Source organism: Chenopodium quinoa, unplaced genomic scaffold (assembly GCF_001683475.1).
Source record: "Chenopodium quinoa cultivar QQ74 unplaced genomic scaffold, ASM168347v1, whole genome shotgun sequence".
Classification (NCBI taxonomy): domain Eukaryota; kingdom Viridiplantae; phylum Streptophyta; class Magnoliopsida; order Caryophyllales; family Amaranthaceae; genus Chenopodium; species Chenopodium quinoa.
The window spans coordinates 262,958-407,136 of NW_018745286.1; the positions used below are offsets into that span (position 1 = coordinate 262,958).

Below are 144,179 nucleotides of genomic sequence, written 5' to 3' on the forward strand. Positions count from 1 at the left end.
CAATTCGGGCGAAATTGATATCCTAACTCGATTTCATACCATCATCCCCGAATATCTAGTCATGGTTCAAGACCACAATGGAGTTAGTAATCTCATGGATTATGAATGGGGTGTAACCTTCATGGATTAATATTTGTGGTTGCCTTTGTCCTTTTCGTAGAATCCATGAACGGTTTACAAGTTCCTTAAAAACTTGTTGGCGGCTCCCTACTTTTTTGTCCCTAGCTATCGTTATATGTCAAATCCAACTTCCTATGATTGCCTAGCATATTCACCACATGCTTACGTAGCGTGCTTTGATTGACACTTACACATTTGATTGTCTTGCTTGTCAAATTGAGACAAAGTATCTTGGATCAAAGGCAGACATTTATTCATTTTCTTTCTTATATCCTCTTTCTCTTTCTTGTAATTAATATACTTCGCTTGCCTTACTTGAGCTCTTCTTGCAATCAACTTTTTCTCTTATTCTGCTAACTCACACCTAAGGCTTGAACAAGAGTCATTACCTGCAAAGATAACTTAATCTTGGTAGCTGGCGATGCTTCTTGTCTAATCCTTTCACAAAGGGTGAGTGCTTCATCAAGGGGTCTAGCTTTAGGACGAAGGATAGACAATGCTAAAAAATCGAACACAGACCTTCTTAGGGAATACAATAAATTTCAAAAGCTAGAAATCATTGCTTATAGCCTTACCCTTTTCGGAGGTAAGGCCCCACTAAGTTCGGTTTTTTCAGCAGAAGAAGACTCACCTAAAAGTGAAAAAAAAACACTAACCTTATTCCATTGAAGAGGATGAATTCTCTTCAGGCTATTTATCCAGTGTGTAGTCTTTCTCAAGAAGCAAGGTGTAGACACCTAAAAATGTCTCCCCAAAACCAAACCCGATGACGAACAACCTTTCACCGCCATTATTGGTCGGGTTAAGTATTTAATCATAAGAGTGCTTAAAATTCATTTTAGTCCAATACATTTCATAAATCAACCCAATTCCTAGCTCATTCCACAAACCATAATCCATTTTTTCTTTTCGTGACCACAATCCAAAACCAAGCCAAACGGATTTTGTGTCTCCATAAATTTGATTCAAAGCTGATTTTTTTTGATATGCCTTGAAATAAGCTTTCCAATGATATATCATAAGCCCAATTATGATTTAAATCGAAGAAGATATGAGCAAAACACTAAAACTCGGCCCAACACCGAAACCCTTGCCCTAAAACGACCATATCTTAAAATCAAAAAAAAATATTTTGACCTGATTTCAATTGGGTTGGAGAGTATACTTAAAGATATTTCCAATGATATTATATATGTCTTATTCTGAGTTATGGATCAAAAGTTATCGAAATTTTGAAAAGGCGTAAATACTGGAAAGTACCGCGCCACGGTACTAAGTGTCGTGCCACGGTACTAAGTGTTGTGTCACGGTACCCAATGATGTGGCACAACACCTACTTTCCCCAGTTTTATCTTTTTCACGGGTTTTCTCTTTTTAAAATGATAAAATTTGTACGGTGCCACGGTACCTGTGCCGTGATGCGGTACCTTTTTTTTCAGCTGCGCCTCGTCTCTAGGGTTCCATACCTCACTACATAATTTTTCTTTATAAATACGAGACTCATTTACGAGTTTTAGAGGACCAACACACATTCTCATTTCTCTCTCTCACATTCTAAGCCTTAAACCTATTCTCCTAATTACACCATTCCTTCCCTAAGCGCTCCAAGGTGTCCGTACTATACCCAAAATTTCATACTTAAACCAAGGCGTGAAAGGTAGAACCGATTGAGGGTTTGGACCAAATCACTCTACTTTAATTTAATTTAATTTCAATTTGGTTCATTATTCTTTGAAGTTACTAACGTTTTATTCATGATGTAGCAATTTAAAGAAGCACGGAACGTGAGTAATTAATTCAATTACTTACTTTTATTTATATTGCTAGTATCATGTTAGGGTTTATTATTATATTTTTGATGATTTGACTAACGATATTATGGTTAAATTTCTTCCAATATTATTGCTTATTTTATATATTTATTGATCACCATATTGGATGTTTAAAGAGAATATGTAATTGAAAATCATGCCTAATAAGATAATTTTGACGACCGATTTAGGTTTCTTTTAAATCTTGTTGTTTAATCAAAGTGGTCACTAATAATTAGAATTATGTGTTGCATTAATGTACAGCCAATTTAGCTTAATTTAGTTTGGAGCAAATTGAATCTTTGTTTGTATGCCTTTGAGATCGCAGAAAATACTTTTCGCAATAAGAATCGAGTAGAGGCTAATACGGGGGAATGTGACTTCATGAATCACTTCGTACCATCATCCCCGATCCTCTTTTCATGGTTCCGAACCATATGGAATTAGTAATCTCATGGATTATGTATGGGGTGTAACCTTCACGGGTCAATCATTGTTGCCTATCGTTGTCCCTTTATCGTGGTTGCCTTATAATGATCCGTGAACGGTTTACAAGTTCCTTAAAAGCTTGTTGGCCGCTCCCTACTTTTATTGTCTCCTATCGTATAATGTCAAATCCCGCTTCCTATGAGTGCCAAGCATATTCACAACATGCTTAAGTAGGCCCACTTCAATTGGCGCCTACATAAGGGAATCGGTTTTTCCAATCTCCGAGGAACCACCTGGACAATCTGAAGTTCAATGCAACCTTGTGAAAGGAATGTTGTCCTTCGAACAAGAGTATTATTCCAATAGAGGGTTCAAAATTAATTAGAAAGCTTATTATTCACTGAGGTCAAGTGATTGGAATGCCTAGCTGGAGGCCGCTTCCGATCAGTAATATTAATGAATAATTAATATTACAGCTTAATCTAGACTGAACCCTTCGGGTCACACCCAATCGTGTAACCAAATCGAAGCGACGAATTCATCCGAAGGATTAAATGAGTCAATAGAGTTTTTACGAACAAAGACGTCGGATTCCGAGCTTAGAGCGTCAAACCGAGCGTCGTAAGTTGAGTCAAATTTAGGAAACGACGAGACGGAAAAATCAGCCAAATGACAAGTCACAACGTATAGCCCTAGCCTCAGAATGGCCGAGCCATCCGAGGGATAGGGAAAAATGGCTAGCAAAGGCTGCCAGCATGCGCGTGCTAGATTAGGGAGTTGCGACATGCCGAGCTAGCTAGCAGCTAGCATCGCATGCCAACATCGCTGGCTAGCTAGCATCGCATGCCAACATCGCTGGCTAGCATGCTAGCAGCACTAGCCCCGCAAGAGCCACGCACCATCGCAAGCAAGGCCAGCAGCACGCAAATCCTTGATGGGCCTTGCGCGAGGTAGCAGAAGCTGCTAGCTGGGCTTGGCTAGCGATAGCAGCGCCCAGCGCCCCGCAAGCAATGCGTGGCCTGCTGGTGCGAGGGCTGCTACGCGTGGGCTGGCTGGCAGGCCCAGCCTAGACGTTAGGCGCTAGCGAGGCTGCCTTGGCTACCAAGGCAAGCTGCCAGCTAGCATGCGCCTATTGGCCCGATTTATTGTGGGAGTTTGGCTTGGGGATCAAGGGAGGTGTGGTCCTCCCATGTGGTCCTCACCTAACCCCTTTCTCTCCTCATGCCACTTGCCGTTAAGTGATTCATTTGGCTTTTTAATTTAATTTTAGAATTAAATTAAATTCTATTTTGCCTTTTTACCAACTATCCCTCATTGAAAGATGATGGAAATACTAATCATTTGGCATTGGAATTCCTGCGCATAAAAAAAAGGAACATACACCGTCCTGTACTCCCAGCAGAAGTTATGGTCAAATATAAAGTCGCATAACTCCCCCCATATGTTCATACTCAAGGTATATACATTCCAAGAGTTTTGGTGCGTATTCTCTTTCACTTTATGTTATTTACATATTATTAGACTTGATGATGACTCTCAAACCATAACACAATCAAACATTATAATTCATTAAAGCAATCAAACATACCAATTTAATTCTTGAATAATTAGTGACCACATAAATTTAATGTTGAATCCTTTTTAAACTACCTCGGTGTCAAAGACACCTTAAACGCATAAAGCACCACAAATCCTAACCCTCGGTGTTAGAAACACCTTAAGTGCACTTAGGCACCAAAATACAATTTAATCCTCGTGTACATAGACCCTTAAATAGCTCCTTCTTATGCTTATAGCATTAATAAAAATTATATGAACCATAATTAAATTTCCTTTTCAATATTCCAACCAAATTAAACACTTAGTTTAATTAAACATGCCTCCAATCATGCTAATAATAAAAATGCGGTTCAAAATCAACATGCCAATATAATTGATTCCAATAAATAATTTATTTCAACCAATCATGCTTCACAAACATTTCACCAAAATCATTTTAATTCAATCAATCCAATTCAAATCACCAAATCTCATCTCAATTTGACAATTCCAACCAATTCCTAGCATGATACTAACTTGGAATTAATTAAACAAAGCCTAGCATGCTTCTACATATTCAAATAATTACCAAGTACGCGAACGTACCTTGTACAATCTCAAAATCGTCACAACTAAATAAAATCACTCACTGGCATTAATACCTATTCCACACAAATTTCCAACAATATATACACTCTTTAAATCACTCATAAACCCTCTAGAAAATAGCTGAATTTAATTTAAAACCCTTACTTTTATTCTCAGTTAATGGGTAATAAAAAATCCTTTCAAGAAACATAATTATATCCATTATATAAAAATTCCAACTTTATTAAACTATGTAAATTGCTGTAATTATGTTTAAAAACATCTGATTTAATAGTTTCAATCACTTACAATCAATCTCCATCAACACACATTAATTTAGAAACCTAGGGTTTTCAATTTGGGGTTTTTTAATTCAAAACCAAATCTAAAAATTTATATACTCCCTCCGTTAATTTTTATTTGCAACTTTTGCCATTTTAGTCCGCTAACAATTATGTGCAACTTTCTATTTTATTTCCATTTTTGGTAAACAAAAACCCTGAAAATTACTATTTTACCCTTACTGAAAATTTCTGATTTTTTTAATTTTATCCCTTATTAACCTTAATCCCACATTATATATAAAACATCTAAATTAACCTAATCTAATTACTCCCTCCATTTATTTCCCCCAATCCACTCCCATCAATCACATTCCCAACCACCCACATTTAATTGATGGCGTTTGGGATTATTTGTGTGATCTGGAGTGTTCTTAAGAACCCTATATCTGGTTCTTCGTCTTTCTCTCTCCTTCGCCTCTGTAATTTTCCCCATTGTTCCTTATCAAATCTGAGAGTTCGTCCTCACAACTTCCAAAAAACGAGTCCCCCACCACCATGGTAAACCTAGATCCACTTGGCGACGCTTATATTGCCACCGACGACCGCGACGAGGAAAATTTGATTAAAGCCCTGATTACAGGTATCGCTGAAGGATCTCCTTTTCCTCGTGAATTTTACGAGTGTGATGAGGCCCAGAACTTCTGTTCTTCGACCACATACAAGGCCTTGGGCCAAGTTCTTGAAAGCCTAGATGAGGACGAGCGTCTCAAGACCGGTGAGGGTCAAGGAGATTCACGGGGGAAAAAAGCGCTAGATTTTACTGGTGTTTCTGTAGATCTAGTGTGCGACAGTGGTGAGGGGAGTGTTGTGCCCAAAACTAAGCCAAGATCTAACACTCCAAGGCCACCCACCAAGATTAGGGCTAAAAGGAAGGCGGCGTTGGTGGCTATGAGCCGTATGCGGGGGTTGCCTGACAAGGAGGTCATTGTGCTGTGTTCTGATGATGAGGTTGAAAAAGGTGACGACGGTGAAGTGGTTGGCCCTCCTCTAAAGAAGCACTCTGCGAGGCGGATGAACCCTAGGGTTCAACCCTCCAAGTGACCCTTGCGTAACGATTCCTAACCCTACCTGTGTTAATTTTTTTTAAAAAGGAGTCCCTTTTTTTCGATATACTGTTGATTAGCTTTCGTATTTGGTTGGTGTTGTGGGATTTTGTCACTAGATCTGGATGCATGTTGTCTTAGTTGGTTTTGTATGCGTTGATCTAGATTCATGTTGGGTGGTTGCTTATTTTTTATTGCCTGCTCTTTTGTCATGTTTGTTGTTCCGGACTTTGTTGGCTAGATAGCCTATTTGTTATTACCTGGTGAGTTGGATGCTTGGCTATGTCTGCTGTTTTGGACTATGTTACATGTATACATGTGTTGGAGTATATTTTAAGAACTGTTGGATTGTTGGAATATGGCATTTGGTGCATATGGGTGTTTGATTGATGAATGATGAGGCTAATGTGTCTGTACATTTTTTAAAGGTTCCTTGGTCATACCTTCAAGTGTTCTCAATGATCAATTTAGTATAGAACACATGACAGTCCCTTATGTGGTAGCATGACTTGTATTATGTCCCCTATGTGTCTGTGTTGTGTACTCTGTCCAAATCCAAATGAGGAAGGGACTCTATTGACCTTCCCAACCCACAAGTGTTTTTCTCCAATGATGTGCTTTATGATGTTGTTGTTGAGGTAACCTTGTGGGTTGGTGTTTTATTGAAATATGGAAAAAAAAAACTTCTGATGGATTGAGTGCCCACATAACATCAGACTATTAACCATTTCTATTCCATTGAACATGTGGTTACAAAAGTACTTTCCATGAGACTGCCTAACATGTTTGATCACTCTATTCAACAAAATACACCTAACCACCTAATACCAGAATAAAAAAACAGAACATTAAAAATGAAATTACCATAACAAGTGTAAGTGGTTATGTGTGGCAGTCCATGTGTTTCTCCTTTGCTGTGATGAGTCCCTCAGTCTGCATCAACCTGAAAATCTTATGTTCCTTGTTCAGTCCCTTGATTTACTGGCCTAAACATAGTGTTTAGGTACTCCACTGCCTCCAAAACAATTTCCTTCTGCACTGGTACATGATCTGGCAACTCTCCAAGGTTTTCCAGTTTTTTCTTGTTCATGTGGGGTATTTTGTACTTGTTCCCACCTTCTACCTTCAGGATCTCAATCATGCACTTTTGCAAACTCAACCAAATGTACTTGTTGACTTGAGGATTGAATGCCTCATAAGATTCCTGCACTTTTGTAACTAGCTCATCTAGGTTGTTTGGAAAAGACTGATATTGCAAAGATTCAAGCACATTCAAATATGGGGACTGTGCCGGTTGGAAAACAAATTGAATGTTAAATCCATGAGCTGTTGTTGCTGCCATAAACTCTGCATCAGTTGGAACTTGGTGAGGCCTTGCATTATCCCATTGGAGTACAATATTTTTTGGTACAAAGTCAGACCACTTTGAAATAATTGCTGGTATGACATTTGTCACCAACATGTCTCTGATTGTCTCTCTGTTTACATTTTGTATTGCCTTTGTTTCCCATGTTCCAGCCACTCTGTTTTTACTGGATTTCCTTGCTAGTTGTTTGACAGTGAATGGGAACATTCCATATTTCCCATCATGGAGTAGTCCCCCATTTGTGTCATACAATGGCTTCCCAATTAAGCCCATAAACATTGCTTTGAGCTTGAATCTTTTGGACTGTATTGGCCTATATGGATCTTCCTCACTAGGTAGGAGGTAAAACCTCCTCTTGTCTGGGTTCAGATAGAACCATTTCTCATCCATGTGTATGACATGGTTCATATCAACAAATGTGGGGTCCTCATTACTTGTTACCGGATTTATGTGTGACAAAATCCATTTAAGTCTTGCTACCTTGTGGTCTGATGTCAATGCAGGCTTGTTGCTACTTGTGTGTGTTCTTAACCTTCCCTTTTTCTTCAAATTGTGAAGGGTCACATGGGAGATTTTTAATGCTACTGCATAACTCCTCTCTGTCTGCCTTAAATGCATAGGGACTGATTGTAGGAATTCATCAGAAAATTCCTTTGGCTTTCTGCATACTCTGCCAAATTTTTTGGTCCTGACATCAATCAAACTGCCCTGTGCCATCTGTTTCTTTATGTCTGCAAAAATTCTTGTGATGGTTGATTTATGCACATTGAAATTAACTGATAAATGCTTTAGGTGACCTCTTGGTAAGTTCCCTTGCTGCATGTTGACCAACATTGAGTCCACAATTTCTCTTCTTTATTTCATGGTGAGCTGCTTTCCTTGTCTCTGTTGAGTCCCATGGTGAATGGGTTGTTCCATTTCCTGGAAACCAACCTCAGCTTGTGTGTCTTCTGTGTTTTGCTGGCCTTGGTCTTCTCCTTGTGTGCCTTGCATGATATCATCTTCAGAATCGTAGCCATCCATGCCTAGATCTTGCATAGTTTCTGCATAATCGTAGTACAATTCTGCCACTTCTTCTTCTGTCAGAATTTGATCAACATTGAAGTACATAGCGTCAAATGATTCTGCCATGGCTGTCTGACCTGTTTTGTTTGCTTAGCTTCAACTGATTGATGTAAGGGTGGCTGCTGTTTTTTGGGGAAGAAGATGAAGGAAGGAGATGCAGCTGCCTATGAAGGTGTTTGGGTGTTAAATGTGCAGGATTAATTTAAGATTAGGGAATTTTTTGGTATATAATGGGCTAACAACGTGTAATTAGTAATGCAGACTAACTTTTGGATGAGCTATGTTTTGGTTTTTGGTAGAAAGTTTAAGACAAAAACCATTTAATGCTTTTGGAATGATGAAGCTTGTATGTAAATGCCTCTTAAATGTTAAATGAAGGGTACATTTTAATACCTGCAAATTCCAAAGTGTTCTGTTTTTTTTTTTTTAAATTGTGGAGGGAACCCAAATTCCCAAAATTTCAGCCAAATCAAAATTTTGGTGAAGATTCACGTGGGAAATCAAATCCCTCCAAAATATGTACAGTTTTTTCCCACTTCTTTTGCTAGTGGTGGGCCAAACTTTCTCTCTCCAAACACTTTAATCACTTTCATTTACTCCCACTAATATTTGCCCCGTAACTTTTGCCTCGTGAACCGCAATTTGCCCCAAAGTTGCAAATAAAAATTAACGGAGGGAGTACATCATACTTATTATCAAACATCATAAAAATCATCACAAAACCAAAAAAAACAATAATTAGATCAAGGCTAGATTTAATTAAAAATAAAAAAAAGAATAATTTTTTTTTGTTCGGCCACCAACAGCCACGACACACGGTCGGGCTGCTACCGCGCCTGTCGGTGTCGCCGCGGCTGCTGGCATGCTCGCTGGTGGCTGCGGTGACCGGCCGGTGGTGTGTGGTGGTGGCCGGCGGTGTGTGGTGGTGTGTGTGTGGGTGGTGATAACACAAAATAAAATTAAAATAAAGGGGAAGGAGAAAAAATAAGGGGAAGGAAAATAAGAGGAGAGAGAGAGTTTACCTTTGGGCAAAGTTTGATTTTTGCTCATAAGATGGGTATTTATACCCTCTCTTAATAAACCTCCTACTTAAAATTTCATTTACTACCCTTAATGATCTTTTTCCTATTCAAACTAGTATTTTGACTTTCCTTAAATACCATTGACTTTAAAATTTCCTTTTATAAAATAATATGCCCCAAAGTTTCCAAATCATAAAATAAAATATTTTCAAGATTGTTAAATAATTAAAAATAAACTTTAATTAAAATAACTCTTTTTAAATTAATGAAACACCATAAAAAATTCATTTCGAATTATTTAAATACTTTAAGAAATACTTATTTAAATTAAAATACGTATAAAAATATGGGGTATTACACATTGTAAGTTGTAATGAGAGGAACAACTATGACTGACATAAACCAAACAGTCTGACGACTATTGAGGATTGTAAGCCTCAAAACCAAAATTTTCTGGTTCAGTAGCAGGTAAATCCCTTACAGCAAGAACCGAACACCAGAAAGGAGAATATCTTGTAAGGAAATTCAACATCCCTACCCTTTTAAGCCAGTTTGGAGTAGCGCCAAAAATCCATAAACTACAGTTATTAGGATTGTCCTTACGACTCATAACATGCCAGTTTCCTGGCAAAGGATCTAACTCTAGAAGGCAACGCATAACCAAATCAGGGCCAGAGACCTTCTGATGATCATAATACTTAAAACATATCTCAGCATATGAGTTGCTATGTTCATTCAAGGTTTTCTTCCTACAATCTGATTTAGAAGCGAAGTGAGCTTTCTCATCAGCTATTTTCTTCATTACCTCATCTATGGATTTCTCCATACATAATGTGGTGTATACTCCCCCAGCAAGTGATTAACCACAAGGGACCTCCAATATTTTCTAAGTTGAAAGATGATAGTAAAGCTTCTCTACACCTATACAAACATCTATAGAGCTGCCCTAACAATATAGGGCCTAAAGCTATAAATGAACTATTATGCGCAATTTTCACAGCAACTTGCAATAACACAGCAGAAATGCCACCAGACTTACACATCATCAAACGAGTAAGATCAAAAAGAAGGAAAGTACCTCTTCCTCGGATGAAACTCCAATTGAATAAGATGGTGATGTAAAGTAAGAGATGAAGGCATATCATTAAATCCAACCTTGCTACTCTTGGATATGGCCAGAATTTTCGTTAAAAGCTCATGGCTCCTCTTGTACAATGACTCTGCGCCAACAATGACATGGAAAACTCTAATTGCCTGACCTTCATCACTATAAGGGGAAAGGCCAGTTAAAAAATTAAAATTAGCTAGAGATACAATCATGCATTCTTGGCAAAGTATGAAGCATTTCAATACAAGATCCCATAATGATATAAGAGCGCATGTAAAAGATCTATTGAAGGGAATTTTTCCATAGGTCGCCTACTTAAGGAAACTCAAAGTTCTCTTATTAGCTCATTAAGAATGAAACTTGTCAAGCCGTTTAAACCAACCCCTAGTTGCTAAGTTCTGAAACCAACCCTTAATTGGATTCTGACTTAATATCCAATTTCCATTTGAGTTTAGGTCATTAAAAGCAAAAGGCCAAAGAAAAACCTTTGCCTAGAATACACTTGGTTAACTTTGCATGGACTTCCTTTATGAATTTCTCTTCTAATTCAGTGCTTGAGAGATCAAAAGAAAATGCTTACCCAATTGAGGTTGTATCTTTTAGGTGTTAGATTTTGATTTGGAAGAGGATATATGCCAAACGAAGTCGGATATGAAGTACTGAGGATATTTTTACAATTAATTCACATCATTCAAAAGGCTCAATTGGACAATCTTTACTTCTGATCATCTTTAAAACTTCTTTTTTGTAGGGAATCTACCATGACTCTTACAATTATAATTTGGAAAGATTCGAAGAGAGAAAGAAAAGAAAATCATAGATTAAATAGTGAAGTGATTTTTCAGACAAAAAGGTCCTCGTATGATTTAATAGTTTGTTCCCAACCATTGAAAAGGGTAGTTAAAAATCTCGTTTGAAGTTTTGTTCAGACACAAAATAATTCAAGAAGGGAATTAAATAATTCGCATCAATTGAAACAAATTGAATCGATTCCCAAAGCTAAACGACGCGTTTAGGGTTTTCCAATTCACAAGTCTCAATTTCAAGCGATACTAAGATAAAATTACAATTGTACCCTTCGATGGATTTATCAAGTAACACAATTGATATATAAAGGCAAGAGTTAAAATGCCAAAATGCTCGAATCATAATTAATGACTTCACCGGTCAAAATTTGTAGAAGCACATACGACATTTATGTCAAGTCTATAAATATATAGGCTTAAGTCAGAGTTATTTCTCTCCAAAAACACGCAAAGATTTATCTCTCCCTAAGAAACTCTCTTTCCCTAGAATGCTTTAAAGTTTTCTGATCAAAACCTTCCCTTCCTCAAAAAACCCCTTTGGCAAACATGAACGACACAAACGTTGCTGAGCCTCATCTGAGGGAGCCAAGAAGGCTAAACTGGAGGAAAGTTAATAAAAGACTTTTAAAGATGCCTCTTCAGATACAGAGGAAAGAGATGCAACATTGTGAGGAGATGGAGCGCCAAGATAATGAGAAGTAACGTGAGGAAAGAAGGAAGTTGCGCACTCCAGAGGAAGAAGCAGAGTATTAACGGCTACAGCGAGTCATGCATGGAGGAGGATAAGATTCTTTAAACCATGATCCAAAAGAAGATAAAGATGTAGATTCAACAAGGAGGGGACAAAAACATCGTCGCCAGAGGGGGAGATAATGATGTTGTCGCTAGAAGAAGGCGAGTAAAGAAGGCCAAGAATTTACCCTCAAAAAATCTTGGAAGGCAAATATGCCTGGATGAAGGGGATGATCCTGAAAAGGCAGATCCGGAAAACTATGAACCTACTAGTCCTAGAGAAAGAGAAGACTAAGATCTAGGGTTTTTAAGTTAGCCCTCTTTTTATTTTTGTTAAGTACTCAAACATGACGCTTTAACATGTTCTTAGTTTAATCCTATAAACTAAGTGTCGTAAACATGTTTTAAGATCATGTCTTAACTATGTGTAAAGTCTTATCTAATCTCAAAATATTGTTCCGAAAACAATATTATTAGGTAAGTCCTGTAAAAATCTGCATTAATGATAAATATTTTGGTTTATTAGACTTATTACTCCTACTTTTAATTCAAAAATTACCTACTCAAATATATTATTAGTTCAACCAAAATTAATATATGGATAATTATTGAATTTTTATCTCGATTAACCAAGTTAAACGACAGTAATAATTATGGTATTTAATTGTAAAGACACTTCTGGTTTTTGATAAAAATAATTAATGCCGGGTGATTATTACTTAATTTGGGAAATAAATCAAAAATTATAGAGGAAGATTCAAGGAGCGAATATATACATCCCTTCCCAAATAATAAGGAAGTGAAAGGGCATGTATCAAACGGTGTTTAAACATGGGGTAAGACGTGATTTCAAATCACTAAGAAAAATCATCCGACTTCCCATATAATAACCGCTTATGACCAAATATATCTATAACTATTTATAGTTATATTACTCCTACTTCCTCACCAACCTTATTTAAAGAAGTTCTTTTCTTTCACTCTCTACAAAGTAAAATTCACACTTTCTCTCTCTGAAAACCCAAAAATCTTCTCAACTTCAAAAGCATTTCTACAATGGAAGAAGGGGGGCAATCCCAATCAACTTCAAGAGATCAATTAAGAAGATTTGGAAGACCTTAAAGGATTGGAGATACAAATGATGGACAGATCAGAGAACTGGTCATTCACATGCCAGGAATCCTAGTTGATAATCCTCAGGCTATTCTGGAGGAATGGGGAACTTTGAAGTACCTAAGTGAATGTCCTAACCATCATTTGGCTAAGGACACACTTTCAAAGTGGAAACGCAACTACGTCCACACAAAGAAAAACAAGCTCAATCAAAGGTTTGTCAAGGGATGGGGTTACAAACCCACTATCTCGAGAGATCCAAAAGGTCATATTGTACGAAACACCTTTGATGTGGGCAGAGATCATGATTTGGTGAGGAATCACATCCTCCCCAAAGTAGAGAAAAAGGACCTAATCAACGCCGCACTTGTGTGTTAGGGTTGGGCTAGAGAAGTCAGGGTTATTTCTCCTTGCCCTAACTATGGCCAGCAACTAACAAAGTGGCTAGTCACCTATGTCAGCGATTATTACAGAGTTAAAGCTAAAAGGAATGGTGTCCTTCCAACAAGTGTATTATTCCGATAGAGGGTTCGGAATTATTAGAAAGCTAATTCTTCAGTGAGGTCAAGTGATCGGAATGCCTAGGTGGAGGCCGCTTCCGATCAGTAATATTAATGTATAATCAATATTACAGCTTAACCTTGACTGAACCCTTCGTGTCGCACCCTGATAAGTGTCATTTATGTCATTTTTAGGAGTTTCTAGTTAGTTTTTCATTGTTTTGATATCTTTTTACTTAGTTTTAATAAGGTTTTATTTCATTTGTCGTGTTTGCATGTGAAATGTCATTGTTGATCAATTTTGGATTTTCTTGCATATTTTTTGTTGCTTCTTGCATTAGATTAAACAAAACGTGTGCACTACTACATTCAAAGCAGCGTGTTGTGCGTGTGTGTGCTGTGGCGATGCGTGCTTGCTAGCATAGCAGCACCAGCCACAAGCAAGAGCCGGGCCTCGCTAGCACGAGCATCGCCAGCAGCGTGCTATGCGTGCGTGTGCTGTGGCGATGTGTGCTTGCTAGCATAGCAGCACCAGCCACAAGCAAGAGATGGGCCTCGCTAGCACACGCAACGAAGCAGCAGCAGCAGCCCGCATTGCGTGGCTTGCTTGCGGCGCTCTTGCGTATGCGGGCTGGGCTGCTAGCACAGCCAAGGTGCCAGGCGCCAGCTCTTGCTATTATTAACATATATAATAATTTATTTTTTTCAAAAAAGAAAAATAAGGACACACCAAAAAATGACACGTGTCATTGCTGGTGTGTCTTTTAATATATAGTTATAGTTATATATTATTATTATTATTATTATTATTATTGTTATTATTATTGATATTTAAAACATGTTTAAAACTTTTATAAAGCCCACTTGTCTCGTAATTAGACGATCATATAAAGATCCGCCCCGTTTATTTGTGAGACCCATATTATAACAATGGCGGGTCATGGCTTTTAAAGGCCTCCATTCCTATTTCCTACCTCGAGTTATTTCATTGAAGCGCACTCAACGTTCTCCATTGAAGCGTTCTCCGTTGAATCTAATTCTTGTATCCCCCATTGAAGCATCTTCTAAGGTAAGTTGTTTGTTGTTGTTATCATCACTTCAATTTCACAATCTAGGGTTTATATTTGATCTAATCTAATTTAATTATCAGTGCTTTAAGTTTAGGGTTCGTAAATTCTTAGATTATGAAACATCATATCCAAAAGAAAAGAAAATTATGAGCGTAATTTGATTATTGAATCAAATATCCCTAAAATTATGTATTTTTCGAGATAATTCAATATGAAATTATGAGCGTAATTTGATTAGGTTGAGCGATGGCGACGGGGATAATTCAAGCTCAAGTTTGCCATATTAGGAACAAGGATTATCATTTGGGTTTTGCGAAACATGTAGATTTTGTAAAGATTTCAAGTATCAAGAGGGTTAAGCCTTCAAGAAGTAAATTGTCGGTTATAAGAGTTCGAACCAGGGATCTGATATTGCTGAGCTTCAGCCTGCATCAGAAGGAAGCAGTCTCCTAGGTAAAACTATTCTGTCAGTCTATTGCAGTGACAAAATGAATTTTCTTAAAATCTGGCTCTTTGAATGTCATATGTGATTCCATAGTTTTTGTTAGCTTTTGTTTTCTAAAGGTCTTGGTAGGAGAAAAGAAAAGAGTGTAGTGTGCATTGCTTAACTCTTTTATGTAACTTCTAGGAACATATAAGTAACAATGATGCAAGATTGTCCTAACATTTTACGTCTCCGTTTCACAAGAGAAAGGATGGAGGGGAAAGAAATATGTATGAATTTTGAGTCTAGTTATCCCTTACACGAACCCATTGCATACTTTTTATGTATGAATTTTGAGTCAAGTATCAAGAGGGTTAAGCCTTCAAGAAGTAAATTTATGGTTATGGATATTTATGGAGAAAACCCTTTTGAAGGCACATATATTAAAGGTCTATTAATTGTTGGAACTTATTATATAGCTTATTAATTGAACATTGCTAAGATCAATCTGTTTAATTTATGATTGTTTGGAACTTGTATAGCTAAATATTAATGATTTTGATCATATAATTTAAATATTTTGTATGTGATTATAACTTCAGAAGAAGTAACATACTTACCTTAAATTATTTCGACAACAGTGACATGGACGACTCTTCTGATCACGATCAAGATTTCTCCGACGATGTAGGTAATCCTAATGGTGATTCTTCTGATCGCAATCAAGATCACTCCAACGATGTAGGTAATCCTGGTGGTAGTCCTAATGATGAAAATGTTACACCACCTGTAAGTTCTAAACATTATTATTGTTTTTGATCAAATTTATCTCTTGTTACAACATATCTAACACTTGTGTTTGACCTTATTGTTTACAAACAAAATATATAATCTGTGCAAACTTCACTTATACCTATAAGTCATTGTTGTTTGGATTATTAATAACAAGCGTACAAAATGTTTTGTTTGGTTTGATGATATTGATATGAAATATTTTGTTTGATTACTTATACCTATAAGTCAATGTTGTTTGGATTATCAACAAGTGTACAAACTGTTTTGGCTTGGTTTGATGATATTGATAGGAAATATTTTGTTTGATTTACAGCCCGAGTTGGAAGATATAGAAAGGATATGTTGTATAGGTGGAGGGAGGGTTGGAGTATTAACTATGATGGTGCTTGCTCACTATTGGCACATCCATAAACATTTCGTTTTGGATAAGGATGTTGAGAGGATTAATGATATGAATGGTATCAATGCTGCAAATGAAAGAGTTATGCCTTTTTCTGAGCTTGATATGGATTTATATCTTAACAAAGGTATTGACAGAGGGAATCTGCATTTTAGCTCCAACATTGATCATGAACTTGATCTATGTCAAATGGTTTTCATAGCAGTTGATATACCTCTTAAGATGAAGCCCAAAGTACTCAAGAATGACTTGGACATCAACAATTTTGAAGATGCTATCAAGAGTATACTACAATCAATAGATAGAATACCTGGTTGGAAGTGTGTAGCAATCAAATCTACTGTACCAGTTGACTATAAATCAAACATTGCCAACCACATTCATGGGTTTTACGATGCTTGGCGTCTTAGCGTCATTACAAACCCGGAGTTCTTTTCTGTTGGTACTGCTGTTCAAGATTTGCTACATCCTCAGAAGGTGGTATTAGGTGATTTCTATGAAGGTCAGAATAGTTTAGCTCTCTTCAGAGATTTGTATGCGGGAGTGGTCAATGTTGATAATATCGAAATCATTGGTTCACAATCTTCTGTGCAAATAGGAAAGTTATTATCTAATGCAGTTCTTGCAGCTCAGTTGACACTTATGAATATCGGATCTACCTTATGTGAAAAGGTTGGCTCGAATTTTGATGATGTTAGAAGCACCATAACTGCAAACTCAAGATTGAATCAGGTTTTTACTAATTCAAGACCGGGTTATGGAGGGATGGGTTTGACAAAAGATATAGATTATTTGGCATATTTGTGTGAGTATGTAGGAATGACATTTGAAAAGAAGTTTTTTACCATGATTAGTGAAATGAGAAGAAGAAAGATGGATGAGCTGGTGCAAAATGTTTCACACATGATTGCAGCTTCTAAGAGTATAGCTATATATGGATTTTCAAACAAAGTGGATTCAGATGACATCAGAGAATCACCGGCAATTTATATTTGTCGATCATTGTTAAAGATTAACGGTATTCGTCTGAAAATTTTTGATCCATTAGTTTCTGACAATACGATCCTCAAATGCTTTGTTCCTAGAGAGAGAAATCGAATATTGGTTGTTGATAACATAGGAGGTGCTTTTGATGTTGAAGCAATGGTCTTCTTAGTTGAATGGCCAATGTTTGCTACTATGTTGGAGGAACAACGTGATGAGCTAGTAAACACAATGAGAAGGCCATCCTTTATCTTTGATTGCTGTGATTTGATTGTCGATGTGGATGGTTTTGATCATATTCAGATCTACCGATTAGGAAAACCTAAGCTCAGCGCGATTTAATATGCTCGTAGGTGATAGTGATGAGCTTTGATGATTGAGATGGTAGATGATGGGGGGAAGCAGGGGATCAAAACTCCATTTGATGAAAGCTGACACCAAAGAAGAGGAGAGAAACACCTTTTTAGCTTTTTTTTCCTTTGACATACACCTTTTTAGATTAGTTTTAATGGTTTTGTAATGAAATTGAGTTAATTTTAGTTTGAGTATTAAAAATTTAGTAGTATGATTTTGCCTTGATTTTGAAGATCTCTTACTTCATACTTTTGCCCTAGTATTGTACTTATTGGTGAACCTTTTGGGTTGTATACTTTGATATGATTACATGTTTATTTCATCAAAATTCCTCCTTTGATAGATCGTTTTGCTTAGGGTTGGAAAAAACTGACACAACACAATACCCATCCCGAAACTAGCAACTTTGGGTCAAAAACTCTCGGCCTATTTAATTAATTAGCTTGACAAGTTAAATAGGTTAAATTTAAGTTGAAATTTTCAAATCAAAACCGACACACCTAACACGTCAACCCAATATATGATGTTTATTTAAGTATTCAATAATATTAAATCCTTTGAATAAATAGTATTATAAATTGCAATCCATTTCGTCAAAAACAGAAAATTGCAAACCACATTATCGTTTAACTGAAAACTTTTATGATATAAATATTTTGGCTGGTAAAAATTTTGGGTGAGGGAAATTTTATCGCAATTTTCTTTATAAATTAAAATGTTATAGACAACATTACAAGTAGATTAAATATACCGCCAATAACGATAATTTGCAAGTCGACCCTTCATTTTTGGATAGCAGTGTTTCCAAGTTGCAGAACATTTAGGACAACGCTGTTTAGTGCACCTCAAGTGCAACTTTATACCAGCAGCCTTACAGCGAATCTCTTCTTCATTCCACTCCACAGATTGAGATATCCCAATACTAGCAGTCTTTTTGCAGTCACGGACACAGAAACTATGTCGGGTATCCAACACCTCCAATCGTTTGTGCCCATCTAATATTGTTGACAACGCAGTGATTGATAAAGCACATGAGATGAGATACAATCGTCTGAGTCTAGGACATCTATCACGGATTGCTATTGCTGCAGCATCATACACAACGCCAAATAACTGAAGACTTTCAACCTTTTCAAAGCAGACTGAGCGGAATACAAACAGATCTACAGGACACTTTACTTTCTTCAACTTCCTCCAATAACGCATAGCTTGCATAAAACATGAATATCTGTAACCCAAGGCCTCAGAGATAACCAACCGCTGCAGGGAGGGTGTCCTGAAAAGTGCATATAAATTTCATAAAGAGGGCATACCCTAAGATTAACATTAGCAAATTGCATACTGATATCTTGATACATGTGATGAATCCAATTTTATCTGTAGTACTCCGGTATTCTGCCATCTTAATAATATCATTCAGTGAGTAAAGCCATCTTCAAGAGTCCAATATCCGGATTTTTCCTCCCAAGATGCCCCTGCTATTTAACAATCAACTCCCAAAAACCACTATATACGCCTAAAACATTGAAATAAATGTACCCACAACCCCCTGTTATCCTTAATCTTTCAGGAAACATCCTTTGACAATTTCAATGGCATTCTCAAGATCCAATAAGTTAAATCTCTATAAAGATCAACCATAGGAATTCACATTGCTGACAAGTGATAATAAAGACTGGGAAGGAACCAAAAAAACATTCCATTTTCAATGGGATCAACTATAAAAAGACAAAGTTGACAACAAATTCATCTACCTTTCAGCTATATAGACATACTTATGTGTTGTGTGACTAGCAAAGTTTTAGCAAGGCACAATGCAGACAAAATTGACAAAAAAATTCATTTACCTTTTAGCAATATAGACATACTTGTGTGCCTTTAGCACAGTTTCACCAATGCACAATGCAGAACAAGAGTCAACTGGCTTAGTATCCAACATATGCTTCAGGAAACAAAGGTATCTTCTCTGAAACCTGGGGAAATCAAAGTCATTTTTCAACTTGTGGGGATCTATGACTTTGAGGTTGATCACACCACCAGGTGACAATGAGTCTAATACTGCTGCCAACCACGACTTGCTTACCAAACATGCAACATAAAGCCTACAACGCCAAGGCACTCTGTTAATTATACCCATTAATATATCGTAGTTCAAGTCATCCCAGCTTCGCACCATAGTAGGGCCAGTTTCCGCCCTAGATGCTGCTCTAGAAAGTCTTGCAGCCTTCAATCGCATCTTTATACTGACAATATAAGACAAACAGAGGGACAAAGAGATTATATCAAAACCAACCATAAAATAGCTCCATGAAAAGACGTGCAGTAGATATAATATTCAATTGAATTCTATTTCTAACCACGCTTTCTACCTTCTACAACACAACCTAACTTAGAGGCAATTGCACAGCCATCAGATGTTGGAATAATTTCAAAACTAGTTTTGCTTTTTCAATGCAGCAAGCTTGTAAATAAAACACATGACAACTGAAGAAGTGATGACAAAATGTAGATCCTAAGCAACCTTGGCCAACTATACATACATTGCACGGCTGAACAGCTAAAATAACGTTGCCGTAATTCAGAGTTTGCCTTTTTAGTCCATCTTTTTGCTCAATAACAACTACAATCATACAATAATAAGACCAACCAGATTAATTTTACATATAATATCTATTTAAATTATCAGCACTTAGATAAAAAAAATTTTAAAAAAAAATAAAATCAAGAAAAAAGAATCTGGAATTTCATCTAACAAATTTTAAATTAATACTCAAACCACCAAACAGGCAAACAGGATAATCTAAGTATTATCTAATCCCTCAACACTTCAAACTATAACTGCAAATTAATTTTTTTACAGCAATAACAACAGAAACCTTGAAATGAATATTGAAAATTGAACCGAATTTCCAATTGGGTTATGCCAATTGGTGGAAGACACTTTTCTAAACCAAATAAACAACCAACTAGATGAACAAAGGAAAATCATTGGAGTGTTTTGCTTTTCTAAACCCCACCTCCTCTAAAACCACCATCTTTCTCCTCTGTGGGAAGCTCATTCGAGCCCGTAATAGGGGGAACAAACTCCCTAAAGACCGTAGAACTCAACAGAGGCCGATGTAAGAACGAAAAGAACGAGGGCTGCAATGACGACCTCAAATGCATTATGGGCCCTATAGGGTAATTTTGAGAGCCCCGAATTTGTTGTGGAACAATTTTAGGGGTTCCAAAGTTCAAATGTGGGTGTGAAAGTGGTATATCAGAAGGTCTCTTATAAATTTTACTAAGACTGTAATTATTATTACTAGAGTGTGGGGCTTAAGGGAGAAAACTAATTAAATATTTTGAGGAAATTACATACGGAGCATAAGAATGTATTTTGCCTTCACAACAATACCTGAAAATTTTAATACCATTAAGGATATATTAGAAATCTATGTAATTAATGTTTCGGTAGAATTTTAAGTACTCTGTAATTGAATTAGAATATGTATTGTAAGATGTCATTAATAAACATAAGATTTACCATCTCAAATCTGCAAAGTGCTTATATCCCGTTAATGCATGGGATCTTGATAATATAAGAAAAATATATATATAAGGTTTCAATAGAGGTTTAAGTACTCTGTAATCATACTTCACAATTAATGACATCTTAACGATAGAACACACATTTTAAACAATGTAACTCCTTTCTTATCCTAATTCAAAACACCTATGTTTCTAAAAAAAATATAAACCGCAACTCTGTGTTCATCAATAATTCATTATTGATATGCTTAGCCTGCATACCAAATAATAGCTTGATGCATGCTTTACTAGTTTCTCAATCAATCAATAATCATAAACATGCAATCTATGAAAGAACAAAAAAAAAATCATTTTTGCTACTTTGTAAGTGATAAGTCTGATAACCAAATTCATATCAAATCGACAAAACACAAAAACTACCACATTTCATCACCAAATTAAGCCTAAAATTTCCCTACCTAAAAGGATTCAAAATTAATTTAGCCAAATAGAAATTACATCTTTCTTCACAATATCAGAAACCCAAAATCATCAACAATAATTCCGCCATACAAGTGAAGCAAACATAACAAGACAGCAAGAGTCACTTTATCAACCATGATTAATTTATTTAATGGCGGAAAATTCAGGAACATAATTTATGCATCTTTCTTTCTCCTCTTCTTGCAATTTCAAATAAATCCCACAAATTGGGCCATTATGAATTCTTTACATGAGATGGATTGTAAATTTGATCGGTAAAAATTTGCGGCAGGCATATAAGTGTGTAAATCAAACAATTAATGACAAAAAAAAATCTGCAGAAATAATACTATAATCAATTAGTAATTCTGAGATAAGATAACAAAAAATTATAATCAAGTGAGATTGAGAAATAGAATCATCAGCAAAGAATAGACAAAAAAACAGTGCACATGCTAATACCAATCCAGCGCTGTTATCAGACAACAGATAACAAGAAAAACAGAGGAGAGATATGAAAAGAAAAATCTGCAAGAGATGCAATCTTCAAGATACAGAAGACATCTTAAATAAATACTACTTGAACCGTATCAGACCTCAAATAATTTAAAAAAATATATATATATATGATCAAACTAAAAGGCGCAGAACTTTCTCGATTTTGACAAAATATATGAATAAATCCATCAAATATTATAATCATATGAAATCCCCAATGCCCAATAACTAACAAAGCAATTAAGAAAAACTAAACATACAGCCAATTGAATCAAAATAAAATCCAAAAAAAACATTTAACATTGAGATAAAACTAAACGCACGAAATTTTTTCAAGTTTAGCAACATATAAGAGCCCATCAAATATTATAGCCAAATGAAACTAAAAATTTCAACACCTAACAAATTAATCAATCAATTATGATTACGATAAATCCCTTCTGCAATATTCAAATTCTGCATTTTACCATTAATACCCAATTATAGTCACTTTGATTATGAACAGAAGACGAACAATTACCAAACAATGAGGCAATTACACAAACTAAAAACCTTAAACCCTGACAGATTGAGTTATAATATCCTCAAAACAGCAACAATACCAATGGATGTGACAGAAATGCAAAACCCTGGTGAACAGAATTCAAAGTGAATTATAGTATTTTTTTTTTTTTCATTAGAAAATTCAGAAAAATGATAAAGAGAAAGTAAAATGCTTGTAAAAGATTGTCTTCAAAAGAGTTAGCAACAAGCTTTTGAAGAATTGAAGAAAGAGAAAGAAAGGATGATTCTCTGTTGGGTTGAGTTGAGAAGAGAAATTCCTATCCATCAGTTTTGTTCTTATCCAGTTGACAGGAGTTCATCTACAGTGTTCTTGCTTGGCATTAGGTCTGTTCAATGGGCAGGGTTTGATCCAATTTAAAACGGTCTGGGCCAGGCTGGGTCAATGGTACTCATAAATGAGGCGGGTCGGGAAAGCCCATCTAACCCGATCTGACCAGACCCATGTAAAATCTAAAAAAATTAATGAACTAAAGAGGCCCATCTGACGTGTCCCGACCCAATATATAACCCCATCTAACCCAACCTATTTAAAATTCAAGCCCATCAATGATCCTTCACAAAACAAATTCAGAACCTACTAGAAAAATAAGGGAATTAGTCAAACTTATTACTTAACTACACTATACATCAGTGAGAAATCATTACACATCATCTAATAAGGGTGTGTTCTGTTTACCTGATTTTAACTTATATGAACTTATCTAATCTTATCTAAACTTACATGAACTTGTTAAAACTTATTTTAGTTGTAATTTGAACTTGGATAACTCAAAACTTATTTTTCCTTAATTGAATTTAACTAAACTTATGTGAACCCTTTTTTTTTAGGAAAATTAAACTTACGTAAACTTATTAGACTTGAAATAAGTGAAAATAAGGTGAGCACAACAGTTGATAATAATTAACTAATAAATGAACGCTACTTCATGGCAAAAGGCATGGATTGCAGAGCTTGAAGTTGGCAAATAATATGGACTGTTCATTAGTGTCCAATTCACCTTTAGAACGAAACCTGGACTCGAGGGTCAATTAGTGAATCAGAGCGTTAGTCAGTGAATCAGTGTCAGTGATCAATAAGTGATCAAGACAGTTAATATTTTACATTGTATTGTTCATTAGTGTTCAATTCACTTTTAAAACAAAATGATAGTGGCCATATGCAAACATGTAATACTCTCAACTAACCATGTTTTAACAGTAGTTTATATAGCTCCTGCAACAAGAATGCTATACCATAATTACCAACCATGATTTAACATCAAACATTCAATTCCAATATAATAAAAATTATGAATTCAACCCTTAAAAGGTTCACCTCTTTATCATCATTAGAAAATCACAACAAGTCATATGCAAGCTTAAAAACCAAAAACCAAAAAAAAAAAAAAGAAAAAAAAAAGCGCATCAGTTCATCTAAATCTAAAATTAACATTAATTTACCACCAAAAAAATTATAAAAAAAATGTACTACGTAATTTTTATTCATCATTACAATATTTCATCAACCCCGGATGCATAAAATATAAATATTAATATTAGTTCAACCAAAATATGCATAGATTTTCCACCAAAAAAGTTCAAAAAACAAAAAAAATTAAAAGAACCCCATATTAGAAAACTAACCAAAGAGTAAGAAGATCTCACCAGAGATGAGCAGGCCCGTCCCTGAGGCAGGACAGGAGGGGCGGCCGCCCTAGGCCCAGGGAAAAGAAATCTAATTTCATATTCAATTATCTCGAAAAATACGTAATTTTAGGGATATTTGATTCAATAATCAAATTAGGCTCATGATTTTCTTTTCTTTTGGTTATGATGTTGCATAATCTAAGAATTTAGAACCAATTGTTCAGATTTACGAACCCTAAACTTAAAGCACTGATAATTAAATTAGATTAGATCAAATATAAACCCTAGATTGTGAAATTGGTATGATGATAACAAGAACAACAACTTACCTTAAAAGCTGATTCAATGGGGGATACAAGAATTTGATTCAACGGAGAACGCTTCCATGGAGTCCGTTGAGTGCGCTTCAATGAAATAAGTGAGAGAGGTAGGAAAGGACGCCTTTTAAAAGCCATCACCCGCCACAGTTATAATACGGGTTAGATCCGTCTAATAAATAAATGAGGCGGGTCTCTATATTCATCTAATTATAGGGCAGGGCGGGCTTTATAAGTAAATATCTGTTTTAAAAGTATTAGTTTTCCTTGATTCTTCCATTTTTCAAATATTATTTTCACACATCATCAAGCTTGTATCAATTCTTTATAAGTTTTTTAGATTTTTTTTAATTTTATTTTAAAAACAGCTGATATTATATTTATTAAACTGAGTTTACAACAAATAAAAGAAATGTAAAGTAACATAAGTTACTATAGGCATAAGAAGCCCTTACACAATACCAACTAAGGTCATTAACTTACCTTTAAGTTATTAGAACGAGTGAGGACAACGCACATAAGGTTTATCGACATATATTTAAACATGCAATGGGACTATTGATAGAACGAGGGAAGTTAATGATGATGTTTCATGTTGTACAAGGTCTTTTCTAACATACAATTAAAACTTTATGAATGTTGCTGAAATGAGAGAGTGAGGGATAGCTTAAGTGGTTAGAGCTCCCCTCCCGGTTACAGGTGATCCTGAGATCGATTCTCACCTCCATCCCTTGTGGCTCTCTAAATACCAAAAAAAATGTTGTTGAAATGACGGAGACGGCCCAAAATCAGTATGTCTTATCCTAAGGGACCCCAATAATTCAAATGGATAAAATCCTCTTGAGATCTTTACTTCATCCATGTCAATCACATTTCTTTGCGATCGGACAAAACCATATCTTATATATATATATATATATATATATATATATATATATATATATATATATACACTCTCCTACAAGGTCATGATGTTGTAATACATTTTACTGTCAATGGGTTTAACAACACCTAATACCATCCTCCTTCAACAAGGGTTTATGTAAACTTGAAATTGAAATTTTGCTCCGTTCCCCAACAAACATAAGTAACACCACTTTTGTTAAAGGAACTCATTTTTATTAAAATTAAAGAGATTAAAAAGGGCAATTCCAAGAGTCAAACGACTCCATTTCATCCTCCAATTAACCCTAAATTTGACTTGTCTTCGCTTTTCGATTTATTATATTGTGTGCTTCCAAAATCTAAGTTTTATTTTTTTTTTAAATTCACTTTAATTCATTAATCTGAATTTTCAGCGATTTACTCTTAATAATCCCAACTTACGTTTATTTGAGAGCACTATGAACTTTTGGGTGGATTTTCTTCCACTAGGTCGATTTACCAGTTACCCAAACAAAGGCTGATTTTTATTTTGTAAGCCATGTGTCTGGTCCAAATATTTTTTGGAAAAAAAGAAAAAAAAATTAAAACCCTTCCCAGCCAGCCACCATTCCTCCTCCCCTTCCCCCACCGTAAACCTTAGCCCTAAACCCCAGCCCCATCGAAATTCGACCAGCCGCCTCCCCTAACAAGTAACAATCGATAACAGTCGGCCGACCCTTCCCAACCCCTAAAACCACTCGGGCGACCCACCAACACCATCGAAACCACCCCCTTCCCTTACCCCTGAAACAGCCTTTCCCTTATCATGCCGATGAAACCGCCCCTCCTCCTTTCCCTCGTCGCCGAAACGACTGATTTCTTAGCTCCTTAATTGGAGATTATTGCTAAGAAATTAAATGTGGTTGTGTTACTCAAGGTTTTTGTGGTAGTTTTTTCAAAAAAAAAAACAAAAATGGTAGTTGTTCTAAAAAAATGGTCATTTAAATGGTAGTTTTCGGTAAAATTTTCTTAATTTTTCACAAAATTACCCTATATCGAAAGTATAATACTCCCTCAGTCCCTTTTTATTGGATACGTTTTGACTTTAACACGTATGTCAATACACCTATTTGACCATTTATAACTTTCATTACATGCTTTTTAAAATTATAACAATTGTATTTTAATAGAGCATTCGTTGAGACGAATCAAACAAGACCACACATGACTATATTATGTCTTTTACTTTTGTGAGTAAATTTGAAGATTATCTAATACTCCCTATGTCCCCAGAATACATGATACAGTCAACATTGCATACATGTCAATGCACTAGTTTGACTTTATTTTTATATAATTAAATATTAATGAAAATTATTTTAAAAATTATATTTTGAAACTTTATATTAATACCTATTTAACAACATATATTATGATATGTTTTTATTATGTTAATAAAATATTATAATCAAAACTAATACATGAATAGTGAAAAAAGTCCAACGTGTAAATTTTCAAGAAAAAACGCACAAACCTGATGAATACTTCGTTGAATTTGCTTGATTTTGTTGAATGTGAATATGTGATAAGCTCGAATTTGTTGAATCGAAAGAATTGCGCAATTTTGTTGTTATACGCTCGAACTTGTTGAATTTTTTTTTTAGGTGAAAATGTTGAGTTATTGTATACCGTATTATATATAATCTAGATAGAGCTAGTAGAGGTGATAAATTATGACCGGGCCGCTAGTCCGGCTGATTTGGCTCGAAAATAGGGCAGGTTTAGGCAAGTAAAAATGTTTTTTTAGTTAAAATTCGAATTTGATCTGAAAAAGTCAAAATAAGTTAATAAGCCCACTATGGCTCGACAAGCCCGCGACTTTTGATTTGGACATGACATTTGATGTTAAGGTCCCGCTTGAATTTTTTATCACCTTTAAGATAGAGGAGAAAGATGAGGGAGATAAAAAGCCACCGCCCAGAGTCTCAAGGAGACAAGGAGGGCACCTGATTTATACACAAGCAAAAATGTATACTTCCTCCATTTTGTTTTAGATGCATCACTTTCAAAATAAGGAAATTTCAAATTAGATGCATCACTTTCTATTTTATCAAATATATTTTACGAACAATTGACCAGAGTAATCCGACCCGTGCCTCATCCGTCCAAAATAAGCCCACCTTTTGATTATTTTTTAATAATTCGACTTTAATGTCAATACGCTATAAATGGTCCCAAGTGACATGTAACCGGTTGAGTAGGTAATTTTTTTTTATTAAGTTTAATTACACGTGTCACAACGTGATTGGTCAAAAAAAACTTTTACTTTTAATTTTTTTTAAAGAAATGATTATTACTTATTAACATTAATTAACTTATTTAAAATATTAAAACTAACTTTTTTAAAATAAAAAAAATAATAATAATAATTAAAAATTTAAAATCACAACCAGCCCTAGCCACCTTCTCGCCCCACCATCGGTCCAAACTGCCCGCCAGCCCCATCACGCCCAGACCACAGCTCCCCTGCGCCTATCGCCGCCCCTCCACTACCCCCTTCCGTCACCTCTAAACCACCACAACTAACCCTTACCAAAATCAAGGCAAGTGAAGGGGAAGGGGCTGAAATCGAGGCGTGGGAAGGGGAGGGAAGGTCGAAATCGAGCCGAGGGAAAGGGGAGAAGGCCAGAAAAAGGACAGGGGAAGGGGAGGGAGCCAGAAACATGGCAGGGGGAAGGGGAGAAAGGGTGGGATCGAGACGGGAGCAGTTTTGAAGGTGGTTGGTGGTTTAGGGGGAGGGGGGAGGGGGCAGTGTAATACTCCATATTTTTATAATATTTTATATATAAAAATTATTTATTTTTATAAATTAAAATGATTCATTTCATTTTAAAAAGAAATTAATTATTTAAATATTATGTATGTATGCATAAAATAATATGGGTCATTAATTGAGGCAATAAAAGTGTTTTAAATTGGGTCATATTTGTTTTAATAGTTGGATCAATTTGTTGGGGAATTGAGGATACATAAAATCCCAACAAGTTGGCCCCAAAGGAAGAAGTCAAGGGGGAGTAGGATTTAGTAATGACAATTTTATAATTATGAGTTTTTGTTTTAAAAGGAGAATATAAATACTTCAAAGCCTTAAGATTTTTCATTCTAAAATCATAATTGTCATATTTCAAAAAAATTCCAAAAGTTTTCTCTTTATTTTCTCTCTCCTCTTTTCCCTTATTTTTCCTCTCTTTTTCTTCTTCTTTTTCCTCTCCTTCCCCACACCTCTCTCTCCTTCTTCTTCTCTCCTCACGTCGGTAGCCATCGGCGCCACCACCACCACCGACGGCAGCAGCAACAACCTGCAGCCCGCCGGCCGCCCTCTCCTTCTCTCTCTCCTTTGGTTTTCGGTTTTGGTATTATTACAAAAAAAACTCTTTTTTCTTCCTAATTTAATTCTATTGTTTTTATTAATTTAAAGCATGATTTTGATTATATTTTGGTATTGATTTTGGGTATTTGATGTTGTTAAATTATTTATATAATTTTCAGATTTTTATTCAATCAAAAACCCCAATTTACAAACTCTAGAATTTGGGAATTTAATGTTTATGGTTAGGGTTTGATCCTAGGTTGATGTTGTTGTTTAATTAATGATTTAAACTTGTTTTAATGAGTATAAAGCCCTCAAATTAATGGTGAAATTTATCTATGCACACTACTTTTTAATTATTGAATTAGGGTTTGATTACCCATAAGAGGGAAAAAGATTTTAATGATTTAAATATGATTTTCTAGTCAATTACTGATGTTTTATATGAAATAAGTATGCTGGAATTTTATTTAAGTCATAAAAATTAAGTCTTTTTAAAGGATTTGAAGTACCCACTTAAAGAAAAGGTTTTATGGCTTTATGTCATTTAGTAAGGTTTAAAGAGTATTATAGTTGCTGGAAATTTGTGAGAATAGTGGATTAATTATAGTTATGTATTTTTATTTGTAGGAAGCTTCGAGCTAGGTGATTTCTAGCGAGTGTGGCCGAGTTTAGGCATTATTCAAGGTACGTATGTGCACAAGAATATTTGTGTATGCGTAAGATCATGCTAGGATTCTGTAAAGTATGATTTAAGTGATGAATTAGTAGCATGTTTGCTATGCTTGGAATTGATTTTGATTGAGCATGATTTTTATGCGAGCATGTGGATATATTATTTGAGGCATGATACAAGTTAAGTATGTATGAATCATGGAAGTATGTTTTATTTTCAAGTATCAAGAAAACATGTATTTAATAAGCAAGGCTTATATATGAGTTAAAGAGCTAAAGTTAGAATTATTGATCATGATTCATGAATTTATTTCTCAACCATTTATTATTGGTGTTGAGTCAAGAAGTTAGTTTATGTATTTATTCACTCAAGTAAGTTGAGTTTGAGTCAAGGAAGTTTAGTAGTGCGTTTTATGCACCAAGGTAGTAATCGTGCAATTTTGTGCACAAAACTAGGCAAAGAACCCTAATTAAAATAAATAGAATGTGTTCACTAATTAATTCAAGAATGAATTGGAAATTTGTGTTGAATGTTGTTATGTTTGTTCTTAATTGATTGGTTTGAGTCATCACATGTTAAATTGGTAAATCACGTAAAGTATAAGAGGAACACACCAAAACTCTTGGAACGTATATACCTTGAGTATGAACATATGGGGGGAGTTATAGGGTTTAATACTTAACCATAGTTTCTACAGGGGTACAGGACGCTGTACTTTCTTTTATTGTTAATTTGCTGAAATTCCGTCACCAAGTGTGACATAGTAGGTGCCAATTAGGGTAGCTCCCTGATTGGAAGCTCAATCTTTAAATGGGCTATTTTCAAGGAAGGAAACCCGTTAAATGCATAATCCAAAATTATTATTAATAATTAATATTGCTAGTTATGAATCAAAGGTAAGTTAAATTATGATTGTGTGGCGAGCATGTTTTAATTATTCTTTTTATTTTGATGCTAGGACATTCATGTTAGTGTGGTGCATATGTACTCAGCTTTGCTGATTCGTACTTTAGTGTTTGTGTTTGGCTTTCCTTTGGATTGGCCCTACTATGACCCATTTATATGGTGAGTAGAGGGTTGAATAAAGGGAAAATAACAGGTACTTGAAGCATGAAGAGCATGATGGGATAGAGTGCACAGAGTTACTTGTTATGTTTCTTAGTTTTAATATTTTTGAATTATTGATTTGTAATGAATTAACATCATTATGTTTGTTTTAATTGGTTTTAAGAAGGGCCATATGTTTGAATTGGTTCCAACTTGTGGATGTTTTATTTTACTTTTGTTTTGAGGCTGTGAACTCAAGTTTAAGTTTTATTTTTTAAAAGTTGGTTTTTGTTTTAGAATTCCGTTGTGAGACTTTGAAAATTAGCCTTAGCCGTTATCACGGTGGTGGTAATATTTTGGTTATTTACTAAAAAGGGTTTTATTTAGAGTAAAAAGAGTATATTAAAGGAAGGAAATTTCCAAGGTATTACAGGCAGTCGGCGCGGCTCGACGCTTCAGTGCCAACAGGAGGTCGGGCTGGTGGGAGTGGCCGTCGTGATGGATGGTTGGTAGGGGTGGGACTTTTCAAACCGAACCGTGGGATCGCCCGTTGACCCAGCACGAACCGAACCGTTTAAAAACCGCTAATTTCAAACTGAAAACTGAGCCGAACTGTATATAGTCAACCCGAAACCAAACCGAACCGATTAATGTTAACCCGTTACGAACCGTAAACCGATAACAATCCGAAACCGTTTATAAACCAAAACCGTGAACCGATTAATGTTAACCCGCTAACTGTTTAAACTGAACCGTTTATAAACCAAAATCGTTTGAACCGTAGGAAAAAACTGTTTAACGAACCGTTTACAATCCGCTAACCGTTTAAACCGAACCGTTGTAACTCGTCAAACCGTTTAAACCGAATAGTTTTCAAACCGCAACCCGTTCAAACCGATCCAATTACAAACTGTTTAAACCAAACCGTTTACAACTCGTTCCATTGAAATTGAACTATTTACAGCCTTTAACAATTTGTTAAAATTCCAAGAAATATATTTGATGTTTAATGTAGTTTAACAATACAATTTTTTTTTACGTATAATTATTGATTTAAATTTGTAAATTTTTTTGCTATTATAAAATTAAAATTATATTCTTGTATAACTAAATTAGGAGTTATAAATTGAATAAAAAAATTAAAAAAAATCTGGCCACCCACCCAATCCAACCACCCTCCACCCACCCACCATCGTAACCCACCCTAACACCACCCCCACCGTCACCCTAGACTCCATAAAACTCCCTCCCTCCCTCGAAAAATCCTCCCTTCCCACCCACCCGAACCCACTCTAACCGCCGCCGCACCCACCCTAACTCGACCCCCTCCGTCGCCCACAATCTGAAAAAAATTAAAAAAAAACAGAAAATAAAAAAAGGAAGAACGATAACACCTTATATATTAATCCCGAATTTGGCCTCGAATTTGGTTTTAAAAGGCCAAATTCGATCATGAAACATCTAGATCTAGAGTTTCGTGGTCGAATTTGACCATAAAAGTCGTCGGGCGCGGTGCTGGTGGACGGAGACGGAGAAACGAGATGGAAGAAAGGAGAACATAGGCGGAAGAAGGGAGAAGAAAGAAGAAGAAGAAGAAGAAAGGAAGAAGGAAGAGGAGATGAGAGAGAAAACGAGAGAGCAGTGAGCATATTAGCAGCCATGGCTTCAAAAAATTGATAATATTACAGAAGAGGAGAGAGAAAACGTGAGAGAAATCAGAAAGAGTACTAAAGAGACGATGGTAAGAGTGATCTGATGGGTGGAAAAGAAAACACACGGATTGTGAATTGGAATGTGTGCGATGATAGGTCGTTAGATGACATGCAAATCAATGGCTGATATTTAATTTAAGGCGGTGACACGGATCGGGGATGATGGATTAGGATACTGCGTTTTTTTTTATTCATAGCTACGCACTAATAAAAACACTACTGTACTCTTAAAAAATGATTAACTTTATGTAGCTTATAAATTGTAAGAAACGCAAATGTTTGGAAATTGAAATTGATTCAATATGACATATTTTAGTGTATATTAGTTATATGTATATCAATATATGTAATAAATAATAATGTATGGTACAACTGGTATCATACTATCATTGGTATGTATAGATAATCAATAAATGTATCTGATTATTAAAACTTAAAACACTTGATGATCGATCTAATTAAATACTTCTACTTCCTGATCCGTTTTCTTTAGCTTGCAAGTTGCAACATATATATGTTGTAGCCTTGTAGGCACGTAATCTTAGAAGGTGATTAGAGAGGGTAAGAGAACAAAGTAATTTAGAAATATAACTTTAACACCAAAATTATGGAATAGTTACAAACAATTGTCAATTATTACTTTATTAGACTAATGGGACATTGAATATCGTGATTTTAATTAAATATCCAAATATAGTTCCGTAACATTAAATTATTAGTTTATTACAATATCAATTATCGATTTATCGTATTCAAAGTACCAACTCATCAAATCATGGTCATGACACGATCTTTAAAACAATTAAAACAAGAAGCTGATAGCTTGATAATATTTGATAATGAAACAATAATACATTAATACCTTATAAATTTGTAATAGACTAATATTTAATAAACAACAACAAGACTATAACCAAACTTGAAACATAACACATTAACACGATATAGAATAAATGAGAATTTCTGTAATTCTATATAACCCGATGTCTGAATCGATTTATCGTATTCAAAGTAGCAACTCATCGAAACATGGTCATGACACGATATTTAAAATAATCAAACAAGAAGCTGATAACATGATAATATTTGATAATGAAACAATAATACATTAATACATTATAAATTTGTAATAGACTAATATGATAATATCTAATAAACAACAACAAGAGTATAACCAAACTTGAAACATAACATATAAACATGATATAGAATAATTGAATAAATGAAGATTTGTGTAATTGTATATAATCCGATGTCTGAAAATAAAGTGACGAAGTCCCAACTTGATATAAAATGAAACCAGCTAACCGGTCAAAAATCTCTTAAAACCCAATTTCTACTCGATCCATTATTTTTTCACCGATCTATGCCGACACGCTAATGAAATGGAAATACTAGTCCCAACTTGATATAAAACAAAATGCGCTAACTGGTCAAAACCACTTTTTAGAACTCGATTTCAACCCGAATCAAATCGACTTTATCCAGTTCGCTAGAGAAGTGAACCGTTTCAACCCGATCCAATTTAACCGATTACAAAACTAACCCGAACGATTTTAGCACCAAACCGAGTATAAACCGAACCTATATAAACCAAACTAGCATTAACCTGGGTAAACCCGCCCCTGAACCGACCCGTTTCAAAATAATCCGTTCATGACCCGAACTGATATGAACCCGGACCGACATTGACTTTATAAACCGATCCGATCATTGACGTGGACCGACATTGGTTTTAAACCGATCCGATCATGACCCGAACCGTTTATAAAGTGAATCGGCATGACCCGAACCGTTTATAAATCGATCCGGCATTGACCCGGCTAAACCCGCCCCTAAATCGACCCGTTTCAAACCGGTCCGATTATGAACCGAACTGTTTTAAAAATTGAACTGGCATTGACCCAAGTAAACCCGCCCCTAAATCGACCCGTTTCTAACCGATTTGATTATGACCCGAACCGTTTATGACCCGAACCGAATTTAAACCGTACAAAAATAAACCGAAACCGAACTGACCTGTGACTAATCAGGACCGAACTAAACCGACCCGCCGGCTAAATGAAACCGTTTCAAACCGAAACCGTTTCAAACCGAGGTCAAACAGAACTGCCAAACCCAAGTCCCACCCCTACTTTATACTAGTTGATATCCTCCTAATGAAGATGATATCCTTAAAAGACTAGATTTTATCATCCAACCTGTTACTAATATAATCCAGAGACAGGACGATTTCCTCCAACGACTGGATAATATCCTCTAAAGACTAAATATTAGTTGATATCCTCCTACGTGAAGATGATATCCTTACAAGACTAGATTTTATCATCCAAACTGTTACTAATATAATCCAAAGAGTGGACGATATCCTCCAACGACTAGATGATATCCTCTAAAGACTAAATACAAGTTGATATCCTTCTAAGTTAAGATGATATCCTTAAAAGACTAGATTTTATCATCCAAACTGTTACTAATATAATCCAAAGACTGGACAATATCCTTAAAAGACTAGATGATATCCTCTAAAGACTAAATACTAGTTAATATCCTCCTAAGATATGATGATACAAGAATATACAAGAAGTTGATTAATTTTTTCGAATCTTATTTTTTTTTTTTTGTCATATATCATCCAACACTTTAATCATTTATGTTGTATGTATTCAATTTGTCATCTTATTCAACGCATCTTAAAATTTTCTTTCGGCAGTGTTTAGTCTTTTCCAGCATTATTTTTTGTTTTCTTGGAAACCATAAACATATTCTATTATTCAAATAAAATATTATCTTTTCAAATGTTAAAGCTAAAAATCATGTTTATATTTTGTATTCCATATATCAAATATATGAATAAGTCAAATTGCATTATCTTAACATTTCATTGTTTCACACATAAATAACTATTTAAAGCATTTAACTATAAAAACCTTTGCCTATATATAGCTTGAGTCTATATAAAGCTAGTGTCTATCTATATAAACCTTTGAGTCTATCAAAATTATACTTACTCTTTATCTTATTCTTCTTCTTCAAAACAAAAGAAAAAAAAAACCTTCCTCTTTGAAATGGAGAATGAAATTTTTTATAAAAACATAGAACACTGCACTATGAGATACAGACGATCTTGAATTGCAGAATTTTGCTTGTAAGATTATATTTTTATCTAATATAATAGTGTTTATATCTTATTAGTAATTAATTTTTTGTTAATGTATGTTTTTTGCCTCTTCCTGCCAAATGGAAGTTATTACTACTTTCATACAAAGATACAACAAGAGTGTATAGAAGGAACAATGGACGTGCTTGGAACGTCAAGGTGCTGAGTGTGGAAGAAGATACATGCAATTCTGAAGGATTTTTCATTGATGAACAGTGGCAGGGACTTTGTGGATAGCTGTTGGTGAACATCTTCATGTGTATTATAAGAGTAAAACCTTCTATATTAGAGTTTTTGATAATAATGATAATGAAAGGCTTCCTACCGAAGCCGAAAATGGTGTTTAAGATGTAGTACTATTATTTTGTTTCAGTCTTAAAATGTTATATGTATTATGTATTATGGTTTATCATTATAATAAAATAAATAAATGGTGCTGTATTATGTATTTTATAACCGCTTCATCAAAAAATTAATATCCTCCAATATACATATCATATCCGCAAATTAATATATCATATCCTCAAATGAGAAAAAAAAATATATCATATCCTCAAAGATACATATGATATCTTTAAACAAATATATTATATCCTGAAACACACATATGATATCCTCAAATAAATATACCATATCCTCAAATAGACATCTCATATCCTCAAACACACATATCATATCCGCAAATTAATATATCATATCCTCAAAAAATACTTAAAGTTAAGATGATATCATTAAAAGCCTAAATATATCATATCCTCAAACAAATATATCATATCCTCAAAGATACATATGATATTCTCAAACAAATATATCATATCCTCAAACACACATATGATATTCTCAAATAAATATACCATATCCTCAAATAGACATATGATATCCTCAAACACACATCATATCCTCAAAAAAATATATAATATCCTGAAACAAGAAAAAAAAAATTTCTCAAACACACATATCATATCCTTAAACACATATATGATATACTGAAAGAAATGTATTATATCCTTAATGAAGGAAAACAAATCCTAAAAAACATTTATAATATTCGTATGTTTAATGAATTTTAAAGTGTTTCATTTAATAAAATTGTATCCTTATTATTATCAGATTTTCACAATAAAGGATATCTTTTATACATAAGAGGATATGATTCTCACAATATAGGATATCACTTATTCATTAGAGGATATGTTATCTAACAATAAAGGATATAATTTATACATTAAAGAATATGACTTATTCATAAGAGGATATGTTTTCTCACTATAGAGGATATAATTTGTATCCGTATTGCCATCAAATTTTCACAATAGAGGATATCTTTTATACATTAGAGGATATAATTCTCACAATATAGGATAACACTTAATCATTAAAGGATATGTTATCTCACAATAAAGGATATAATTTATACATTAAAGGATATGACTTATTCATAAGAGGATATGTTTTCTCACAATATAGTATATAATTTACAGAAATTAAGGATATAATATCACAAAAGAGGATATGTTTTACACATTAAAGGATATGACATACAACAATGAGGATACAATTCAAATTACACATTGAGAATATCATTCAAAATACTAAGGATACGATTCACACATAAGAGGATATGATTCTCACAATAGAGGATAACATTCAAAAGTGTTTCAATTAATAAAAAAATATCACTATACTGTTTTGAAAATAATATGTTTGTGGATATAAGTATGTGAATTAAGGATATAAGTATGTGAAATGAGGATATAAGTACATCAATTAAGGATATATGTATACAGAGGATATCTCTATCATCTATTATACAAATTATTAAAACTATCTTAAATAAAATATTATTATTTCTAAAAATGTCTTTAATAAAATATTAATATTATTCAAAGTATCTCATCCTAAACCAAACGACACTTTGTTTCAAAAAAAAAAAAAAACCTAAACCTATCCTTTTCTTGACGCCCCCCTATATATAGACCTGTTTAATGGGTTAGGGATCCATTTAAAGCCCTGACCCAGCCCTTTTATAAAAGAGTTTTATCCATCCAATATTTAAATGGGGCGGACTTTTAAAGGGTTATTACATAATGGGCTTTTAAAGGGTTGGGTCTAAGTTAAAAAGGGCTGAAATTGGGTAACTCTTATGAGGCTTTTTTTATTCTAATTTTTCTGTTTCTAAAACTTCCTAACATCAAATTATGATACCTTGAAAATAAAAATTCCCAATTTCCTCTAAATTATGAACCCTATAAAAATTCCCAATCTCCTCCCTCCGCCGCCGTAGAACTGATGCAGTCCACCAAAACCCGACTTCCTCCTCCATTGTCAAAGGGGAAAGGTTGTTGATCTTCTCTTTCGAAATCGATAATTCGAATACATACCTATGATTTATGGAACCCCGTCAGACCATACAATCAAGAGTATCAAGATCCGGATTATTTGTTGAATTTTGTTTTCGATGGACCATTCAATCAAGAGGATAATTTCGAAGGAATTGTTGATTGTTTTCTTTGGCTGAATGAATGTTTTTCTCTCCTCCTTAAGTTTTCCAGAGAAGATAAAGCTAACGACGTTAACTTTACCGTCAAGTGCAGGCACTTTATAGAATTAGCATACTTTATATATGATATACGTTTGATATAATCTTTCGTACAGGCCATATCATGTTATACATTGAATAAAAAATATCTTCCATAAAACAAATAATAACTTCAATACTACTTTTAATATCCTCCATACAATACATGATAACTTAAATAATATTAATGATATCAAAAATCCCTAATGACTGTAATAAAATAAAATAAAGGATATCATCCATAGAAATAGAGATCATGATGCATAGAATAAAGAATATAATAAATAGAATATACGATATAATGCATAGAATAGAGGATATCATAGATAGAATAGAGGATGTCATTCATATAAATGAGGATATAATGCGTAAAATAAAGGATATCATTAATATTAATTATTCTCTATAACTTATTAAATTTTTTTTTTTCAAATTGCAGATTTGAAATATTTCAAATATGATAATGATGAAAACATCAAGTTATTTTTGATGGGAATACTTGTTGATAATCGTGAGGATGTGTTGCGTTTGTACAAATCTCATTCAAGAGCAATTGGATTCAGTGTAAGAAAAAATACTCTTAGGCGAAATAAAACAGATGGAATAGTATCTAATTTTTATTTTTGCTGCTCAAAAGAGGGTCATACAGTACAGAGAAAGAAAAAATAAGAGGAGATAGCAAATTTAGAATTCATAATTGAGAAAAAAGACCCATCAAAGAAGAGAAAAGTAAGGTGTGTTAATGAGACTAGAACTGGTTGTAGAGCTAATATAAGATTCAAGAGGAAAGAATCTGGAGAGTATTGTGTTATTCAACACAATATAAAACACAATTATGATTTGGTTAATCCTTCAGAAAGATATCTCTTGAAATCTGAAAGAAATGTAAAAGAAGAGATGGGATGGGTGATTGAAAAGATGGTAGAAAGTGGAATTAAATCAATGGACTGCTATGAGTATCTTAAGAGAGAAGTAGGATCAGAGGAAGCTTTAGGACACACAAAGAGAGATCTACTAAACTATGTAACTAGGTATAAATCTAAGATAATTGAAGGAGGTGATATGCAAAGTGTACTGGACGCACTACAAGGGAGGGCAGAATCAGATTCTTCTTTCTTTTATAGATTAAAGTTTAGTGAAACTGATCATATAGTAAGTTATTTTTGGTGTGATTCAATGATGTTGGAAGATTTTAAAGCATTTCGAGATGTACTAATATTTGATACCACATATAGAACCAACAAATATGGTTTAATATGTGCACCATTTGTTGGAGTAAACAATCATTGGAGAACAACAATGTTTGGGTGTGCTTTTATTACAAATGAAACTACAAAAACTTTCGAATGAGTACTTGAAACTTTCAAAACATCTATGGCTAGAGCAAAACCAAAGACAATTTTCACTGATCAAGATCAAACGATGAGCAATGCAATTGCAAAGGTCAGTAATAATTTTCAGTTAAATTATAGTATTTTAATTTCAATGGTTAATATCAGAAAACAAAAAGAATGGAAAATATCATCCAACAGAAAAATGATATCCTAAAAAAACTGCAGGATATCCTATAGAAACTGGATGATATCCTCCAAAGACTGGATGATATCCTCTTAATGATGTATGGTATCCTCTTAAGGTTGTATGGTATCCTCTAAAGTAAAGATTATATCCTCATACATTCATACCATATAATTTATTATTATAATTACACATTTTTTAAATAAAATTTTTAGGTTTTACCAAAGTCAAGACATAGGTTGTGTTAGTGGCATTTCCAAAAAAACTTTGTATCAAGATTTAGCCATCTAAAAAGCAATGAAGATTTCAAGAACATGTTTATATGGCTGTGATGATGAGAAAGAATTTGATGAATGTTGGAATGATATGATTCAAAAGTATGGATTAGAAGAGAAAGAGTGGTTTGATGGACTGTATGAACTAAGAGATAATTGGTGTCCTGTGTTTAGCAAAGACATATTTTCTGCTGGAATTTTGTCGTCCCAAAGGTCTGAAATTACAAATAGAGCAATATCATTCCAAGCCAACAAAAAATGTTCATTATATGAATTATTTCATATATTTGAAGCTAAAATAAAAAGGTGGAGAAGCAATGAAAAGGCAGATAACTTCATATGTAGAACAGAAAAGCCAAAGACAAAATCCAAACTCTTGAAATAGGCTGCTGAAATTTACACTCTGAACCTTTTTAAAGACTTTGAAGAGGAATATGACACAATTATGAGATCGTATATTCGAGATGTGTCAAATGAAATGACAGTTGGCTTAAAGATGTTTGAAGTGTCTTTGGATGAAGAGTTTAAACACAGTCATAGTGTGTTTTACAGTGATAGTCTGAAGGAATTTGCTTGTTCTTGCTTATGTTTCAATGAAACGGGTATAATTTGTTATCATATACTCAGGGTAATGCATATGCATAATGTGTTCATCATTCCTCCAAGATACATTATGAAAAGATGGACAAAAGCTGCAAAATCTTCAATTTGGGAAGGCAAAGAAGGTATGTATAATACAATATAAGTTTAAAGTTAGTAAAAAATATTTAATATGATTACTCAAATGTTACATATTGTATTTAAATATTTTCAGGAAGTGTGCAAGAAGTTGCAAAAGAAAATACAATGCTAGACACTCCATGGAGACACACTATTGCAAGAAATTTTTACAATTTAGTATGCATTTGTCAAACAAACACTAATGCTAAAAAAGTGTGTGATGAGTCTCTTGACAAGATGTATCAGGCAGTGAAGAAAGCATTTCAATCTGATGAAGAGAATATTAAGGAAATTAATGAAGAAGAGGAAAGAAGAAAACAATACCCGATCCTTTACGACCAAAAACCAAAGGAAGGCCACCTGAAAGAATCAAGAGAATCAGAGGTCACTTCGAGAAGAGAAAGACAACTACTAGACAGCTAATGAATTTGGAACAAAAACTCCAAATCCACAACTAATTTAGATATGTTTGGCAGAATATTTCTATTACATTTTATAGACTATGTGACTTGACAATTATATTATCATCTGTCCTCTGTCGCATTATTAATATCATATATACTACAAAATATATCAGCAGTGATCAATTACATTTCCTCTATCGTATTTTTGATATCATAAGTCCATAAGAAGCATATCCTGTATCGTATTTATGATATCATAAGGCCAGATGATACAAATCCTCTTAAATCCCTCACACATCCTCAAACATATAATTGATATCCTTTAAGAGATATATGATATCCTCTTAAATCCCTCTCACATCCTCAAACGTATAATTGATATCCTCTAAGGGATATATGATATCCTCAATTAATAAAACATATACTATATTGCTTTACTAATATCCTATTAACATTATTGGGTTTCATGATGTCCAACACCACGCGGAAGAAAACCCGCCCAAAATCCGCACACAAATTAAAGTAACTAAGCATGTATTAAAACCTTAATCACATGATTAACAAGAAGAGAGAGAAAGAATCATTACCCTTGTAGCGTGCTTCACTCAAACTAGAGCTTGGACTTGAAAGCTTCAAGTTCCGCAAGTGCGCGAACCTTCGACGGCTCATACCCTCTTTACCGAACCGCACCGGTCCCTACCCTAAAGCTTAGTCGGGGCTACACCAAAAATATCTTAGAGTTATTAGAACAAAGGTTTTCTCTTCTTGGAGATCCCTTAAAGTTCCCAACTCAAGTGTCTTTCCCAAATGCCAAGTGATTGGTATTTATAGGGAAAAGAGGGATAGTTGCTAAAAAGGCAAAATAGAATTTAATTTAATTCCAAATGAAATTAAATAGCCAAATGAATCACCCAACAACAAGTGGTATGAGGTGAGCAAGGGGTTAGGTGAGAACCACAAGGGGAGTATGTAATCCCCCGTAATTTTAAATATTTTATAAATGAAATTTTATTTTATTTATAATATTTATTTGTATTTTTCCAGAATTTAATTTGCAAATTATTAATGTGGGTCAAAATTTATTTTAGGCTAAATTATTTTATGAACCTATATCCTACAAACCATTATCATAAAAACAAAGCCTAACCCATTTGTTTATTTAATTGGCCCATTATTTTCAGAGGCCCAATTCTACCCTACAATTCTCTCCTATAAATACCCCATGAATCCCCAAATTTTCCCCCACACAAAAAGGTTAGTCTTATTTTTTTCCTCCTTTATTTCTTATTATTTTCATAAAACTTATGTAATTGATTTTTGGGTTTTGGTTTTTATTGCTTGAAATTAGTTTATTTAGTATCAAAATCATGTTTTTGATGTTTTAAACTAATAATTTCAGATTATAATTGTTGTTTTAATTTTCAGATTTTGTAATTTTAAACCCAGGGTTTTAATTTAGTTAAATTGGGATTTTAGGGTTTCAATGATCAATTAATTTGGGGTTTTTGTTTCTATTAAATTTCTAATGATTAATTAAGCATAAAAACAAATTATCAGTTTTCCGTAATCAACTTTTGATCTCTGTTCTTAATTTTTTTTAACCACGTTTTAATCACGTTTAGATTCTAACTCGTTCGATTTTTACTAAAAAAAATAGTGTTTTTCGTGTGAAAACGACGTTTTAATAAAAACTCACTACCTTTGGTAGTAAGCATCACCCTCTTGTGGCCAAATTCAGCCTCTAAATATGGTTTCGGGCAGTTTTTGATTTTTAACGAAGGGTTTAATGTTTAAAATAAATTTTTAGATTATTAAAGTTTTAATCTTGGGTTTAAATTGTATTGATTTCATGTGTTTCAAGTCTCTAATTTTATTAAACAAAGGTTGTGGTTATTTTATGATTATAAAGTTTGAAACTTTAAAGTTTAATTGCAAGAATAAATTTTCAGATTTTTTGTTATTGTTTTTGGAGTCTTTAATTACATTGAATTGAGGAATTTTTGGGTTTAAAGTCTACTAACTTTCTATATAATGTATGTAGTGATAAAGATTTCTATAATTTCAAGATTTCATATGTAAAATAAATTTTCAGTTTTTTTATAAAGCTCTAAACTAGCTGTAATTTCCTGAATAAGTATGCATTTTAAGGTTTTTATGTAGGAAACTTAAAGAACTATATATAAGCTTTTAATTCTAGTAAAAGGGAAGGTTTTAAAGTGTTGTTTAATTGAATTTTGAAGGTTTTAATGTAAGTTAGTATTGCTGTAAATTTAATTGCTTGGGTATTGATTGGACTATTGTTGCTTGGTTTAGGAGAGGACTTTGTAGAAGGTGATTTCTAGTTCCTAAAGTGGCCAACCAACTCGCTTACTCAAGGTACGTACAAGGATACGAAAACCTTGACTTTAGGAGCATGTTTAAGGACTTGGAAAACTTAGAATCATGTTAGGAAACTTGTAGATTGGATGAAATTGTTTGGTAGTGAGCTGAGTTTGATTGATAATTAATGTGATGATTGGTTTGATTCATGTATGAGAAATGCGTATTAATTCTTCTTGTAAGTGTTATTTATGCAATAACTTGCAAGATGAGCTAAGAGGCTAAGGTACATAAATATGTGGAATGAATTATCTTATTACTCGTTCAAGCTTATGAATTGGGATGAGTAAATGGAGAATTAAAGTCTTATGAGACGAGCTGGATGTTTTGAGGTGCCTTATGCACTTAAGGTGTTAATACACCGAGATAGTTAAAGGATGTAATAAAAAAATATTGTTTGTCACTAATAAATTAAGAATTGAATTGGAAATTTGAATTGTTTGAATGATTAATGTATGATCGGTTGTATTGTTTTGCATTTGAGTCATCACCAAGTTTAAACTTGCAAATCACGTAAAGTGCAAGATGGATGAGCAATAAAACTCTGGATTTGTGCACATCTAGAGTAATGACAAACAGGGGTTGGGGTTCACGGGGTATTAGCCGTGTACTTTCTAGAGGCCACCTGATCTACAAGTCTCTTGTTTACAAATGTTTTTTTTTAAACTATAAGGAGTTAGATGAGATCTCATACTAGCTATGGCCACAGAGTCGCGCCCGTCTGCCATTGAATGTTTATTGATGTTTCCGAAAGGAGGCATGGGGTTTTTCTTTTATTGATGTTCCAAATTGGAGCATGGGGAGACAACCTTGTCTATTGCTTAATCCAATCAATGAATGAAATGAAATGAATTATTGTTAGAAATTTGTGAAGTCTTAATAATGTTAACAACCGAGGCATGTGTTTGAGTAAATAATTAAATTGTGTGTGCTGATTGATTTTAGTAGCATGCTAGGAATACTTTATAATATTTCGTAGTTTATGTTCTCAGCGTTGCTGATTGAGTGCTTTTGTGTGTCTCTTTCCTGGTCATGGCCTTCGCCTTTTCAATGACCCTGTAATGATCCAATTTTTACACTTGTAATATTGGGGAGCAGATTAATCACAGGTTTTTACACAATCAGAACTTGCATCAAGGTGGTGGGATTTTGAGTGGAGTGTTGGATATTTCCACAGTTTATTTCGTTTAATAAGTTTGGATTTATTTTGACTCTGATTTGATTTATTTACTACTTTTAATGGGTTTTGAATAAGGGCCATAATGGTTCTAGCTTGTAAGACTAAATTTGGTTTTAATTATTGGTTTTGAAACTTATTTATAACTAAGTTAGTTTTTCCGCTGCTAAATTCTGAACTAGCCTTAACGTTTGAACACGTGGCGGTAGCATGTCAGTAATTCTCTTGCAAATTGTTAAAGGTATTTACAGGTTTTTAAGAGAGAATTATTGGGGTGTTACAGAGGACCACCTTCCCCTTGCTCCCCAAGCAAACCCACAAAACCACTCCACACACACGCCCACTCGCAACACACCAGCTGGCCTGGCCTGCCTTGGGCGCCAAGGCTGCCTCGCTGGCGACCTGACCCCTAGGCTGGGCCTGCTCGCTGGTCGTGTGTGCATGCACCCTAGAAAGAATGCAACGCATGCATGCGGGCTGTTGCTGGGAGTGCTTGGCACACCTACCGCAAGCACAACTTGCGAGCTGCTGCTGCTGTGCTGCTTCCTTACGCAAGGCCCAGCTAGCTATTGCTGCTGGCCTTGCTTGCGATGGTGCGGGGTTGGTGCTAGCATGCGCGCTAGCGATGCTGGCCTTGCTGCGCCAGCTAGCCAGCAATGCTAGCATGCTAGCTAGCTCAGCATGTCGCAGCTTGCTAGCCATATTGCTCTAGCCCTCAGTTGGCTCGGCCATTCCGAGGCTAGGGCTATATGTTATGACTTGTCGTTTGGCTGATTTTTTCGTCTCGTCTTTTACTAAATTCGGCTCGACTTACGACGCTCAGTTTTGACGATCTAGCTCGGAATCCGACGTCTTTATTCGTAAACCTCTATTGATGCATTTAATCCTTCAGATTAATTCGTCACTTGACCTCACTGAATAATTAGCTTTCTAATTAATTCCGCACCCTTTATCGAAATAATACACTTGTTCGAAGGACACCATTCCTTTCAATCTCCCACTTGTCCTTCCGAACAAGTGTGCTAATTGTGTATAGCCTGTTTCCTATGTCATTTAATGTCTCTTCGTGAACTATAAGGTAAGATTTTTTGTCATCTTTATTACATCCAGAAGTGTTTCTCGATTTTTGAGTTCAACTATCAATAAACAAATGATTTCTAAAATCCATCTGAGCACGACCATGCATTTATACAGTCTCGCTCTTCGAGAGGCCATGTAAACAATAAAGACATGTTCCCTACTGTTAATAGGGGGACATTCCCAGTCTTGCATTGTCAGCTTCCCTTACTAAGAGGCCCTAGCCGCCCAACTGTTGCCATTATAATCCCCTTGTACGACAGACGTTTGACAACATCAAAGCGGACTAGTACTCAAACAAGAGAATTAAAAATACTCATGGTCGAGAAAAGAGGTTCCGGTAGCCATAATGAGTAATATACTTATAAACGATTGTTAAATCTCTTAAAGTATTCTCATAGGTCGATCTGGTATAGTTCCAAAATCATACGGTGTGTAAATGATTTATGACAATTTTGTCCTTGTAGCACAAGAAACGGTGCTATAAATCATACTACACACTAATCTCATGCGGTCATTAGTCGTCCAACTTTCAAATGACCTCGATTAGGGATAATTACGATATGATATTCAATGCTCACTTAATAGGTATTTCTTTATCCAAGACATGGCCTTGATACCCTATTTCGAATATTCTCAAATCAATGGACTCATTATTTAATTCTAAACCACAATTAAATAGTTTGTGGAATAATTAGTAAAATTTTATTCCACTATGAAACTTTAAAATGTTTCATCTTATGATAAATGGTTTTCCCAAATGTTTTAAGAGTAATACTCTTAACAAAACATTTATAGAAATCACACCCATATCTAATATATGCTTGATTTCTTTTATGCAATTGTGAATGTTGTGGTTATCTTATTGCATAGGTTTAGTTATGATTACTTTGCAAATCTTCGCACCTTCATTATCAAAAACTTTCATAATAAGATGATAAGATTCGAGAGTGTTATGGATTATATGTGATTTAAGATTTATTGTCCAAGTGATGGCTCCCACTCATTTTCATGATTTGAGATCTTCAACTTGACAACCTACAATCATCAAAGTTCAATAACGAACTATCCATTTACGAACTTCCTTATTATTGCCTCTAAGGCAGCAATGTTCTCAACATATACTTTAGTAGATTTCCTAATGATGCTTTGTTTGGATTTTACTCCAACTGGCTCACAATGATTTGGATACCTTAATCATTTGTGATTATGGAAATTTACCTTAAATTTCCGCACAGTATACATGGACATAAGTTCATGTTTCCATTCTTAAGTCACGACGCGTTTTAACCTCTTGCTTATATATGGCTGCCTCATTAAGGATCTAATCCTTGCTGAGGTTGTGCTTGCAACATCAATACTCATTATATTTGTTTCCATGCATCAAGAACTCATCTTTTTACTTAACCAAGTACTTTGGATGTTCTTGATCATAATCTAATGATCATTGCTTAGATTCAAGTCGATTGGTATTTTATACTTGTCATACTCTAAGCATGCAGGTCATGTGACGATTCCATATCGTAGCATACATGATGGATTCAGTTGCTGAAATATTTCCAATTTCACCCATTCATGTGACTTTTATCCAGCTTCACTGCGTCTTGCTAAACTGTTTGCTATTTGATATGGTTGAAAGTCTCTAGTAGAGTCTTTCTTGTTTGACTTAGTAGTTGCCTAGCTTGTATTTAGTTCAAACATTTACTTAGTTTTATACTTATGGGTCGAAAAAATTTCAAGTCCTTCATGTTTAACACGGTAAATTCCTTTACTCGTTCAAACATTTTATTAAGTCTATCCAATAGATCTTAATTTCCACTATGTACTAAGTGTCGCCTTACCTTGGTCCATTGTCGAAAATACTTTCAAATCTAAGAATTTAGCATTTGATAGTCATTTCACAACAGAGTTTGTAAACTTCTTGTAGGACCTTTACAAAAATAGACTTTTGCTCCCACTAAACTTCTTTATTCAAAGAATGTCCATGTTTCTCAACAAGCCAAACCTTATATTAACTTTATGAGAAAACACATTCCAGTTCCTACATGCAATGCTTCTCTCAATCCTCTCTCAATCCACCAATGGATTTCTTGAGCTTACTTTCAAATCTAGCATTATTTGATTAATCAAAACCCTTAGACTATATCCATAGTCTCTTCCAAAATCCCATTTTTAGGAAGGCGGCTTCGATATCTATTTTTCCATAATTCATATGCACAATTTTGCTAGAATAATTACGAAAAGACTTAAGCATTCTGATTAGTGAACATGTTTTATTAAATCAACGTCGTGTTGTAACCTTTTCAACCAATCTAGCTATGTATGCAAATACATTTCCATTTTTGTTAGTTTTCTCCTTGAAAACTTATTTGCATTTGATTGGTCTTTACCCTTCATGCAAATTAATCAAGTTTCAAACATGATTTTCAAACATGGAGTCTGTTTTAGATTTTTATGGCCTCTAACCATTATTCGGAATTTGGATTTGTCGTAGCTAATTCACAAGACACTATTCCCTTACCATCCAATAGTAAATATAAGTCTTAGGTTTATTTCTAACTTAATAGAAATTTATAGGATTCAATCCAAGCCTTTGGTGAATTCTATACCTATACGGGATAATTGCATCAAACACTGAGTTTCAAGGTGCTTTTAAAGCCCTTTGATTATATTGATCTTACTCCAACACTTCTAAAGTTTTGTGAGTACTAAATTCTCATTTAAGGCACTTGTAAAGTTCTTTGAGTATTATTCTTGATCAATCATTCTCATGAAGTCCTTTGAGTAAAGTCCGAGATTCTTAGTTTTAGTTTGTTGCTAATCTCTATAGTCATCGAGTTCATTTTCCTCCCACTTGTCGTTTTGGAAATGTGTTGTTTTCCAGAAAGACACCACTTGAGCAACAAATACTATGTTCTCAATCAGGTTGTGGAAGTAATGTCCGTAGTCTCACTTAAATGCTTACAAAGAGACATGTATATTGTCTTTGGGTAAAAGTTTGTTGTGAAACAAACAGTTAGCTCCCACTCGAGCTACCTTAGCCCTTATTGAGCCACTTAGCTCCCACTAAGCCAATGAACTCCCAATGAGCTAAGAGCCCTAGACATATACTTGAAAAGACGCTAGATACTATTTCTATCCATACCTGAATATGAAGCCCTTCTAAAGTCTTTCGAGATTCTTAGTTTTAGTTTGTTGCTAATCTCGATAGTCATCGAGTTCATTTTCCTCCCACTTTTCGTTTTGGAAATGTGTTATTTTCCAGAAAGACACCACTTAGAGCAACAAATACTATGTTCTCAATCAGGTTGTGGAAGTAATGCCCATAGTCTCACTTGAATGCTTACAAAGAGACATGTATATTGTCTTTGGGTAAAAGTTTGTTGTGAAACAAACAGTTAGCTCCCACTCGAGCTACCTTAACCCTTATTGAGCCACTTAGCTCCCACTGAGCCAATGAACTCCCACTGAGCTAAGAGCCCTAGACATATACTTGAAAAGAAGCTAGAAACTATTTTATCCATAATTGGATAGATGTCCTTTCTTAGCTTTGACATTTCATTTAGTGTAACATTAGTCATTTGTGCAAATCCTTAAGAACTTTATAGGAAGGGATGTGATTCATCATCGTTCGAGTCATTTCCAAATGGCTTCGAGGTCTCCGTGAAGACATACTATATTCTTTATGGAGCTAAATATGAAATTCCAATTTTATAACCTTGATATGATCACTCTTCTCTCAAGCAAACATCGCTCGATCTAATCTAGACGTTTTGGTATCTTGCCAAGTCGATTCTATACTTCACTGAACTTTTGAGCTACTCAAGATCCAGTTTGTTCACATTTGATGAATATAGTCATATTCTTTCAAATTCTTGTGAAAACGTTAAAGTAATGGAATTCTCTTTAGCTTTTAGAGTCAATTATCTATACCAAGCACAATAGCCCCTTTCTTTGTGGATTTCAACAAGTAAGACTTGCTTGCCTTAGAACGCTTCCACAACACCTATCTTTCATTGAGCGACCTTGATTCATCGACGTTTCATCTTTCCATTGTCTGATTCTTCCAAAACTACTTCGAAAGCGTCCAAATAATTATGAAAACTGCCTGAAACATTAAGAAAACCCCAAATGAAGAGTAATAGAGCACAAAATGGACAACTTATGCAAATGCAACCTAAAAAGCGACTAAAAGTGCTAAAAAGCAACTATATAGGTAAATAAATGTGCCTATAAACTCTATATAAATGTGATTTATCAAATTCATCCAAGCTAAACCGTTGATTATCCCCATGCAACACTAAACTTAAGATGGAGAAACAAGACAAATAAGACTTCTAGGGAACCAGAATAAGACCAACCTAACCCTCGAGCAAACAATCAAACCAAAGTTATTAAGACTAAAATCGAGCTTGGATACAAATAGAACCACTCAACATCATGATCCACAATTGACACAAAACTTAGCCACAATCGTTTTCCCAATCAAGCTAGTCTTTGAAATCAAATCTATATCGTCATGAATAATTTTTTCCTCTCTTTTTCCTTTTTCTTTGCCTTTTTTCTTTAATTTCTCGGCTTTTCTCAATGAAGTACATATAAACAATGGCTTTTTTTTAAAAACTTTTTCAAGTAACACTTTTCAATTACAAATGCAAATTTTTTTTCAATATTTATTCCACCATGTTTTGCATAAAATTGAAGCTTGACAATGACAAACAATGACACCACATCAATAAGCTCCCCCAAGCTAGCTAGACTTGAGAATAGTAACCAATGGGGCTAAAGAGGCTAGTAATGTAGCTAAATGTAAAGGAATGGGCAAGGTAACAACATGGGTGGGAAAAAAGGGAACAAATGTATTTAAATTTCATCTGAAGGCTACCTAAAGAACATGGCCTTTATCATACGCGGCATACGTGAATCATAATCAAATTACTAATAAATCTCAAGCTAAAGTCATTGAAATTTCAAATTGCATCAATCACACAAATACAAAGTAAGGTGAACTAACAAGAGAATTGTTTAGCTATACTTGATATGGGACAACCAATCTTACCAAAAACCATTCAATTGATTCACACAATGTTAAATAGTTAGCAATGTATAGCACAAACCGACTGAATTTTAGAATCGTAACTAAGATCAAAAGAAGCTCAAGAGAGTCAAATCATATCCGCACACGGTTCGAAGTCAAAATTATGAAAGAAAGGCATAAGTAAAAAGCAATACATTTTTTTCGTTGTACGTAAACTCCCACCCCTAGTAAGCGGTACAAACCGTACAACACCTACAAAGCAATAAAAACTAAGCTAAAACTAACATAACTAATATGCACAAAAGTAATGATGACAGTCATCCTCCTCCAAGCTAAACATCACATTGTCCTCAATGTGAACAAAGAGGAAACTAAAGCATAAATACGGGAGAGGCACAACTCACAAAGGGGTGGGTAAGCGAAGGGAGCGTCAAAATATATTGACACCTCCACCACAATTGATGGTTGTAATTGGGAAGCCGACGTAGCAAAGGAACTTAGCATGTTTGTACCTAGCAAAAGACTTCATCACTTGAACGAACACACATAAGCATTGTTAGTTAACTTACAAACAAAATTAAAAGAAAATCGGGTTGCCTCCTGTAGACACCTGATTGTGTCTCCCTAAATACCAAACCCAGTGATGAACGCCTTTCACGTTTTTATTGACGAGTTCAACAAAGGGTCGAAAGGTCGCGCAAAGTTTCCTTAAGCCTGGACTATCTTTCTAACCTTACCTAAAATGTCTTTAAATCCAAAAAGATCCCATTTCGTGTCCTCAAACCCAAAAAGATTCATTTTGTGCCTTTTAGCCCGAAAATGTCCCTCTCGTACCCAAAACGTCCAACCTGATTATTTTGGTCTTTTCTCAGTTCAATTATTGTTTAGTTGGATGGATCTCGAAAAGAGTTTTCCAACAATATATTATAAGCCCAAATCCGACTCAAAACGAATGAAATATGGAAAATTCTAAACCGAGCCTAAGCCCACCTTTAGTATGACCCAATGCTTATATGGAGTCCGAATATTTTATTTAGGACCCATATGATCATATCCTAACCGAAATTCCTAAAAACCCATGCTTTTAGCCTAAACACATCGTAGATACATCCCAATCATTCACCATACTTCCTTTGCGTGATTCGAATACTCCAAGCCATACTCGACATTGTCTTCGACCTCGACGTGAAAGGTTGATATTTCTGAGGGTTTGGACCCAAAACCATATTTCTATCCCTAATTTAATTCATTATTTACTTTATTGATTTTACTTTCTTGAAGTTTACTAACGTGTGTATTATTTTTGTAGCAAGAAAGTCGAGGCAACAAAGTAAGTAATTTAATTACTTTTTGGTAGAATTCATGTTTAGGATATTGCGTATTTTATTATTAGTAACATGCTAGGATTTTTATTAATTTGTTTAACATCATGCCTAGGATCTTACTACTAATGACGTTTTTATGATGATGATTATGACGTTAATTATATGTTGCTTGATTATGAATGATTTATCGCTATTGCTTGATCACACCCTTTTTTGCAGGTTTAAAGGCAATTTGTAATTGAATCACGCCTAATAAGATACTTAATAATTGAATTTAGGTTTAACATGATTTTAATTCAAGTGATCACCAATATTAGATTTAATTGTGCATTAATAATTAACTAATATAGATTAAACAGGTTTAAGATTAATTTGATGTATGTATGTTAATCGAAAAGCGCGCATGAATATCAATAAGGATCAAGTAGAGGCCTATTTTAGGGCGGGTTTGACCTCTTATGAAAGTCAAATTCGTACCATCATCCCCGAATATCCAATCATGGTCCCAAACCACTATGGAGTTAGAAATCTCTGTGATTGTGAATGGGGTGTAACCTTCACAGTCGTGAACGGTTTACAAGCAAAATCCTAAAACTTGTTGGCGACTCTCTTTCTCTAGCTTCTTTCCTAGGATTGCCGGCATTCCTAAAACATGACCCATAGTAGGGCGAGGTAAAAATTCCCTACACCTCCCAATTAGCACTGGTTTTTAAGGTCCCGCACAACCCTACTCAAATTGTTAATCGGAAGAATCCAATGCCTTGAGTAACTTATAATATGCCCCTGCAAACATATCATTAGGTACCGCATATGGCTTGACTGCAAGCACCCAAATCTTGAAATGCAGGGGGTTAGAAAAATAAAAAGAGAAATGAGAAGAGGAAGCATAATCAAAAGAAAAAGAAAAGGCAGAAGGAATTTACAACTTCTCTCTACTTGTTCCTTGGGCAATATAAACTTCTTAGAATGAACATCAAGGTCCACTTTGTCACCGTTATGCAAAGGAGATATTTTGGAAAAGTTAGAAGAACACGACATAGAGGATGAATTCAAAAGATCAAGACTCTCTACAAATGGGACGTGAGGAGAAGGTAGGGTTGGTTCATCATGTTTGATTTTACCAATAATCTCACCTTCTTCTAAAATCTTGTCAAGACAAGAGTCTTTACCTTGAACTTTTATGATTAATGGTTCCTCGACCACTTATTCATCAAATAATGGTTCATCATCCTCAAAAATATCTAGCATATCCACCTTGTTCTCAGCCTAAACATCTAGTAATTCATAAACGCTCTCTTGAAAACTTTCATTCTTAATCCACCCTTCATCATCATCATCATCATAAATTTATGGTAAGGCACTAGATTTTACAATAGGATGAATTCATACTTGGGAGGGGGATTCAAAACATGCATGAAAGAATTATTATAAGAACAAGAAGAGTCATCATGATCATATGAATTACAATGAGAACAATAGCGAGGGGGTGGAGTATTGGTCAAAGAAGTGAAGGAAGAGTAATTTTCTAGAGTTGGTTTAGCATACAATGTCATTTCATGCTCATATGTGTCTCTAGCTAACCACTCAATAAATTCCTAGCAGCCAAAAGATTCTCCACTACACATAGACTCAACTACAAACCTAGTTTCTTCATTTAGACCCTTATAAATCACTAACCACATATCTCATTCTTCAATTCCATGATTAGGACCAACAAAGTCACCAAGCCTACAATAATATCTCCAAAACACCTCCTGCTCAAATTGTGGAAAATAAAAAATAGCCATTGAAATAAATCCACAAAAGAGCAAGAGAACATGCAAACACAAGAATTAGTAGAGAAAGAGAAGAAAAAAATATATATAAATTAGTTTCACCAAATAAGAAGCTAAATAAAATTAAGCTGTTTCCCCGACAATGGCGCCAAAATTTGATAGGTTATCGTACACCTGTCAAAATTGAATTCTTAATTGACAAAACCAACTAACAATGTAGTAGGACAAGTAGGGTCGAATCCACAAAGAGATGGCTATTCAATTTAACTTCTAAGGATTTGGAAAAACTAAACTATGTCACGAATTGGGATGGAAAAGTAGTCTAAACTAAAATAATAATAATAATAAGGTCTAGGGTTATGGTTCACCATGCTTATAGTTCTATCAAAACACCATCAACAATTCAATTAATCAAGTATCTAGAGCGATTACTAAGCCTATGGTCAGATCATAACACTCTCAATTCAACATATTCAGTATGGTCGCTAACATAATCAAAATTGCTAATTTTAGATCTTTCAATTAAAACTTTTATTAACATGAATTAATCAAACAATTGATCAGGTTGCAAGATTAACAATAAAACCCTATCAATTAGAGAAATCAATAATCAAAATATCAATAACATCAATCAAAATTCATCACATAAACATGGATTCCCAAACCCTAGAATTAAACTACTCAAACATAAAATAAATAATTAAACCTAGAACTAAGGAATAAAACATAATTGAAAGCGATAAAATAGATATACCTCAATAAATTGATATAATAAACCCAAGAAACATCCATGGAGAAGTCGTGAGAAACTAGGGTTCAAGAGAAATCTACAACTAACGTAAAATAATAAAAGGCAAAAAATGGCATAAGGGAAAAATAATAATCCCTTGGAGTATTTATAAGTTTTCTAAATTATTCATCTAAAAACTGTTAAAGAAAAGAAATAAGAAATTAATAAAGAATATATAAGCATAACAATTTGTTGAACGTTGATTACGAGGCGATGATAATAAGCTAGTACGAAGATATGAGCGTCTAACGGGCTTAGGGGTGAAACAAATTCGGTTTAAAATCAAACCGAACCGAAAACCGAACCGAATTAGGAATATGGTTCGGTTTTTTTCTTAAGTGGTTCGGTTTCGGTTTGTAAAATCAAGAAACCGAAATTGTATGGTTCGGTTTCGGTTTCGGGAAATGAAAACCGAAACCGAACCGAATTTCGGCCCATACTATATAAGGCAAAAAAAAAACCCTAATCACTCTTCTCAGCCTCTCACTCTCTCCTCTTCTCTTTCCGCCCTTTCTCTCTCCTCTAATCCTCTTCTCTTTTCTCCATTTGTGAGCTTTCTCCCTCTCGGTTCTCTCTTTCTCCTTTCCTCTTCTTATCTTCTCCAATCTCTAGTTCTCTACTCTGTCCTTTCTCTCTCCTCTTCGATCTCTTCTCCACTTTCACTCTCTTCTCCTCTTCGACAGTACGACCAAGGAGGCAAGGACGACCACCTGGGCACCAGTGTTCACATTCTAAAGGTTTTCATGTCAAATTCGACCATGAAAACACTAGATCTAGTGTTTTCATGGTCGAATTTGACCTTTAAAACCCAAATTCGAGGTTTTTCGGTGGAATGTGAGGTATGTCCTCTTTTTCTTTCTTTTAATTTGGTTTGAGTTTTTTATTTTTATGGTGGTGTATGATTGAATTGTGGTGGTGGTAGGTAGTTTTGTGTGGGTTTCGGGTGGTCAGGATGGATGGTGGGTTTCTTCAGTTTTTGGTGGGTGGAGGGGTGGTTTTTTATGGATTCGGGTTGATGCATGATGAGTGGGTTTCGGGTGGTTTTTGATGGGTTAGGGTGGATGGCGGGTGGGTTTCGGGTGGTTTTGGGGGATGGGTGGTGAGTTTCGGTGGTTTTGGTAGGTTAGGGTGGGTGGTGGGTGGGTTTTAGGTGGTCAGGGTGATGGGTGGTGGGTGGGTGTTGGTGGTGATAAGGTGGGATGGTAATAATTAATACCCTAGATTGGTTTGGTTTTGTTTGGTTCGGTTTTAATTGGTTTGGTTCGGTTTGGTTTTTTTGCAAAATTTGATGTTCATGATGCTTGATAGGAAAATTCGGTGCGATTTGGTTTTTTTTTAAGAAAACCGAAATTTAGGTGGTTTGGTTCGGTTCGGTTTCAAAGAGAAAGTGGTGCGGTGTGGTTTGCAAAATCAAGAAACCGAAATATGGTGGTTCGGTTTCGGTTTGGGCCAAAAACCAAACCGAAAACCGAACTTTCACCCCTAAACGGGCTACGAACGCAGCTCGGACTACGGGGGAAGCAGTTTTGAAGCTTGGGCGTTACTTGCGGGAGCAGCTCACCCTGCGGGAAGTGGACAGTTTTGAGCATTCCATATTTCATAATCTAGGAAGCATATATAGGCTTGTGATCTATCGCTGGAAATCTCTTCAAGTCTAGTTTCCAACCCAAGTTGAATCACTTCAATCCAATATCTAATTTCAAGTTATGATAAAAAAAAAGTGAACAAATGTCTATTTTGACACTTCGCAAACCATCGTTTTTCTTTATTTCTAACTCAAATCCACTCCCAAAAGATGCATAGCAATCCTTAAGAATGATATTTTCATTTCTCATGCATGTTAATCTCAACTTAAGCTTCCCCAATACATATATTTAATTGAGAGACCTCGATTCATCAACGTTTCATCCTTTTATTGTCCGATTCTTCCAAAACTACTCCTAAAGCGTCCAATTAATTATAAAAATTACCTAAAACATTAAGAAAACACAAACGAAGCATGATAGAGTACAAAATGGACAACTTATGCAAATGCAACCTAAAAGCAACTAAAAGTCCTAAAAAGCAACTATAAAGGTACATAAACGTACCTATAAACTCTATATAAATGTGATTCATCATTTACATTGAACTTTTAAGGTCATAAATTATCTCTAATAATGATCCAAATTGGGTGCCTTGGTACTAGAGGTTCCACAAAGGAAGAAAGACAGGGAAAGACTCTTTTAATCGCCCAACAGTATCCATCCTAAGAAAACTCATGAAGGGAAAATGTGTTGAGGGGAAAAATAATGATGAAAATCTTCACCTACTAAGGAAATATCTAGTTCACCTACTAAGGAAACAGTAACTTGTGACCAAGAACAATTAGTTATACAACATTTATAAAGGATTACAATGTTAATAATGCACATAACAAGCCTTTGTTTGTTACTGTTATTTTTAAGGTGTTAAATTAGGTAAGGTGTTAGTTGATACAGGCCGGGGGTACTATAAAATTAATGCCTATGTCTTTTTTTTTTATATATAAAATTGGTAAAAGCAAGAAGGATTTAACTAACATTAAGATTAACATTGTTGATTTCAATGAAAAGTCTGAATGTACTGAAGGGTTAGCATGTATTGATATCCAAGTAGGTACAACTAGGACTGTATCAACTTTCTTTTTAGTTTGAGGAGAAGCATCTTGTAATGCAATCCTAGGTACAGGATAGTTACATCAGACTTATGCAATTCCCTCATCTTTGCATAAGAAAATCATATTGTGGAATAGTGATGAATATATAGTAGTTTATGATGATGTAGAGGCTTTTATGATTGGTACTAACCAAGATTTTCCCAAGGTATTGTGAAATCAAACCCAAAGACAGATAAGGTTGTATTCAAACTTGGTTCCCAATTAGTTCTTAAACTGAAGGTTGTTTCAAGTGCAATCACAATTATAGAAGAAGCTGCTACAGATGAAGATCAACTCAACTCACCTATAGAAGTTAGCTTTGGATCAAGAGTACTTAGGATTGGATTGCCATACTATCGTATTTTAGTACGTGTTTTTATGAACAAATATATATTTAATGGATGTTAGTTTCAAAAAGTAAATTTGGATCTGGTACTACTTTAGCTCTTCATATTCTTTTTAGAAACTACTATGCTCAATACAATATAGAGGTTAACACAAACGTGGTAAGTGATGAAAATATGTCTGATTACTCAAAATCTAATGGCCATACTCAATCATCGCCTAACTCAAACCAAGAGATCTATGGTGAAGAAAAGGATGAGAAAGTATGGGCAAAGAATGAAGACATTAAACAAGAAGTCCATGATCCTCTGAAAGAAGTTAATCTTGGAACAAAGGATTGCGCCATACATAGGCCTATAAGTAGAGCACCAGCGATTGAACTGCATCTTATCATCAAGCCTTGACCTTTTACAGGATGGGCGATAGATGTAATAATAGCCATTAAACCTCCTTCGTCTACTCACCATAAGTACATATTGATAGCAATAAATTAATTCACTAAGTGGATAGAGGTCCAAGCTTTCCAAAAGTTAAATGCAAAAGTAGTAATCCTATTCTTGGAAGAGAAGATTGTCACTAGATATTGGACTCCTGAATTCATCACAGTAGATCAAGTGACCATTCCTATCACCGACCATGTTCATAGGACATGAATTCAACCCTTATCTAAAGGAGTTTGAAGTCCAAAAGATTCATTCAACTCCATATTTCGCACAAGCTAATGGATAAGCAAAAGCCACTAATAAAATCATTGCTAAATTGGTGGATCTCAATCATAGAAATTGGCATGTTCTTTTAGATTACACTACTTAGGCCAACAGAAATTCAAGAAGGGATGCTACTGAAACTAATCCATATCAATTAGTATATGAACATGAACCAGTAATTCCAGCAGAACTAAGTGTCAAATTCGCTAGAATAACTAAGCAAATGGATATTAGTCCAGAAGACTATCTCCAGTCTATTTCTATAGAGTTGATGGATATTGAAGGTGAAAGACTTTAGGTGTTAAAAAGGATATACGAACAAAAGAAACAAGTAGCAAAGTCCTATAAAATAAAGGTAAAACACAAAATCTTTCTAAAAGAAGATCTAGTAGGGAATATGAAGTCACCAGAATATGACTATAAAGATCATATATTTAGAAAGTGGTCTTCCAAATGGGAAGGTCCCTTCAAAGTCCATAAATTCATGTCAGGGAATGTCTATTAACTACAGGATTTAGATGGAGAAATGTAAACTAAATCCCTTAATGGGAAATTCTTAAAACAATACAATCCAAGTATATGGGAATACTATAAAGAATTACAATAGAAACATTCATCGTTGGAGGCTTTTGACATATAATCCTAGATTACAAAGTTTTGTTCATTGACATAAAGATCACTCAAACATCACTCTCCTTTTTACTTCATCTAACAAAGTCTTGCACTTGTTAATCAGAGCCATCTTGTAGACACCTAAAAATGTCTCCACAATCGAAACCTGAGGATGAGTAAAACCTTTCATCGACATTTGGTTTGAGTAGAGTATTGAAATAAAGAAACACTTGGTTTATTTAAAATATTAGATAAGAAAATTTTAATCCTAATCCTTTTATTTAATATTTACCTAAGACCAATTCTTTAATTAATCAATCCACAAAGCAATCCTAGCCTAATACCAACTTCTAAAACTCCTAAAACACGTCAAATAACCAGCCAAATAGATAAAATTCCACAAAAAACGCGTAACGCTCAAATTCATATATTTTCTGAAAATTTTGATCTGGTGCGCAACCTAAGATTTGGTGTGCCAACCAGCACACCTCTTAACCCCCAAAATTGTCGCGTCGTGACATTTTTGTGCGTAGCGCGGTGCGCTTATTTTTGATGCGGTGCATGCTCAGCAATTTCTATCCTATTTTTCGACTTCAACTCTATAAATTAAATATGGTAGCCTTTTGAGGGTTACAAACAGAGTTGAATACTGATTTTTGACTTTCACGTTCTAATTTCTCTTATTTTTTATCTTAATCTAATTTATTCTAATCAATCACCATTCCTCCTTCTAGTGCTCCCAGACATCAATACAATACTCAGAGCTCTATCGGTGGTTCATGGCGTGAAAGGTTGATTTAACTTTAAGGGTTTCAAATCTAAACTTAACTTTACTTTAATTTGATTTAATTTATTTTGATTTATTAATTATTTTGAAATTACTAACATTCTATTCATAATGTAACTCCAAGGTTACACAATTGACGTAAGTAGACTTAATTATTCTTTTAGTTTAATTGATTCTACAACTTTTGTTCTTGTTAGCATCATGTTTAGAGGTTGATTCTTAATTATTAGTATTATGTTTAGGCTTTATATTACTCATGTTATTATCATGCCTAATGTCGTATATAATGATTTAGTATCTCGTTTAGGATGCCTTGATTCGTTCATTTAATTATTCCTGAGTTGCTTCCAACATTTTTATGTATGCTTATTTAGTCTATTTGATTTATTCTATATATTTTGATCACCTATTGCATGTTAATCACGACATGTAATTGAAAATCACGCCTAATAAAATAATTTGGACAATTGATTCAGGTTTCTTGTAATCTTGTTGCTTAATCGAAGTGATCACGATAATTAGATTTATGTGTGCATAAAATATTAAACTAACTTAGATTAATTAGTTGGAGCGAATTGAATCTTGTTTGTATGTCTTTATGGTTGCAATTAATACATGTTGCTATAAGAATCGAGTATAAGCCAATTCGGGCGGAATTGATATCCTAACTCGATTTCATACCATCATCCCCGAATATCTAGTCATGGTTCAAGACCACAATGAAGTTAGTAATCTCATGGATTATGAATGGGGTGTAACCTTCATGGATTAATATTTGTGATTGCCTTTGTCCTTTTTGTAGAATCCATGAACGGTTTACAAGTTCCTTAAAAACTTGTTGGCGGCTCCCTACTTTTTTGTCCCTAGCTATCGTTATATGTCGAATCCAACTTCCTATGATTGCCTAGCATATTCGCCACATGCTTACATAGCGTGCTTTGATTGACGCTTACATATTTGATTGTCATGCTTGTCAAATTGAGACAAAGTATCTTGGATTAAAGGCAGACATTTATTCATTTGCTTTCTTATATCCTCTTTCTCTTTCTTGTAATTAATATACTTAGCTTGCCTTACCTGAGCTCTTCTTGCAATCAACTTTTTCTCTTCTTCTACTAACTCAAACCTAAGGCTTGAACAAGAGTCATTATCTGCAAAGATAACTTAATCTTGGTAGCTGGCGATGCTTCTTGTCCAATCCTTTCACAAAGGGTGAGTGCTTCATCAAGGGGTCTTGCTTTAGGAAGAAGGATAGACAATGCTGAAAAATCGAACACAAACCATCTTAGGAATACAATAAATTTCAAAAGCTAGAAATCATGGCTTATAGCCTTACCCTTTTTTTAGGTAAGGCCCCACCAAGTTCGGTTTTTTCAGCAGAAGAAGACTCACCTAAAAGTGAAAAAAAAACACTAACCTTCTTCCATTGAAGAGGATGAATTCTCTTTAGGCTATTTATCCAGTGTGTAGTCTTTCTCAAGAAGCAAGGTGTAGACACCTAAAAATGTCTCCCAGGCCAAAACCAAACCCAATGACGAACAACCTTTCACCGCCATTATTGGTCGGGTTGAGTAATTAATCATAAGAGTGCTTAAAATTCATTTTTAGTCCAATAAATTTCATAAATCAACCCAATTCCTAGCTCATTTCCACAAACCATAATCCATTTTTTTCTTTTCGTGACTACAATCCAAAACCAAGCCAAACGGATTTTGTGTCCCCATAAATTTGATTCAAAGCTGATTTGTTTGGATATGCCTTGAAATAAGCTTTCCAATGATATATCATAAACCCAATTCCGATTTAAAACGAAGAAGATATCAGCAAAAACACTAAAACTCGGCCCAACACCAAAACCCTTGCACTAAAACGACCATATCTTAAAATCTAAAAAAGATTTTGACCTGATTTCAATTGGGTTGGAGAGTAGACTTAAAGATATTTCCAATGATATTATATATGTCTTATTCTGAGTTACGGATCAAAAGTTCTCGAAGTTTTAAAAGGCGTAAAAACTAGAAAGTACCGTGCCATGGTACTAAGTGCCGTGTCACGGTACCCAATGACGTGGCACGGCACCTACTTTCCCCGATTTTATCTTTTTCACGGGTTTTCTCTTTTTAAAATGATAAAATTTGTACCGTGCCACGGTACCTATGTCGTGATGCGATACCTTTTTTTTCAGCTACGCCTCGTCTCTAGGGTTCCATACCTCACTACATCATTTTTCTTTATAAATACGAGACTCATTTACGAGTTTCAAAGGACCAACACACATTCTCATTTATCTCTCTCACATTCTAAGCCTTAAACCTATTCTCCTAATTACACCATTCCTTCCCTAAGCGCTCCAAGGTGTCCGTACAATACCCAAAATTCCATACTTAAACCAAGGCGTGAAAGGAAGAAACAATTGAGGGTTTGGACCAAATCACTCTACTTTAATTTAATTTAATTTAAATTTGATTCATTATTCTTTGAAGTTACTAACATTTTATTCATGATGTAGCAATTTAAAGAAGCACGGAACGTGAGTAATTAGTTCAATTACTTACTTTTATTTATATTGCTAGTATCATGTTAGGGTTTATTATTATATTTTTGATGATTTGACTAACGATATTATGGTTAAATTGCTTCCAATATTATTACTTATTTTATATATTTATTGATCACCATATTGCATGTTTAAAGAGAATATGTAATTGAAAATCATGCCTAATAAGATAATTTTGACGACTGATTTAGGTTTCTTTTAAATCTTGTTGTTTAATCAAAGTGGTCACTAATAATTAGAATTATGTGTTGCATTAATGTTCAACCAATTTGGCTTAATTTAGTTTGGAGCAAATTGAACCTTTGTTTGTATTCCTTTGAGATCGCAAGAAATACTTTTCGCAATAAGAATCGAGTAGAGGCTAATACGGGGGAATGTGACTTCATGAATCACTTCGTACCATCATCCCCGATCCTCTTTTCGTGGTTCCAAACCATATGGAGTTAGTAATCTCATGGATTATGAATGGGGTGTAACCTTCACGGGTCAATCATAGTTGCCTATCGTTGTCCCTTTATCGTGGTTGCCTTATAATGATCCGTGAACGGTTTACAAGTTCCTTAAAAACTTGTTGGCGGCTCCCTACTTTTATTGTCTCCTATCATATAATGTCAAATTCTGCTTCCTATGAGTGCCAAGCATATTCACAACATGCTTAAGTAGGTCCACTTCAATCGACGCCTACATAAGGGAATCGGTTTTTCCAATCTCCTAGGAACCACCTGGGCAATCTGAAGTTCAATGCAACCTTGTGAAAGGAATGGTGTCCTTCGAACAAGTGTACTATTCCAATAGAGGGTTCGAAATTAAATAGAAAGCTTAATATTCAGTGAGGTGAAGTGATTGGAATTCCTAGCTGGAGGCCGCTTCCGATCAGTAATATTAACGAATATTTAATATTACAGCTTAATCTTGACTGAACCCTTCGTGTCACACCCAATCGTGTAAACGAACCGAAGCGAAGAATTAATCCGAAGGATTAAATGAGTCAATAGAGTTTTTACGAACAAAGACGTCGGATTCCGAGCTAGAGCGTCGAAACCGAGCGTCGTAAGTCGAGTCAAATTTAGGAAACGACGAGACGGAAAAATCTGCCAAATGACAAGTCACAACGTATAGCCCTAGCCTCGGAATGGTCGAGCCATCCGAGGGCTAGGGCAATATGGCTAGCAAAGGTTGCCAGCATGCGAGGCATGGCCGCAAGCCCAGCCGCAGCATGCGCATGCTAGCTTGGGGAGTTGCGGCATGCCGAGCTAGCTAGTAGCATCAACACCATCCCTACAAGAGCCACGCACCATCGTAAGCAAGGCCAGAGCACGCAAATGCTCGTTGGGCCTTGCGCGACGTAGCAGCAGCTACTAGTTGGGCTTGGCTAGCGATAACAGCGCCTAGCAACGCACAGTGGCCCGCAAGCAATGCGTGGCCAGCTGGTGCGAGGGCTGCTACGCGTGGGATAGTTGGCAGGCCCGGCCAAGGCGCTAGGCGCCATCGAGGCTGCCAAGGCAGGCCGCCAGCTAGCGTGCACCTATTGGCCCGGTTTGTTGTAGGAGTTTAGCTTGGGGAGCAAGGGAGGTGTGGTCCTCACCTAACCCCTTTTTCTCCTCATGCCACTTGTCATTTAGTGATTCATTTGGCTTTTTAATTTCATTTTAGAATTGAAATAAATTCTATTTTGCCTTTTTACCAACTATCCCACATTGAAAGATAATGGGAATTCTTGAGCTCTATTCCCTATATATACCAATCACTTGGTATTAGGAAAAGGCACTTGAGTTGGTGAACTTTTAGGGATCTCCAAAGAGAGAAAACCTTTGTTCTAATAACTCTAAGTTGTTTTTGGTCTAGCCCCGACTAAGCTTCGGGGTAGGGACCGGTTTGGTTCGGTAGCGAGGGTGTGAGCCGTCGGAGGTTCTCGCACTTGCAGAACTTGAAGCTTTCAAGTCCGAGCTCAAAGGTTGAGCAAACCACGCTACAAGGGTGATCATTCTCTCTCTTCTCTTATGTTTATATTTATTTTGCATGCTTTTGTTTATGTTGTAAATATTATGCATGCGATCCGGTTATCCGGTTATGTTTCCGCGCGGTGTCGGACACCGCAAAACCCAACACCTTGAACATTATCAAACCTAGGAGCATGTTCTTCTATACGAACTGGTTCTTGGTGAAATGGTTCTTGATGAATTGGAGGTGTTTCTTCTACACTTTGGGGGGGGGGCATTTTCAACCCCTACCTTCATGGTGCGAGGTTGTAGTTACTTCAAAAGGAGGCATGACAGATGAATGTTGACCCTTATTAGAACTAATAGAGTTAGAAACTCCAAGGTTTATCACCTTAGAAGGACCTTCACTGGACTTCTCATCAACTTTTGTACAATTTCTTGTCTCATTTTCAGCAAGATCCTTAGTATGCTCTAACTCCTAGGCAATGCCCATATCTTTAACAGCATCAGCATGCTGTGATGACACAACTTCTTGAGATTTATCGCCAGGATCACTTTTAATTTCTCTTTTCTATGAGAGTTCTGCTTAGTATTTCTACCCTTAAGGGCTGGATCTTCTTTTCTCCTACTTTATCATTCCAACGATATGTTTGGGAAGGAGTAGAGATTCATGGGGAGGAGATTTCTCTAGATGAAGTAAGCTTGAGGCAGTAGTATTTTCTGAGAGATCTGTCGGGACTATTATGGCATCGTCTTCTTCATCACTCACAACATTGATTGGGCTAGCAACAATGGTTTTATCTTGGGATTTTCTTTTCTTTCTAATGTTTGGCGCCAACCAGTGGCGGATCTTAAAAAATTTTCTTTCGGGGGCCAATAATGTCTAGTATAAGTGTACGTCTAAAACAAAAATATAATAACATAAGCATATGAAAATTATTTTAAAATCCAATGTGAGATTATATTATAAATATTTCTTTAGCAAACTACTAAAGTAAGGCTCGTCTTTCTTTTAATAATTTGAAATCATCAATTATTGACTTAGTACTAAACGACTTAGAAATCTTTCCTTCCTATCCTGAGTATCATCAATTATTGACTTAGCACTAAAGGTTGGAGATTGCTTGATCAAGGCAAAATGCAATCAACCCGGCAGCTTTCCTTCCTATCCTGAGTATCATCAATTATAGCATTAAAATCTGAAAATTAGGGTTAACAATTGGGGATTTCAAATTGGGGATTTTGAAATAGGATTAACAAGACATACTAAATTAATTAATTAAATCAATAATTTCAATATATAGTATAAAAAATTAAGAGATTTCAGATTTAAAAGACATACATGGATTGAGGCAACGAATTGATGAGCAAATCAGCGAAGAACGGTTGAAGGTCGAACGGAAAGCGTAAGCAAAGAACAATCGAAGACTGAGGCAGGCATTCTGCCACGGTGAGGCTGGGCTGGGCAGCTGGCGACTGGTGAACTGAGGACGGTGAGGTCGATCTACATCTACTGGACGAGCACCATTGCTTTTATACTTTTCAAGGTTTCTTTTCTTGGTTAATGAGTTTCATCTGTTTGCTATTTCTGTTCTTTCGTTCCAGACTTCCAGCCTTCCAAAACTTCAGTTTTTTTCTTTTTTTTTTTTTTATAATTGGGCCTTAAATTTTTTTTTCCAAAAGTTATCAGGGGCCAAGCCCAGTCTAGCCCCCTCTAAAGGTCCGCCCCTGGCGCCAACTTAACAAAGAAAAAGTTAGCAACAAAGAATATGAGAAGTTTGGATAGGCAAGAGTAAGACATATTACATGATATTGGGCTACTATCGTCTCCCAACTCTTGCTTCATCTTTAATGTAGATTGTACTCTAGTACTTGGACTTGACATTGTAAATTTCTTATGTCTGTTGCCTCTTGAAATTTGCACAAAACTAGAAGTAATGACACTAATCACTTTTCTTAGGCCAACCCCTTCGGTATGAGGATGAATATGACTGCAGGTTAAGTCAGCTACAGCAGAAGGCTGGTAGTTGAAGTCTGAAGCTGCAATAGTGGATTCATCAACTTGAACATTTTCCCCTTTATGTATTAGTTTGACTGATTTCATAGCAGTATTTTTCCTCCCTAAAGGATAAATGTATGAGGAAAAAGAGAAATGCAAAGTACAGAAAAATAACAAAGGGAAAGAATTATACCTTTGTAACCAGCCACACTTACAGCAAAATGAGCTTTAGCATCTTCAACGGCTGAAAACTAAAGAGGACCACCAATGGAGGTAACTATCAATAACAAAGTTACGCGCTTTCCTTGGCTCCAATTCTACCAAGGGATATTATAGCATTTCACTAGTCCAAACATCCTCTTCAAAGAAAATCAACCTCGATTCCTAAGGTACATTATAAGTTGTAATGAGAGGAACAACTAATGACTGACAAAACCAAACAAACTGACGATTATTTGAGGATTGTAAGCCTCAAAACCAAAATGTTCTGGTGCAGTAGCAGGTAAATCCCTTACAGCAAGAACCGAACACCAGAAAGGAGAATCTCTTGTAAAGAAATTCAACATCCCTACCCTTTTAAGCCAGTTTGGAGTAGCGCTAAAAATCCATAAACTAAAGTTATTAGGATTATCCTTACTACTCATAACATGCCAGTTTCCTGGCAAAGGATCTAACTCTAGAAGGCAACACATAACCAAATCAGGGTCAGAGACTTTCTGATGATCATAATAATTAAAACATATCTCAGCATATGAGTTGCTATGTTCATTCAAGGTTTTCTGCCTACAATCTGATTTAGAAGCGAAGTGAGCTTTCTTATGAGCTATTTCCTTCATTACCTCATCTATGGATTTCTGCATACACAATGTGGTGTATACTTCCCCAGCAAGTGATTAACCACAGGGGACCTCCAATATTTTCTAAGTTGAAAGATGATAGTAGAGCTTCTCTACACCTATACAAACATCTATAGAGCTGCCCTAACCTAGGATGCACGGACACTTCGTCCAACAGCCGTGTCCGTGTCCGACACCGTGTCGGACACCGACACTCGTTCGACACACGACGGACACACATAAAAACTACATCCGGTTTTTTAATATATTTGGACACTTTGAGACGAATCGTATCCTACAATGATACGATCCAGTTTGCATTTTGATATGTCACCTCATCTTTTTAACTTTTTTAATTAGAAAGTTAAGGTAAAGTATGAGAAAAAAAAGTAAGAGTTATAATACGAGCGCCTTCAAAACACATTTCATAGCACATTATTGTATGTGAATTAGGAGAATATTATTTAGCTACGGTAAATGACTTGTTTTAAGGTTAATTATTTAGTGTTTTGTTGAATAGGTTGTCAAATATCGTTTTTTGATATACTATTTGTCTTGTTATTTGTCGTACCCTTGTCCCCTATTTTAGGATTGTCGTTTTGCCGTGACCGTATCGTACCCGTGTCCGTGTCCGTGTCCTTATCGTTGCAACCTAGGCCCTAACAATATGGGGCCTAAAGCTATAAATGAACTATTATGCGTAATTTTCACAGCAACTTGCAATAACACAGCAGAAATGCCACTAGACTTACACATCATCAAACGAGTAAGATAAAAAAGAAGGAAAGTACCTCTTCCTTAGATTGAACTCCAATTGAATAACATGGTGATGTAAAGTAAGAGATGAAGGCATATCATTTAAGCCAACCTAGCTACTCTTGGATATGGCCAGAATTTTCTTTAAAAGCGCATGGCTCCTCTTGTACAATGACTCTGCGCCAACAATGACATGGAAAACTCTAATTGCCTGACCTTCATCACTATAAGGGGAAAGGCCAGTTAAAAAAATCAATATTAGCTAGAGATACAGTCATGCATTCTTGGCAAAGTATGAAGCATTTCAATACAAGATCCCATAATGATATAAGAGCGCATGTAAAAGATCTATTGAAGGGAATTTTTCCATAGGTCGCCTACTTAAGGAAACTCAAAGTTCTCTTATCAGCTCATTAAGAATGAAACTTGTTAAGCCAATTAAAACAACCCCTAGCTTTTAAGTCCTGAAACCAACCCTTAATTGGATTCTGACTTAATATCCAATTTCCATTTGAGTTTAGTTCATTAAAGGCAACAGGCCAAAGAGAACCTTTGCCTAGAATACACTTGGTTAACTTTGCATGGACTTCCTTTATGAATTTCTCTTCTAATTCAGTGCTTGAGAGATCAAAAGAAAATGCTTGCCCAATTAAGGTTGTACCTTTTGGGATGCTAGGTTTTGATTTGGAAGAGGATATATGCCAAACAAAGTCGGATCTAAAGTACTGAGGATATTTTTACAATTAATTCACATCATTTAAGAGACTCAATTGGACAATCTTTACTTTTGATCATCTTTAAAACTTCTTTTTGTAGGGAAACTGCCATGACTCTTACAATTATAATTTGAAAAGATTCGAAGAGAGAAAGAAAAGAAAAGAAAATCAGAGATTAAATAGTGAAGTGATTTTTCAGACAAAAAGGTCCTCGTATGATTTTATAGTTTGTTCCCAACCATTGAAAAGGGTAGTTAAAAATCTCGTTTGAAGTTTTGTTTAGACACAAAATAATTCAAAAAGGGAATTAAATAATTCGCATTGATTGAAACAAATTGAATCAATTCCCAAAGCTAAACGACGCGTTTAGGGTTTTCCAATTCACATACAAGTCTCAGTTTCAAGAGATACTAAGATAAAATTACAATTATACCCTTCAATGGATTTATCAAGTAACAAAATTGATATATAAAGGCAAGATTTAAAATGCCAAAATGCTCAAATCATAATTAATGACTTCACCGGTCAAAATTTGTAGAAGCCCATACGGCATTTATGTCAAGTCTATAAATATATAGGCTTAAGTCAGATTATTTCTCTCCAAAAACACGCAAAGATTTCTCTCTCCATAAGAAACTCTCTTTCTCTAGAATGCTTTAAAGTTTTCTGATCAAAATCCTTCCCTTCCTCAAAAAACCCCTTTGCCAAACATGAACGACACAAACGTTGCTGAGCCTCATCTGAGGGAGCCAAGAAGGCTAAACTGGAGGAAAATTAATGAAAGACTTTCAAAGATGCCTCTTCAGAAACAAAGGAAAGAGATGCAACATTGTGAGGAGATGGAGCACCAAGATAATGAGAAGTAGCGTGAGGAAAGAAAGAAGTTGCGCACTCCAGAGGAAGAAGCAGAGTATTAACGGCTACAGCGAGTCATGCATGGAGGAGGATAAGATTCTTTAGACCATGATCCAAAAGAGGATGAAGATGTAGATTCAACAAGGAGGGGACAAAAACATCGTCGTCAGAGAGGGAGATAATGATGTTATCGCTAGAAGAAGGCGATCAAAGAAAGCCAAGAATTTACCCACAAAAAAGCTTAGAAGGCAGATATGCTTGGATGAAGGGGATGATCCTGAAAAGGCAGATGCGGACAACTATGAACCTACTAGTCCTATAGAAAGAGAAGACTAAGATCTAGGGCTGTTAAGTTAGCCCTCTTTTTATTTTTGTTAAGTACTCAAACATGACGCTTTAACATGTTCTTAGTTTAATCTTATAAACTAAGTGTCGTAAACCTATTTTAAGATCATGTCTTAACTATGTGTAAATTCTTATCTAATCTCAAAATATTGTTCCCAAAACAATATTATTAGGCAAGTCCTGTAAAAATCTGCATTAATGATAAATATTTTGGTTTATTAGACTTATGACTCCTACTTTTAATTCAAAAATTACCTACTCAAATAGATTATTGGTTCAACCAAAATTAATATATGGTTAATTTCTCGATTAACCAAGTTAAACGACAGTAATAATTATGGTATTTAATTGAAAAAACACTTCTGGTTTTTGATAAAATAATTAATGCCGGGTGATTAATACTTAATTTGGGAAATTAATCAAAAATTATAGAGGAAGATTCAAGAAGCGAATATATACATCCCTTCCCAAATAATAAGGAAGTGAAAGGGCATGTATCAAACGGTGTTAAACATGGGGTAAGACGTGATTTCAAATCACTAAGAAAAATCATCCGACTTCCCATATAATAATCGCTTATGACCAAATATATCTATAACTATTTATAGTTACATTACTCCTACTTCCTCACCAACCTTATTTAAATAAGTTATTTTCTTTCACTCTCTACAAAGTAAAATTCACACTTTATCTCTCTGAAAACCCAAAAATCTTCTCAACTTCAAAAGCATTTCTACAATGGCAGAAAGGGGGCAATCCCAATCAACTTCAAGTGATCAATTAAGAAGATTTTGAAGACCTTAAAGGGTTGGAGATACAAATGATGGACGGATCGGAGAACTGGTCATTCACATGCCAGGAATCCTAGTTGATAATCCTCAAGCTATTCTGGAGGAATGGGGAACTTTGAAGTACCTAAGTGAATGTCCTAACCATCATTTGGCTAAGGACACACTATCAAAGTGGAAATGTAACTACGTCCACATAAAGAAAAATAAGCTCAATCAAAGGTTTGTCTAGGGATGGGGTTACAAACCCACTATCTCGAGAGATCCAAAAGGTCATATTGTACGAAACGCCTTCGATGTGGGCAGAAATAATGATTTGGTGAGGAATCACATCCTCCCCAAAGTAGGGGAAAAGGACCTAATCAACACCGCACTTGTGTGTTAGGGTTGGGCTAGAGAAGTCAGGGCTATTTTTCCTTGCCCTAACTATGGAAAGCAACTAGCAAAGTGGCTAGTCACCTATGTTAGCGGTTATTACAGAGTTAAAGCCACTCGTGGACCGGATAGAGAGATCCATACACTCCAATACAAGTGTGCTTGTTAGTGTTGGGACTATGAAATTGATAAGTGTCATTTATGACACATTTTAGGGCGTTTTTCTCCCTTAGTTTTAGGTTTATTTCGGTGTTTCTTTGTTATTTCTATTCCTTTTAGTCTTGTTTTAGTTATCTTTGTCTTATTTTATGGTTTTAGGCCTTAGTTGTGAATAATATGCTTTTTGCTCGGTTTCCAGCTTGATTTGCGTGTTTTTCTATGTGTTCTTTCACTCTTTTCTCTCTTGGTCTATTTGTGTAGGTGCTTGATGCTTTCTTCGATTCTTATGACCCGAGAAAATGCAAGAAAGTTCAATAGAAGAAGCTTGAAGTTAAGAAAGAAGCTAAGAAGCTTGAGGCAAAAAAAAGTTTGAAGCTCGTAGAAGGCCTTAAACCGAGTCTTGTTCACTCTTTCATCCATAACTTTTGATCTAAACATTTTATTGAGGCGATTCAAATTGCGTTGGAAACTAGACTTGAAAATATTTCCAATGGTAGGTCGCACACCCCAAGAGGCCTCCTAGAACAGAAGTTATGGCTGTTTGAATCTGCAAGACACTGCCAGGCTGTGCAGACGCCGCGGGCGCGGGTAATGGTGTCGCGGTCGCGGCTAATGGCACCGCGGGCGCGGCCCTCAGACTCGCGAGCGCGGACAGAGACTCAAGCCACCCTTTTGATTTTCTGGAGATGCCTCTCCGCGGGCGCGGCCATAGGAAACGCGGGCGCGGCCATGCCCGCCGCGGGCGCAGTCTTCTAGATTTTGTTCACGTTTTATCTCTGTTTTTTCTCCATTTTTCTTCTTGTAATGTATATAGTACGACCTTCTTAAGACTTAGGGGGGGAATTTTTACATTTTCTCTCTCCTCTAACGAGGATTAGGATTAGATTAGGATTTTCTCTCTCTAGTTTAGGAGTAGTTTTAGAGAGAGAAAGCTTGGATTTTAATGGAGATTTGAGAGCTTGAAGAAGCAACTTTGTGGATTCTCTTCTCATCTATTCAATGAGCTTTTCTAACTTTCTCTCATCTTTATTTCTTTGTTTAATTCTTGTTTTGTTTAATTCATTGTTGATTAGAGTAGTTAATTAGTTTGCTTGTTTGAATCTTTCTTTAATTCTAGTTTTATCTTGTTTTCCATGTCTTTCATCATTATGTTTGCTTAGTTTTTGTTCTAGGGAAATGGATGAAGGTTATGTTGATGAATTGAGTGATTGGTTGTGATTATTATGTATTTGATTCTTGATTTTTGTGTTGGATAATGCCTCCATTGACTAGAATCTTTTAAGCTAATTGATTCTAGGGTCTTCATTGTGCTTTCAATCAATTGTGCGGAAGTGAGTTGATTAAGAGTCTAGATTCTTCCATACCTTTGCTAGGTTAGTTGGGCGGGAGTGAATTAGCTTAGTAGGATAATTAGCATGCTTAATTGCGCGGGAGTGAGTTGAGTGTGTTAATCGTTCCTAATTGAGATCACGATCATCTAATTGCAACTTGTTATTGAATTTATTAATATAATTGGATTTCCCTTTCCCTAGTATCTTGTTAATTGCTTTAAGTAGTGTTTTAGTCGTCTCTCTCTATCTCACAACCTTCCTACTAGTTTAATTAGCTCAAATTAATACTCTTAGTCCTTGTGGTTCGACCCTAGCTTGCCACTATCTAGTGTGAACTTGATAGAATTAGGTTAGGAATATAAATTGTAAATTTAATCTAGGATAGTAGACCAACGACCTATTATCCCCCGATCAGAAATACTCACTTTGTTTCATAATAATCGCAGCACTATCCTTTTACGTATGTTTCATAATAATTGCAACACCACCATATATGGAAAGGACCCACTATTATTTTATAATTTCTCTCTCATACTAATCCCACTTTCACAAATATTTTATTATTTCTCTCTCATACCAACCTCACTTACACTACTTTTTATTATTTCTATTTCCTAATAAATATTATTTATATTATAAAAAATCCTCTTTTGGTCCCCACCCTATAATTTTCCTAAAAATATATGCATACCCTAATTTTGCGATTATTACGAAACAGAGGGAGTAGATTACATCAATCGGGTTGAGTATATTGGATGTTGGTTGAGCCCAACGACGATGAATTCGAAAGCTACTTGGAGAATCAAATACTAAAGGATGCCATCGCCAAATATGCCAAGCGATGAAGACCTCTAGTGCTCTAGGTGAATGGCTACTCAATAAGTATATTTATATATATATATATATATATATATATATATATATATATATATATATATTTAGGCCTAATTTTTGCAATGAACACTCACACCCAAGATGGTTTTTCTTGAAGTGTTCTTTTGAGATTAAATAATGTAAAGTTTTATGGAAGAATTGAATTTACTGCTATGTGATTTACAATTACCTCAACCTTAGCATTTATGAAATTTTCCTTGCAAAGTAGCCTAAAGTTTATAAATTGTGTAGTTTCAAACGTCATCAACCATACAAATTAGGGGGGCATTTGTTACACCCAAATTACATGTTTATTTCATCAAAATTCCTCATCATTTCCTCCTTTGATAGATCATTTTGCTTAGGGTTGGAAAAAACTAACATAACACAATACCCAACCCAAAACTAGCAACTTTGGGTCAAAAACTCTCGGCCTATTTAATTAATTAGGTTGACAAGAGGTTAAATAGGTTAGATACAAGCTTACAAAGAATTGATACAAGCTTTGGTGTATGGAAATATTAAAAACTAGGTTATGTCTCGTGCCATGCACGACAATTTTAAAAAATTAATATCAACTTTTCAATATAATTGGTTATTTTACAACAATAAAACAAAAAATCTAAAAACACTATGGACAATCTTTGATTAAATTATGAAAGATAAGTGGATATATCTAATAAGTATAAATTGAATAATTTGATATTCTTAAATACAAAGTAATAAAATCGTCTATTAAGTAATTGAAATATTGATGTGTAGATATTGTATTCAAATATATAATTATATATAGTATCAATATGTTTTGGATGAGGGCAATAAATAATACTGTAATATTGATTTTCATGAGATTTTTGTGTGTGTTTATATTAATATTATGAAGTATAGTCTAACTAATTTTTATATATTAAGGTAGTAAATAGTAATGTTTCTATAAATAAAATAAAATTATTTAATATAGTAACTCATTTTCACTTAGAGAAGGGAAAGAGCGGGGTTATTATCATTCGGGATTTGTTAAACATCGCCCGCAAATTACCATATAAAGCCCACAAATATGACTTGGTGTGACAATTATGCCCATTTTCTAAAATTGAACAAATCTCGATTTAAAAAATGTGGAGCCGTACTGGCTCTCCGGGGGAGACCGGTGGGCAGGCCGGAGATGCGGGGGACGCCGGAGGTACGTCGTCGTCGACGGAAAACGAGGTAAGTCACCGTTAAAATTCACGGTTTACCGTAGGAGTGGCTCCGGCGCCTAGGATGGACGCCCTTACCGTAGCATGGACGTCCAAGCCAGACGCCAAAACCACCACACCGGCGTCCAGCCCAGACACCCAGACCACCAGACTGAAGTCCTGGCCAGGCGCCACTCCACTGGCTGAGGCGGCCCTGCCAGGCGCCAGTCCAGTGGTTGTGGCGGCCCTGGCAGACGCCACCTATATTTTTTTTTCTTTTTTTTTTTTCTTTTTTGATTTTGTTGTTGTTGTTTTTCTTTTTTTTTTATTTCTTTTTTTTTAAAAAAAATCGAAAATGATTTTTTTTAAAAATTCGAAATGGGTTTTTTTAAAATTAATTTTGAAAATTCGAAATAGGTTTTTTTAAAATTAAGTTTGAAAATTCGAAATGGTATTTTTTTAAATTTAGTTTGAAAATTCAAATTGAGTTTTTTTAAAAATTAAGTTTGATTGTTGAGAAAGGTTTTTTTTTTTAAAATTAAGTTTGACAATTCGAAATTGTATTTAAAAAAAAATTGGAAATGTTTTTTTTTTTTTAATTTATTTCAAATTGAAAATTCAAAACGGTGTTTTTTTTAAATTATGTTTAATAATTTAATGTATTTATGTATGTAGTGAGTAGATTTGTGTTAATTTATACCAAAATATTTAATTGTTTATGTGACTTTTATAAATGATTGTGTTTAAAATTTGTATGTGTATGTGTATGAATAATATTATACATAATTATGTTTTTTTTGTGTTAATTCTGTGTAAATATAGAAATTAAATGTATTATCCGTTAAATGTATTTATTATAATATATAATTGATGCAGGATTATGGTGGAGACGGAAATGATTACATTGGGATATTTGGACATGATGGTCCATTCGAAGAAGCTCAACAAGCGATTGATTGGGCAAAACATGTTGCAATTGCAGCTGGATTTTGCTTGGTAGTAGTAACTCATAAATCTCAACGGGATGGTAGAATGGATCGCATTTTGAGATGTGACCGTTATCGCAAAAGAGAAGAAAGAGATTTTCGTACAGCCACTCGGTTTGATACAAAGCGGAAAGGTTGTGGGTGTGAGTTTAGAGTAAAGGTCCGACAACTACGGAGTCGTGACGGTTGGGAAGTGATTGGTTACTCTAAATGGGGGTATCACAACCATGAGATGATAGTATATGAAGAGGGTCATCGACAGCTGAGCGGCTTAAGTCCTGCTGCGAAACTAGTTGTGAAAGAAATGAGTGATGCTCAAGTCAAGCCTGCTAAAATATTAGCATCTGTGTTAGAGAAATTTCCAGAAGATCATCCAAACCGAAGACACATCTACAACGTCAGACAGCAACTCAGGTTTGAACGGTCAGAGGGAAGGAACCCTATACAACAACTGCTACACCAGGCACAATCACGTGGTTACCTGTTCTGGTTTGATTCTGATGAAGATACAGCGGAGGTGACTCATCTTTTCCTTGTGCATCCTGATTGTGCTGATATGATCAAGTCTTGGCCATTTGTGATTTTGATCGACTCATCGTACAAGACAAACAAGTACAAGTTCCCACTGGTTGAGATCATCGGGATGACTCCAACGAACCAGAACTTTCTGATTGGTCATGCAATCATCAAGGATGAGACGGCTCAAAGTTATTATTGGATCTTGGAGAAGCTGAGAAACTACATCGGGCCTAATGTTCATCCAGCAGCCATCGTCAGCGACTGTGAGGGAGGTCTCTTTGCCCCCATAGCAGAGCTGTTTCCAGAATCGAAGCACTTATTGTGCACATGGCACATCAACAACTGCGTGAAAGTGAAAGCCTACAACCTTTTCAACAAGAATTTGGAAATGGCAGAGAGATTGGTGAATGGTAAGTGGCGGAAGATCCTACAGGCTACCACAGAGGAAGCGTACGAGCGAGAATTGGCTAACTTCAGGGATTCGTACTAGTGGTGTCCGGCACTGGTGGACTATGTGATGCAGCAATGGGTCCCTCACAGGGAAAAGTTTGTCAAATATTGGACAAACCAGGTACTTCATTTCGGGAACACTACAACATGTAGAGTTGAGAGCACTCATAGAGCTACCAAGGACTGGATTGATTCATCGACCGCTGCTTTGGATACACTGTTCGATAGACTTAACAAGTCAATTGAAACTCAAAAGAACGGCATCAGGAACTCTCTAGAGGACTCCAGACGACGACATGGTATGATGTATAGCCATTTCATATTTAAGATTCTCCATGGTCGTGTGTCGCACTACTGCTTGGGGTTGATTCTCACTGAGCTGAACAGGATGAGGGACTTGGCTGACGAAGTGTATGCTCGGTGCGGGTGTGCTATTTCAGTAACTCATGGATTACCTTGCGCATGCACCATTCACCGCGTTATTACAGAAGAAAGGGCGTCGTTACATGTTGATCAGGTTCATTCATTCTGGCGGACGCTCGTTATTGGTGAGCATGCAGATACTCAAACGCCCGACCGTGAACAGGAGGAGTTGGAGCAGTTTCGTTCAATGTACGACCGAGTGTCCTCCAGCCATCCTTCTATTATTCGTGACGCTACTCATGTACTTCATGACATGTTCCACACGTCTACCTTAGATTTTGAGGAACCCGAAGGAGTTGACCGTCCTCGAGGTCGGCAACGGCGGAACAGGAGTGCGTTTGAGTATATCCGTGGTCTTGGTCGTGGTCGTGCTCGTGGTCGGATATCGTCATCTAGTCGTAGTCAATCTTCATCGTCTATGAATATGCCCCTGAGAACTGGTACGTTTTGGTTTTTTACATTGCACATTGTTTATAAGGTTACTCCTGCCTTCTTAACTATGTTTAATTATATGGTGAATAGGAAGAAACGATGTTGATCAGTTTCCGTACAAGGACAGGATACCTGCGATCATCATGTCGTACTCGGAAGGGTGGAATGATGTAGTCGGAGATGGTAACTGCGGATTCTGGGTCGTGGCTGATGTTTTTCAAATGGGCGAAGACAACTACGGTTTGGTGCGTCAGTTGATGTACAGCGAAATTGCCTCTAACCGAAATGTTTATCGTCATGTGTACCAGGATGACTTGGATGGCGCTCTGCGGCATATCCGGTGGGGAGGTGGACCTTGCGGTCAAAATCATTTTTTTGAGCGCCCCTAGATCTGTTTGCCGTTGCAAACATTTACAAGTGCGCAGTCATGCATTTCGGGCTGGGATTGCATAGTCAAGCTTATTATCCTTGTACCACGGTTCTCCCTTGGCGTTCGCGTGAGACTGTCACCACACCGGTCAGAGAGGTAGCTATTGCGTTTCTTGGGTCGTCATACAGACATTTCATCCGACTAGACATGTCATCCGATTTTCCAGTGCCACAGATTATACCTCGGTGGTACACCATTCGCACAGCGAGTGTAGAGGGTTGGGATGCGCTATATCATGACCGGATCCACGAATGGAACACCCTAGCTGCATTTTAGTTTTTCATGTTTACATTCTTCCTATGTAACCTTATTTGTACGTTGCTCTTTTAATGAGAACATTAATTTTTTATATTGTATTGCTTACTGCATTCTATATGTTGCATGGGTAAGTTGCGCGGATCCACGAACGGTTATGTCAAAATTTAAAAACAGCAATGATAATATGTCAAAGTTGAAAGCTAAAAGAACAATCTAAAATGTTACAAACTTAAAACATAATGTCCAATTTAATAAATTAAAACGATAATATTTAAAGTGCTCTATAAATAAAATGACAAAACCATCAATAATCCCTCCTCGACACCGACTCCCAATGCGCAAAGGTCTGTTCCAGACTATCAACAGCAACTCTCACTGTTGCACTCATGTTGTCCTTCTCCAGAGAGAGTTTCTGTACGTCCTGCATTATCTTTCCCATCCACTGCATACAACAAAAAATAAAAGATGAAATACAATAAAAACATATAAAACTTAATTAAAAAACAACGATAAATATTTTATGAGACATACCGCTTCCATGGCAGTAGGCGGTGGCACATAATCATCATCGTTGTGGTCGAGATCTGCGATCAACCTCGGGTGCGAATACCGGTTGAACCATTCCATGTAGTAGTGGTCACACATGGGAGGAACCCCAGAGGGCGGCCGCTGCAACTCCGCAGTCCATAAGCGGGCCACCATCGGAAACTGGTCCCACGTCCCAGTCATGATATCTGGCCATTGCACGACGTAGTCCCTCGACGATGCAGGTCGGACCGCCTTCATCGGGCATGCCGGGGGAGGAGGGACAACTTAGACAAATCCAAGTTGGCGAAGACAACGCTGGGGCATGTACGCCTCGACGATCTCACGATACTGAATGAGTCCCGTGTACAGGGTCCTGGGCACCCTAACACTAGGGTTCGGGCCGAAAGGCATCCAGTTCACCTGCACATAGTTTTAAAATTTAATAACATGAATATAATAAGTGCATATAATAAAATGTAGAAACAATTTATAAATGTTACCTCTAAGGGGGACAGCCTGTCAAGCAATAACCGTATCGATCGGAGGCGGTCAACGGACTTCTTCTCCGAGCGCGGACTCCACGCACAAGCACGCGGCATCCCCTCATCAATAGGAACCGGGTCACGATGTGGTCGCAATGCAGGAAAGTACTCGTATATCCAGGTCTGCAATAAAGTTAGACACCCAGTGATACCTGTCGCGTCAGCCCGACTCGCAAATCCTAGTTGGCGATACAAATACGCCAACGTAGCCGATCCCCAAGAAAACTGGCCTACACTGTCGGGGTCACACGCCTCTACTATGTCGTGTGGCCTGAGCTTGTTTCCGCCGCTCTTATTCGGAAACAAGGTACATCCGAGGAGTAGAAAAACATAAGCAGCCAGCTGTGCGTCGTGCGTCCTACGTGCACTGGGGTCCAAACACCGCTGCAACACGAATGCGATCTTCACACCGCCGTGTTCCCAAACACCAAGCGCCTCAGTGTACAGTGCAGCCCTGTCCACCGCCAACAACTCCGCCAGCAAATCTGCTTGATCCGCATCAGCCACAGCACAAAGTCGTTTACCCTCAACACGAATCCCCAGAATGGCCTCGACGTCATGTAACATGATCGTCATCTCACCGAACGGAAGGTGGAAAGAGTTTGTATCCGGCTGCCATCGCTCAACGAAAGCTGTGATCAGCGTACTGTCAATCTTATCGTGCATGGTGGCAGGAACGTTATTCACCTCAGTGCCCTCCAATCGCTCGAACATCTCGCTCTCCGCCGGCCAAGCCTCAGCCCATGTACGCAAAAAGCTACAAGTCTTTTCCCGGGTATGACATTTCAACAACCCCGTAACTGAAGGCCTCTCCTGGTCCTCCCAAATACGGGCAGCTATGTGTCCTAGAAAGCTAGAAATCACACTCCCGTCAACAGGCCCACCGGGCACCTCACTCCTAACAACCCAATAATCATTAACGGCCCTCGACCGTTTCCTGCTTGCCCCAGATACAGTGGACGCAGATGATGTGCCAGATCTACTAACAAACCTACCACCCCTACCCTTACGCACCTCCACCATATGTGTCTCGTACATGTCATCAACCCTCTGACTGAATGGACCGTAATCATCATACGGTCCACTCCCATCGTCCACATCCTCATCCTCATATGCGCCCTCCTCCTGCTCCTCCTCCTGGTCACCCTCCTCAGCATCATCATCGTCATCGTCATCCTCATCCCGACGGTGGATCCGTTCTCTACAAACCGAGGCCGAAATACCACGGGATCTAACATGTCTATGCCCCGACCTCTCCACTGAATAGCTTCTACTAAGAAGCTCTATATTCTTCCCCACACCATGACGACCCAGTGAATTCTACAAAAAATTTAAAAATATATAAACATACAAAAGTTTTTTAGAAAAATAAATAACTACCTACAGATACAAAATACCAACACTTCCAACATATCGTCATGTTTATAAACATAAAATTAATAAATATTATAAAAAATCAAAGACATAATAACTAAATAGGACACAAAACAAAAATTTCAAATTATTTCAACTAATTAAACATAGAAAAATATTATACGGCATACACAAATACACACATAATACCCTAATATATTACAAAATTTATGATTTCCAAAAAAAATAAAAATTATTTCAAATAATTAAACATAATTAATAAAAAACAAATATATTACACATACACAAATACACACATAATACCCTAATGTATAACACATTTTAAATAAAAAAAAACAATTACACATTAACACAAACAATTTCCACATACTACATCAATTAAGGCATAAAAAATGTTTAAACCTCAAACATAAAAAAAAAATAAAACATAAACACAAAAAAAAATCTGATTTTATAAAAATAAAATATACACGATTTATAAAAAAAAAAACACATAAAGTTGATAAATATTAAAAAAAATAAAACACGTTAACAAAAAAAAAATTAGACATAAAACAAAATTATTTTAAATAAAACTAAATTTCTGATTTTGCAAAATAAAAAAATAAAACAAAAAACAAAAAAAAAACAAAAAAAAAAAAAAAAAGGGGTCGGGCGCCTGGCCAGGACGCCCACCCACTGGCGGTGGCGCCAGCTCTGGCAGCCGTAGCCAGTGGGCAGGCGCCTGAACTGGACGCCCACCCATTGGCACAGGCGCCAGATCTGGACGCCACAGCCAATGGGCTGGCTTCTGGTTTGGACGCCTGGTCCGGTGGCTGGGCTTCCAAGCCAGACGCCACGCCACCGGCTTTGGCTGCCGGACCTGGCGCCCCACCACGCGCCACCGTCGCCTTTTTTTTTAAAAAAAAAAAAATTAATTAAATAATTACCTTGCCACCAGGTCGCCGCCTTTCCTCCGCCGTCGCCGCCGCCACCTCTTTCTCTTGCCGCCTCGACATTGTCGTAATTAATTTTTTTTAAGAGAGGTAGATTTTCTGATTTTTTTTAGAGAGAAGTAGAGAGTGTTTTTTTTTAAAAGGAAAAGGGCAATAAAGTCACACCAAGTCATATTTGTGGGCTTTATATGGTAATTTGCGGGCGATGTTTAGCGATTCACTATCATTCAAGGGTAGTAAAAGTATATGCACTACTCTATTGTGAATTCTAATCATAAATGTTTGTGTGAAAAGGTAAATCAAATCTTTTATATTTAAAGTAATTATCTTTGTGATTAACCTATGTAATAAATTATTTTCGTATAAGATTTTATTCTATGATTGATTTTTTTTTTCAAAAAAAAAAAATTAAGGACACACCAAGAAATGACACGTGTCATTGCCACCCCCATTTATTTATCAGACCCATATCATAACTATGGCGGGTCATGGCTTTTAAAGGCCTCCATTCCTATTTCCTACCTCTCTGAGTTATTTCATCGAAGCGCACTCAACGTTCTCCATTGAAGCGTTCTCCGTAGAATCTAATTCTTGTATCCCCCATTGAAGCAGCTTCTAAGGTAAGTTGTTTGTTGTTGTTATCATCACATCAATTTCACAATCTAGGGTTTATATTTGATCTAATCTAATTTAATTTAATTATCAGTGCTTTAAGTTTAGGGTTCGTAAATTCTTAGATTATGAAACATCATATCCAAAAGAAAAGAAAATTATGAGCGTAATTTGATTATTGAATCAAATATCCCTAAAATTATGAGCGTAATTTGATTAGGTTGAGCGATGGCGACGGGGATAATTCAAGCTTAAGTTTTCCATATTAGGAACAAGGATTATCATTTGGGTTTTGCGAAACATGTAGATTTTGTAAAGATTTCAAGTATCAAGAGGGTTAAGCCTTCAAGAAGTAAATTTTCGGTGATTAAGAGTTCGAACCAGGGATCTGATATTGCTCAGGGACGGGCCTGATTGAAATTGATTTCTGATTATGGATATTTATGGAGAAAACCCTTTTGAAGGCACATATATTAAAGGTCTATTAATTGTTGGAACTTATTATATAGCTTATTAATTGAACATTGCTAAGATCAATATCTGTGTAATTTATGATTGTTTGGAACTTGTATAGCTAAATATTAATGATTCTGATCATATGATTTAAATATTTTGTATGTGATTATAACTTCAGAAGAAGTAACATACTTACCTTAAATTATTTCGACAACAGTGACATGGACGATTCTTCTGATCACGATCAAGATTTCTCCGACGATGTAGGTAATCCTAATGGTGATTCTTCTGATCACAATCAAGATCACTCCAACGATGTAGGTAATCCTGGTGGTAGTCCTAATGATGAAAATGTTACACCACCTGTAAGTTCTAAACATTATTATTGTTTTTGATCAAATTTATCTCTTGTTACAACATATCTAACACTTGTGTTTGACCTTATTGTTTACAAACAAAATATATAATCTGTGCAAACTTCACTTATACCTATAAGTCATTGTTGTTTGGATTATTAATAACAAGCGTACAAAATGTTTTGTTTGGTTTGATGATATTGATATGAAATATTTTGTTTGATTTATACTTATACCTATAAGTTAATGTTGTTTGGATTATCAACAAGTGTACAAACTGTTTTGGCTTGGTTTGATGATATTGATAGGAAATATTTTGTTTGATTTACAGCCCGAGTTGGAAGATATAGAAAGGATATGTTGTATAGGTGGAGGGAGGGTTGGAGTATTAACTATGATGGTGCTTGCTCACTATTGGCACGATAAACATTTCGTTGTTTTGGATAAGGATGTTGAGAGGATTAATGATATGAATGGTATAAATGCTGCAAATGAAAGAGTTATGCCTTTTTCTGAGCCTGATATGGATTTATATCTTAACGAAGGTATTGACAGAGGGAATCTGCATTTTAGCTCCAACATTGATCATGAACTTGATCTATGTCAAATGGTTTTCATAGCAGTTGATATACCTCTTAAGATGAAGCCCAAAGTACTCAAGAATGACTTGGACATCAACAATTTTGAAGATGCTATCAAGAGTATACTACAATCAATAGATAGAATACCTGGTTAGAAGTGTGTAGCAATCAAATCTACTGTACCAGTTGACTATAAATCAAACATTGCCAACCACGTTCATGGGTTTTACGATGCTTAGCGTCATTACAAACCCGGAGTTCTTTTCTGTTGGTACTGCTGTTCAAGATTTGCTACATCCTCAGAAGGTGGTATTAGGTGATTTCTATGAAGGTCAGAATAGTTTAGCTCTCTTCAGAGATTTGTATGCGGGAGTGGTCAATGTTGATAATATCGAAATCATTGGTTCACAATCTTCTGTGCAAATAGGAAAGTTATTATCTAATGCAGTTCTTGCAGCTCAGTTGACACTTATGAATATCGGATCTACCTTATGTGAAAAGGTTGGCTCGAATTTTGATGATGTTAGAAGCACCATAACTGCAAACTCAAGATTGAATCAGGTTTTTACTAATTCAAGACCGGGTTATGGAGGGATGGGTTTGACAAAAGATATAGATTATTTGGCATATTTGTGTGAGTATGTAGGAATGACATTTGAAAAGAAGTTTTTTACCATGATTAGTGAAATGAGAAGAAGAAAGATGGATGAGCTCGTGCAAAATGTTTCACACATGATTGCAGCTTCTAAGAGTATAGCTATATATGGATTTTCAAACAAAGTGGATTCAGATGACATCAGAGAATCACCGGCAATTTATATTTGTCGATCATTGTTAAAGATTAACGGTATTCGTCTGAAAATTTTTGATCCATTAGTTTCTGACAAGACGATCCTCAAATGCTTTGCTCCTAGAGAGAGAAATCGAATATTGGTTGTTGATAACATAGGAGGTGCTTTTGATGTTGAAGCAATGGTCTTCTTAGTTGAATGGCCAATGTTTGCTACTATGTTGGAGGAACAACGTGATGAGCTAGTAAACACAATGAGAAGGTCATCCTTTATCTTTGATTGCTGTGATTTGATTGTCGATGTGGATGGTTTTGATCATATTCAGATCTACCGATTAGGAAAACCTAAGCTCAGCGCGATTTAATATGCTCGTAGGTGATAGTGATGAGCTTTGATGATTGAGATGGTAGATGATGGGGGGAAGCAGGGGATCAAAACTCCATTTGATGAAAGCTGACACCAAAGAAGAGGAGAGAAACACCTTTTTAGCTTTTTTTTCCTTTGACAGACTCCTTTTTAGATTAGTTTTAATGGTTTTGTAATGAAATTGAGTTAATTTTAGTTTGAGTATTAAAACTTTAGTAGTATGATTTTGCCTTGATTTTGAAGATCTCTTAATTCATACTTTTGCCCTAGTATTGTACTTATTGGTGAACCTTTTGGGTCGTATACTTTGATATGATTACATGTTTATTTCATCAAAATTCCTCATCATTTCCTCCTTTGATAGATCGTTTTGCTTAGGGTTGGAAAAAACTGACACAACACAATACCCATCCCGAAACTAGCAACTTTGGGTCAAAAACTCTCGGCCTATTTAATTAATTAGCTTGACAAGAAGTTAAATAGGTTAGATTTAAGTTGAAAATTTCAAATCAAAACTGACACACCTAACACGTCAACCCAATATATGATGTTTATTTAAGTATTCAATAATATTAAATCCTTTGAATAAATAGTATTATAAATTGCAATCCATTTCGTCAAAAACAGAAAATTGCAAACCACATTATCGTTTAACTGAAAACTTTTATGATATAAATATTTTGGCTGGTAAAAATTTTGGGTGAGGGAAATTTTATCGCAATTTTCTTTATAAATTAAAATGTTATAGACAACATTACAAGTAGATTAAATATACCGCCAACAACGGTAATTTGCAAGTCGACCCTTCATTTTTGGATAGCAGTGTTTCCAAGTTGCAGAACATTTAGGACAATGCTGTTTAGTGCACCTCAAGTGCAACTTTATACCAGCAGCCTTACAGCGAATCTCTTCTTCATTCCACTCCACGGATTGAGATATCCCAATTCTAGCAGTCTTTGAGCAGTCACGAACACAGAAACTATGTCGGGTAGCCAACACCTCCAATCGTTTGTGCCCATCTAATATTGTTGACAATGCAGTGATTGATAAAGCACATGAGATGAGATACAATCGTCTGAGTCTAGGACATCTATCACGGATTGCTATCGCTGCAGCATCATACACAACGCCAAATAACTGAAGACTTTCAACCTTTTCAAAGCAGACTGAGCGGAATACAAACAGATCTACAGGACACTTTACTTTCTTCAACTTCCTCCAATAACGCATAGCTTGCATAAAACATGAATATCTGTAACACAATGCCTCAGAGATAACCAACCACTGCAGGGAGGGTGTCCTGAAAAGTGCATATAAATTTCATAAAGAGGGCATACCCTAAGATTAACATTAGCAAATTGCATACTGATATCTTGATACATGTGATGAATCCAATTTTATCTGTAGTACTCCGGTGTTCTGCCATCTTAATAATATCATTCAGTGAGTAAAGCCATCTTCAAGAGTCCAATATCCGGATTTTTCCTCCCAAAATGCCCCTGCTATTTAACAATCAACTCCCAAAAACCACTATATACGCCTAAAACATTGAAATAAATGTACCCACAACCCCCTGTTATCCTTAATCTTTCAGGAAACATCCTTTGACAATTTCAATGGCATTCTCAAGATCCAATAAGTTAAATCTCTATAAAGATCAACCATAGGAATTCACATTGCTGACAAGTGATAATAAAGACTGGGAAGGAACCAAAAAAACATTCCATTTTCAATGGGATCAACTATAAAAAGACAAAGTTGACAACAAATTCATCTACCTTTCAGCTATATAGACATACTTATGTGTTGTGTGACTAGCAAAGTTTTACCAAGGCACAATGCAGACAAAATAGACAAAAAAATTCATTTACCTTTTAGCAATATAGACATACTTGTGTGCCTTTAGCACAGTTTCACCAATGCACAATGCAGAACAAGAGTCAACTGCCTTAATATCCAACATATGCTTCAGGAAACAAAGGTATCTTCTCTGAAACCTGGGGAAATCAAAGTCATTTTTCAACTTGTGGGGATCTATGACTTTTGAGGTTGATCACACCACCAGGTGACAATGAGTCTAATACTGCTGCCAACCACGACTTGCTTACCAAACATGCAACATAAAGCCTACAACGCCAAGGCACTCTGTTAATTATACCCATTAATATATCGTAGTTCAAGTCATCCCAGCTTCGCACCATAGTAGGGCCAGTTTCCGCCCTAGATGCTGCTCTAGAAAGTCTTGCAGCCTTCAATCGCATCTTTATACTGACAGTATAAGACAAACAAAGGGACAAAGAGATTATATCAAAACCAACCATAAAATAGCTCCATGAAAAGACGTGCAGTAGATATAATATTCAATTGAATTCTATTTCTAACCACGCTTTCTACCTTCTACAACACAACCTAACTTAGAGGCAATTGCACAGCCATCAGATGTTGGAATAATTTCAAAACTAGTTTTGCTTTTTCAATGCAGCGAGCTTGTAAATAAAACATATGACAACTGAAGAAGTGATGACAAAATGTAGATTCTAAGCAACCTTGGCCAACTTTACATACATTGCACGGCTGAACAGCTAAAATAACGTTGCCGTAATTCAGAGTTTGCCTTTTTAGTCCATCTTTTTGCTCAATAACAACTACAATCATACAATAATAAGACCAACCAGATTAATTTTACATATAATATCTATTTAAATTACCAGCACTTAGATAAAAAAATTTAAAAAAAAAAAAAATCAAGAAAAAAGAAAAAAGAATCTGGAATTTCATCTAACAAATTTTAAATTAATACTCAAACCACCAAACAGGATAATCTAAGTATTATCTAATCCCTCAACACTTCAAACTATAACTGCAAATTAATTTTTTTACAGCAATAACAACAGAAAACTTGAAATGAATATTGAAAATTGAACCGAATTTGCAATTGGGTTATGCCAATTGGTGGAAGACACTTTTCTAAACCAAATAAACAACCAACTAGATGAACAAAGGAAAATCATTGGAGTGTTTTGCTTTTCTAAACCCCAACTCCTTTAAACCACCATCTTTCTCCTCTGTGGGAAGCTCATTCGAGCCCGTAATAGGGGGAACAAACTCCCTAAAGACCGTAGGACTCAACAGAGGCCGATGTAAGAACGAAAAGAACGAGGGTTGCAATAACGACCTCAAATGCATTATGGGCCCTATAAGGTAATTTTGAGAGCCCCGAATTTGTTGTGGAACAATTTTAGGGGTTCCAAAGTTCAAATGTGGGTGTGAAAGTGGTATATCAGAAGGTCTCTTATAAATTTTACTAAGACTGTAATTATTATTACTAGAGTGTGGGGCTTAAGGGAGAAAACTAATTAAATATTTTGAGGAAATTACATACGGAGCATAAGAATGTATTTTGCCTTCACAACAATACCTGAAAATTTTAATACCATTAAGGATATATTAGAAATCTATGTAATTAATGTTTCGGTAGAATTTTAAGTACTCTGTAATTGAATTAGAATATGTATTGTAAGATGTCATTAATAAACATAAGATTTACCATCTCAAATCTGCAAAGTGCTTATATCCCGTTAATGCATGGGATCTTGATAATATAAGAAAAATATATATATAAGGTTTCAATAGAGGTTTAAGTACTCTGTAATCATACTTCACAATTAATGACATCTTAACGATAGAACACACATTTTAAACAATGTAACTCCTTTCTTATCCTAATTCAAAACACCTATGTTTCTAAAAAAAATATAAACCGCAACTCTGTGTTCATCAATAATTCATTATTGATATGCTTAGCCTGCATACCAAATAATAGCTTGATGCATGCTTTACTAGTTTCTCAATCAATCAATAATCATAAACATGCAATCTATGAAAGAACAAAAAAAAATCATTTTTGCTACTTTGTAAGTGATAAGTCTGATAACCAAATTCATATCAAATCGACAAAACACAAAAACTACCACATTTCATCACCAAATTAAGCCTAAAATTTCCCTACCTAAAAGGATTCAAAATTAATTTAGCCAAATGATAGAAATTACATCTTTCTTCACAATATCAGAAACCCAAAATCATCAACAGTAATTCAGCCATACAAGTGAAGCAAACATAACAAGACAGCAAGAGTCACTTTATCAACCATGATCAATTTATTTAATGGCGGAAAATTCAGGAACATAATTTATGCATCTTTCTTTCTCCTCTTCTTGCAATTTCAAATAAATCCCACAAATTGGGACATTATGAATTCTTTACATGAGATATATTGTAAATTTGTTCAGTAAAAATTTGCGGTAGGCATGTAAGTGTGTAAATCAAACAATTAATGACAAAAAAATTCTGCAGAAATAATACTATAATCAATTAGTAATTCTGAGATAAGATAACAAAAAATTATAATCAAGTGAGATTGAAAAATAGAATCATCAGCAAAGAATAGACAAAAAAAGGGTGCACATGCTAATACCAATCCAGCGCTGTTATCAGACGATAGATAACAAGAAAAACAGAGGCAAGATATGAAAAGAAAAATCTGCAAGAGATGCAATCTTCAAAATACAGAAGACATCTTAAATAAATACTACTTGAACCATATCAGACCTCAATGATCAAACTAAAAGCGCAGAACATTCTCGATTTTGACAAAATATATGAATAAATCCATCAAATATTATAAACATATAAAATCCCCAATGCCCAATAACTAACAAAGCAATTAAGAAATACTAAACATACAGCCAATTGAATCAAAATAAAATCCAAACAAAACAATTACATTGAGATAAAACTAAACGCACGAAATTTTCTCAAGTTTAGCAACATATAAGAGCCCATCAAATATTATAGCCAAATGAAACTAAAAAATTCAACACCTAACAAATTAATCAATCAATTATGATTACGATAAATCCCTTCTGAAATATTCAAATTCTGCATTTTACCATTAATACCCAATTATAGTCACTTTAATTATGAACAGAAGACGAACAATTACCAAACGATGAGGCAATTACACAAACTAAAAACCTTAAATTCTGACAGATTGAGTTCCAATATCCTCAAAACAGCAACAATACCAATGGATGTGACAGAAATTCAAAACCCTGGTGAACAGAATTCGAAGTGAATTATAGTATATTTTTTTTCTTTAGAAAATTCAGATAAATGATAAAGAGAAAGTAAAATGCTTGTAAAAGATTGTCTTCAAAAGAGTTAGCAACAAGCTTTTGAAGAATTGAAGAAAGAAAGAAAGGATGATTCTCTATTGGGTTGAGTTGAGAGGAGAAATTCCTATCTATCAGTTTCGATCTTATCCAGTTGACAGGAGTTCATCTGCAGTGCTTATTCTTCTTACTTGGCATTAGGTCTGTTCAATGGGCAGGGTTTGATCCAATTTAAAACGGTTTGGGCCGGGCTGGGTCAATGGTACTCATAAATGAGGCAGGTCGGGAAAGCCCATCTAACCTGATCTGACCAGACCCATGTAAAATCTAAAAAAAATTAATGAACTAAAGAGGCCCATCTGACCTGTCCCGACCCAATATATAACCCCATCTAACCCAACTTATTTAAAATTCAAGCCCATCAATGATCCTTCACAAAACAAATTCAGAACCTACTAGAAAAATAAGGGAATTAGTCAAACTAATTACTTAACTACACTATACATCAGTGAGAAATCATTACATATCATCTAATAAGGGTGTGTTGTGTTCACCTGATTTTAACTTATATGAACCTTTCTAATCTTATCTAAACTTACATGAAGTTATTAAAACTTATTTTAGTTGTAATTTGAACTTGGATAACCCTTTTTCGAACTTATTTTTCCTTAATTGGATTTAACTAAACTTATGTGAACTTTTTTTTTTTTAGGAAAACTAAACTTACGTAAACTTATTAGACCTGAAATAAGTTAAAATAAGGTGAGCACAACAGGTCTTGATAATAATTAACTAATAAATGAATGCTACTTCATGGCAAAAGGCAGGGATTGCAGAGCTTGAATTTGGAAAATAATATGGACTGTTCATTAGTGTCCAATTCACCTTTAGAACGAAACCTGGACTCAAGGGTCAATTAGTGAATTAGAGCCTTAGTCAGTGAATCAGTGTCAGAGATCAATACAGTTAATAATTACATTGTATTGTTCATTAGTTTTCAATTCACTTTTAAAACAAAATGATAGTGGCCATATGCAAACATGTAATACTCTCAACTAACCATGTTATAACAGTAGTTTATATAGCTCCTGCAACAAGAATGCTATACCATAATTACCAACCATGATTTAACATCAAACATTCAATTCCAATATAATAAAAATTATGAATTCAGCCCTTAAAAAGTTCACCTCTTTATCATCATTAGAAAATCACAAGCCATATGCAAGCTTAAAAAACAAACAACAAACAACAACAACAACAACAACAACAACAACAACAACAACAAAAGCGCATCAGTTCATCTAAATCTAACATTAACATTAGTTTACCACCAAAAAAATTATAAAAAAATGTAATTTTTATTCATCATTACAACATTTCATCAACCCCGGATGCATAAAATATAAATATTAATATTAGTTCAACCAAAATATGCATAGATTTTCCACCAAAAAAGTTCAAAAAACAAAAAAATTAAAAGAACTCCATATTAGAAAACTAACCAGAGAGTAAGAAGATCCCGCCAGAGATGAGCAGGGCAGGAGGGGCGGCCGCCCTTGGCCCAGGGAAAAGAAATCTAATTTCATATTCAATTATCTCGAAAAATACATAATTTTAGGGATATTTGATTGAACTCTAAACTTAAAGCACTGATAATTAAATTAGATTAGATCAAATATAAACCCTAGATTGTCAAATTGATATGATGATAACAACAACAAACAACTTACCTTAAAAGCTGATTCAATGGGGGATACAAGAATTTGATTCAACGGAGAACGCTTCCATGGAGTCCGTTGAGTGCGCTTCAATGAAATAAGTGAGGGAGGTAGGAATGGAGGCCTTTTAAAAGCCGATTTGTTAAACATCGCCCACAAATCTCTACATAAATCCCGCAATTATTTTTACTTTGACTCTTTTGCCCTTTTTCTAATTTTTACCGAAATCGTAATTCACTCTCACGAAGAATGTGGAGCTGGAGTGGATCGCCGCCGAGGGACACCGAAGAGCCGTCATCATCGCCGGAAAGCGAGATAATCCAGGAAATAAATTACGAAAAGTAGGGGTGGCGTCTGGTGAGGACGCCGCCACCGTGGCTGTGGCGTCTGGCCAGACGCCACTCCTACTTTTTGTAATTTTTTTTTAATTTTTTTTTTTTTTTTGTAATTTTATTTAAACTTTTTGTAATTTTTTTTAAATTTTATTTAAACTTTTTTTTTAATTTTATTTAAACTTTTTGTAATTTTTTTTAATTTTATTTAAAGTTTTTGGTTTTTTTGTGGTTTTTTAACTTTGATAAATTTGAAATTAAATATGTGTTAATAAGTTTAAAAAAAAATTGTTTTAATTTGAAATTATGTTTTAAATATGTGTTAATAAAATTATGTTTAATTTTGTATGTGTAAATTATATATAGAAATGAAATTTACAAATAAAAATTTAGAAATTACTTATGTTAATTTTGTGTTAAATGTATTAATTTAATCTTTATATAGTTATATGTATTTAAAAATAATATGACATAGTAGGATTTTTGTACATGATGGTCTCTTCGAAGATGCTCAACAAGCGATTGATTGGGCAAAACAAGTTGCAATTAGATCTGATTTTTGTTTAGTAGTAGCAACTCAGAAATCTCTCAAGGACTCTAGACGGAGACATAGTATGATGTATTGTCATTTCATATTTAAGAAATTCCATAAAATTGAAACCTAATCTATCCAGGCCAATTCTTGAGTTCATAGCCCAAAACCCAGCCGAGAAAACGAAAAAGGAGGATCTGAGTAATAAAACAAAACCAAATTAAATGAAATTCTGCAACATTTGAGATTGTTAGTCAATTAGACTAAAACCCAAAATAATTGAAATGTAAATCAACTAAAACGCTCAATAAACCCCATGCACGCAACACGCCATACTGTTAAACCCTAGATTTAAATACAATGGCTTTCTACTACTACACAATAAATAAAAATCCAATGTGATTTCACAATAAATTAATAAAACCAAGTATATTTGAATGATATTCAAGCACAAAAGCAAGGAAATTGATTAGAAAAAAGAACGATATTACCATAAATTGAAGAAATTAACAAGCAGCGGAAGAAATTTAACACGACTTCAACCCAAAATAAATAAATTTCAAGCGGCTTCAAAAGATAACTACGATTGTATAACAGTATAAGAATACAGGATCGTGATATACAATCAGGATAACGACTCATAGACAGTGTCGACCACCACCATGGCTTAGATCACGAGGACCCCGAAGGGGTCGAGCGACCTAGAGGTCGCCAACGGCTGAACAGGAGTGCGTTTGAGTACATTCGTGGTCGTGGTCGTGGTCATGGTCGTACATCGTCATCCAGTCTTCTTCGTCTGTGAATATGCCCGGAACTGGTACAATAGCTTACTTTAATTTACATTATACAATGTTTTTTAGATTACTTCTGACTTGTTAACTGTGTATAATTATGTGTTCAATAGGAAGAGTTGATATTGATCAGTTTCCATACAAGGACAGGATACCTAACATCATCATGTCATACTTGGACGGGTGGAATGATGTAGTTGGAGATGGTAATTGCGGATTCCGAGTCGTGGCTGATGTGTTTCAGATGGGCGAAGACAACTACGGTTTAGTGCGTCAGTTGATTTACAGTGAAATTGCCTCAAACCGAGATGTTTATGGTCATGTGTACCAGCAAGACTTGGAGTGCGTACACTATTTCTATGTAACCTTATTTTTTTGTAACTATTTTTATACAAACATTGATTTTTTGTATTCTACTTTTGACTACATTTATATCTTGCATGCATACGTTGCGCGTTACAAAGTAAAAGATAATGTCAAATTTTAAAAACTTAAACGAATATGTCAAATGTTACAAACTTAAACAATATTTTCAAATTTTACAAACTTAAACAATAACTGCAAATTTTAGAAAATGTTCTGCAAATAAACTGGCAAAAAGATCAGTAATCCCTCTTTGACACCGACTCCCAATGCGCAATGGCCCGTTCCAACTCATCAATAGCAGCTCTCCCAGATGCAGTCGTCATGTTGTCCCTCTCCTGAGAGAGTTTCTGTTCCACTTGCATCAACTTTCCCATCCACTACACAAAAAAAAATTATATTCAATAACGATATATAGCAATTACAAAAACACAACAATAAATGTTTAATGACACATACCGCATCCACGGTAGTGGCCGGTGGCATATCATGGTCATCTATATTCTTCCCCGCACCATGGTGAAATTGTGACGCCTTCAAAAAATTTAAATATATATAAACATAAAAAAAATTATAAGAAAAATAGCTACCAAAACCCAAATCAAATAAACTAAAAACATACTAACAAATTAACATAATAAAGAAATTAACAGAACACTTTAAAAAGTAATAGAATAAAAAATACACAAAGAAAGGAAAAAAACCAACACATACAAAATATATATAAACATAAATATAAATTAAAATAAATTAACTAACAAAAAACAATATCAAATAAGCAAAAAAAATGTACTAACAAATTGTAATAAAGAATAAAAATAAAAATGTACAAATAAAATAAACAAATAATTGTAAAGGAAATATAAACATAAAAAAAATACAACAAAATTGAAAAAAATTATAAAAATAAACAACATAACAAATATAAAAAACGTACTAAATAGAAAAACGTACTAACAAATTGCAATAACAGATATAAAAAAAATGTACAAAACAAACATACAAAGAAATGTAAAGGAAGTATAAGCGTAAAAAAATACAACAAAATTGAAAAACATAAACAACAAAATATACAAAAACAAATAAAAAAAAATATTCTGATTTTTTTAAAAAAAAACTTAAAAAAACATAAAACAAAAACAAAATTTTAATTTCAAAAAAAAATTACTGAAAAAAACAAAAAACAAAAAACAAAAATAAAAATAAAAATAATGATTTTCAAAAAAATAAACAAAATAAAAAAAATCTGATTTTCAAAAATAAAAACTTAAAAAACAAAAAACAAAAAAAAAATTCTAATTTCAAAAAAAAAATTACTTAAAAAAACAAAAAACAAAAAAAAAATTCTGATTTTCAAAAAAAAAAATCTGATTTAAAATAAAAAAAAAAAAAAAAAAAAAAAAAAAGTTGGGCGCATAAGGAAGACGCCACGCCACTGGTGGCGGCGCATGGGGAGGACGCCACGCCGGTGGTGGCGGCGGCGTCCTACCCAGGCGCTTGGGCCGTGGTTCCGGTGTCTGCTCCTGGCGCCACCACCACTGGCGTGGCGTCCTCCCCATGCGCCCCGCCTTGCCACGACAGTTTTTATTTTTTATTTTTTTTTGGAAAAAAACCTACCTTTCCACCGTGAGACCTCCTTCCCTCCGCCGCTGCCGCTAATTCCTTGCCTTGCCGCCTCGACATTGCCATACTTTGAATTTATTTTTTTTCAAAAAACGTAGAATGAAAATGGGTGATATATTTTTTGGTCAAGGGCAATATTGTCAAATAAATGGAAATTTGTGGGCTTTAGTTGGTAATTTGTAGGCGATGTTTAGCAATCCACATAATATGATCACCTAATTATAGGGTAGGGCAGGCTTGGTAAGGGTTTTAAGTAATTCTGTTTTAAAAGTATTAGTTTTCCTTGATTCTTCCATTTCTCAAATATTATTTTCGCACACCATCAAAGCTTGTATCAATTCTTTGTAAGTATTTTAGATTTTTTTTTAATTTTATTTTAAAAACAACTGAAATTACACTAATTAAACTGAGTTTACAACAAATAAAAGAAATGTAAAGTAACAAAAGTTATCATAGGCATAAGAAGCCCTTACACAATACCAATTAAGGTCATTAACGACATTTACCTTTAAGTTAATTACAACGAGTGAGGACAACGCACATAAGGCTTACCAACATACATTTAAACATGCAATGGGACTGTTGATAGAACGAGGGAAGTTGATGATGATGTTTCATGTTGTGCAAGGTCTTTTCTAACATACAATTAAAAATCTATGAATGTTGCTGAAATGAGAGAATGAGGGATAACTTAAGTGGTTAGAGCTCCCCTCCCGATTCTAGGTGATCTTGAGATCGATTCTCATCTCCCTCCCTTGTGGCTCTCTAAATACCAAAAAAAAAATGTTGGTGAAATGACGATGACGGCCCAAAATCAGTATGTCTTTTCCTAAAGGACCCCAATAATTCAAATGGATAAAATCCTCTTGAGATCTTTACTTCATGCATGTCAATCACATTTCTTTGCGATTGGACAAAACCATATCTTATATATATTCTCCTACAAGGTCATATATATTCTCTCCTACAAGGTCATGATGTTGTAATAACTTTTACCGTCAATGGGTTTAAAAACACCTAATACCATCTTCCTTCAACAAGGGTTTATGTAAACCTGAAATTGAAATTTTGCTCCGTCCCCCAACAAACATAAGTAACACCACTTTTATTAAATGAACACATTTATATTAAAACTAAAGAGATAGCAATTCCAAGAGACAAACGACTCCATTTCATCCTCCAATTAACCCTGAATTTGACTTGTCTTCGCTTTGCAATTTATTATATTGTGTGCTTCCAAAATCTAAGTTTTATTTTTTAAAAAAATTCACTTTAATTCATTTATTTGAGAGCATTATGAACTTTTGGGTGGATTTTCTTCCACTAGGTCGATTTACCAGTTACCTAAACAAAGGCTGATTTTTATTTTGTAAATCCATGTGTCGCAACCTAGTTGGTCCAAATTTTTTTTGGAAAAAAAGAAAAAAAAATAAATTAAAACCCTTCCCAGCCAGCCACCATCCCTCCTCCCCTTACCCCACCGTTAAACCTCAGCCCTAACCCCCAACCCCATCGAAATTCGACCAGCCGCCTCCACTAACAACCGATAACGGCCGGCCGACCCCTCCCAACCCCTAAAACCACTCGGACGACCCACCTACACCATCGAAACCACCTCCCTTCCCTTACCCCCGAAACAACCTTTCCCTTATCATGCCTATGAAACCGCCCCACCTCCTTTCCCTCGTCGCCGAAACGACCGATTTCTTAGCTCCTTAATTGGAGATTATTGCCAAGAAATTAAACGTGGTTGTGTTACTCAAGGTTTTTGTGGTAGTTTTTTCAAAAAAAAAAAAACAAAAATGGTAGTTGTTCTAAAAAAATGGTCATTTAAATGATAGTTTTCGGTAAAATTTTCTTAATTTTTCACAAAATTACCCTATATCTAAAGTATAATATAGTACTCCCTCAATCCCTTTTTATTGGATACGTTTTGACTTTTACACGTTTGTCAATACACCTATTTGACCATTTATAACTTTCATTACATACTTTTTAAAATTACAACGATTGAATATCAATAGAGCATTCGTTAAGACGAATCAAACAAGACCACACATGACTATATTATGTCTTTTACTTTTGTGATTAAATTTGAAGATTATCAAATACTTTCTATGTCCCAGAATACATGATACAGTCAACATTGCATACATGTCAATGCACTAGTTTGACTTTATTTCTATATAATTAAATATTAATGAAAATTATTTTAAAAATTATATTTTGGAACTTTATATTAATACCTATTTAACAACATATATTATGATATGTTTTTATTATGTTAATAAAATATTATAATAAAAACTAATACATGAATAGTGAAAAAAGTCCAACGTGTAAATTTTGAAGAAAAAACGCACAAACCTGATGTATACATCGTTGAATTTGCTTGATTTTGTTGAATGTGAATATGTGATAAGATCGAATTTGTTGAATAGCAAGAATTGCGCAATTTTGTTGTTAAACGCTCAAACTCGTTGATTTTTTTTAGGTGAAATGTTGAGTTATTGTATACCGTATTATATATAATCTAGATAGAGGTAGTAGAGGTGATAAATTATGACCGGGCCGCTAGTCTGGCTGATTTGGCTCAAAAATAGGGCGGGCTTAGACAAGTAAAAAATGTTTTTTTAGTTAAAATTCGAATTTGATTAGAAAAAGTCAAAATAAGTTAATAAGCCCACTATGGCTCGACAAGCCCACGACTTTTGATTTGAACATGACATTTGATGTTAAGGTCTCGCTTGAATTTTTTATCACCTCTAAGATAGAGGAGAAAGATGGGGGAAATAAAAAGCCACGAACTAGAGTTTTAAGGAGACAAGGAGGGCACCCGATTTATACACAAGCAAAAATGTATACTTCCTCCATTTTGTTTTAGATGCATCACTTTCTAAATAAGGAAATTTCAAATTAGATGCATCACTTTCTATTTTATCAAATATATTTTACGAACAATTGCCCGGAAAATCCGACCCGTGCCTCGTCTGTCCAAAATAATCCCACCTTTCGATTATTTTTTAATAATCCGACCTTTAATGTCAATTCGCTATAAATGGTTCCAAGTGACCTGTAACCGGTTGAGTAGGTAATTTTTTTTATTAAGTTTAATTTACACGTGTCACAACGTGATTGGTCAAAAAAACTTTTACTTTTAATTTTTTTAAAGAAATGATTATTACTTATTAACATTAATTAACTTATTTAAAAAATTAAAACTAACTTTTTTAAAATAAAGAAATTATATTAATTAAAAATTTAAAATCACAACCAGCCCTAGCGACCTTCTCGCCCCACCATCGGCCCAAACTGCCCGCCAGCACCGTCATGCCCAGACCACAGCTCCCTTGCGCTTATCGCCGCCCCTCCCCTACCCCCTTCCGTCACCTCTAAACCACCACAACTAACCCTTACCAAAATCAAGGCAAGTGAAGGGGAGGGGGCTAAAATCGGGCCGAGGGAAAGGGGAGAAGGCCGGAAAAGGGATAGGGAAGGGGAAGGGGGCCGGAAACATGAAAAGGGGAAGGGGAGAAAGGTTGGGATCGGGACGGGGAACAATTTTGAAGGTGGTTGGTGTTTTAGGGGGAAGGGGAAGGGGGAGGGGGGAAGGGATAGTGTAATACTCCATATTTTTATAATATCTTATATATATAAATTATTTATTTTATTTATTTTTATTAATTAAAATGATTCATTTCATTTTAAAAAGAAATCAATTATGTAAATATTATATAAGTGTGCATAAAATAATATGGGTCATTAATTGAGGCAATAAAAGTGTTTTGAATTGGGTCATCTTTGTTTTAATAGTTGGATCAACTTGTTGGGAAATTGAGGATGTTTAAAAGCCCAACAAGTTGGCCCCAAAGGAAGAAGTCAAGGGGGAGTAGGATTTAGTAATGACAGTTTTGTAATTATGAGTTTTTGTTTTAAAAGGGGAGTATAAATACTTCAAAGCCTTAAGATTTTTCATTCTAAAATAATAATTGTCATATTTCACAAAAATTCCAAAAGTTTTCTCTTTATTTTCTCTCTCCTCTTTTCCCTTATTTTTCCTCTCCTTTTCTTTTTCCTTTTCCTCTCCTTCCCCACGCCTCTCTCTCCATCTTCTTCTCCCCTCACGCCAACAGCCACCGGCGCCACCACCACCATCGGCGTGCAGCAGCTCAGCCCGCCGGCGACCCTCTCCTTCTCTCTCCTTTGGTTTTCGATTTTGGTATTATTATAAAAAAAAAACTCTTTTCTCTTCCTAATTTAATTGTATTGTTTTTATTAATTTAAAGCATGATTTTGATTATGTTTTGGTTTTGATTTTGGGTATTTGATGTTGTTAAATTATTTATATAATTTTTAGATTTTTATTCAATTAAAAACCCCAATTTACAAACTCTAGAATTTGGGAATCTAATGTTTATGGTTAGGGTTTGATCTTAGGTTGATGTTGTTGTTTAATTAATGTTTAAACATGTTTTAATGAGTATAAAGCCCTCAAATTAATGCTGAAATTTATCTATGCACACTACTTTTTAATTATTAAATTAGGGTTTGATTACCCATAAGAGGGAAAAAGGTTTTAATAATTTAAATATGATTTTCTAGTCTATTAGTGATGTTTTATATGAAATACGTATACTGAAATTTTATTTAAATCATAAAAATTAAGTCTTTTTGAAAGGATTTGAAGTACCCAGGTTTAATGACTTTTATGTCATTAAATTGGGTTAATTAGTAAGGTTTAAAGAGTATTATAGTTGCTGAAAATTTGTGAGAATAGTGGATTAATAGTTATGTATTTTTATTTGTAGAAAGCTTTGAGCTAGGTGATTTCTAGCGAGTGTGGCCGAGTTTAGGCATTATTCAAGGTACGTATGTGCACAAGAATATTTGTGTATGTGTAGTATCATGCTAGGATTTGTAAAGTATGATTTAAGTGATGAATTAGTAGCATGTTTGGTTGATAATATGCTTGGAATTGATTTTGATTGAGCATGATTTGTTATACGAGCATGTGGATATATTATTTGAGGCATGATACAAGTTGAGTATGTATGAATCATGGAAGTATGTTTTATTTTCAAGTATCAAGAAAGCATGTATTTAATAAGCAAGGCTTATATATGAGTTAAAGAGCTAAAGTTAGAATTATTGATCATAATTCATGAATTTATTTCTCACCTATTTATTATTGGTGTTGAGTCAAGAAGTTAGTTTATGTATTTACTCACTCAAGTGAGTTGAGTTTGAGTCAAGGAAGTTTAGTAGTGCGTTTTATGCACTAAGGTAGTAATCGTGCAATTTTGTGCACAAAACTAGGCAAAGAACCCTAATTAAAATAAATAGTATGTGCTCACTAATTAATTCAAGAATGAATTGGAAATTTGTGTTGAATGTTGTTATGTTTGTTCTTAATTGATTGGCTTGAGTCATCACATGTCAAATTGGTAAATCACGTAAAGTATAAGAGGATACACACCAAAACTCTTAGAACGTATATACCTTGAGTATGAACATATGGGGGGAGTTATGGGGTTTTATATTTAACCATAGCTTCTACAAGGGTACAGGACGTTGTACTTTCTTTTATTATTAATGCACTGGAATTCCGTCACCAAGTGTGACATGGTAGGTGCTAATTGGGGTAGCTCCCTGATTGGAAGCTCAATATTTAAATGGGATATTTTCAAGGAAAGAAATCCGTTCGATACGTAATCCAAAATTATTAATAATAATTAATATTGCTAGTTATGAGTCAAAGGTAAGTTGAATTGTGATTGTATGGTGAGCATGTTTTAATTATTCTTTTTATTTTGATGTTAGGACATTCATGTTAGTGTGGTGCATATGTACTCAGCTTTGCTGATTCGTACTTTTGTGTTTGTGTATGGCTTTCCTTTGGATTAGCCTTACCATGACCCATTTATATGGTGAGTAGAAAGTAGGGGTGAGCGGAACCGGGTACCTGGTTGAGTTCACAGGACCCGGTCCCGGAACCGGTTGTACCGGGTATCCAGATCTTGGACCCGGTCCCGAAACCGGTTGAAGCAGGTCATGAAGTTCGGAACTGGTCCCGGAACCGATTGGAACCGGTTCCAAGACCGGGTACCCGGATCTTCAATCTTCATCCTTAGATTAGAGATATTATTAAGAATAAGAAAAAGAAAGTGGGGATGTTTAATAAATTAAACACTACCACCAGTCCACTACCAACACCCACCAATCCACCACCACCCTCATTGGCCTTGCTTGCAAAATATTAGAGGGATTAATCTATCAAAAACGCTAGTGTATAACAATCAAATTGCAACATTACCTTCCTTAAAAATGTTAGTCATTATTCTGTCTAATGCTTCCTGCACAATTCTCTCATATTCAGCATCCAAAGCACTTATAAATTCAAGGAAAACAAAAATTAATGAAATTATTTAGATTATGATAGAAACAACCTAAATAAGTAAACATCCTAGTTCGAAACTACAGGATTAGAACAACTTACCTTGATTAGAAAATTCCTAGCAATTACAACAAATCAATTGTTTCATGATGATTTCAATTCGAAAACATATACCCTAAAATCTGACTACTCTTGTTAATCAAAATTAAAAAATTAATTGACTATATTAAGAGTTAGAGAAGAGACATAAAATAGGGAAATCAAGAGGAAAGCGTGATTCATCTTCAATAAAAAGCTTGGAAGCCTCTTCTATGGAGAAATCAGATTGATGGCGTGGAGGAGATGGTGAAGTAGTTTGACGGTGAGGATAGGAGAGAGAAATTGGCGACAGAAGAGGTTAACGGCAATGTGATAGATCAGGAGGAAGAGAAAAGGGAGGAGAGAGAAAGAGACTGGCAGAAGAGGGTTAGAGTGGAGGAAGAGGGTTAGAGGGAAATAACTTAAGAAATTAAGAACTTTTTTTTTAAAAAAAAAGAAAAGAAAAAAATTAAACATATTAAACAACCGGGTACTGAGTCCAAATTTTCAGGACCCGGTTTTGGAACCGGTTTCAACCGGGTCCGAATTTTTGGACCCGGTCCCGGAATTGGCGAGACCAGTTTCGGGTCTGGACCCGCCGGGTCTGAACCGATTTCGAGTCCGGTATCGGGTACCCTGGGTCTTTACTCACCCTAGTAGAGAGTTGAATAAAGGGAAATAACAGGTACTTGAAGCATGAATAGCATGATGGGATAAAGTGCAGAGAGTTACTTGTTATGTTTCTTAGTTTTAATATTTTTGAATAATTGATTTGTTATGGATTAACATTATTATGTTTGTTTTAATTGGTTTTAAGAAGGGCCATATGTTTGAATTGGTTCCAACTTGTGAATGTTTTATTTTACTTTTATTTTGAAGTTGTGAACTCAAGTTTTAAGTTTTATATTTAAAAATAAAATTTTTGTTTTAGACTTTCGCTGTGAGACTTTGAAAATTAGCTTTAGCCGTTATCACGGTGGCGGTAATATTTTGGTTATTTCCTAAAAAGAGTTTTATTTAGAGTAAAAGGAGTATTTTAAAGGAAGAAAATTTCCAGGGTATTACAGGCAGCCGGGGCGGCTTGACGCTCCAGTGCCGACATGAGGTCGGTCTAGTGGGAGTGGCGGTCGTAATGGGTGATTGGCTGGTGGGGGTGGTTTTTAATTTTTTTTAATCAATTAAGTAATTATTTTTTATTTTTCTCTTTAAAAAAATTTAATTTTTTTTCATTTTTTAGATTAATCAAATGCCGGCCTGTGTCATGTAACTTGTTATAACAAGTTAAATGACCGGTTGAAACCATTTAAAGTGGATTGACATCAAAGATTGAAATATAAAAAACAATCGAGATGTGAGATTATTTTGGGTGGAAAAGGTAAAGGTTGGATTATTCCGGACAATTTTTTATGGTAATTTAAGGGGTAAATTGAAGTTTCTCTCTGAGATGAATCTGTGAATATATCTCCTCTCACAATCTAATCATTTTATTTTATTTTTTAATGATAAAAGTAAAATAATAGAGAGGCAATAAATCCATCCATAAAGTTATGAGAGGAGATAAACTAGAATTGTTAATCCATGAGATTAACTGGGGCTCCCTCTTTTAAGTCCAACCATAATTCTTTCATGACTTTCCTATTTTCTTCCCTTTTCTTAATTAGGAGAAGCTAACTTTACCCAAAAAACTTGCAGACGACTGATAAAAAGTACCTAAATTCCTTGCTATCTCATTTATTCCTAAATTCTCTGAAAAATCCCTACAAATAACCTGCGAAATCGATGGATTAAGGAGTATTTTTGATCAAAATTGTGATTTATAGTTGATAATCATCTTCATCATCGCCGGAAATGAGTCATCCGGCGGTGCACCCGGTGGAAGCGCCGCCGCCACTAACGACTGAAAACGCAGCAGCGGCGGCGCCGAGAGTGAGAATGAAGGATCTTCAAGGAATGGCGGGGACACCAGGTGGGCTTGTGTTGCGTCTTTTTCAATCTTTCTTCGCCATTGGAGCTTTTCTTGTCATGTCTACCACCAGCGATTTCCCCTCCGTCACTGCTTTTCGGTAACTAAATTTTATTTTCTGATTATTATTGTTGTTCATTTGATGGTTAATTACCCAACATTTGATTTATTTTTGTTGATTGTGAAATGGGGTAGATGTGAATTTTTGTGGGTAAATGAAAATTTCGAAGTTTTTGTGGTATAATTTAAGCTTGTAATTGAACTTTTCTGGGTTTTGTGTTGTTAGAATTGTGGGTAAAAGTTGCAATGTGCCTTACTTGAATGTACCGTTAATAGAAATACTACTTTGGGGGTTGGAGGAGTAGGGATTGAGGAATCAGCTTATCAATTAATGTTGTTGTTGTTCATTAATTAGTTTTTTTGGGCTGCCGATTCTTGCTCATAAAATGAGTCCGGTTCGTGTGTTTGCAAGTAAAGGTGCTCTTCCATCTCTAATCCTGCTATTGGGATTGATGGTAGCCTGTGATTACCCTGCATTGGTGGTTTTGTTCTACTAGTAATTTTGTATAATGACTGTATGCCATTCCTTTTTGTACCTTCGGATTTACCTTGGAGTTCCTGGAAATTTTCATGTAATGCTGCTATTAGGAACAATGTTTGTTGATGTAGGTTATTGTTAGAAGTTAGAACGATCCTGTTGTGCTTTATTGAAGTTTTGTTGTACATATTTGTTGAAAAGGGATAATGTAGTGAGTGGGGTGAATCAAACTAGCAAAGTTGGGTGCTTATTAATGAATCAATCAATGCCAATGTTGCACAATTTACATTACCTTATTTTATTTTTTTTTTAATTTGGCAAATTTTTATTTTTTCACCTGAATAGAGTTATGTACAAGAACTTTTCAATTACAAACACCATAACTGCAAAAATCTAAAGACCTAGGCCACTTACATCATCAGCATCACTTCTTCCCCACTTTCTATCAGGGGTGTGAGAAATCCGTTCATATAGCACCACTTCTACATGCAACTTTAAAAATATGGCCTTAATTGCAGCTTGCTGATATTCGCAATCTCCATCAAATACGTTCCAATTTCTGTTGTACAAAGTCTCGGAAAACCACATCCCGACATGCCAACTTCTTGCTACCTTCTTCAAGCTTGAGTAATTACTTATACCAACTATCCCATATCAAAGTTCTGAACAGGTTTATTTATACCAACCATTTGCAACGTATTATCACTGATTCCAGCAGAATAATTACAATTAAAAATAATGGATATTCGATGGATTCCGCACTTTGATTGAACATAAAACCTTAAATCATGCCAGTTTGAATCACCGGATTTGCTTTTTTTTTTTTAATTATATATATATATATATATATATATATATATATATATATATATAAAGCTATTCTTCTCACTCATTCCAGCCAGGTTTTAAAAACTGTTAACCTGTTAGGGCTTGCCAAATTTTTACGGAGTATTATCATCCAAGCAACTGGTTCAACATTTGGCCTTAGTTCAGTGTGAAATTTCCTTGCAGAAAATTTGGCTTCAAGAAACATGTTTTGCTGGCCAACTCCAATAATTGTAGTTTTCCTGGACTAAAGGATTTTTCTAAAAGTCCATGATAAACCATTTGGGGTTGGCATATCCCTAACATTGCTATCTATGATGTAGTGTACTAGTATGTATGGAGTCATTTTATTCAAAGCCTGTCTTGTTTCATAGTGATGGCCCAAAAAAGCTTGGAAATTGCTGCCTTGTCCTAAGTTGTGAGATCCAATAGATTCTGCCCCCCACTACCTTGGGTAGGCACATCTGATTCCAAGATACTCCCTTTGTCTCTTAATATTCTCCCTGTTTTCCTTTTTAGTCCATCCCTTTGAGTTTGCTCCATACTACTTTTGTTGTAGGGACCACACCTTTTACTCACAACCACTACATTAACCCCATCACACTCTCTCTTATTAACTCTTTTCATCCTAAAATTATAGAAGTTATGGGGTAAAATAAGGGATGAAGGGAGTACTCATCTATATTTATCGCACCACCTGTCCATAAAAAGGCCCAGCAATATCTCTTAATTTGTCTTAAAACTTTCTTAGGCATGAAAAGCATTTGGCTCCAATAAATTATTATGTTGAGTAAAACAGATTTTCTTAGGCATAGGTTAGCAGTTTGCTGACCAAAACTTAATTCTTGCAACCACCTTTCAATCAAAGGTTTGCACTGATTGAAAGACAAATTTGCAGATGCCATAGGAACCCCAAATATTTAAAAAGGTAACTCACCACTATTCTTATGAAGGGTTTCTGCATTAAATCCTGCAATATCAGGGGAAGTGCAATCTTCTCTTGCAAACATTAGGAGATCATTGTCAAACATCAAATGTGTATGGTCTTTTGCATTTTAGACGATAATTCAAATTGGGATTTTGAGCGATGTCAGCTATCTCACCCATACACTGAGACAAATATTCCATTCCCATGCAAATAAATAGGATGAGTAGGGGCCACCCTGTCTTAGACCCACTCTGCCTGGAAAAGGAGTGGAAGGATTACCATTCACTGGAACTGATTATGATATAGAAGCTATGCACTCGATGATCCAAGTCACACCTATAGCAGGGATTCGTAACTCATCTATATTAGATCTCAGGAAGCTCCACTCAATAGACTCATAAGCTTTCTTCAGATCTACCTTGAGCATGCATCTAGTTATACCCTTTTACTAATTTAGTGGCCAGCAAGATTATTATATGTGAATTCCCCAACAACCTTCTGTTACCTAGCAGTTAGACTTTTAGCAATAATTATGTAAATTAATGAACAAGCAACGGGACTAAAATCTTTTGCAGAATAAAGACAACTTACTATAGGTACAAGGGTGATATAGTGGCACAGTGTACCTGCTTTAGCAACTTAGACTTCTGGAATCAATCAATCAAAGCCTTAATCCCATAAGTGGGGTTAACTTAGACTTCTGGAAGATTACTAAAATTGCATCATATATCTTGTGTTTAACAATGTGCCAAGAATTCTTAAAGAAGACAGTTGAAATAATTTAAACCACGAGCTTTTATATCACCAATACTTTGCCAATGCAACATCTATTTCATCAGCCCTAACAGGTGTATCAAGGATTCAGAAGCTAAAGAACTTAGTTCTGAGCCACTTCTAATAATTGTAATTTCCACACTAGGACCTTTTCAGAGAAATTGGTGGGTGAGGTATTTATCTTTTAGATGGTAAATTAGACCAGGGAGGCCTGTATCTCTGGTAAAAACATATGAAATAGATGCAATAACCAGCTTAAGAACTTCAGCGCCTTCATTTTTTTTTACCTATCTTCACTGTATAATTATGTATAAGTTTCTTATTCTTCTAGATTTTTAAATTCTTTTGTACTGACATGAAGTTTTTAATTTGTGCTCCCAGCTTTCTTGTTGCCGCTTCTGGCTTGCAGATCTTATGGAGCCTTTCACTAGCAATGCTTGATATCTATGCTATCTTAGTCAAACGTAATTTTCGTAATCGTCGAGCTGTTAGCTTGTTTGCTGCTGGTGATGTGGTAAGATTGACTTCACCTTTTCTTTGTAATAATCAGAGAGCTTCAACAATTACTTTTTGTAGCATGCTCTATATTTTTACTGGACTAACATTTATGAAATAATGAACCTGAATAGATCCTTCAGCTTCCAGGTGACGTTACTATTGCATATAGAAAGATGTCTCTTACATGCACTAATCAATAATAGTCTCAAAATTCTGTCTTATTTATGCTGCTCTCCTTCTTTAGTATTTTTAATCAGATATTTAAGTTAGAAATGTAGCACTGTGAAGTTGATAGCTGAATCCTGTCAATCTTCTACTCCATAAGGCCGGTGGCTATTAATCCAGGTTAAGTATTATTACCATGTGGGTGATTTAGAGGGAGAAGGGTGGTCGAGTCTTTGAGAAGGTGAAAGTGTAGTATATGAGTGTTAGTGTTGGGGATCTGTTTGTATGAGATGGTTGGATCCCTCACTACAGCATTACAAGTTAAATGTGGATGCTGCTTCTGGATATTATTTGGAGTGGTGATTAGAAGTAATAATGAGGATGTCTTAGCTGTGGCTTGTATAATCTGTGAAGGTTATTGTGGGATTGTGGTTGTGGAAGTGATAGCTGCAAGCTCTAGCCTTTCCACTGCAAGAGATTTTCATTTTCTTAAAGCTGATATTAGGTACGGATACTCATTGCTCCAACCTCAGCTCAACATGTTAAAAGTGAAACAGCAGCATAGTGGTTTTCGTGTCCTGATGAAGGATATCAACTCTCTGATTAAAAATTTTCTTTCCTTTAATGTTTCCTATGTGCATAGAGAACTAGAGAAGGTAATTGAGGTATCAATAGACTAGTAAAATCCAGCTATGTGCTTGTGGATGGAGGACGTGGCCAGTGGTGCCGTTATCTTTTTGATGGATAAGATTGCTATATGTTTGATGAATTATAAGCGTTGGTTTTAATTTAAAAAGTGGGAAATAGCAATGGTTATTTTGGCACGATTCATAGGAAAATTGCTTATTTATAATCCGACCTTTCGCTAACCTACTATAATAATCTCACGATTGAGAATGTAAAGTTACATTCTATTTTTCAATTGATTGGCATACCAGAAAGCTTTCCACTTCTTCATGACTTTGTTTTGACAGAATTGTGCATTTTACCACATGATCATATGTATTACATTCATAATATAGGAACATTGCATGATTCGATTACTTAATAAAAATATATTCCTGGAATTAACTCTTTGAAAATTGGAGGTATTATCATTTGGATTTACAACAGATTGGACTATTTTTATACTTTCTCCATTCTCTTTTTATTGCAATGTGGAGGGGATGTATGGTATTTTAGGAGAGGAGAGAGATAAAAATAAAGACCCATGTGATGAGGAAAGAGATAGAGAGCATCATTGGCCAAATGAAGTAATGTTGCAATTAATTTGCAACTTCAAGGAATACGTGGATTATTATTGTGGGACGGCCAAAGGTCAGGTTTTAGGTGTACAATTTTATTTTCATTGAAGTAATTTTTTCTTCAATTAGTTATGGCAGTTTGGTATGTCAGTCGAAGACCTACATATTATGGTATGTGGTCATTCACTCATTCTTGACATACCACTATCCCAGTGCTCCTCTTGAGGTTCTGGAATCTTGCCAAAGATATATTTTTTCCTCCTTTCAGTCTGTCTCATTCTAAGGATCTGGCTTGAAAACCATTAATTGGACTATTATGCTACAACAAATTGTAACAAAGGATTTATTTGTCTGTTTTAGTCGATTGTAATTCTGAGCCCAACATTACCTACATGTGCATGATGCATCCTTTTTTCAACAGGATTTTCAAAGAGTTGATAATGGGCTACTTTATGAACTCCAGGTTAAAATGGAATTTAAATTAATTTAGTTAACGTGCACTCCCTCTGCAATTGCGTGGTAAGGTTGCATGCATTTGACAACACTCCCACCTTTTACTATTCCCTGGCGACAGTCTTGTGCTGAATGTTCACTATCTTTCATTTACCCCCCTCTCCAGTCTCCACACACCCAAAAAAAATTATTGGATCACAGGTTGCTCAAAATTAAATCTGCATTATACTTGTCTTGCAGATCACTTCTACTCTCATATTTTCTGCGGCCTGTGCGTCTGCGGGTATCACTGTTCTCATTGGCAATGATCTGCAGAGTTGTTCAAAGAACCACTGTGCTCAATTTGAAACTTCAACAGGCATGGCTTTCATGACTTGGTTTGCTGCTTTACCTTCTTTTCTACTGAATTTCTGGTCTTTGGCCTCTCGATGACAAAAATTCAGTCCGATGCACTGGCATTCCATTTATGCTTGGATCATATGTGTATAATAGCTCTAATGTATATTGTGTTTGAATTTGCAATTCTAAAAGGATACAGTTTTGTGGCTTTTTGGTTTAGTTTCCCTGCAAGTTGGAGGTAATCAGTGGTCTTGTGCTGGTTGTGAAGTTGTAGTGCCTTTAATGCTCTAGTGTCGATGCTATGGAAGATAATGCCTTTCTGTTGTGAAATGAGTTTCTTTAATGTCACTTGTGTTTTGTGAAGGCTTACGCAGACCAAATCCGTGCTATACGGAAAAATCCCAATTTTGTTTTAACTGGTTCACGATTTAAATTGTTTTATTTTATTTTATTATTTATTATTATTATTTTTTTAATTTTTTTTTTGTGGGATATTTTGTGCGTAATGAGAAGCATTAAACAGGTTTTAACTAGAAGTGCAAATGATACCTTTACAAAGGCTATCTACTGCTAATAGGGATCATTTTTACCCTTGTTTCCCTCTTAGTAAGAAGTTAGACAAGGCTTTTAAAAAAAAAAAAAAAAAAAAAAAAAAAATTATCTATATGAGTTAGAGTGGAACTTATTTGCAATTTTCAAAAGTTTCTAGATACTAGCTTAACTATTGGAGCTAAATGTACAATTAGCTTTGGCTAAGCTAATTTTCAAAAGATGGGAAGTTGGTGGTGAGGGTATTTATAAACCATGATTAATGTATTAGAGGTTGATTATTTGAGAATTACCAAAATATAATTAGATTAGAGAGAACTTAAAAATTTAAGGGAAAATTGGTAAAAATAATTCCAATTTTTGTTCATTCGATCAAAATAATATCTACTCTGGATTATTTTTAAATAATCTCAACTTTGAGGGTCATTTGCTCAAAATGGTCTTAGGTTACGGTGGTGACATGTGTCACTACGTGATTGTTTGGTTGAGAAATAAAAATAAATAAATTAAAAACTTAAAAAACTTGTTAAAAAAAAAAAAAAAACCAAAATCAGCCCCCACCCACAACCCATTATGGAGCTTCCCACCATCCCCACCCCTGTCGCAGCTGAAAACCCTTCCCTTGTGCCGGCGTCTCCCCTACCCCCTGTTAGTTGCTCCTTCCCGGCGCAGCCCTAAAACCTTCACCCTAACTCCCTAAAAACCACCTCCCCCACCACATCAATCCCCCAACCACCCTTTCCCCGCCATCGGGTTTAATGGTTTTGGGGGAAACGAAGGCGGTGTCGGCGCGAGGGTGGGAGTCTGGGCGCAGCAGGGTGGGGTCGGAGACTTGGGTTGGGCTCGTTGGAGAAGGGTACCAGACGTGGGTGGTGGGGTTATCGTGGTTGGGGGCTGGGTTTTTTGTTTTTAATTTTTTGTAGGTTTTTTTTATGTTTTTAAAATTATTTTCAACCAATCATATGGTGACACATCTCACTTAAACCAAAAAAAAAAAATCTTGTTAACAGGTTATCGGTCACTTACGTACTTGTCACCATTTTGAGCGAATGACCTCAAAGTTTGGATTATTTAAAAATAATTTAAATTTGCAATTATTTTGAGCGGATGGACAAATGTTAGGATTATTTTTACCAATTTTTCCAAAATTCAATGCTTTTAAGGCTTTAAAAAAAAAAGAATTTGCTATTGACAATTTTATATGATATTATCCAAAGCAGTAAAATTAGCAACAAAGACGTGCAGAACGTAGTCAATACTGATATAACTAGCATATGGTTTATGGGTTTTACTAGGATAGGAGAAGAATCTAATCTATGATGGCCTATGTAAATGTAACAGATGATATTCCACAAAAACTTATACTCTACACAATTAATAATGTGCATTGTTGCAGTTTATATTATTAGTGATAAGCATAACTTCTGCAAATCCAAACTGTTATAAACTAATTATTAGAATGCTACATTCTTATCATCCCAAATTACTCATGTTTTACAAGTACCCATATTTTGCCATAAACTGGTTCACACATTATTCTATATCATATTTAATGTGCATTTAAATAAACAAATGAAACATTTCAATAAAAAAATAAATAAATTGAAACTGACTAATGAAAGTACTACAGCAATCAATATTGGAAATGCTTGAAAGTGACCTTAATATAAGAAGAAAATGAAATTCTAATCATCACAAAATAATAATACAGTAATACAGTTGTAAAGTGTGCATTTTTTGCATTGTTATGTCACTTATGTATACTACAATAGTAAAAAAAATAAACAAATAAAATAAAAATGACTGCTACTTTATACAGTAAAAAAAGAATACTTGAAGTACAAATTTTAGAGGTGGGCATGGGCCAGGACGGCACGTGGGCGGCACGGGCACGGCACGGTCGCGGCACGGCCCGACACGAGCCCGCCTCCGGCACGGTGGCCGGTGCGTGGGCCGTGTGCCGTGTGCCGTGCCGTGGACACAATTTCTGGGAAATGGCACGAGCACGGGCACGACACGACGGGCGGCACGGTGTTAGGCCCACAGGCACGGCACGGAGGCACGGCCGCCAGGCACGGCCCAGCACGGCACGTGGCCCGCCAGGCACGGCCCGACACGGCACGACCCGTGCTCAACGGCCATAAAACGGCCATATTTGTTGATTGCTTCCTAAACTTTTCAATGGCCATAAACGACCATATTAACGGCTATATTAACGGCTACTTTGCTTCCTAATTCCTATAAATACTTCACTTCATCCTCCAATTTTTTCCACAACTCATCTATTCTCTAATTCTCATATTCTATAATTCTTACTCTCTAGTCTCTTATAATCTCTAAATTCTCTACTTCTCCAAAAAAAAAAAAAAAAAACATCTCTCAAGTCTCAATTATAAAAGTTAATACAAAAAAAGATCGTACTTATGCACAAAACGACGACGATGAAGGAACGTCGGGTTCTACTAGTTCTCAATCAATGCAATTGGCCGATGAACAAGAAGAAGAAGACGAAGATGAAGACGAAGAAAACCAAGAAGAATAATTAGATTATTACATACTATTAATTATAGTTAATTTTTGTATTATTGCACCCTATATAATAAAATAAGCTAAGTTATTCATCAATTATTGTACGATTTTTTCATTATAAATTTTTGTATTATCGATTTATCGTACCGGCTTATAATAAAAATAAATAAGTTATTCATCAATTTGTGTGTTTTCGGCGTTTTCGCACTCCTAAAATTTTTAATTATGTGCATTGTTACTTTAAAAATAACATAAATAATAAAGAGTAAATTTAATAATAAAAAGCACATTACGTCATTAACAATATAATAATACAAAAACATAAACATAAATTAATAACATTATTTAAATATACCTATTTTACAAGTTGTTAAAAAAAAAAAAAAAATTAAGTCAGGCACGGTGCCCGGCACGGCACGGCACGACAAGCACGTGGGTCGTGCCGTGTCGTGGGCTTGGATGTGCCAGAACGTGGCCCGGCACGACACGGCCCGCTACCAGGCGAGCACGGCACGGCACGAGCCACCAGCAGGCACGACCAGGCACGGCCCGCGGTGGCCCGGCACGGCACGATGCCCACCTCTAAGTACAATATGTATCATGATGCATTAACTATTAACATAACCACTTAGTTAAGATAGTCAACCCTAATTGCTATACCTTTCATATTTTAATATAAAGACATACCACGTACGTAGGTTAATCCCTAAATGAATATCTAACAGTACTCATTGCTTACTTGAAATTAAATAGAAACATAAGCATTTATTTTTCAACTTTGTAAATGATCAGTAAACTGATTTTAGAACTAATAAGAAAATGAGAAAGTATTATGCACGGCTGGACTGATGACACATCTCGTGTGTCAAAGCACAAACCATGAATTTAAAAAAAGGTGCGGGTTTGAAGCCCAGTTGTACCGGGCTTCACGGGCTCGATTAAAAAGACTGATATCCTCCAACGACTGGATGGTATCCTCTAAACAATCAATACTATTTGATATCCTTAAAAGACTAGATTTTATCATCCAACCTGTTACTAATATAATTCAAAGACAGGACGATATCCTCTAACAACTGGATGATATCCTCTAAAGACTAAATACTAGTTGATATCCTCTTAGTGAAGATGATATCCTTAAAAGACTAGATTTTATCATCCAACCTATACTAATATTATCTAAAGGCTAGACGAAATCTTTAAAAGACTACATGATATCCTCTAAAGACTAGATTTATCATCCAACCTGTTATTAATATAATCCAAAGACAAGACGATATCCTCCAACGACTGGATGATATCCTCTAAAAACTAAATACTAGTTGACATCCTTCTAAGTGAAGATGATATCCTTCCAAGACTAGATTTTATCATCCAAACTGTTACTAATATAATCCAAAGAGTGGACGATATCCTCCAACGACCGGATGATATCCTCTAAAGACTAAATACAAGTTGATATCCTCCTAAGTGAAGATGTTATCCTTAAAAGACTAGGTTTTATCATCCAAAGTGTTACTAATATAATCCAAAAACTGGACGATATCCTTAAAAGACTAGATGATATCCTCTAAAGACTAAATACTAGTTAATATCCTCCTAAGATATGATGATACAAGAATATGCAAGAAGTTGATTAATTTTTTAGAATCTTATTTTTTTTGTCATATATCATCCAACACTTTAATCATTTAACTTGTATGTATTCAATTTGTCATCTTATTCAAAGCATCTTAAAATTTTCTTAAAAGACTAAATACTAGTTGATAAAATACTAGTTAATATCATCCTAAGTGAAATGATCATCCTTAAGTGATAAAATACTAGTTGATAAAATACTAGTTGATATAATCCAAAGATTGGATGATATCCTCCAACGACCGGATGATATCCTCTAAAGACTAAATACAAGCTGATATCCTCCTAAGTGAAGATGATATCCTTAAAAGACTAGATTTTATCATCCAAACTGTTACTAATATAATGCAAAGATTGGACAATATCCTTACAAGACTAGATGGTATCCTCTAAAGACTAAATACTAGTTGATATCCTCCTAAGATATGATGATACAAGAATATACAAGTTGATTAATTTTTTCGAATCTTATTTTTTTTTGTCATATATCATCCAACACTTTAATCATTTAAGTTGTATGTATTCAATTTGTCATCTTATTCAAAGCATCTTAAAATTTTCTTTTGGCAGTGTTTAGTCTTTTCCAGCATTATTTTTTGCTTTTTTGGAAACCATAAACATATTCTATTAGTCAAATAAAATATTATCTTTTCAAACGTTAAAGCTAAAAGTCATGTTTATGTTTTGTATTCCCTATATCAAATATATGAATAAGTCAAATTGCAATATCTTAACATTTCATTGATTCACATATAAATAACTATTTAAAGCATTTAACTATAAAAACCTTTGCCTATATATAGCTTGAGTCTATATAAAGCTTGTGTCTATCTATATAAATCTTTGAGTCTATCAAAATTATACTTAATCTTTTTCTTATTCTTCTTCTTCTTAAAAAAAAAAAAAAAAAAAAAAAAACCTTCCTCTTTGAGATGGAGAATGAATTTTTTTTATAAAAACATGGAACACTGCACTGTGAGATATAGACCGTCTTGTAGTATTTCGCTTGTAAGATTATATTTTTATCTAATATAATAGTGTTTATATCTTACTAGTAATAATTAATTTTTTGTTAATTTATGTTTTCAGCCTCAACCTGCCAAATGGAAGTTATTACTACTTTCATTTAAAGATACATCAAGAGTGTATAGAGGGAACAATGGACGTGCTTGGAACGTCAAGATTGAGTGTGGATGAAGATACATGCAATTCTGGAGGATTTTTCATTGATGAACAGTGGCAGGACTTTGTGGATAGAAAAAATTAGCTGCTGGTGAACATCTTCATGTGTATTATAAGAATAAATCCTTTTATATTAGAGTTTTTGATAATAATGGTAATGAAAGTCTTCCTACCAAAGCCGAAAATGGTGTTTAAGATGTAGTACTATTATTTTGTTTCAGTCTTAACATGTTATATGTATTATGGTTTATTATTATAATAAAATAAATAAATGGTGTTGTATTATGTATTTTATAACCTGCTTCATCAGAAAATTAATATCCTCCAATACACACATCATATCCGCAAATTAATATATCATATCCTCAAATGAGAAAAAAAATTATATCATATCCTCAAAGATACATATGATATCTTCAAACAAATATATTATATCCTCAAACACACATATGATATCCTCAAACAAATATACCATATCCTCAAATAGACATCTCATATCCTCAAACACACATATCATATCCGCAAATTAATATGTCATTTCGTCAAAGAATACTCTTAAGTTAAGATGATATCATTAAAAGCCTAAATATATCATATCCTCAAACAAATATATCATATCCTCAAAGATACGTATGATATCCTCAAAAAAATATATCATATCCTCAAACACAAATATGATATCCTCAAATAAATATACCATATCCTCAAATAGACATATGATATCCTCAAACACACATCAATCCTCAATGAAGAAAAACAAATCCTCAAAAACATATATAATATCCTGAAACGAGAAAAAAATAATTCTCAAACACACATATCATATCCTTAAAACACATATGATATCCTGAAAGAAATGTACTATATCCTCAATGAAGGAAAACAAATCCTAAAAAACATTTATAATATTCGTATGTTTAATGAATTTTAAAGTGTTTCAATTAATAAAATTGTATCCTTATTGTTATCAAATTTTCACAATAGAGGATATCTTTTATACATAAGAGGATATGATTCTCGCAATATAGGATATGTTATCTAACAATAAAGGATATAATTTATTCATTAGAGGATACGACTTATTCATAAGAGGATATGTTTTCTCACTATAAAGGATATAATTTGTATCCTTATTGCCATCAGATTTTCACAATAGAGGATATCTTTTATACATTAGATGATATAATTCTCGCAATATAGGATAACACTTATTCATTAGAGGATATGTTATCTCACAATAAAGGATATAATTCATACATTAGAGAATAGACTTATTCATAAGAGGATATGTTTTCTCACAATATAGTATATAATTTAAAGAAATTAAGGATATAATATTCACAAAAGAGGATATGTTTTACACATTAAAGGATATGACACACAACAATGAAGATACAAATTACACATAGAGAATATGATTCAAAACACTAAGAATACGATTCACACATAAGAGGATATGATTCTCACAATAGAGGATATCATTCAAAAGTGTTCAATTAATAAAAAAATATCACTATACTGTTTTGAAAATAATATGTTTACGGATATAAGTATGTGAACTAAGGATATAAGTATGTGAAATGAGGATATAAGTACATCAATTAAGGATATATGTATACAGAGGATATCTCTATCATCTATTATACAAATTATTAAAAATATCTTAAATAAAATATTATTATTTCTAAAAATATATTTAACAAAATATTAATATTATTCAAAGTATCTCATCCTAAACCAAACAACACATTGTTTAGAAAAAAAAAAAACTAAACCTATCTTTTTCTTGACGCCCCCTATATATAGTACAGTTATCTTCATCTCTTCAAATCTATCATTTTCTTCCCTATTCTTTCATCTCTTCAAATCTTTTAAATCGACACTATTCTTACATCTCTTGAAATCTATCCTTCAGTATCAACAACCCTAAACCTAATTTTTCATGCAAACATGGAAAACAAAAAATCATCAAGAAATAAAAAAAAAAGTACGATTCGGTTGATACTGAAGGAACTGATATAAAATCATTGGAGATCGAATTGGGCTTTCTCAAGGGTAAGTTACAGGGAGCAATTGATCGATGCAATACTGAGGAAAAGCTTTGTATTGATTTAACAAAGGAAGTGAACAAGATTGAAAACCTTGTAAAAGAGAATAAGAAAAAGGCGTGGGAAGATGATATTGCTGCAACTACAGAGGCTTCTGAAGAAATTTGAGAGGAAATGCAGAAGAATAAGAGGGTGGTTGGATAATCCTCAAAGTAGTTATCCATAATTTTATCTATTCTTGTCATCTGATTTTGAGAACTCACTAGGGGAGGGTAACTGCGTTTCTTTTAATTTTTCAACCTCAAATGCAACATCTTTTAACTTTGAGCTTGCAGGACAATACCAACAAACAACACCCTCTCACTTCCCAAATTCTCTAAGACATTCCAATTTTAAAGATGGGATGTTTTAGAGAACTTGGGAAGTTAGAGGGTGTGTTTGTAGGTATTGTTTATAGCCTCAAAGTTAAAAGATGTTATGTTTGAAGTTGAAAAAGTAGGAAAAATGCAGTTACACTACCGTAGTAACTTCTTGAAATCTGATGACAATAAGGATGTGATTAAAAATTAATGTTTTTTTTTTAATTTTTTTTTATGTATTTACATATTCTGAAAGGTGTTAGAAAAATGTAATATATGTACTTGCTAATAAAATTTTATTTCGTATTAAAGCTTGTTTCCTGTCTCAATAAAAAAAACAAATCCTATATCATATCCTCAATCGAGAAAAACAAATCCTCAAACAACATATATATAATATCCTCTTATAAATAAATTATATACTTTGATTATTGCATATCCTTAAACTAACATATTATATCCTCAATAGAGTTAAACAAATCCTCAGAGCTTTATATCATATTCTCTAATAAACTTAAACAAATAAACCCCAATTTAAAATCATTGAAAAGAAATCTTGAAACACATATTACATATCCTCAATTAAAAAAAACCTAATCCTCACACATATGTATCATATCCTATTATGAATAAGCTGTATCATTAAATCTATAAAAAAAAATTTAGCTCAACTTAAAAAAAAGCATTTATCATACCCTCATTAGAGAAAAGCAAATCCTCAAACCTTATATCATATCCTATGAGAAAATTAAACAAACCTACCTCCATTTATAATCAATAAAAACAAATCCTGAAACGCATATATCATATCCTCAATAGAGAAAAACAAATCCTCAAACCGTATTCTTATAAATAATTTATATCCTCTGAATAGTTGAAAGAATCTAACAAACCTTCTTAAAATTAAAAAACCAAATCCTCAAACACATATATGATATCCTAAATCGAGAAAAACAAAACCTCAAACCCTTATATCATATACACTGAGAAAGTTAAACAAACCTATCTCAATTTAAAATCAATAAAAACAAAAATTGAAAGACATATATTATATCCTCAATTGAGAAAAACAAATCCTCAAACCGCATAAATCATATCCTCTCATAAATAAATTGTATGCTTTGATTATTGAATATCCACAAACAAATATATTATATCCTCAATAGAGTTAAACAAATCCTCAGAGATGTATATCATATCCTCTGATAACAAATCTACCTCAACTTAAAATAATTGAAAACAAATCTTGAAACACATATTACATATCCTCAATCAAGAAAACCAAATCCTCACACATATGTATCATATCCTATTATGAATAAACTGTATCATTTAAATCAGTTTTACCTTAATTTAAAAAAAAAGCGTGGATTTTAAGCCTGACCAAAAAAAAGCTTGTGGGGTTATATATATATATTTTAAAAAAAATCCTAGGTTTTCACGCCAATGCTCATTTTTGTTAAAAAAAAATCAACAGAAAAGTGCAATATCGATGGAAGAAAACTCAACAAAATATCGACAAAATGAATCAAATGATGAACAAAATGCAAAAAAAAATCAACAGAATGAATCAATTTCACCGAATTTTTCTACATCAACATAAAAAAATTGTAGAAGCTCGATTGAAGAAAATGAAGGAAATGCTCTAGAAATTCAATCAGATGCTCAACAAGCACAAAATGATCCTGAAAAAGTATCAATTTCTCCTAATGAATCTACTGTAACATCTAAAAAAATAGGTATTCTGATCTAATTTTTTGCTTCATTTGAAAATAGTATATTTTAACGTTCATATTCATCTGAATATATATATGTATCTTTATCTAAGAACAAAAAATTTGGGTAAAAAATAGAACATTATAGATCATTTAATTTGTAATAAAATAGATGATATCATCTTAAATATATATGATATACGTTTGATATAATCTTTCGTACATGCCATATCATGTTATACATTGAATAGAAAATATCTTCCATAAAACAAATAATAACTTCAATACTACTTTTAATATCTTCCATACAATACATGATAACCTAAATGATAATAATAATATCATAAATCCCTAATGACTATGTAATATAATATAATAAAATAAAATAAAGGATATCATCCATAAAAATAGAGATCATAATGCATAGAATAGAGAATATAATGCATAGAATATAGGATATAATGCATAGAATAGAGGATATCATAGATAGAATAGAGGATGTCATTCATATAAATTAAGGATATAATGCGTAAAATAAAGGATATCAAAATTGCATAGAGGGTATCATTAATATTAATTATTCTCTATAACTTATTAAATATTTTTTCAAATTGCAGATTTGGAATATTTCAAATATGATAATGATGAAAACATCAAGTTATCTTTGATGGGAAGACTTGTTGATAATCGTGAGGATGCGTTGTGTTTGTACAAATCTCATTCAGAGCAATTGGATCCAGTATAAGAAAAAATACTCTTAGGCAAAATAAAGCAGATGGAATAGTATCTGATTTTTATTTTTGCTGCTCAAGAGAGGGTCATACAGTACAGAGAAAGAAAAAAGAAGAGGAGATAGCAAATTCAGAATTCATAATTGAGTTAAAAGGCCCATCAAAGAAGAGAAAAGTAATGTGTGTTAACGAGACTAGAACTGGTTGTAGAGCTAATATAAGATTCAAGATAAAAGAATCTGGAGAGTATTGTGTTATTCAACACAATATAAAACACAATCATGATTTGGTTAATCGTTCAGAAAGACATCACTTGAAATCTGAAAGAAATGTAAAAGAATAGATGGGATGGGTGATTGAAAAGATGGTAGAAAGTGGAATTAAACCAATGGACTGCTATGAGTATCTTAAAAGAGAAGTAGGATCAAAGAAAGCTTTAGGACACATAAAGATCTACTAAACTATGTAACTAGGTATAAATATAAGATAATTGAAGGAGGTGATATGCAAAGTGTACTGGACACACTACAAGGGAGGGAAAAATCATATTCTTCTTTCTTTTACAGATTAAAGTTTGGTGAAACTGATCATATAGTAAGTTATTTTTGGCGTGATTCAATGATGTTGGAAGATTTTAAAGCATTTCGAGATGTATTAATATTTGATACCACATATAGAACCAACAAATATGGTTTAATATGTGCACCATTGGTTGGAGTAATTAATCATTGGAGAACAACAATGTTTGGGTGTGCTTTTATTACAAATGAAACTACATAAACTTTCGAATGTGTTCTTGAAACTTACAAAAAATATATGGCTGGAGCAGAACCAAAGACAATTCTCACTGATCAAGATTAAGTGATGAGCAATGCAATTGCAAAGGTCAGTAATAATTTTTAGTTAAATTATAGTATTTTAATTTCAATGGTTAATATCAGAAAACAAAAAGAATGGAAAATATCATCCAACAGAAAAATGATATCCTCAAAAAACTGCAGGATATCCTATAAAAACTGGATGATATCCTCCAAAGACTGGTTGATATCCTCCAAAGACTAGGTGTATCCTCTTAATGCTGTATGGTATCCTCTTAAGGCTGTATGGTATCCTCTAAAGTAAAGATTATATCCTCACACATTCATACCATATAATTTATTATTATAATTTCACATTTTTTGAATAAAATTTTTAGGTTTTACCAAAGTCAAGACATAAGTTGTGTTTGTGGCATCTCCAAAAAAACTTTGTATCAAGGTTTGGCAAGCTAAAAAGCAATGAAGATTTCAAGAACATGTTTATATGGTTGTGATGATGAGAAAGAATTTGATGAATGTTGGAATGATATGATTCAAAAGTATGGATTAGAAGAGAAAGAGTGGTTTGATAGACTGTATGAACTAAGAGATAAATGGTGTCCAGTGTTTAGCAAAGACATATTTTCTGTTGGAATTTTGGCGTCCCAAAGGTATGAAATTACAAATAGAGCAATATCATTCAAAGCCAACAAAAAAACTTCACTATATGAATTCTTTCATATATTTGAAGCTACTGTACAAAGGTGGAGAAGCAATGAAAAAGCAAATAACTTCAGATGTAGAACAGAAAAGCCAAAGACAAAATACAAACTCTTGAAATAGGCTAGTGAAATTTACACTCTGAACCTTTTTACAGAATTTGAAGTGGAATATGACACAAGTATTAGATCGTATATTCAAGATGTGTCAAATGAAATGACAGTTGGCCTAAAGATGTTTGAAGTGTCTTTGGATGAAGAATTTAAACACAGTCATAGTGTGTTTTACAGTGATAGTCTGAAGAAATTTGCTTGTTCTTATTTATGTTTCAATGAAACGGGTATAATTTGTTATCATATACTCAGGGTAATGCATATGCATAATGTGTTCATCATTCCTCCAAGATACATTATGAATAAATGGACAAAAGCTGCAAAATCTTCAATTTGGGAAGGCAGAGAAGGTATGTATAATACAGTATAAGTTTACAGTTAGTAAAAAATATTTAATATGATTACTCAAATGTTACATATTGTATTTAAAATTTTTCAGGAAGTGTGCAAGAAGTTGCAAAAGAAAATACAATGCTAGACACTCCATGGAGACACACTATTGCAAGAAATTTTTACAATTTAGTATGCATTTGTGAAACAAACACTGATGCTAAAAAAGTGTGTGATGAGTCTCTTGACAAGATGTATCAGGCAGTGAAGAAAGCATTTCAAATATGATGAAGAGAAGATTAAGGAAATTAATGAACAAGAGGAAAGAAGAAAAACAGTACCTGATACTTTACGACCAAAAACCAAAGGAAGGCCACCTGGAAGAAACAAGAGAATTAGTGGTCACTTCGAGAAGAGAAAGATAACTACTAGACATGCTAATGAATTTGGAACAAAAACTCTAAATCCACAACTAATTTAGATATGTTTGGCACAATATTTCTATTACATTTTATAGACTATGTGACTTGACAATCATATTATCATCTGTCCTCTATCGCATTATTAATATCATATATACTACAAAATATATCAGCAGTGATCAATTACATATCCTCTATCGTATTTTTGATATCATAAGTCCATAAGAAGCTTATCCTGTATCATATTTATGATATCATAAGGCCAAATGATACATATCCTCTTAAATCCCTCACACATCCTCAAACATATAATTGATATCCTCTAAGAGTTATATGATATCCTCTTAAATCCCTCTCACATCCACAAACGTATAATTGATATCCTCTAAGGGATATATGATATCCTCAATTAATAAAACATATTTTATATTTCTTTAATAATATCCTAATAAAATTGTTGGGTTTCGTGATGTCCAACACCAAGCGGAAGGAAACCCGCCCACAAACCGCACACAAATTAAAGTAACTAAGCATGTATTAAAACCTTAATCACATGATTAACAAGAAGAGTGAGAAAGAATCATTACCCATGTAGCGTGCTTCGCTCAAACTCGAGCTCGGACTTGAAATCTTCAAGTTCCGCAAGTGCGCGAACCTCCGACGGCTCACACCCTCGCTACCGAACCGCACCGGTCCCTACCCCGAAGCTTAGTCGGGGCTAGACCAAAAATAACTTAGAGTTATTAGAACAAAGGTTTTCTATTCTTGGAGATCCCTTAAAGTTCACCAACTCAAGTGTCTTTCCCAAATGCCAAGTGATTGGTATTTATAGGGAATAGAGCCCCTTGAAATCCCATCATCTTTCAATGTGGGATAGTTGGTAAAAAGACAAAATAGAATTTAATTTAATTCCAAATTAAATTAAATAGCCAAATGAATCACCAAACAATAAGCGGCATGAGGAGAGCAAGGGTTTAGGTGAGGACCACAAGGGGAGGACCACCTTCCCCTTGCTCCCCAAGCAAACCCACAAAACCACTCCACAAACACACCCACTTGCAACACGCCAGCTAGCGTGGCCTGCCTTGTCTCCAAGGTTGCCTTGCTGGCAGCCTAGCCCCTAGGCTGGGCCTGCTAGCTGTTCGTGTGCGCGTGCATCCAAGCAAGCACGCCACGCATGCATGCAGGCTGAACCTGGGCGAGCTGGGTGCACCTACTGCAAGCACAGCTTGCGAGCTGCTGCTGCTGTGTTGCTTCCTCGCGCAAGGCTCTGCTAGCTATTGTTGTTGGCCTTGCTTGTGATGGTGCGGTGCTGGTGATAGCATGTGTGCCAGCGATGTGACCTTGATGCGCCAGCTAGCCAGCGATGCTAGCATGCTAGCTAGCTCGGCATGCCGCAGCCTTGCTATCCATATTGCTCTAGCCCTCGGTTGGCTTAGCCATTTCGAGGCTAGGGCTATATGTTATGACTTGTCGTTTGGCTAATTATTTCATCTCGTCTTTTACTAAATTCGACTCGACTAACGAGTTCAGTTTTGACGCTTTAAGCTCGGAATCCGATGTCTTTGTTTGTAAAACTCTATTGACTCATTTAATCCTTCGGATTAATTCGTCGCTTCGGTTCGATTACACGATTAGGTGTGACTCGAAGGGTTCAGTCAAGATTAAGCTTTAATATTAATTATTCATTAATATTACTAATCGGAAGCGGCCTCCAGCTAGGCATTCTAATCACTTGACCTCACTGAATAATTAGCTTTCTAATTAATTCTGAACCCTCTATCGGAATAATACACTTGTTCGAAGGACACCATTCCTTTCAATCTCCCACTTGTCCTTCCGGAGAAGTGTTCTAATTGTGTATAGCCTGTTTCCTATGTCACTTAATGTCTTTTCGTGAACTATAAGGTAAGATTATTCGTCATCCTTATTACGTCCAGAAGTGTTTCTCAATTTTCGAGTTAATAGGGGGACATTCCCAGTCTTGCATTGTCAGCTTCCCTACTATGAGGCCCTAGCCGCCCAACTATTGCCTTTATAATCCCCTTGTACGGCAGACGTTTGACAACATCAAAGCAGACTAGTACTCAAACAAGAGAACTAACAATACTCATGGTCGAGGAAAGAGATTCCGATAGCCATAATGAGTAATATACTTATGACGATTGTTAAATCTCTTAAAGTATTCTCATAGGTCGATCCGGTATAGTTCCAAACTCATACCTGTGCAAATGATTTATGACAATTTTGTCCTTGTAGCACAAGAAACGATGCTGTAAATCATACTACACACTACTAATCTCATGCGGTCATTAGTCGTCCAACTTTCAAATGACCTCGATTAGGAATAATTTTGATATGATATTCAATGCTCACTTAATATGTGTTTCTTTATCCAAGACATGGCCTTGATACCCTATTTTGAATATTTTTAAATCGAATGGACTCATTATTTAATCTAAACAGTAATTAAATAGTTTGTGGAATAATTAGTAAAATTTTATTCCACTATGAAACTTTCAAACGTTTCATCATGTGATAAATGGTTTTCCCAAATGTTTTAAGAGTAATACTCTTAACAAAAAATTTATAGAAATCACACCCATATCTAATATAGTTGATTTCTTGTATGCAATTGTGAATGTTGTGGTTACCTTATTGCATAGGTTTAGTTATGATTACTTTGCAAATCTTAGCATCTTCATCATCAAAAACTTTCATAATAAGATGATAAGATTCGAGGGTGTTATGGATTATATGTGATTTATGATTTATTGTCCAAGTGATGGCTCCCACTCATTTTCATGATTTGAGATCTTCAACTTGACAACCTACAATAATCAAAGTTCAACAACGAACTATCCATTTATTAACAACTTCCTTGTTATTGCCTCTTAGGCAGCAATGTTCTCAACATATACTTTAGTAGATTTCCTAATGATGCTTTGTTTGGATTTTACTCCAACTGGCTCACAATGATTTGGATACCTTAATCATCTATGATTATGGAAATTTACCTTAAATTTCCGCACAGTTTACATGGACATAAGTTCATGTTGTCATTCTTAAGCCACGACGCGTTTTAACCTCTTGCTTATAAATGGCTTCCTCATTAAGGATCTACCTTGCTGAGGTTGTGCTTGCAACATCAATACTCAAATTATATTTGTTTCTATGCATCAAGAACTCATCCTTTTACTTAACCAAGTACTTTGGATGTTCTTGATCATAATCTAACGATCCATTGCTTAGATTCAAGTCGATTGGTATTTTATACTTTTCATGCTCTAAACATGCAGGTCATGTGACGATTCCATATTGTAGCATACATGATGGATTCAATTGCTGAAATATGCCCAATTTCACCCCATTCATGTGACTTTTAGCTCATCCAGTATCACAGTTTCACTGCGTCTTGCTAAACTGTTTGCTATCTGATATGGTAGAAAGTCTCTAGTAGAGTCTTTCTTGTTTGACTTAGTAGTTACCTAGCTTGTACTTAGTTCAACCATTTACTTAGTTTTATACATATGGGTCAAAAACTTTTCAAGTCCTTCATGTTTAACACGGTAAATCTTTTACTCGTTCAAACATTTTATCAAGTCTATCCAATAGATCTTAATTCCCACTATGTACTAAGTGTCGCCTTACCATGGTCCATTGTCAAAAATACTTTCAAATATAAGCATTTAGCATTTGATAGTCATTTCAGAACATAGTTCGTAAACTTCTTATAGGACCTTTATAAAAAAATGACTTTTGCTCCTACTAAACTTCTTTATTCAAAGAATTTCCATGTTTCTCAACAAGCCAAACCTTATATTAACTTTATGAGAAAACACATTCCAGTTCCTACATGCATGCTTCTCTCAATCCACAAATGGATTTCTTGAGCTTACTTTCAAATCTAACATTATTTAGATTAATCAAAACCCTTAGACTATATCCATAGTCTTTTCCAAAATCCCATTTTTAGGAAGGCAGTTTCGATATCTATTTTGCCATATTTCATATGCGCAATTTTGCTAGAATAATCACGAAAAGACTAAAGCATTCTGATTAGTGAATAGGTTTTATTAAATCAACGCCGTGAATTTAGTTGTAACCTTTTCAACCAATCTAGCTATGTATGCATATACATTTCCAATTTTGTTAGTTTTCTCCTCGAAAACTTATTTGCATTTGATGGGTCTTTATCCTTCATGCAAATTAATCAAGTTTCAAACATGATTTTCAAACATGGAGTCTGTTTCAGATTTTTATGGCCTTAACCAGTATTCGGAATTTGGATTTGTCGTAGATAATTTACAAGACACTATTCCCTTACCATCCAATAGTAAATAGTATGCTTGTAAGTCTAAGGTTTATTTCTAACTTAATAGAAATTTATAGGATTCAATCCAAGCCTTTGGTGAATTTTATACCTACACGGGGTAATTGCATCAAACACTAAGTTTCAAGGTGCTTTTAAAGCCCTTTGATTATATTGATCTTACTCCAACACTTCTAAAGTTTAGTGAGTACTGAATTCTCATTTAAGGCACTTGTAAAGTCCTTTGAGTATTATTCTTGATCAATCATTCTCATGAAGTCCTTTGAGTAAAGTCCGAGATTCTTAGTTTTAGTTTGTTGCTAATCTCTATAGTCATCGAGTTCATTTTCCTCCCACTTGTCGTTTTGGAAATGTGTTGTTTTCCAGAAAGACACCACTTGAGCAACAAATACTATGTTCTCAATCAGGTTGTGGAAGTAATGTCCGTAGTCTCACTTAAATGCTTACAAAGAGACATGTATATTGTCTTTGGGTAAAAGTTTGTTGTGAAACAAACAGTTAGCTCCCACTCGAGCTACCTTAGCCCTTATTGAGCCACTTAGCTCCCACTAAGCCAATGAACTCCCAATGAGCTAAGAGCCCTAGACATATACTTGAAAAGACGCTAGATACTATTTCTATCCATACCTGAATATGATGTCCTTTCGTAGCTTTGACATTTCATTTAGTGTAACATTAGTCATTTGTGCAAATCTTTAAGAACTTTATAGGAAGGGATGTGATTCATCATCGTTCGAGTCATTTCCAAATGGCATCGAGGTCTCCGTGAAGACATACTATATTCTTTGTGGAGTTAATTATGAAATTCCAATTTTATAACATTGATATGATCACTCTTGGCTCAAGCAAACATCGCTCGATCTAATCTAGACGTTTTCATATCTTGCCAAGTCGATTCTATACTTCACTAAACTTTTGAGCTACTCAAGATCCATTTTGTTCACATTTGATGAATATAGTCATATTCTTGTGAAAACGTTGAAGTAATGGAATTCTTCTTAGCTTTCGGAGTCAATTGTCTATACCAAGCACAATAGCCCCTTTCTTTGTCGATTTCAACAAGTAAGACTTGCTTGCCTTAGAACGATTCCGAATCAATCAACTATCAAGAGTCTATCTAATAGAGCCTTGAGTAAGTTCTTGTCGATGTGACATTGCTAAAGATGTTTGGAACACAAATCATGTCCATGATTTGAACTTTGTGAGTTTTCATGTTAGAGAAATGTTTGTTTATAATCAAGCATCCTTGACTCATGGCTTAAACAACCATGTCATTCAAATAAAACCAACAACTATAGCTCTTTTACTTTAAATGTGAGTCTTTCCGTGTGTAAACGGATCGTTTGTTTATTATGGAACACAATAACCATTATTTGTTCCAGCCTTAGCTTTAAAAGGTCTTTAAACCAAGCTAATGACCTTACAATTGATGTAGCACTACTTGCTTCATTCCAAGCTCGTAAGTCAATAACTTAGCTTAACTTCATTTATTTTGAGGTCACTTCGAAAGTGGAACACTCAAGCAGTATCTAATACTTGTTAAGATAAGTTGCTAAGTTTAACTACGATAACATGAACTCTTAGGTAGAATTGGAATCTCAAATTCCTTTTCTTAGTTCCTTGTTTCCTATATTTCTTATCATACATCATCTCATAACTTTTAAGAACCATTTCTTTAAGTGTTTTGACTTTTATACTTTGTTAGGCATAATTGAACATCTAATGCGCCCTAAAACAAAGTTCTTTCTTTTCTATTAATTCGTACTTGAATTACTACATCAATGAGTCCTACTCATTAGTGTATGAAGCGAAAAAATATATTGGTTGTCATCAATTGACAATTTGAATTTTTCAACTCAATACTTCATGTTTATCAAAACTACCTAGTATTTTGAATACACGATGTCCAACCGTCCTTTCGGACTAAGCCATAAAAGTCATTTATGAGAAGTTGTATTTTAGAAATGTCTTTTCTTTCCTTGAAAACCATTCTCAAAAGATTTCCTTTTACCAATAGTTGGAAACATTATAATTTGATTTAGAATAATACAAATATAAGTGCAAAGTATAACCATTTATTAAGATAATAACATAAAAAGTTTGAAATTTAAAGCATACATGCAAACTTTCAATCTTAATAAGCGTTTTATCCACATATTTAAAAATTGTCTCATTTAGGCGAGATATAAAACGATTCCGAGATCCCAAAAATCAAAAAGTGATTAAGCATGCTTTGGTTGTCTTAACACTTAATATTTTAAGGTAAGCAATCCAATTGCTAATAGATCTAAGCTACCCTTGGTTCGATAAAACGTCGCATCTAATGCTTTCTCGACGTTTATCTCCATTGCCACGACATTTAAGGACTCCTTACTGATATCGTTGAGTTTAACCAAAACTAACGTGTATATGATGCCTTGCTTTGGCAAGCGCATCAACATACCTTACTTCCCTAGGAAAGTAGTAATGCCTTGCTTTGTCATAGCCCATTACTATTCTCATTAGTTCCGTAAGTGTCATTTTGGAATGGCATATTTATATCAATATTCTTTGGGACTTAGGGTTTCTATGTTGGTTGATTTAAGTGAACTAAACTAATCATTTAACATTCGAAATCCTAAACATGCATCTAACATCGCAATTATATATAAGCAAAATATATATAGGGCATAAATAGAGATGCATTTGGCAACTAGCTTGACCCCTTGAAACTTGAGTCTTCAAATCTTCTAGGGCCTTCGTTGCATCTTCTTGGTTTCGTCTTCTTAGAAATGCCATCTTCGAGACATCATCACCAATTATGCAACTACTAGAAAAGCTAGGACTAATCTAAATAATTTAATTACAAAAATACTTAACGGCACGCAATCCGTATTTAGATTTACAAAAATACAAAACGTAACGCAGTCCGTATTTACTATCTTAGTCGGGCCCCACTAGTTGCCATTTTGTAAAACCTGTGATAGAATATTCATTCCATATATCCATTCACTAACGTGAATAGCCCATGCATTTTACAAAGTAAAACAAGCAATAAAGCAAAACATGCGCAAACTAGTAACTAACTTAAGTGGTTAATCCAGTTAACACGCCTTATTAAAACTAGTCAAAGTTGTTAATTGATTATGTGATTAAACGCAATAAATTAGCTCAAAAATTAATGAAGCTCCCACTAAATTCCGCATCCAACTTAATTTAAATTAATCCAATTAATTTAATTAAGCCGGTTTACCCAAATTTGCCAAATTTTTTTTGTAAGTGTCGGGAAAAATCGAGGCCTAGCCTCGTTTTAATAATTAAATAAAATAATTAAAAAGGACAAAAATCGCAAAACGCATATCCCTACGATGCTTGAGTGCCTAGCACCAAGCAACGAGGCTTGGTTTGGTAGGCACCGAGCCACGACTGCCTTGCGTGGCTGCTGCCCCCGCACAGCCACTTGCTGCGCCAAGCACCTGCATGTGGCTGACATCATCGCACCAAGTGCGTTATGCTGGCCACACCAGCATGCTTGCGCGCACGCAAGTGAGGCCCTCAAAGGCCTGCTGCTATGCGAGCTCGTGCTGGCCGCAGCCGCACATCGCAGCCCACACAAGTCTCCCGCACCAAGCGCACTAGCACCGTACCATCGCAAGTGCTGCTCACACACACCACACGCACAAGCAGCCTGCACTCCTCGGCAGCCACATGTGGGCTGCGCAAGCAGCCAAGCTGGCCGAGGGTAGTGCTCGTGGCTTTGTGCCTTGATTTGCGTGCTTGTGCCTTAGGATTTTATCCCGATTTTTTGTGTGACATAAAATTAATTCTAAATTATTTTTAGAATCAATATTGAGAAAAAATGAAAATAAAACAAGTCCAACTTAAAATACAATAACCATTCTTTAAATTATTTTTTGGTTCAACTTGATGCTACAAAAATTGAGGGCTATTCTCACTATTAATTCAACCAAACATAAATTAATAATGAGATTTGACATATTAAAAGGAGTTGGAAAAATAAACACAATCATCCAATGAAAAATTTTCCAACACTAACTTGTGTAAACTTAAAAAATTATATCCTTCCAATATTAAGAGTAATCAAATTTCAATCACAAGTTTGAAATTTTAAGACTTTAATCAATTTAAAAATGATTAAAATAAAAAATTAGTTTAACATGGAATTTAGAAATTTAAGTTCCAACCAAATAAAAAATTAAAGATTGGATCTTTAACATTTTAAGAGCTTCAAAAATACAAATTCACCATAAACATTCACACTTGAAGCAATTAATTTGCAAAAATGTGAAATTGCAAGTTAATGTGAAAAATGAACTCACCAAATTAAGCACCAAATATGACTTTATAAATATGCTTAATATGGGTTATTATTGCAGTAGATTAATGGTGTAACCATACACATAATCTAACATTAACCTGCCATAATTAATCAAGGTTTAAAGACTTAAAAATTTTCATCAAAAACGAAAAACCTCTCGAAAAACATGTTTCTAGGTGGATTTTGGCTTCTAGAGCACCCACTAAGGGAATCAAAAACGATTTAGAACGTCAATTCCACCCAAAATTCACTAGTTTTGGGTCAAAATCTGGGTTCTTTAGCCAAAATTAGCATAAATATGAGATTAAACTAATTAAAAACGAGCTTCTAATCCAATTAGAAAGCAAAACAAGAAATTTAAATCCATTTAAATAACCTTAATTAATTATTATTTACAATAATTAAATGCACGCGGCTCTGATACCGTTGTTGGGTTTCGTGATGTCCAACACCACGCGGAAGGAAACCCGCCCAAAATCATCACACAAATTAAAGTAACTAAGCATGTATTAAAACCTTAATCACATGATTAACAAGAAGAGAGAGAAAGAATCATTACCCTTGTAGCGTGCTTTGCTCTAACTCGAGCTCGGACGTCAAAGCTTCAAGTTCCGCAAGTGCGCGAACCTCCGACGGCTCACACTCTCGCTACCGAACCCCACCGGTCTGTACCCCGAAGCTTCGTCGGGGCTAGAAGGAAAAATCTTAGATTTATTAAAACAAAGGTTTTCTCTTCTTGGAGATCCCTTAAAGTTCACCAACTCAAGTGTCTTTCCCAAATGCCAAGGGATTGGTATTTATAGGGAATAAAGCTCCTTGAAATCCCATCATCTTTCAAAGTGGGATAGTTGGTAAAAAGGTAAAATAGAATTTAATTTAATTCCAAATTAAATTAAATAGCCAAATGAATCACCAAACAACAAGTGGCATGAGGAGAGCAAGGGGTTAGGTGAGGACCACAAGGGGAGGACCACCTTCCCCTTGCTCCCCAAGCAAACCCACAAAACCACTCCACACACACGCCCACTAGCAACACGCAGCTGGCGTGGCCTGCCTTGGGCGCCAAGGCTGCCTCGCTAGCGGCCTGGCCCCTAGGCTGGGCCTGCTAGTTGGTCGTGTGTGCCTGCACCCTAGCAAGAACGCCATACATGTATGCGGGCTGCTGCTGGGCGTGCTTCTCTTCTGAAATAAATGATTTAAAGTCCTGCTTTCTTTCCTGCAATTTCCTAGCCGCAAAAAAATCACTAGTGTCTACAGGTATTTTAATTGGTAAAGAAGGAATATTAGCATTCCTCTTTTCAATCCTTCTATCTTTCAATTCCTTCTTCCTTTTATCTCTCTTTTCAGAATCAGCAGCAATTCTCTTTGTAAGTTCTTCACGTTCTGCTTTATCCAAAGGAGTCTCAACACTAACAATAACAACATCCTGATCAGGTGTTACAGCACTAGTAACAACATGAGCAGAAGAGCTTGGTGTACAAACAGAAACATGTATTGCAGAAGTATGAATAGATTCAGATATTGTAGAAGCAGAAACTTAAGGAGTATCACCAACATGAACAACAGGAGCAAAAGTTATTAGTGTATGTACAGAAAGAGGTAATGCAGAAACAACAACTTCAGGAGTAGCAGGAACAGAAGCCTTTGGTGGAAGAACAGAACCGGAAGAAACAGGTTGAACAAAACCCTGTGCTAAAGTAGCAGATAACTTCTTTCTCTTATCAATTAACACTTGCAATATTTCACTAGTGCGCCTTAAATGCTTTACCTGTAAAAGATATAATCAAGTAAAAGATAACTGAATAGATGAACTCAAATAATAAATAAAAAGATAGAATCCAGTAAATAGAAGATATCATACATACAAAGAATATAAAATATCAAGAACATATATAACCAATAAAAATAATTTCAAAAATAAATAAAATATATTATTATTCTGAAATAAATATCAATTACATAAACAATTCAAAAACACTAGAATATTTATGTTTATGTTAAACATAAATATATTACAACATGTTTTTATATTTAAGATACCTCATTAGGTTTTTGTTGCCCAGAAGAAGGAACATCAACAGAAGTAGTAGGAGGAAGAGAGGTAGCAAGAGGAAAAGAGGTAGCAGGAGGAACAGAGGAAACAGGATGAAGAGAGGTAGCAGGAGGAAGAGTAGTGGTAGGATGATGTTGTGAAGAAACAGGAGGAGGAAGAAGAGGTTCAAAGGTTGATGAAACAAGTGGATTAGTTGGTGGAGGTAGAAAGGATGGTGAAACAAGAGAAGATGGTTGTCTAGAAATTGGAGGAGGAGAAGGTGTTTCTTGACTATCAATAAAGTTAAAGTTGAAAGATGTAAAATTAACATCTATTTGTTTAGATGCAGAATTAACACCAACTTCTGGAGTAACATTCTCATTTGACTCCAAATTTACAGCTGGACTTGAAACCAAATTTGCAGCAGCAGATTCATCAATTTCCCATATCAACCAATGACGACGCTAATGAGCCTGAAATATCACCCTCCAAATTACCTTTAATTGAACCAATGTCCTATAAATAAAAATCAGGTCGATCCAAATCAGTTTAGGTCTTGTTCTTATCAACCGTCACAGGATATCCCTTGTTCTTCTCAGCAATCACTTTTTGTTTCAGAAAATTCTCTTCTACAACATCAAGCATCTGAGAAAACTCTTCATTCATGTCAAAAATCCGAGTTTAGCTGAGAAGCTTCTTGTGATAATTTTTCACCATCTTTCCTAAGGTCCTTAATCAAATCAAGATTAACAGCAGCACCAATTTGAATGTTACGATGTATAATCAACAATTTCTTATCAACATCCTGAAAAAGAAACAAAAACAATGGGTTTAGGATATCATTCATAGAATTGAGGATATCATTTAAAAAACATATGATATCAAAATAAGTATACATGATATAATGAATGAAACTGAGGATATATATAAGAACATAAAAGATATCAAAGTATCAATACAAGATATGAAACATTAGTCAGTATTATCAAGCCAAACAACAAATAAAGAAATTATTATAACATCTAAGGAAATAAAACAATGGATGTAGGATATCATTAATAGAATTGAGGATATCATTTTAAAACCATAAAATATCAAAATAAATATACAGGATATAATGCATGTAACTAAGGATATAATTAACAACATAGAGGATATCATTAAATCAATACATGATATGACAATAAAAATAACATAAATGATAACTAAGACAAAGGATATCATTAACAACATTAAGGATATAATTTATATGATAAAAGATATAAAAAGATTAAAACAGTGTAAGACATAAATTAAAAACTTACTGGAATATCCATAGAACAGATTTCTTTATCAGAAGGAAAACCTTTAGGAATCTTATATTGTACATACAATTCAGCTTCATCTTCACTTAAAACCTCAAGTTCATTTTTATATTCAAGACTTAAAGTGACATCCTTCTCAATTTGTTCAGGTTCCTTAGAAGATTGAGCAACCTTAGAAGATTCAGCAAACCTTGTGGTAGAAACAACAATATCTGGTATGATAATACCAATACCAAACTGAGATGGGCTTTTACTTTGAGCCTTGACTCGAGCTCAAAGAATCAGAATCCCAATTGCTTATAAAAGGGAATATAACTTCTGCATGTTCTCTAAAGTGCACTTTTTGCACAAAACCAATCAAAAATGCAGGTAAACAACCACCAATCTTCTTCAAATAATTACCAGGAGTCTTTTTGTTCAGTTTTTTCTTCCCAACCGAAAACTTTTGAAAATCCTCAATAGAATTGCACATTTCCCTCATAATATACCCACACTAGTCAAAATCTTTAATTTTTATTGACATCAATAAAAGATTTAACAGCACTAATGTTAAGAGACTTGTCACCATAAGGTATTAAAAAATTAGTTAGTGCATAAACCACAAAGAGTCTCTTAAACTAATCTCTACCATCCTTTAAAGCCTCAAATTTCTCCTTCCAAACTTCCAAATTTACATATCTCTTTTTGGCAACAGACTTATCTCCAGGAGCCTTCTCTTTATTCACAGACTTATCTCCATAGACTTCTTTTCTGTCCCAGATGTTGAAGGAGCTAGAAAAACAAAAAAGATTACATGATTAAAGACATATAGGATATTGATGGGCGTTAGAACGGTCGCACATTCCACACTCAATCAAATAAATTTATAAATCCTAAAACTAACCCCTAAACAAGTCTAGTGGTAAGTTCGGAGTCGAACCACAAGGAACGGTAATGCTAGATTGTTCTTAATCTAATGCCTAAGCTATGCCAAAGTCGATTTACGGATAAAGGACACTACAACTACACTAAAACACATATAAAGAACAGGGTATGATAAAGTCTACTAGGGGAAAAGATCCACTTTGAACAATTAACAAGTTAATGGGAATCGATTTGATAATCAATCATGCAAAGAAAGAATTAAAATGGGAATTAATTACCATCAAGAGCAATCTCTCAAATTCCTAGCCTAGATCCCTCATTGACTAGGTGCATAGAAGAAATTTACCCAAAATGAAATCAAATATATAAATTCTAATTCTCAATCCCTTGTCAAACTAGAACTAACATGCAATTAAGTTTGCTATCTTGGGAGATCAATCCAATCTAAAACAAACAACATGCCATCATCAATTCAATCAATTTAATAACACAATTATCATCAAATTTATCTCAAATAACTCAATTAACCATAACAAAGCTTCACTCAACACCTAGTAGAAGGAAATCTACTCAAACATGATTAACAAAGAAATTAATAAAGCATAAAGAGAGAAGAGAGTAAGAAATGCTCATTGATATAAAATGGAGATCTTCAAATCATCAAATTCCTCCTTTGATTATCCAAAATCCATGAAAACCATTGTGCTCCTCACTTTCTCTCTCCAAAATTTGAGAGTTTCTCTCTCTAAAAACCTAAAACTAACCTAAAAACTATTCTAAATTGAAAAATCTCTTTTCTTTAATGAGCAAAAAAAACTATTTATACCCCTTACAAAATTGCTTAGGAAGCTCCGCAAAAAGTCAGCTGAAACGGGAAAAGGTCCGACCGAACTCTGTGTAGGTTCGGTCGGACTCAGGGTAGGTTCGGCCGAACTCAGGGTAGGTTCGGTCGAACCTCCCTGATCCTTGTTTGGTCGAACTTTCCTGGTTCGACCCCTCCTGTAAACATGCTGAAAACTTGGTTGAAACTGCCTTGGAGGTTCGGTCGAACTTTTCAAAAGTTTGACCACACCTTGGTTCGACCGAACCTCTTAAAGGTTCGGCCACACCTCCTCTTGAACTTCCTCTTCTTGCTTCCTCTTCTTCCCTTTTGCTCCTCTAGTCTTTGTCCATGCCTCCATACTTGGCCAAGGGGCCTCCTACCGTGCTTAGGACCGTCATGGAACCTGCAAAAGATAGCAAAGATCACGAGAGCATGGGGATGATAAAATTATGCATAAAGATTATCAAAACAAGCGCAAATAAGCATACTTTTCATCCATAAAAGAAAAGGAAGCCATAAGAGGAGAAAAGAGGTAGAAAACCTAAGAAAAACAGGAGAAAAGAGACCAATACACTACCCCTAAGGGTAACATAAATGTCACTCATCAAACACCCCCAAGCTTAACTTTTGCTCATCCTCGAGCAAAACAAAACAAACACAACGGAAAACGATGTATATTTTTTTTAAAAAAAAAACAATAAAATAAAATAAAACTAGAAGAGAAAGAATATACACTAACTCACTTTCGTAGGAATCACGAATGCATTTAGCGCATGCATCAAGCACTTTAAACCCCATAGATCGCTCTAGAGGACGAGTAAGCTCTCGTAAGGGTGTCCTAAGAGTTTAACCCATAACTCTTGACAAAAATCAAGGCAAGGCAATAAATAAATAAAATAAAATAAATCGAAGTAAGAGAAAAGTTACAAGCGTTCTAGAGTGTACTTTTATGATGGAACAAACACTAATGAATGTCAATCTTTCTAAAATAATAAAGGTATGCACGTTCTAAGATGTCCAAGGTTGATTGAAACATAACATATGCTAAGCATAGAGAACTAAAGGAAACACATTCCACCTTTTGTTTCAACCAATCAAACCACGTTCTCTCTACTAGTTTCAAATCCACTTTCAAGTTAGCTTCTCATGATTCCACGAAGAAACCGGAAAATAAATAAGAAATTAAAAACATTGAGAAGGTTACCCGACATCTTGGCTATGCAAACTCGCTTTATAGGCTTGATTCCTATTTCCCGCCATCATTGAATGACTTAACCCTCTAGGATCAAAAGGACTTTCAAGGTATTAACATATAAGCTAGGAGAGTAAAGGTGTGGAGAACTCTTGAAATTGGTGGTAAACCTATGTGAAGCACGGGTGGAACTTCTTCCACAAGATCCAAACGATTCCAAAACAAAAGTGCCAAGTATGCTTATTAAATAACTTTCCCCCAAGCTTATTTAACACAAAATAACAAAAACAGGGAGAACAACAATAACAAAACCCCCCTTTTTTTTGTGCTTTACATTCTTCTTTACCCTTTTTTTTTCAATAATTCCTTTTTCCAAGCTTTTTTTTTTTTTTTTTTTTAAATGTCCTTGCCTCTTTTAACTTTGGACGGCTTTTTTCTCAAAATGTATTTGGTTTTATGCAAAAAATTATATACAACACATACTTGCTTTGCAAATGAACTTATAATTCTAAACTTGCACCATAAACAATAAAACAAGCTCCAAAACAAAATTGCTTCACAAACTAAAGGTAGGATTTAAAGTGAAACCAAGGCTTCAAGGCTTGTATTGTGGCTAGAGAAAAGAAGGTATATGGCTCAAAAGGGCTAGCAAGAGGGGCAAATATGAACTAAACTCAAAAATAGAAAATCTATCCTATAAAAAGAGAAATTCCTTTGTCATCCCCTAAAGTGGCACGGTCGCGATCTTGGGAGCTAAAAGTCAAGTTCTAGATATGAGAATGCAATAGCCAAGGATCCAAATATGCCGCTCAACAAAGTATGATGAAGGCTAGAACAATTATACATCACTAGGGATATCAATAACTAACTCTTGATTTCATATCCACTATAGAGAGCAACTCCATCTTACCACAAGCAAGTGAACTAGAGCTTCATGGTCCCAAAGTTCTTAGCCAACTACCTTAGCATACCATATCCTAGAGTCAACCTAACACATTCTCAAACCGTGCACACCTCTAAAATTTAGGAAGAAAGGCTTTCAAGAATACAAGTCCAAAAGTATTATGTCCAAAGCAAGAACAAAAGAAAATACATTGCAAATTGCCTTGATAGAAACAAAAATCTTTTTGTGATTTTCAAGACATAGAAAATGGAAAAACATATACAAATGTGCATGGCATATATGAATCAAAATTCCACCAAACATGATAGAATACCCTCCCCCAAGCTTGAATGAGGCAACATGCTCAAACTTTAAACCAAAGAATCCATGGGAGGAGAAAAGAAAGAAAGTCATCCAACCAACCAACATATGTCCAACAAGTCACAAATCATTAGAGGAAGAGCAAGGAAGGATATTACCGGATATTAGGTGGGTATAGTACTCGCAAATGACCCAATTAAACCTTCTTGAAGCCGACTACCTCTAAAATTGAATCTTGTTTTCCATGTGCTTGCAAAAGTGGAGTCAAACTTCCTTGATTCTTGATCCAAACCAATGCATAAGAGTATATTAAGTTATGTACCTAGCACCAAGCACACAAACATTTCCATGAGGCCAAAAACTATTCTAAAAAGAAAAGAAAATGAAAGCAATAAAACACGGGTTACTTCCCGAGAAAGGCTTGCTTAAGGTCCAAGCTTGACCGCTCTAGTAAATAATATTGCAACGATCGCAAGAGCTTGTCAAATGCACTACTACACATCTCATAAGATAACAAGTAAGCAAATGATATAAGAAGGGCATGCACCAAGATTAGTGCACGCAAAAGAAGGTGAAGAGGGAGTTTCCAAGAAGAAGAAGAATCAAAAGAAAATTCAAGAAAATAAGAAGAAGAATAGAAAGGCAAACTCTCTTCCCAAAAATCTTTTTGGGTGGCAAAATCACCCTTTTCCTCAATTGAAGACGAATGAGGGACATAAAAATCTTCATAGGCAAGGGGGTCCCCAATAGGCTCATTAACAAAGGAAGGAAGGGATATAGGAGTGTAGGGGATATGGTTGAAATTCCTTGAAAAAGGGACATGAGAGAAGGGGATAGGAGCAATGGTCTTACAAATGGTCTCTTCTTCACCACCATTCCTCAAATCACCAGTTTGAGCATGAAAATCAATCATAGAATCCTCAAAAGAAGAACACTCATGATCATGATCTCCCTCAAACATCCAACTTCCAAGAGGAACTACATAATCCCCTTCACTACAATCATGAACAACAACTCCCTTAACTTCCTTAAAGCCTAAAATCTCAAAGCCATGCATGAATGGATGCAAATTCATTTCAAAATGGTCTCTCTCCCATGAAGCATTCTTAATGAACTCACTCAAAAGGCTATGGGTTTTCATTTGACACTCAATAAACACATTAGACATAACCTTAAATGAATCCAAATACTCATGGATAAAAGGATCACAATCATGCACTTGAGACTCATCAAGATGGGAAAAAGGGTTAGGATTTTCAAAATCAACACTCTCTTCATTCTCAAATCCTTCACCATCACTCATATGCTCACCAATGGGATCCTCACACTCTCTTGGTTGCTCAAAATCATCATCATCATCCTCAACACACACATTAAATTGGGATTTTTCACAAACAAGCATCAAGGGTGACAATTGGCTTTCTAACTCTTCTTTTCTTCTCCTTCCCTCCTCAAGACGCTCCTGATTCTTTTTCATTATCTCTAATTGACCTCTCATAGAATTAAGAATCATTTCCTTACTAGGCCCAAGCTCATTATCAAGCTCAATGCACCTAATTTGAGATTCAAAAGTAGCAATAAGGGATTCAAAAGGTGTTGAAGGTTGAGGCTCAACAAGAGAAGAAGAAGTACAACCAAGATTGGAAAAATCAACATTAAGATCATGACCATATACATCACATTGGGGAGTGGGGGCACAATCAAACACATGAGATTCATCATTAAGGGAACGAAGCACATCACAAGAAGGCATGGTAAATAATGAAGAATATTGAAACACACCATTAGCATCAACTTGAGCATGTACCTCATCATCATGAACAAAAGAGGAAATAGAGTTGAAATCATGTGTTTTAGGTTCACTTAATGGATCATGTAACAAATCATGGGAATTCATGCTAATATTAGAAGTATCAACACATTGCATATCAATAATAGAATCATGATTACCCTTATTATAGACATCCCAAGCAAACCAAACATAAAAATCCCAAGCATCATCAATTGATAATGCTCTAAATTCACCATTATGCATGTCAACTTCATCCCTAGTTTGCTCATTCAAACCAAAATAACAAATCTCACAAGCCTCCCAAAGACTACAACAATCAAAATCCAAATATCCCACAAGTCTATTGAAATATTCACAAAAAGGCTCATTGTCATATTGAGGAAACGAGTTACTTGCCATTTTTTTTACAAAAACAAGCAAAAATTAAAAAAAAATAAAATAAAAAGAAAAGTATACACAAAGACCTAGACTCAAGCAATCAAAAACAATCAAGCATTGACACCGCTCCCCGGCAACGGCGCCATTTTGATGGGCGTTAGAACGGTCGCACATTCCACACTCAATCAAATAAATTTATAAATCCTAAAACTAACCCCTAAACAAGTCTAGTGGTAAGTTCGGAGTCGAACCACAAGGAACGGTAATGCTAGATTGTTCTTAATCTAATGCCTAAGCTATGCCGAAGTCGATTTACGGATAAAGGACACTACAACTACACTAAAACACATATAAAGAACAGGGTATGATAAAGTCTACTAGGGGAAAAGATCCACTTTGAACAATTAACAAGTTAATGGGAATCGATTTGATAATCAATCATGCAAAGAAAGAATTAAAATGGGAATTAATTACCATCAAGAGCAATCTCTCAAATTCCTAGCCTAGATCCCTCATTGACTAGGTGCATAGAAGAAATTTACCCAAAATGAAATCAAATATATAAATTCTAATTCACAATCCCTTGTCAAACTAGAACTAACATGAAATTAAGTTTGCTATCTTGGGAGATCAATCCAATCTAAAACAAACAACATGCCATCATCAATTCAATCAATTTAATCACACAATTATCATCAAATTTATCTCAAATAACTCAATTAACCATAACAAAGATTCACTCAACACCTAGTAGAAGGAAATCTACTCAAACATGATTAACAAAGCAATTAATAAAGCATAAAGAGAGAAGAGAGTAAGAAATGCTCATTGATATAAAATGGAGATCTTCAAATCATCAAATTCCTCCTTTGATTATCCAAAATCCATGAAAACCATTGTGCTCCTCACTTTCTCTCTCCAAAATTTGAGAGTTTCTCTCTCTAAAAACCTAAAACTAACCTAAAAACTATTCTAAATTGAAAAATCTCTTTTCTTTAATGAGCAAAAAAAACTATTTATACCCCTTACAAAATTGCTTAGGAAGCTCCGCAAAAAGTCAGCTGAAACGGGAAAAGGTCCGACCGAACTCTGTGTAGGTTCGGTCGGACTCAGGGTAGGTTCGGCCGAACTCAGGGTAGGTTCGGTCGAACCTCCCTGATCCTTGTTTGGTCGAACTTTCCTGGTTCGACCCCTCCTGTAAACATGCTGAAAACTTGGTTGAAACTGCCTTGGAGGTTCGGTCGAACTTTTCAAAAGTTTGACCACACCTTGGTTCGACCGAACCTCTTAAAGGTTCGGCCACACCTCCTCTTGAACTTCCTCTTCTTGCTTCCTCTTCTTCCCTTTTTCTCCTCTAGTCTTTGTCCATGCCTCCATACTTGGCCAAGGGGCCTCCTACCGTGCTTAGGACCGTCATGGAACCTGCAAAAGATAGCAAAGATCACGAGAGCATGGGGATGATAAAATTATGCATAAAGATTATCAAAACAAGCGCAAATAAGCATACTTTTCATCCATAAAAGAAAAGGAAGCCATAAGAGGAGAAAAGAGGTAGAAAACCTAAGAAAAACAGGAGAAAAGAGACCAATACACTACCCCTAAGGGTAACATAAATGTCACTCATCAGATATCAGTAGCGTAATGAAGTATATCAAGAAACCTATTAGAAAATCAATTAAGAACATCACAACAAGGATAAAAAATAAACTGAACACAAGAAAGAAATAATAACTACAATAGAGGATATCAATAAAGAGAATACAGGAAATAATTGAGGATATAATATAACTAGGAGAAATAGAATTAAGAAAAATAAAAGACATCAATACCTTTGTCACCAACTTTTTCAGGTTTCAAAGTAGCTGTTCCAGATAGAAAATTAAATTTCTTCTTCTGGGGCTTGACAACTTCAACTTTCTCAGCATCATCTAAACCAAGAAAGTCCCTCCACTCCTTGATTATGTCCTAATCTGTATTTTTAGCATGCTTCATTTTTGACAATTCAATAACTGGAGTCCCAGTGTGAGGAATGCCAAGAATATTGTGTAAATCAGCACTGTTAAAGGACATCTTCTGATCTCCAACCAACAAAAATTTTGCAGTAGGATTAAAATTAAGAATAAGAGGCATATACAAAGATCTATTTAGATCTAAGACAAGTTCATCTTCAAAAGTCCGCCAAATCTAATTTCTTGAACATCAGACTTTTGTTTCTCAGATAAAGGTTTATAAAGTAAGTCATTGAAGGTGCACTTGATTGACTAGACAATGTCACATCTGACAGATCATCTTCAGTTATATCACTGGAAAAACAAAAAAAAATGAAAATGAAAAAACAAGGGAAAAAAAAATATAAAATAATAAATGTAATAAATTTTTTTTACAATGTAATACCTTAAATCAAAAGGTTGTGTTTCCAATTTCCTTCTTTTTTGAGGCTTTGGAACATCAGATGTAATTTTTTTAGCGGGAGATTCTTTTGCTGGTTTTCTGAAAAAGTAAATAAAGTGTAAGATAAAATAATGAATAGTATCATGAGAACAATAAAGGACATCATACATACAATACAAGATATCATTGAAAAATAAAAGACAACATACATACAATGCAAGAATAGACAACATATTTTAATGTCCTTTATCATTAAAATAATAAAGGACCAATAAAGGATATAATTAAAACAATGGAGGAAATCATTTATTAAATAGAGGACATCATCAAGAGAATAGAGGACAGTATACAAAGGATTAGATACAGGACATCATCAAGGAAATAGAGGACATCATCAAGAGCATAGAGGACATCATATTAGATAGAGCACAGTATGCAAGGAATTAGATACAGGACATCATCAAGAGAATAGAGGGCATCATTTATTACATAGAGAATAAAGGACATCAATCAAAGCATTAGAGGATATCATGTACAGTAGCAGAGGATACCATGTACAACAATAGAGGACATCATCAAAGCAATATAGGATATCATCAAAACAATATAAAATAAAATCATTACAAAGTGAGACATCAGTAAAACAATAGAGGATATTATATACATAATACAGGATATAATGAAATGAATACAGGATATCTACTAAAACAAAAATAAGGTATTGTAGCATAATGATAATCAGGATACAAAATATGATATCAAAGAATACATATTAGCAAACAAAGTGTTTATATCCTCAATAATAAAATACGAATCATCTATTCCGGCAGAGACATAGCAAACCTAGTTTCGGTGTTTAACTTTCTCTTCAATGTTTTCTTCGGAGATTTTCTGCCAATCAACAGTCAAATTTTCAACACAAATTATGAAACACAAGTTGTAATTGAACTAGAAAATGTAAAATTAACCTAAATAACGTAAAATAAACACATAAATGAAATTCAACAATAATAATCAACAATCAAAGAAGAAGATTGGAATAAAACATAAAATAACTTCATCAATAATAACTTCATCAACAGAAAAATCAAAGAGCATTTTAGCAAATTATACAAAAACTGAAAAACCTAAATGAAAACAGAAAATTCAAAAACAAAAACGTTCAAATGTATACCTAGAAGCATAATTGGACTTAGGAGAAACATTATCATCCGAAGATAACGAAGGTTGAGTCGCATTCTTCGACCTCATCGTTGTTGATTTGCGACGATAATAAGTACGACTAAAATCTTTCATAAAACAGCAATAA

The 144,179-nt window shown here is 34.8% G+C and overlaps 5 protein-coding genes across 11 annotated transcripts; 3 read left to right on the forward strand and 2 right to left on the reverse strand.

Moving 5' to 3' along the window:
- Positions 1-6,826: 6,826 nt before the first annotated feature.
- LOC110711905 lies at positions 6,827-8,062 on the reverse strand. Its single transcript, XM_021890344.1, has one exon. It carries the CDS (start codon positions 8,060-8,062, stop codon positions 6,827-6,829), a length of 1,236 nt encoding a protein of 411 aa, XP_021746036.1.
- Positions 8,063-14,612: 6,550 nt separating this feature from the next.
- LOC110711965 (UDP-glucose 6-dehydrogenase 3-like) lies at positions 14,613-17,836 on the forward strand. 2 transcript variants are annotated; one of them, XM_021890408.1, is made up of 3 exons: positions 14,613-14,655; positions 15,722-15,869; positions 16,189-17,836. In XM_021890408.1, the coding sequence occupies exons 2-3, from the start codon at positions 15,726-15,728 to the stop codon at positions 17,599-17,601; spliced, it is 1,557 nt and encodes a 518-aa protein (XP_021746100.1). In that variant the 5' UTR covers positions 14,613-14,655; positions 15,722-15,725; the 3' UTR covers positions 17,602-17,836. The 2 variants fall into 2 exon arrangements, with proteins under 2 accessions (XP_021746100.1, XP_021746099.1); XM_021890407.1 differs by lacking the exon at positions 14,613-14,655 and adding an exon at positions 14,858-15,109.
- A 346-nt stretch (positions 17,837-18,182) lies between these two features.
- On the reverse strand, positions 18,183-91,431 carry LOC110712120. 3 transcript variants are annotated; one of them, XM_021890546.1, is made up of 4 exons: positions 91,279-91,431; positions 91,051-91,103; positions 19,461-19,856; positions 18,183-18,889 (listed from the first exon to the last, which is right to left on the reverse strand). In XM_021890546.1, exons 1-4 carry the CDS (start codon positions 91,414-91,416, stop codon positions 18,355-18,357), a joined length of 1,122 nt encoding a protein of 373 aa, XP_021746238.1. In that variant the 5' UTR covers positions 91,417-91,431; the 3' UTR covers positions 18,183-18,354. The 3 variants fall into 3 exon arrangements, with proteins under 3 accessions (XP_021746238.1, XP_021746239.1, XP_021746240.1); XM_021890547.1 differs by lacking the exons at positions 91,051-91,103; positions 91,279-91,431 and adding an exon at positions 24,624-24,752 and having other exon boundaries at positions 18,292-18,889; XM_021890548.1 differs by lacking the exons at positions 91,051-91,103; positions 91,279-91,431 and adding an exon at positions 20,154-20,233 and having other exon boundaries at positions 18,292-18,889.
- LOC110712121 (UDP-glucose 6-dehydrogenase 1-like) lies at positions 81,605-84,606 on the forward strand. Of its 4 annotated transcripts, none has more exons than XM_021890552.1 (4): positions 81,605-81,829; positions 82,042-82,300; positions 82,495-82,642; positions 82,965-84,606. In XM_021890552.1, exons 3-4 carry the CDS (start codon positions 82,499-82,501, stop codon positions 83,367-83,369), a joined length of 549 nt encoding a protein of 182 aa, XP_021746244.1. In that variant the 5' UTR covers positions 81,605-81,829; positions 82,042-82,300; positions 82,495-82,498; the 3' UTR covers positions 83,370-84,606. The 4 variants fall into 4 exon arrangements, with proteins under 4 accessions (XP_021746244.1, XP_021746242.1, XP_021746241.1 ...); XM_021890550.1 differs by having other exon boundaries at positions 81,608-81,829; XM_021890549.1 differs by lacking the exon at positions 82,042-82,300 and having other exon boundaries at positions 81,608-81,829.
- Positions 91,432-103,016: 11,585 nt separating the features above from the next.
- Positions 103,017-109,317, forward strand: LOC110711876 (CASP-like protein 5A2). Its single transcript, XM_021890320.1, has 3 exons — positions 103,017-103,442; positions 106,789-106,921; positions 109,008-109,317. The coding sequence occupies exons 1-3, from the start codon at positions 103,228-103,230 to the stop codon at positions 109,197-109,199; spliced, it is 540 nt and encodes a 179-aa protein (XP_021746012.1). The 5' UTR covers positions 103,017-103,227; the 3' UTR covers positions 109,200-109,317.
- Positions 109,318-144,179: the final 34,862 nt, after the last annotated feature.

Excerpts from the sequence above, each read along its gene's own strand:
- LOC110711905 (XM_021890344.1), bottom strand. The coding sequence starts at position 8,062 with ATGCAGCAAGGGAACTTACCAAGAGGTCACCTAAAGCATTTATCAGTT.
- LOC110711965 (XM_021890408.1), top strand. The coding sequence starts at position 15,726 with ATGGACGACTCTTCTGATCACGATCAAGATTTCTCCGACGATGTAGGT. Across the intron at positions 15,870-16,188 it reads ATGAAAATGTTACACCACCT|CCCGAGTTGGAAGATATAGA; the intron begins GTAAGTTCTAAA and ends TTTGATTTACAG.
- LOC110712121 (XM_021890550.1), top strand. The coding sequence starts at position 83,434 with ATGGGTTTTACGATGCTTAGCGTCATTACAAACCCGGAGTTCTTTTCT.
- LOC110712120 (XM_021890546.1), bottom strand. The coding sequence starts at position 91,416 with ATGTTTAACAAATCGGCTTTTAAAAGGCCTCCATTCCTACCTCCCTCA. Across the intron at positions 19,857-91,050 it reads CGGGATCTTCTTACTCTCTG|TATAAAGATGCGATTGAAGG; the intron begins GTTAGTTTTCTA and ends TTATATTGTCAG. Across the intron at positions 18,890-19,460 it reads TATGTCTATATTGCTAAAAG|GACACCCTCCCTGCAGCGGT; the intron begins GTAAATGAATTT and ends TGCACTTTTCAG.
- LOC110711876 (XM_021890320.1), top strand. The coding sequence starts at position 103,228 with ATGAGTCATCCGGCGGTGCACCCGGTGGAAGCGCCGCCGCCACTAACG. Across the intron at positions 103,443-106,788 it reads CCCTCCGTCACTGCTTTTCG|CTTTCTTGTTGCCGCTTCTG; the intron begins GTAACTAAATTT and ends TTGTGCTCCCAG. Across the intron at positions 106,922-109,007 it reads TGTTTGCTGCTGGTGATGTG|ATCACTTCTACTCTCATATT; the intron begins GTAAGATTGACT and ends CTTGTCTTGCAG.